This window comes from Lepisosteus platostomus, chromosome 5 (genome assembly GCF_059453375.1).
Source record: "Lepisosteus platostomus isolate fLepPlt1 chromosome 5, fLepPlt1.hap1, whole genome shotgun sequence".
NCBI classification, from domain to species: domain Eukaryota; kingdom Metazoa; phylum Chordata; class Actinopteri; order Semionotiformes; family Lepisosteidae; genus Lepisosteus; species Lepisosteus platostomus.
Window position 1 is genome coordinate 48,942,027 of NC_142615.1, and position 126,832 is coordinate 49,068,858.

The window sequence follows — 126,832 nt, forward strand, 5'->3', positions numbered from 1 at the left end:
GACCCAGGAAGTACTCATCCTTAGGAGAGAGCCGGACCCAGTGGGCTGGAGAGAGAAAGACAGCATTACACCTGCACACAGCACCCCCTGCTGGCAGGAGGAGCCACTCGCTCAAGGAGCTTACAGTTGGTGGTGAGCAGGACAAAGCTGTGCTTGTTTTTCAGGTCCTTGAAGAAGGTCCTTCTCCTGGCCCACGTGGGGACATAGCCAACCTTGTAGGAGTAGTGGAACCTGCAGGACAGAGGAGATGAAGGGCTTCTGGACACTTTCCCAGCAGCAGCAGAGCCCTGCCTACCTGTTGTAGGAGCACTTGATCGGCACAGAGAAGGGAATGAAGTGATGCACAGGCGCACTGGAGGAGGGCGGGGCATAGCGGAGAGTGTTGGAGTACACCAGGCGGCCCTGGACAACCTGCAAGGTCACAGAGGAAGGGGTATTCCCAGGAAAGGCACTAGCCCTACAGTTCACATCAATACATTGCCTGTAGATGAAGACCCGCTTACCGATCGCTCGGTACCGCACTCGTGAAGCCCGTAGATGAAGTAGAAGTAATGGCGTGTGGTTCGGCTGACGCTGCAGTTGCCCAAGGTCACCTCCGATGGCCGACAGCTGAAGCCGAACAGGAGCCGACTGACCCTCACGTACATCCTGCTGGAGTCGCACCACACAGCCACTGCTCGGGTGCCCCCGATGGCCGGGCGAGCCGGCTGCCGCCCTCGCTGGGGAGGAAACAGGACGCTCTTGATGTAGGCGGGTAAGGGGCGGCTGCCGGCTTCATCTTCTCCTTGTTGAAGTAGGGCGAGTACGCGTCTCTGGACACGGGAAGGCGGCGAAAGTCGGGAGCCAAGGACTGCGAGTCGTTCTCGCTTGTAGACAGGTCTTCGGAGGGCGCATCTGCCAGGTTCAAGTCCTCCAACTGGGCTGCATCTTCAGGAGCCGGGAGGTCGGCCTGGAGCGCCAATTCCCGAGAGTCCCAGCCAGCCGGCCCAGCGGAGACCAGTGCGGGGAGCCCGGCCCCTGCGCACAGGCACAGCACAAAGAGAAACGAGCGCATCGCCAAATTAACGTCCCGCTTAATTGCTACAGGAGTAAAATAAGTAAACCACAAAACCGTGTTGAAGCAAGAAAGCATAAAGTGTGAACGCGGTGACTAGGTTTTTATACTGGCAGGGCCTGCTACCGCACACCTGGTCACACTACCGCTCAATCAACACAATCAATTACACACAGAGACCCGGATTGTTCTCAGCGTCTAATTAGAACCTGCTTCCAGTATGAGGCGGGACTCCGTGAAGCCTCCTGAACACTTTCCCGTGTGTATCTGACCTCAGCGGAGGAGTTCCACGCAATTTCGACAGAATTAAATCACCCACACGTGTAAAATTTGCTCAGATTAATTTATTGTTCAATTAGTTTCTAATTTCCGAGGAAAGTGTGTTAAACTCGCTGTCAGACAGAGTACGGAACATGCGACACGTCCGTCCACACTTTCCTTTATCGAGGGGGCTGTTCTATCAACACGTACCGCAATGAAAATAATTTTACTATTTTTCATGTGTAATTGCATGTCATATTAAAATGTGTAATACAAGCATTTCTTTGCTTCCCAGTAAAGAAATACTGATCAGCTTTTGACATGATCTGATAATAATTTGTCTGATTTTCCAGAGATTGCTTTTGCTTCGCAGCACTGAGAACCTATGGAAGCCCGTTTCCGCCAGGGAGTAAAAAAAACGCACTATGGGATCTCAGAATTGTGACTTAGAATCATAGAATTGCGACCTAAAAACTCAGAATTTTGACTTTATCTCTCACATTTGCGACTTCGAAATAGCCCATATTTCATTGTCTGTCCTTTTGTTATTGTAACGGATTCGGGTTCTAGGGTTTGTGCCCTCGCCGCTCCCACCCTACTTCGTGCCTCAAACCCCGTATTGGCTCAAACCCAGGTCTTGCTGGCTAGAACCCGAATCCGTTACAATAACAAAAGGACAGACAATGAAATATGGGCTATTTCGAAGTTGCAAATGTGAGATATAAAGTCAAAATTCTGAGTTTTTAGGTCGCAATTCTATGATTCTAAGTCACAATTCTGAGATCCCATAGTGTTCCCAAGAAAGCTGAATAACGCAAAAGACATATTCCCGATTTTAATTTAGATACACATTTTCTAATGCAGCTTTCATTACAAGACAGTCTATTTCTCGAAAGCGTGTTATGTAAAAAAGAGAAAAATGAAAATATATGCGACCCACTATGCCTTCCTCCAAATCTTTTTCTAGATCTCTTCGTCATACCTTCTCTTCCTCCCTGGGCCACTTGCCCGCTTCTCTCACTAAACCAGCATTCCGTCTCTTTACAGCTATCTGTTCCAAGACCAGGCTTTCTAACCACCTTCTATTCCTTTACAGATGTCGTCGACATAATATCATCCCTAAAGGATTTCGCCTTAAATTTAATACCTTTTCTTTTGACTCTGATACCACCCAGAGTAACACTCAGAGACTTCTAAAACAATTTTCTAGGAAACTAATGCTCTCTACCATTTTCTCCCTCAAAAAACAGATTATCCTTTCCGACAACAACATCAAAGAGGCTAAGGAATTTCTACGGCTGACAGCTCCACATCATCTTCCCTTCATAACTAACCTCATTAGATCTCTCAACTCTAAACTCGACCAGTTTCTCACTACAGAGAAGGCCAAAAAACTCAGTCATCTTCTACAGAAGAAAACCATCAACACCCCGAACACCCTCACCAACCCTAACCTTGTTGTCACCATACCTTCTGACCCTTCCCTTTCACAGGATGAGCGATCCCTCCTCAGCAAAGGGCTCAGTTTTGTACCAGTTCCCAGGAAACTGGACATCACCCAGACCAATGTCGACCTTAACCGCTTTTACCGCAGGATCCGTCTCAGAGCACATTTTGCCGACAATTTCTCTTCACAGGCAGCTGATAACAACCCGGTTATTGATGTCATTAACAACATTAATCCCAAACAGAGCTGTTGGACTCCCTCCTCTGGCCGTTTTCCACCAGTTGATTATTTCATCAACCAATGCACTAATCAAGCTCCCAAGGCACTCCCTATACCCAGTAAACATAGGTCTAACCTCACCCAAGGAGAAAATCAGGCGCTCCAGTCTCTCCGCAACAGGGATGATATTGTCATCAAACCAGCGGACGAAGGAGGTGCTGTTGTGGTGTGGCGTAAGGATCTATATATCTTTGAAGCCTCTAGACAACTAACTGACACTTCTGCCTACCTCCCTCTCCAACAGGACCCTACCACTGACTACCAAAAGGAAGTGGTTTCCACCATTTCCCTTTTTATCAGCAGTAACGAGCTCCCCCAGGAGGCGAACCGGCTCATCATGGAACATCCACAGGTATCTCAATTATACCTCCTCCCCAAAATCCACAAACCGGACACCCCTGGACGCCCCATCGTATCAGCATGTAACTGTCCAACTACTTACATCTCAGCCTTTCTCGACAGCCTCATGAGACCGCTGGTTGAAGATCTTCCCTCATACATCAAAGACACCAACCACGCGCTCCAACTTTTTAATGATTTCCAATTTCAGGGTACCGAATGCTACATTTTTACCATGGACATCACATCTCTGTACACCGTCATTCCCCATAATGACGGCCTTACAGCCCTCAAGCACATGCTGGACAAACGCACAGTGCTTGATCCACCCACCCACACCCTGGTACGCCGTGCAGAATTGGTCCTCACACTGAACGCATTCTCTTTCAATAATCTTTTTTACCAACAGGTCAGTGGAGTTGCCATGGGCACCAGAATGGGACCCAGCTATGCCAACATTTTTGTCAGCTGGGTAGAAGAACGCTTCTTCGCTTCCTACACTGGCTATGTCCCTGACCTCTACAAGCGATATATTGATGACTGCGTCGGTGCCGCCACATGCTCCAACGATCAGCTTGAGTTCTTCCTGCACCATTTCACCAACTTCCACCCGTCCCTCAAATATACGGTTAACATATCTTCCACCACTCTTCCGTTTCTAGACATCCACTTGTCTATCAACTACCCCCGACTGTCCACTTCAGTTTATTACAAACCCACGGATTCACACAGCTACCTCCTGTACAGCTAATTTCACCCCAACTACACTAAAAACTCTCTTCCTTTTTCACAATTCCTTAGGTTACGACGATTATGCAGCGACGACATCGACTTCGAGAACCAAGCCCTCGAAATGTACTCATTTTTCATCAACAGAGGATACCCCAGCAGTGTGATTGACAAGGCCCTTGCCAGAGCCAAAAACACCCCCCGGACCATCAACCCGATCAGGAACTCCCGCCGTAAAAACTGCATTCCTTTGGTGCTTCCTTACCACCCTAACACACTTCCTATCCCCAGGACCATTAACCAGAACTTTTCCATCCTACAGGATGATCCCTCCATTGGGGCCCTCTTTTCTGATCGCCCTATCATCTCATATCGCCGACCACCTAATCTGCGTAACCTCCTTGTTCACAGCTCCCTTGACCGCCCTCAACAACCATGTAACCCTGTCTGTAGATGGCTCTGTACTTGAGCTCCAATCAAAATTGAAAAACCTTGGGGTTATATTAGATTCTGGCTTAACATTCGACCCACATGTACAGCATACTGTCAAAACATCTTTTTTTCACCTTAGAAATATCGCAAGACTACGCCCTATGCTATCATTAACTGTGATCTTAAGCTGATCAACATATTTGTATTCTCTCGAATTGACTACTGCAATGCTCTGCTCCCTGGGGTATCTAAATCTACTCTGAACAAGCTGCAGTATGTCCAAAATTCAGCAGCCAGAATCCTGACCAGGTCTAGTGCAAGTGTTCACATTACTCCTATCCTGGAGTCCTTGCACTGGCTTCCGGTCAAATTCCGCGTAGACTTTAAAATCCTCATGCTCACCTACAAGGCTTTACATGGCTTGGCACCTCAATACCTGTCTGAACTTTTATCGCCCTACTCCCCACCTCGCAACCTCCGCTCTTCAAATTCTGCCCTCCTTACTGTCCCCCAAGCCCGTCTACATTGTATGGGCGACAGGGCCTTCTCCTGCTATGCCCCCAAGCTCTGGAACTCTTTGCCCAAGGATATTAGAGAGTCACCTTCTCTAAACTCCTTCAAATCCAGACTCAAAACCCTCCTTTTCAGAAAAGCCTTTACTTAACTGGTTCCATTCTTCACCCCTCTGCTCTTCTTAATACCATCTTCCACGGTCTCCTCTATTGTTATTGTTGTATTGTTGTAATTATAATTGTGTCCTGTCTTGTGAAATTTTCTTATTTATTGTTGTAGTCTTCTTATTTATTGTTATTGTCATCCTGTAAAGCGCTTTGAGAAGCCACCTTTAAAGGCGCTATATAAAATAAAGTTTATTATTATTATTATTATTATTCCCCTGTTCACACGTGCAGTGCGGCTTGTCCGTCTGTTTATTTGTGAGCTTTGGCGAGACACGGGTGCTTGTGTATTAGCGTGAGCGTTTTTTATTCTGATCATGAACAGTTTTACAAGTCCGCAAAGGATCGAGGAAAGGTTTATCGCCAGCTGAAAAGAGACACAGCGCTTCGGCTGTGGAGACTTGTTCGGCTGGCGTTCGGAGAGTCGCGTTTTTCAGAATTGTATTGAGATCGTTTTCCACAGAGCTCAGATGTCAAAGCACAGCAGCAGCTCTCCACAGCGATCCTCTATAGCGCCCTTTCTCCCGCAGCTCCGTCCTCATTGGAAGGAAGCAAGAGTGAAAGGCTGAAGTGAAATAGAGCGGGGACGAAGGCAGTGAAGAGAGAGAACGTGGGAAGAAGAGAAAAACGCAAGGGAAAAAAAGTAGCGTCGTAAAAGAGGTGACGGAGCTGTCCTCTCAATAAGAAGGGTGCCAGCGAGCTTTGCTCTCGCTTACGGCCACACCCCCTTGAGCATGCCTGATCTCGTCTGATCTCGGAAGCTAAAAAGGGATGGGCCTGGTTAGTACTTAAATGGGAGACCGCCTGGGTATACCAGGTGCTGCAAGCTTTTAAGCGCAGGAGGCGCCCTATCCCCGCTCGCTCGCTCATTCCCCTGTTCACACGTGCAGTGCGGCTTGTCCGTCTGTTTATTTGTCAGCTTTGGCGAGACACGGGTGCTTGTGTATTAGCGGGAGCGTTTTTTATTCTGATCAGGAACAGTTTTACAAGTCAGCAAAGGATCGAGGAAAGGTTTATCGCCAGCTGAAAAGAGACACAGCGCTTCGGCTGTGGAGACTTTATTAATAAGGCCCCTCAGTAGTTGAGATCTCTGTTATACCCATCTAGAAACATGCAATCAGCATGTTATTGCTGAAGCAATAGTCACAACATTATTCCACACCTGGGTGAGAGGCGGGTGATGATGACAGTCGTGCTTTCTACACCTTATACTGAGCTCAGAAATGGACCAAGCGGACATCTCACGAGCAGATCCCTCCGCGTATAAGAAAGGCAACTTGTCTCAGCAAAAATACCACGGATTCACATCCAAAATATGATAAAAAGGCAAAAACCCCACACTTGGAATGCAAACGTACCCTAAAAAGGAAACACGGTTTTAAAACGAACTTGATTTTCCCCTGGAGAAACCTTTTTATGGACACACATCGCATCTATTACACATGTAGAACTAAATATAAAGATAAAACTTAATATAAGAAGTCATGACATATCACACATGACGAAGTCTGGTCCAGAATAAACAGTTTACACTGACCCACCTTTATTTACCCTGGTCACTCACTTCTATTAACTGTTTAACTGGGTAACAAATTAATATTTGTTTCAATTTGGGATCTACACCTGGGAGCCCTGAAATGTTGGCCAGAGGGGAGAAGCTTATATTCAGACGTGAGAATATATTAAAAAAAGGATCTGATGTTGTTTTTCACCTGTCTAATCAAAGCTTGTTCAAAAATTATCTGATTATAGGACACACGAGTTTATAATCATACTCATTCCACTTTTTAACCACGTATGTATGCACAATATGAAACGTATATACACTAAATCTCACGTGTGACTCCCATAATATACATTTCTTTACGAAAATTAGGAACACTTACTACAATTATCAACCCCCCATGACGAGGCAATATTTCATACCTTTGTTTCTTTGTGGGTTCAAAGTTCTGTCCTGTCGTTTCACACGTAACGTTTTGGTAGTTATCTCAATTTTCCTTTGCAATTATCTCCAAGATCATCATCAACTTTTTGTAAAACGCTATGCACAACTGATATTTAAAGAAAGTCCTGTACCAAAACGTCTTCGTAGGAAAAGACAACTTTTTTTTCCTTATGTTAGTCGCTACACGGTTACTCAGAAAATCCATTCACCGCCTTTAAAAAAAAAGTTTCGTTTTTTATTGTGGTTCACTGACATTTCTGTCACAATTCTGAGGGACCCCAAATAAAATTCACTTGCCGGTATAAAGACGCCGGCGAGGATAAGACAGGTATCGAGCCACCTGCGTATCTAGAGGACGTTTAAAATAAAAAAAATGGCGTGTAATGTTGCGAAGGGCTACTGTTTTTTTTTAATAGTTTGTCGATTGTAAGGGACGTGGGCCGCGACAGAAATACTGGACGGGGTGGGAAAAGGTTTATTGATGGTTTATTGTACCGCAACGGTCACAATTGACTCACCAGCAAAGATGGCACCGAGGCCACATCGACTCCCTCCCGCTCTGCCTCGCACCGAAGCTCGAGCTGCGGAGCGCGACGCCAAACCGCCGGTCCGCGGTCGCGGGCGCCGGACATAGACGTCATAAACCCTTCCGAGGCGCAGGAATTATAGATCACTGTAGTTTCTTCTGGACCCGGGTTAGGGACAGTGTGCCCTCCGTGAGAGTCTTCTGAGGAAGCCAGTGTCTCATGGGTGTCCAGGCTTGGTACCATCTGTCCATCACAGGACACACAGACACACACACTCACACACCCTGGACAGGACACCAGTCCTTCACAGGACACACACACACTCACACACCCTGGACAGGACACCAGTCCATCACAGGACATACACACACCCTAGATAGGACACCAGTCCATCACAGGACACACACACACACTCACACACCCTGAACAGGACACCAGTCCTTCACAGGACACACACACACAACCTGGATAGGAAACCAGTCCCTCACAGGACACTCAGACACACACACTCACACACCCTGGACAGGAACCAGTCCATCACATGACAAACACACACTCACTCACACACCCTGGACAGGACAGCACTCCATCACAGGACACACACACCAGGGCCAGTTTTCCCAGAAGCCAATTAGCCCAAAAGCCTGTCTTTGGACCCGGAGAACACAGGGAGAACATGCAGACTCCACACAGACAGTCCCCCCCCCCCTCCGGGTCCAGACCCGAGCCCGGAGCCCCCCCGCGCTGAACCCCTCCGTACAGACGGCCGCACACAGCTCCGTTGTTCCCGATTCCCGAGGTCATCTGTTAAAAGAAGCCGGTGTGTTGCCTCCAGGTGACATTTCCTACTGGAGTCAGGACAGGAGGCTCTTCTGTACACAGAAGGGGGTGGGGGTGAGGAACAAGCCGCCCAGCCCTGTGGTTGAAGCCGATACCCCGGCTTCTCTCCAGACACAGCTGGGTGAGCTCCTCCAGTCATTACAGGGGGCTCTACTGTACTCAGAGGGTGGCGGGGGTGTGGAACAACTCCTTTGTTTGGGGCCTTGGGGCATTCTTGTTGTGAAAGGCGCTATATAAAAAAACTGAATTGAAATTGAATTTTACAGGTTTGGGTTTTTCGGAGAGCTTGTCAGAGATCTTGTCTGACGTGCCATTTCAAAAACGTAACGACACTCCTCACGTCCGAGCGCCGCCGGTCTGTGACGTAACGTATGCTTACACAACCATGACGGTTTCATCATGGACAGCACGAAAGCCCGAAAAGTGGTTGACGTTTTAATTTGGCAACGCCACGATGGATCCCAGTTTTTTTTTTTATTTTGGAGGCCAAAGAGGACAAAAAAGGAAACGTCCGGAGGTGGATCGATGGTCATCTTTGCGGTTGTTCTGATGTTCTGGAAAAAACAAAACAAAAAAAAACGGCTCGCTTGCCCGGTCGTGTAGTGTTTCCACACTCCACGCAAATCAACTTCTCTTCGCCCCCGTGGGCTAGTTGCCCGCCGCACCCCTCTCACGTGAAAGGGGCTTCCCCCGGCTGTGACGTACTTACCCTACCCCCTTCCGCCAACGTCATACCGAAGGTCGCGCTTCGGGCCGCGGCGATGTTGACGGACTGTCTTGTAGCGTGAGAAGGGTTTAAATTTCGACTTAAGGAGTTGGCCATCGTTATATTTCGCGAGGTATCATACGGGGGGAAAAAGAACATTTATATTTATCAACCTACTAGTAATACTGGGTGGATGTCACGTTCCCCAAAGTTCAGTGCCTCTCTCTAATAAAGTAAAAAACCGACATTAAACTCCGTTCGAAACAGCCGTTTGTTATTCTGTTGTGAGGTGTGAGGGCGGAATGCAAATCAAGTTGGTGAATAGAAAATGAAACAGGAGTCACTTCTTGAGCTATGAATTCCAAAAAAGTATGAAAACCTGTGCATTTTAACAGTGCAGAATACTCATAAATTGCACTGACTTGCTTGCTTTCTTCTGTTGCTTTTATATTTCAGTCATTCACTGTCAGCTAGCACTGGAACAATTCAAGAGAGGTAGAAACAGAAGCTGTCAGGAGTGGGATTTGAACCCACGCCTCCATTTGGAGACCAGAACACCCAAGCCCACTGGAAAGACACATGTCCTTGAATCTGGCGCCTTAGACCACTCGGCCACCCTGACAAGCAAGAGCAAGTGCTGTGCTGAATGCACCAGTAGTTGACTAAACTGAGTTTCTTCCCTGAAATTATTTGCTTACGAAGAGCCAAGTTGCCTTGAATGGATCTTGAAAATCAAATATACGGGTGGATTGTTATTCGGTTGTGAGTTTTGAGGGGCGTATTATAAATTGAGTTGGTGAAAAGGCGCTTTTTGTTAGTCTGTCGGGAGGCTGCACAAGGTGTTTAGAGGGAGAACTTCTAAAAAGCAGGCTCTCTATGTTTAACATCAAGGCAGATTTTTTTTTTCTCAATGGAAATGCTCTTTGGCGCTTTCAGCTTTACGTAGGGAACAACGTCTGCCAGATCACTTTTGAGCCAGTGCAAATGGCAATGTGCCACCAAGTACATTTAATATTGGCTGTGGTAGCGAGTTGCTTTTGTTTGCAAAGCTTTTACTTCTTTAAACTGAATCATCGGCAGGAGTAGCTTATTAAATCTTTGCTCATAGCGCTCCATCAGAAATACATTGGAGGCATTGGAGACCCACGTGGTGTTACCACCCCCTGCCAATCCCTGATTGGTTGATCAAGGTGAGATATGAGTCACTTACTCCTGACACTTAGGAATGCAGTCCAGATGTCCATTCGGCACTCCCTAGACAGATAGGCGCCAATGGATGACCATAGATCATGATAGCCAGGCTTAGCTAAGTGGATCTCCGTTTGGGAGCTGTCCCTTATCAGAAGAAAACATCTTAAATCAGCCTGCATGAATACTTTCTCTGTGGCTGCACCACAGAGAGGGAGAGTGAGATGGGGCCTCATTTAGGAAAGCACAGCAACGCTTAATTCTGTCTTATTAATAAGCATTGCCGCTACAGCTGTAAAGTTATTTGGCAAGCATGGACCTCTGAGAAAGAGTCTGAATCCATCAAGAAGACAGGAATTCTAATATCGCACTGCCGTCTTGTGTACAAAATATTTGTTCAGCTCTGACGTCTGTGTGCGTTGACAAGGCATCTCAAAAGGACGTATTAAATAAGAAAATGATCCTTTCTGTTACCATTCCTGCGGTTGGAGCGTTGTTTCACCCTTTTACGTTCTACAATATTTACAGACAAGGTTTTATCACTGGAGTTGTACAGAACAAGTGTGCATCAGTCCATGAAAATCATCAGTACCGCTGTTTTTCTATGCATAGTTTAATCAAGAGCACTTAAAAGATGCAAAAGATGGATTGTGTTCTGTGAGCACCTGCACATCTCTAAGTCACTTCCACAGCCTTCTATGTCGGGGGTATAGCTCAGGGGTAGAGTGCATGCTTTGCATGTATGAGGTCCCGGGTTCAATCTCTGGCATCTCCAAGTGTTTTATGTTACTGTGCTCACATCGCAGTCTTCTGTTGAGTGAGAACTCTTTGCTCGTGTTCATAGAGAGCCAGGTTTACACAATTAAACTCGAAGTGCTACAGTGTTCTCTGCAGTTTTAAATGTACCTCCAAAGCATTTAGTTCTGTTAACTACCAAAGAATGTGAACTAATTTAAAGTCACATTCAGGAAATCCAGAGAACGTCTTCAAACTTGTCGTGGCTGGTGCAGAAAAACCTCACCCGGGATGTTGAATCTCACCCGGGATTTCCTGAGAGATCATTCACCGAGCGAGTCCTCCCTCTGGATTCCGCTGAAAGCTGCGCGAATTCCTCACAGCATATCCTGTACTGTGTAGCACAGTGACAAGAACGCCTTGAGTTCTTTTCCATATGTGAAGGAAAATGCAAAAGAGCATGAAAAGTATTGATGGTATAAAATATCCATGGTACAACTCAAGAAAGAAACTGACGGACAAAACAATGACATTTGATGATTACAAGAGAAACACAACTGTCCGAACATGGGCTTGGATCCTGAACACTTATGTTAAAACACAAAGCAAAGGTTATAACCTGTCAATGTCTCCATGTCTTACAGTTTATGAAATAACACAATTTCTTACTTTCTTATTAATTTCTCACTATAGATAGATGATTGAATTTGAACAAAATCACAATTAAAAACATTTTGGGTTAAACTGTTATTCACATTCTCTAAGAAAGAGGAAATGTTAGTGTTTTCCGGTGTGTGAGCCCATTTGTAAAAAAATAACAAATAAAAGTTATATGAATTGAATTGTTCTACTTTTTAGGCTTGCATAGTCTTATTGATATTTCAGTTAAATATTTTCTTCTGTAGTAATTTCAGTTGATATTATATTAATCCTGATTTACAATTTTTGGACATGGTTCATCTTAAATAATTTGTAATTAGTTTCAGGTTTGGAAAATTGCACCCAGAAGCTACTAAAACTGGTAATGTTTGCATAATGTGTATTGTAATAGTAGCATTTTGGGTGGGAAAACAAAAGGTATTTCTTGGTATGAATCCCAAAACTTCATTGGCAGCGTTCTAGGACTTTTTGCTTCAGATAAAGCTGTCAATACATCATAGATTTCTACTCCATCAATATCAGCAGTGTTATCACTACTGAACACTAAATATAGATCCTGGCAATACTTTGTGAGATCTTCTAAAGAAAATCCAAAATTCTACTGAAGCAATCAAATTTATACGTTTATTTTTGAACGAGAAGAGGATCATTCCTCTCAAAACTCAAAACATGCCTGTCTTTTCTTTTTTTCAAGGACAAATGGATTATTGAGGTGTAAAGATGGGTTAAAAAACCAAAATCATCTGCTATTGCTGCTGTTTCTTTGATAGTTTCTTCAAATCCTTCAAGTGATCATCGATATCAAGGAATAATATCATGCACTTGTCGCCGTGCATCCTCAGCTAAAATGTTTTAAAAAGTGCGACAAAAGTACAAAATAACAACATTTATGGTTACTTCTATATTAAAATGAAGGTAAATATACCAAGATATTAAAATACAATTGTACAGTGCTAACCTAATAATGCCTGTGAAGTTTTCCAACAAATTTGAACTGTAATTCTGAAATATTATATATGAGAATGCAAAGAGAGTACAAAGATCAAATTCAATCAGTGAAAATACAACAGTAGCTCACTAAACTAAGTTTCTTCCCTGAAATGATTTGTTTGTAAAGCACCAAGCACCCTTGAATGGATGGCAAAAATCAAATATACAGATGGATTGAGAGTGTGCTTTCCAACTTTTGTATAACATTTTCTTTTGATAGGACGGAGATGTCTTCACAATCTGGATTTTATTAAAAGGAGTGACATCAGTGTAGAACAGCTTTCCTTCTTGGGGAACAACAGTTGTGTTCCATATTTCTTATTCTTTTAGTTTCAAGATTGCAATTTAGTGTGAAACAGAAAAGCCAGCTGGAAAATCTGTTACACGTCATTTACAATGGCCTTTTAACTAATAGCCCGTGCAGGGATCAAACCCCAGCTGTTGGTACGAGTTTCGTAAGGCTCTGCAACATGCAGATGAGAAACTAACCTCTGCTTCTTCATATATACACAGCGAGCTATATTTGCAAGCTTATTGCCCCCTACAGGCTCTGTATTTGATTGCGGTACGAGACCGCCCGTGGAGAAATGAAGTGAGGAGGTTGTGTTCATTAAAAGGCTCATAGCGTCCCTGGGAGGGCTCAAACCACCACCCTTTTGGTTAACACCCGAGCCACAAAGACTCATGTACAGCTTAACACGTCTCGGTCTCAGTGCAAGTGATACACTCCGTAAAAGTTTTGGAGATTCATTTGTTTTTAAAGGAAAATTACCAACAGCAGCTGAGATTTATTGGAGTTTTTTCATTCTATACTGCGATTTCTGTGTTTTGACGAGAAGGGATGGACATATAAGGTCAGAAGGCTGGGGAATTGGACCTTATGGTGAAGGCTGCAGGTTCAGCAGCAGAACCTGTTCAGTATCAGTTGACTCCCATGTACTTAAAACACTCAACTTCCGGATTTAGAGTCAGACGTGCTACCGTTGCACCATGGGGTACTTAATGAAAAAAAAACAATCAGTGTTCCTGGATCTGTTGTCGAGAACAACACCTGCTCAAGAGCTGTGAGGCAAGAATAAAATGTGGTCTGGGAAGAAGAGACTCTCTTTGGGAGAGCGGCACTCCTCACAGGAGGAAAAAAAAATTCACGACGCTGATGGGGGCTTAAAAGTAGCTGTTTGGCGTGACCTCGTGGCACAACGGAAGCGCTTCTGACTTCACATCAAAAGGCTGCGTGTTCAAATCATGTCGAGGTCAGCTATTAGTTTTTCAAGTTCTGCTTGTGCTGAACATGGAATTCATACCATGTAGTTGAGTTCTATCTGTACACCACATAGATAATCTACACAAAATAGAGTAATAAAGAACACGCATTTAGGAGCTTACGCAGCGAATACCCTTGAATACAAGAGAAAAGGCACGGTTCACATCTGTGAATCATCACCCCCTTCTTTAGAGACAGCTACATCAGAGAATGGAATCCTGGAAGTTTCAGATCTCCTTTATTATAAAGTAAAACAAACCTGAAAGTTGGAGATTTTAAGGACACTGTTTTATTAAACAGTGTCTTAAACCTGAAAATGTAATTTGAAAAAAAAACTGCTATTGGACATTAGCTGGTGCTTTTTGTAACGATTTGCTATTTCATGCTGGAAAACTAAGGAAACAGACCCAACGTTCGCTTTCAGGTGTGGTTCATTACATAATCTATTACTGAAGAGCCTGATTAAAATTTACACGAACCAGCTAGAAGTCGAACCTACAATCTTATGATCCGAAAATCATAAAAAAAATAAAGAAAGGGGCCACAGCCACAGCAAGGTTGTACGAGGTTCTGGGGCCTGTCTGGTGTGTAAAACACTTGGTTTCAGCAGTGCGGGTGCTGTATTTGAAATGCTATTGAGCCATGAAGATGACCCACCTATCCCAGTGTATTACCTGTAGTGTTATCTTCAGAAAATCCTAAAAAATATAAAGAAAGGTTCCACAACCCAAAACAAAGCTGGGAAAAGTCAGAGGACCTGCTTAGTGTCCAAAACACTTGCTGCATTGTGGGTGCTGTGGTTTAAATGCTATTGGTTTGTGAACAGAATACCCCTATCCCAGTGCATTGTGCCATATTAAATAAAAGCATGAGAAAAAGAGATTCAAAATGCAAAGCTGTGTCAGTGTTCTGTGTAAAAAATCGGTTTGAACATCATGGGAGCTGTTTTTAATAAGCTGCTGAGAAAAGAATATTTTAATCTTCCTGCTGTCAGTAGTATTGTGAATATAGTTGACCCTTACCTGAATGAAAACAGGGCGTAAAGGAAGGGTTTCAGAAATCAAACAAAGCTTTATTCCCGTGCTTACAGTCTGGGTAATGGGAGACTGCGCTGTTCTGCTTCCTATGGTCATATACGGGTTTTTGGCATGAAGCCGTATTGAACAGTATTTCTCGCGTTGTGAACGTGTGCACACAGCGGTCCCCCGGGTTCCAGTTCGTGCGTAATTACGCATCGATGAAAAACCGGAGGTTTCAAAAAAGATAATTAGCTCACTGATAGTTTGATGTAAAGGCTGTGGAAATATCCACAAGTCGTGGTCTTTAAAATGCATTTGGTTTGACGGCGTTCTGTGCTTCCATTGCGAAGATATGGACAAAAGAATATTCGTGCATGGTCAAAAAAATGTCATAAAATCGAAAAAGTAAAGGCTGAGAAAGCATCCACAATGTATTTTATACACAAAACAAGCATTCTCGCAACTCTAAGAGGTTTCGTGAAAGCGCTACAGGCGTGCCAAAATCATTTTCGAACTTCGAGCTAACTTTACCCCGGTCCATTTCGGGCAATCACAAAGGGCTTAATTTCGTTAAATGCAGGTGTTAATTTCCTTTCTGGAAAACTTGTTTTTGATTAAATTCACACAGCTTGCGAAAAATGAAATTCAATTCTTGGTTATCAGTGCAGAAGAAATATTACCGGCTGGCAAAATAAACGGTAAGATATTTTTTTTAACCGAAAACTTGTGATTCGAGAGAAGTACCCATCCGCCAGTCTCTGTGGGACAATCGGTTAGCGCGTTTGGCTGTTAACTGAAAGGTTGGTGGTTTGCGTCCACCCGGGGACGCGTTTCTTCTGCGATGTAAACGTTGTCTTCAGTCAATTAGATTTCTCAGCGAAGCCATAACCATTTTAATATTTGCAGGAAATGCGAGTGTTTAACACGTGTCAGGGTCACCGGGAAATGTCCAATAATGCCCAACATTGCAACTCCCCAGAAAACCATATTCACCCAAGAAAAAATATAGTCGAATCTTCATTTATACTCCAGTTGAATCCTCTGCTGAAATATTTTAAAAATACAATGCAGGTTTGTTTGAGAACTTGACAAGCATTGTTACGATAGCACTGTGCAGTTGGATTTTGATATTTTGACATATTTACCTTAATTTTAAACATAAATACTATACAGTATATTGTAATTTTAAAATATGTTAGCTGAGGATGCAAAGGGGTGAAAGGGAAAGGTCAGAGGGTATAGTAAAAACAAGGTTAGGATTGGTGGAGGTCGTAGGTGGTTTTTCTTTGTAGAGGATGATTGAGTTTTTTATCCTTCTCTGAAGTGAGAAATTGGAAGAGTTGGGAGTAAAGGGATCTGATGAGGTTAGTTATAAAAGGAAGTTGATGTGGAGCTGATAGCCGTAAAAATTCCTAACGTTCTTGATGTTGTAATCAAAGATAAACTGCAGCAAGCAAAGATAAAGGAAATTATCTTTGCTTACTGCCCTGTCTTTCTCACACCTGAAGAAGGCTCCACGGCCAACACGTTATGTTTCCTTTCTTCTCTTTTCAGCATGGAATAATCCTTTACTTTTTCCTTTGCAGCCTACGCATGCTGACACAGCTACCCACCTGATATATAACATTCCTATAATCACAACTATGAATGTCCACTGTGGGTATTTTTTCCATTATTATTTATTTTGGCATTGAAGCATATTTTATGTAAAACCGAAGTGTCATAATCACTGAAAAACATATTTTTTCATTTAGAAAGAATTAAAAAAATATAAATCACTATGAATTACATTTAGCCTGTTCTGATCTAGGTTTTCTATATACTTTAACATGCCATGTTCAGAATGTCACAACGCAGAAATGCAACAGTGAAGTTTTGTAATTACAAATGTTCGTGATGAGTGATTTTGTCTCTCTTACCTTAGTGTCAGAATACTAAGATGTTTTGGTAACGAGGAAGGAGGGAAAAAGTAATTCAGCAGAAGGGGTGCTATTTTGTTCACTATACAGATGCAGCCATTCAAAGTGAGCGGTACAGACACGTACCACAGGTAATTGGCTGCGGTGTCGCGTATCATGACGTAAGATGACGCGGGGTACCGCGGTGCGTGATCGGTTGACCGACAGGGGCACTCGTGGTCCGTTGATCTGTCGTAGAAAGACTTACTGTACAGTAAATGTCTTTACTGTGCCCGTTGTAGATATTGAATTTTACCACTGAAGGGAAATCTTAGTAGCTGAGCAGAAAAAGAATAGGAGCATACTGTAACGCGTGTGAAGGCCATAAACTATATTAATTTTGGAACATAAACATACAGTACTGTGTATAGCTGGTCTTGGTACTTTAAAGAAAAAAATACACACCAGTATTCCATTTCTCCCTAAACATTTTAAGCATCGAAGTCTTTAACTAAAGAGATTAATAGGGAATATAATATGGAATCGCATATCTAAAGAATTTAATGACGATATGATTATATTCGTGTACTGCGACAGGGCTGTGTAGGGCTGTTTCGCCTCCCTGCTCATGCGAGTTGTCTTGTAGCCTATTGGTCTATGTGCCTGACTAACAATGCACAGCTTGTGTGTTCAAATCCAGCCAGTGCTGGACTATATTCTTAACAAACATTTCTTCGAAAAAATAGAATAGCGATATTATGGACAATCAATTGACTTTTATATTTCAAAATATCGCAACATGATCGATTCTAAGTCGTTTTTGATAACAATGAATAGTCACCTTCTTCCTTTCTGACAGCGGTTCCTGCTTCTATTGTGTGTGTGTGTGCAACAGAGTAAATTTTTATAGAGAAATGGAGGCTGGACAGTATGCGTTACAATATAAACATTTATATTGATTTAATCGTGTTCTGATTTAAATCGCAAACGCGTGTTTAATTATGTGTTTTTTACGATTTAAATCAAAACACGATTCAAATCAATATAAATGTATATTTTGTAAAGCATAGGTGACTATTCATTGTTATTAAAAAGACTTAAATTCGATCATGTCGTGATATTTAGAAATATAAATTTGTTTGGTGCGAGTGAGGTTTTATTTAATCTCTGACCAAGGGAAACGTTTCATTTTTTCAAAGAAATGTTTGTTAAAAAATAAAGTCATAGTTCCATGGGATTCAATCACAGACCATGTGACATGGAAGTCAGGAAACTAACACACAGCGCCACCGGATTTAATAACACAATAAAAACGCTATAAAATAATGAGACTGGGCACAGAAAAAGTTTACAGCACAGTACAATAATAAATGCTGACCATGACTTTAGAAGCATAAATTACCTTACACTCAATTTAAACACAAGCTGTCTTTCTGTATGAACCTCTAAGCTAGTTCATACAGAAAATATAGAAATGCATTAGCCTGATTATGATTTCCCAGGAGGTCTCCCATCCAGGAACTCACAACTGCTTAGTTTCAGTGGGTTGCCAGTTGTGAGTTGCAGGGTGATATGGCTGCTAGCTAGTCTACTAGTAACTCATACCCATTCACAACAGCTGTTCACAAAGCACTTCAGTGTTCTGCCAGGCTTTTGTGGTGAAATAGAATAGAATGAATATGAGTCATACCCCTGTACTTCCAAAGCAATTAATTTATCCAAAGTTTATGGATACGGTTGAACATTACACATAACAATTCACTCAGCTTGCTGAGTAGGGATTTTGCCTATTAGCAGAATTTCTTGACACTTCAGCAAGAAGATTAGGTCACAAGCAAGGATGTGCCTGTGTCTTTTTTCAGGCCACAACATGTAACATTGAACAAAAGTCTTCAATCTTCAATTTCTCTAGTATATGTCCAGAAGTTAAATTTTGGAGGAACTTTCATTGAAATAAAATAATCTCAATACTTTACATTAGAAAGCTAATTTCTCCAAATGCAGAAGACTGATGTGTCCTTTAATGTGAAAACATTTGTTTTGTACTGTACCCATCTTCAAAATAAAATCTCATACTTCTGACAAAAATGATAAGCAGTTACAGTAGCTTTATACTGTACCTTGTATTGTCTGCAGCAGCAATTTCAGTGAACCATCTGCCGCCATATCATATCTCGTGCTTCATGCATGAAACACACATTTGCATGTTACCTCAAACTCACATGCTCAACCATTTAAATCTCTCATAAATTCATCCAGGCTTTCTCCTGCTCAAAGGAAAAAAAAAGTTGTGACAGATAACTAAAAGCAACAAACCCTTGCAAGGTTATTAAACACTTTATAATTTTAAAGTGCACAATCTCTGAAGTTCCCTTTAACTTCACAATAACCTATAGTCATTACAGAGTGTGGAACGGTCCTGGTACTGCCCTGATATAATACTGAGCATACCTATCAAACAGAATTACCAACTGTCTACCTGGTTTTTGTGCACTTGCTAGTTTCCAATAAATAAATATATAAAACTATTGTTTATAGATTTGAAAGAACAAGTGTAGGTTTTAATGATATACAGTATGTGTATGTGAGATATTTTTATATGCTGTACACAATCCTTTGCCAGTAATTAATAATAAATTATTGTTATAGTTCTGTCACTTGCAAAAGTGAAAGTTGAAAAAGATGTCTGGCACTTGTGTGAAGTACTTACAGTATGAGTGTAGTACAATGTCTGAGGTAGGCATGAATGACTCAGCCATGGTGTTACCAAATTATGGAATTTGTTTTGTTCTTAAAGGGTCGCTTCCATAAAGATATGTTGCAGAGCTCTTCCTTGCTCAGAAAGACAGGAGCGGTAAACTATGAGCTCTACTTGCCACTTACAATACCAACAGTACCAGCTAACTTTAGTAGTGACATTTTCATGGATCTTTTTAACAATAAAATTTACAACATTAGACTTCAGACACAATTAAACAGGCCTCAAAAAAGTCTGGTACAAACATTTTCAGCATGGAATAAACTTTTACTTTAATGGTATAAACCTTAAATGGATTCATATTCTCAATAAGATTTGGTGCTCAGTAACATGACTTAGAAAATGACAGAAGACATACGTATCATGCTTATCCTTCTATTTTTCATAATCGTAAACTCCTTAAGGCGGTTACATTTTCTCTGTTCTGACCTGGAGTTACATAGAAATTTAAATTCTAATAAGAGATTTGTAATGAGGAAAGTCATACCAATCACTCATACCAGGATTTGCAATTACAATACAAATACTTTCTTTCTGTATGTGTTTATTTTGCAGTTTGAGTCTATACTCCAAGGCATGACTTTTTTATGGGAACATGACATTTTTTTAAAGTCTTTTAATGCAAGCTTCATATAAACCCTTAGCAGTGGTTACTGTCTGGAGTAGGTACTTGAATGGCACAGATTCATTGAAATGATTCAATTTCTTGTGAAAATATTTGGGATAATACATATTCCAGAAATCATAGCCGTTGAATTATCCAGAAATTAATTTCTCTCAGGGTGTATTTAACCCCTCATGGATGGCATTGTATGAAATGAGTTTGTAGTTCCCCATTTGCCTCTATTATGAGATGCTGTGGACACTATTTTATACATTTTAGGAGTGCCCATAGGAAGGTATGTTCTAGAAAGAGTGAACTTCTGTTTTGCCATTATTTTTAATAGGGACGTTACATGTTTACACTTGGTGCTCCTACTAGAGGAGAGGATATGATTAATCTAGGCTTATCACAGAAACTGAAACACATCTGGTTGGTGAGTCTACTGTGGGTAAAATGTTACTGGTACCCCATGTTGTAAAGCTCGGTATTTTCTCTCTTGGCCTGACTTTTTTAATGTCTGAGTGTTAGAATCCATGTTGTTGCTGGTAAGGGAACGGTAGGTGCTGTGATTGACACAGTCAAAGCCTTGTACAGAGATACCATTGTAGCTGTTTGACAGTATTTTAGATGTCCTTAGTTAAAAGCATGGGAGGAAGTACTGCCAAGGGGAGGGGGGGAGCAAGGATTTTTTCTTTGAGTTTGTGAGGTTATTTTTTGTTATATTGTGTTTCAGAAAGCAAGAAAATAAAATTTACTGTATGATAAAAAGAGAAAGAGCTGGAGTAGATCCTCAGATCAGTTTGCTACCAGCAATCAAACCAAAAAAATGGAAAGAATTGTCTCCTCCTGATTGGAACCTTTCTTACTGTCTTATAATTTATCAGGCTACCTTTTAATTTCCACTGAGAGAAGGAAGTCACTTGTCACGCTACTATTTTAATCTTCATTGCACAATATGCTCTAAGTTAGCAAATGAAACATGAACACTTATTGAAATAAATCAAGAATACGATTAACATGAATGTATAAACATCCAAACTATACTTTATCACATTTAATTATTGGGTTAGCTTTTTATTGAGCCGAAATGTTATAAATGTGTGAACGTCTGTAAAATGGAAATATTTATATTTTTCTCTTTTCTGTTACCTGCCTGACAGCATTTTGTATGCCATTCTGTATATTACTGGAAAATATTAGACCCAACCTAAAGAATTCATGGGGGTAGTGGGACAGTACTGCAAAGAGTCTCCTAAAGGGACAGAGCTATTAGTACTTATGTGTTTGAGTCTGGAGAATATAGTAAACTCTAAACATTAAGGGAATGCATGGAATAGGAAAATATAAATTGCATAGTACACAAGACTTAACTGGTTTTATTCTAGGAAAGCAGACAAGACTGAGTCATGGGACTCAGAGGATCCAAGGCTAGACTGAGTATAATAGGCTTCGGGCTTCTATTGTGACATCTACTGTAAATTACAGAAATGTTAAAAGTAAACAAAATAAAGTAACTAAAATGTGGTCTGAAATCACCCCTTTAGACACCCCTTTTACTTCACTGGTGTCAGATATGAAAGGCAATAGTCAAAACGCTTTACGGGATAAAAACAACCAGAACAGCAGCAACAACAATATTGTATTTCGTTGCACTTTGAAAACCAAGTAATAACTTAACTATACAATACGTGCAAACATTTCGTATGTTGCTGTCGTGAATGCCTGCGTACCCATAAGTATCTTATTTGCCTTGAGTCTGTCTACAGTATCTCTGTCCCACTACCCCCCTCTCTCCCTCAATTCAATTCAATTCAAGGTGTTTTATTTGCATGACAGATGGGTACAAGCAGTGTTGGGTATGTATATTGTAACGCTTACTGCCGACAGGCACTGTGTAAGACCCAGCGTACCAGAGCAGCGCACCGAGGAAGCGTTTGCATTTATAACTTAGTTTTTAAAATTAATCAAGCAATATGAACTCCCGGAGTGCTGGCTGTGACGAATTAAACCATTCTCACAGGTATTCAAAGTAGGAAGTACAGTGTTAAGTGGTAGCTGGGCTACTCCCTCAATAGAATCGCTTTAACGGAAAGCATTTTCAGAGAGCAATCACGCTGTGTTTATGTAGAAAAAGCGATTAGGTTTATGAGCAATCTAATTACCTATTCGGTTAAAACGCTATATAAAATAAAGTTTATTTAGAGATGAATGATCAGTGTTGCAGTTTAAATAACGGGAGTCAGGAAACTAACACACAGCGCCACCGGATTTAATAACACAATAAAAACGCTATAAAATAATGTGACTAGGCACAGAAAAAGTTTACAGCACAGTACAATAAATGCTGACCATGACTTTAGAAGCATAAATTACCTTACACTCAATTTAAACACAAGCTGTCTTTCTGTATGAACCTCTAAGCTGGTTCATACAGAAAATGTAGAAATGCATTAGCCTGATTATGATTAAAAAACACATAATTAAACACACGTTTGCGATTTAAATCATACACGATTTAAATCAATATAAATGTTTATATTGTAACACATACTGTCCAGCCTCCATTTCTCTATAAAAATGTACTCTGTTGCACACACACACACTAGAAGCAGGAACCACTGTCAGAAGGGAAGATATGTTCAAAATATCGCAAATATCGATCATGTTGCGATATTTTGAAATATAAAAGTCAATTGATTGTTCATAATATCGCTTACCTATTTTTTCGAAGAAATGTTTGTTAAAAGAAAAGTCCAGCACCAGCTGGATTCAAACACACAACCTGCCAGTTGGTAGTCACGCACATAGACCAGTTGGCTACAAGACAGCTTGCACGAACAGGCAGGCGAAACAGCCCTACACAGCCCTGTCGCAGCACACGAATACCGTTATTAAATTCTTTAGATACGCGATTCCATATTATATTAGCAGAAAAGCTTAATACTACCACTTTTTCACACGCTATTTCACATGCTAGTTAAGTACTTGGATGGAATACCGGTGTGTATTTTTCCTTTAAAGTGCCGCATTTGACACCCCTCTGCAGTGGTTCCATAAAATCTGGTATATGGAAAAGAAAGCGTTGATAAATACAAGTGTCTTTTAATACACTATTTGCTGTGCTCTTGAGGATCCTTGTGATATTTTAAGCTCTAGTTGAATGATAGGTGTCTCATTTTAAATCATTTTCGTAGTTAGAAATTATGAAACGCCCTGTTAAAAGCAAGGAAGTTTTTATGCCCGTTGAAGTAAAACAAAATGCCTGACAAAGTATGGCTTGGACAGATTCCAAGTGCTTGTACAAATGTGCTAAAGAAATTATACTTTGAGTATACAGCTTGTCCAAAGTCATTCATTATTAATACTATTAGTAATATCTTCAGTAAAGGCTTTGATGCATAAATATTTCTGATAAAGGTAGGTTGTGTACTTTTGTCCAACTGAGCAATCTTGCTTTCATAAAATATACCAACATTTTAATGACTGATGATTAACATGCTGTAATACACAGTTCAAAATTAAAGGTTCAAATGCTGTACATGAGAGGTTAAGCTCCCCCTGGCGGTTTTACAAGGCGACGCCGGATAGTTAACCACGTGACACACGTTAACTGCGTGATACCGCGTGATACTGCGACACGCCCACCGGGGTATGCTGCGAAATACCTCACCCATTTTGAATGGCTGCATCTGTAGTGTCGGAACATTGAGATGTTTTGGTAATGAGGAAGGAGGGACATGCCATGTTCACAGGGTCATATTTAAAAAAATGGCACAGTAAAATTTCCTAAAGTTCAGGATTTTGATAGTCTGTTCCATTGTCTCTCACACCTCAGTGTCAGAATTTTTAGATGTTTTTATAACCAGGGGGTAGGTTTATAGCAAGAAGCAAAAAGTGCAATCACCCGTTGCTCATCCTCGGTTAACCATATATTCTCATATGTCATGTTCTAAATGTCCCATTTATATTAAAAAGTTCTTGTAATATGCAAGATTTTAAGACTTTTTATGATCAGAAGGCAGGGTCGTGGTAAATATGCAGAAAGAGCCTGTGAACTTATGTTTTGCCTTTGTCTTATTTACTTATTGTGTTTGTGTTATTGTGAGTTTTGAAAATTGGTTTACAATTTTCTGAAATGTGTTTCACACAAAAATGTTATTTGGATAGTCACTACTTACATATTCCCATTTACTGAGGATAAATACAGTAATCCATCCCGATTAGTACTTTTAAAAATTACTGTAGAGAGCCATCTACAGGCGAAAGGCGGCATAACATCACAGCAGCAGCATTTAAGGCAGAAGAAGAAGCTGGCGAATAAGAAGCCAGCTTCAGCCTCGTTAATGCAATACCATTGGGTGAAGTGGAAAAATATTTCTTGCTCTGAATCCTAACATTTTTATAGGAGGTGTTCTAGTACTTCTTGCCTCAGATAAAATTGCCAATACACTTAATTTCTACTCCATCAATATCAGCAGCGTTATCGGTACTGAGTCCTAAATGTACGTCCTGTCATCATATAAAATGTCAAAAGTTTCGACTGCATTCAACTGATCAAATTTATTTTCGATGATAATTTTATCCAAAATACATCCGAAACAAATTTGCACTGTTTTTTTTTTTTCCAGAAGAGCATCATCATGAGACTCAAAACATACCTGTTTTTCTTCTTTCCAAGAGGAAGGATTGTTCAGATGCAAACATTGGTCCAAAATCAATGTACTCTCCTATCGCTGTTGCTTCTTTAAATCCTTCATTTGAACGTCGATATTGAGGGATGATATCGTACAAATTGTGTTTTTCTTTTAAAGCAAATTATATTAAAATATGAGCCTCTGTTATAGTTGTCTTGGAAGTTTCGGAAGGTATAATAGACCCCCTTGTGCCCTCAGCTAAAATATGATAAAATATAACAAAATGTATTTACATAGAACAGCATTTATGGTTACATGTATATTACAATTGAGATAAATATACAAAAGTATTAAAATACAAATGTACAGTCCTAGCATAATCATGCTGTCCAACTGTCTTTTTTGCTTGTCAAGTTCTCCAACAAATCTGTGTCGTAATTTTAAATATTCTAACTAAGGATGCATCGAGAGCATAAATGAATTCTTCTGCTAGCCGTTCGAAGATCAAAGTCCTTGGCTGAATATGATGTCCTTGAATGTTGGTCATTATTGGCCATTCCCAGTGATATTGACTTACATACTTAATTGTTTAACAAAAACATTCACATTTCTTGCAAATATCAAGTGGGTTAAGGTTTTGCTAAGAAATCCGAATAAGTAGAGATGAGGTTTACATTGCAATAATGAGAAGTGCATTTCTGGGTGGGCTCAAACCACTAACCTTTTAATTAACAGAGACTCACGTGTGTCCCTTTTCTCCATTTGCAAACTTAAAAAAAAGAAAATAATGCTTTTTTCTTACCAGCCTGCGATATACAAGGCAAGATTTGTATTTCATCTTTCACAAGCTGTATGAATTTCATGAAAAGCAAGTTGTTCCAGAAAGAAAATGAAAACTTGCGTTAAACAAAATCAAGCTGTACGTAATCATCCATAGTGATACATTTTGTAAGACAAGACAGGAAGAAAAGCACTGCTGGGATTTAAGCATCTCCTGTTTAAGAGGAAACCATGTTAACCAAATCAGCCAAAGTGCCATCAGTGTATCAAGACCATGTCTGAGTCAGTGATTGCAGCTGACTGTCACTGGAGGACAGTTCATCGTGAACAAGTCAGCCTGCATAATGAGGGGGAAGAGACTGACTTCTGTGATGCAGTATCGACAGATACTAACCTTCTGTCCAACTGTTCTCTGCTGCATTCTGGATTAGCAGGTACATATTGGTTTCCATGCGTGTGTAGGGGTTTTGTGTATTTACTGGGACAATTATTAATTGTAGCAGTAAGTCACAAAATGATTCTCTGATGGCTATTAAACCGACCTTGCGGGTTAACTCATTAACGCACACACACAGATACTAATACACTTATTAATACATAAAATGTGCATATAAACATAACAGATCTTAAGAGTGTGGGTTAGCAGAATACAAAAGGTATATATTAAATCATGAAGAGTTCCAAACCAAGAGGGACATACATTCAGTATACCATTCATTACGACTGTTTCGTAAATGAACTGGGATTACAACTTCTACACTAGATACTCAAAAGCAAGTACATCACTCATAGGTATTAGATTGATATCAATTGTGGTTGAGGTAACAATTGAATTCTCGAGCTGTAATGCAGAATGTTGAATACTCATCCGATCTGTGTGGATTCAGATCTCCCGCGGACACAAAGAAGCAGTGGCAGGCTGTTGCTGTGTGCAATCGGCACTCTCTGGCTCGGTGCCAGGCAGTGGCCGGTGCGGCTGGCGAGAAGGAGAGGATGGAGAGATTCCTGCTGTGATGCGCTGCTGATGCTCTTTGAAGACCGGCTAGTTAGTGTTGGCTGAAACTAGCAGAGCTTGTGCACATGGAAAGTGACTGCGGGTCCAAGCCAGTCACACTCTTTAGATGGGAAGAAGACTAGTTCGTTCCCGATGTAGCGCTAGTCCTGAATCCTGAGATTCAGCTGTCGACAGTTCCAACCGTAGTTCACTCGTTGATCAGGCGAGCTTTGAAGGTGGAGTACCGGCGGTTCACGGGGCTTGCTGCTGGGCTAACCTCGGGCGGATCCTTTGGTTATGCATGGGCAACCTCCGTTCTCGACTCTTAAAACAAAGTTAAGTCCTGGCACTCGGACACACTGGCCGTCACGTGATTGTCCGAGCTGAGTCTGGGAACGTCCTGGAGGGGCACCTTCTGGGCATCGTGCTGCCTGTTGTATCTGTAGGAACTACGGTAGTTCAGTGGCTTAAAGTTCCGCGGGCATTCGAGACCCACGTGGGGTTACCCTGCCCTACCAGTTCCTGATTGGCTGATTGAGGTGGAGGATGAGTAACAGTGACCTCTGACCTTAGGGTTGTAAACCTTGGGATGAGCCTCTCCCATGGAATCTCCCAGACAGTAAGGCGCCAGAGATGACCACTTATTAGGGTGGCTGGTGAATCTCAGCCTTGGGAGCTGTTCCTTATCAGGAAACTCTATCAGCTAGAAAAACACCTTAAATGTGAACCAGATGGAATGGCCTCTCTGTATCCAGCTGCACTGAGATGAGGGAGAGAGGGACTGGCAAGGGAGCAGCAAACTTAATTCCTGTATTTTAAATACGCCTTGCCGCTACAGAAGTGTCCTTAGAAGAAAAACATCTTTTATGATAGTGGTACAGTCCATCACACCCCTCCTATAGCCTTTCAAAGAGAAAAAAAAAACTGACGACAAAGTATGTCTATGTGTGGTAATCAACCAGGTCTTACAAACATTCTTAAACCCTTCCTCCTCCTTTCATTGCAAATGATTTGTACATGTTAGAAGGTTAATTTTGGCTTCTGATATTATGGTGGATTAAGAGTCCTGAAATCTTTGTAGAAGTACAAAGATGAAAGAAAGGGCAGTGTAATCATGGCCAAGAGAAGGCAAATGTTGGACTATCTGCTTGGATTGAATGGAGCAAAACGTAGCCAACTCCTTGAGCAGAACCTGCTTCATCCTTCAGACTGGGGTTTCTGAAGATCTGTACATTTGAACTTTCAAAGTGACTAAAGTAAAGGAGTTTTCCCTTTTTACCACATAATTCCCACAGATCAACACTAACAGAGAGCCTAATTCCAGCCAGGATTCAATCACTGTCTCTCAGGCATCCCAGCAGTGGATTTCATGACTTCAGAAAGCCATCTTCACCAGTGGAGAACACAATGCTCTGAGGTTTACTGGCAGAGTCTCACACTGGGTAATGTTAGATGTTGATAAATAATGTCCTATGGAATTCTACTATTGATAAATTCTACTATGGAACTGCGATGTGTCTTGAAAAAAATCTTCTATGATAGTGGTACAGTCCAGCACAGCCTTTAAAAGAGAAAAAAAAAACAAGGTAAGTCTGTGGTGTAATCAACTAGGTCTTGCAAACATACTTAACCTCTTCCAGCTACCAACATTACAAATGCTTTTTACACATTAGATGGCTATTTTTGGCTTCTGATATTATGGTGGATAAAGAGCCCTGGAATCTTTGTAGAAGGACAAAAGACGGAAAGAAAGGGCAGTGTAACCATGGCCAAGAGAAGGGAAATGTTGGGGAGAGCTTTTTTCATACACTTTTTATCATTGTTTTTCCAGCCCAACAAAGATCAACATATATGAGCAGGCGTCCTGTGCCAAATCCAATCTGCCTTCCTTCCAAGCATACAGGAATGTGAGTGAATTAAATATTGACATATGAAAATACACAAAAATATGCAATCACACTGTAGTGTGCTCTCTGAAGGCATCAGTTCTGTAGGGTTTGGGCATTTACTGAGACAATTATTAATTGTAGCAGTAAATCACAAAATTGATTCTTTTGATGGCTTTAGAATCCAACCATGGGATATAACTCAAACAATGCACACACACAGGTACTAATACACGAGGATACATTTATTAATACATAGAATATGCATATAAACCTAACAGATCTTATTGAGAGGGTTATCAGAATACAAAAGGTATATATTCAATCAGTTACAAAGAGTTACATATATCAAGAGGACATACGTTCAGTATATCATTCATTAAGACCGTTTCGTAAATGCACTTGGTTATAACTTTTACATTAGATACTCAAAACAAGTACATAACTCTAAGGAATTAAATTGATATCAACTGGTTGGGATAACAATTGAATTCTCGAGCTGTAATGCATTGAAGTTGAATACTCATCCAGTCTCTGGGGATTCAGATCTCCTGCGGGCACAAAGAAACAGTTGCAGGCTGTTACTGTCCAATCCGCGCTCTCTGGCTCGGTGCCAGGCTGTGCTGTGCGGCTTGCGACGGTGCGCTGCTGATGCTCACTGACCGGCTAGTAAGTGTTGGCTTTAACTAGCAAAGTTTACGCACAGGAGAAAAGATGACTGTGGGTCCCAGCAAGTCAGGAAGAGGACCGGTTCGTTCCTGATGAAGAGCTAGTTCTGAATAGTGATTCAGCTGTCCACAGTTCTGACCTGTTCACGAGGCCTGCAGGTGGTGCTAACCTCGGGTGGATCCTCTGGTTACTCTCTGGCAACCTCCGCTCTAGACTCTTAGAACAAAGGAAAGTTCTGGCACTCAGACACACTGGCCGTTCCGGGGTTGTCCGGGCTGAGTCTCAGGATGGTCAGGAGGCGCGCTGCGAGAATGTCCTGCCCTTGGGAGCCTTCTGCTCCTGGGTCATCCTGCCCTGGAATTCTCCTTTGAATTCCCTTTAGAAAAGTCCACAGAATTCTCCCAAAAAGTCTCTCAGGCTCTCTGTGTTGCCTGTTTTTACCTGGAGGAACTTCAGCTCGTCTATTGGCTGAAAGTTCCATGGGCATCAGAGTCCTACCAGTCCCTGATTGGTTGATCAAGGTGAGATATGAGTCATTTACTCCTGACACTTAGGAATGCAGTCCAGATGTCCATCTGGCACTCCCTAGACAGATAGGCGCCAATGGATGACCATTGATCATGATAGCCAGGCTTAGCTAAGTGCATCCCCCTTTGGGAGCTGTCCCTTATTAAAGGAAACCTTAAATCAGCCTGCATGAATAGTTTCTCTGTGGCTGCACCACAGAGATGAACAGAGCTGGGGCCTCATTTGGGAAGGCTCAGAACACTTAATTCTTTCTTATTAATAAGCCTCGCTGCTACAACACATATGCAGTTTGAGCAAACATAAGACAATAACCAAGTACCACAAACTACCAGACATCTAGTATCATTAGCAGTTCAGGTGGGGAGCTGCATCACCATGTGTAGGCTGCAAAGGAACAAGTAATAGGTCTATTCCATGCTTAAAAGAAAAGAAAGAAAACACAACATTTCAGCCGTGGAGCCCTCACACCTGAAGAAGGCTCCACGGCTGAAACGTTGTGTTTTCTTTCTTCTCTTTTCATCTAGTGTCATTAGCCTTTTAACAGTTCCTGTCAAAATAAAATAGAAATGGATAACATTCTAGAGAGAGTTTGAAATACCAAGGTACAATTTAAAACATATCTCTTCCACTACAACCACAATATTTTGGAGAGATCGTTGAACCTCACTGTTCTGACATGTCCGTTAGCCTCTGTCCTGCTTCAGAAATGAATGTGGCGGGTCACATTCTGAGGGAGATGAGGTCAATCAGGTGGCAGGAAAACCACGCTATGCTTTTTTTTGAGATCCTGAAAAGGACAGAAGGGCCATGTATATGTGTGCAGCTGGATATGTAATTGCAGGTGGCGTAGCAAATTCTGCTGAAGCCCCACTGCCTGGTGTGGACGGTAGCTGTGCATGTTGCAGCAGAATTGTGCATCTGAGATCAGGGGGGCATGTCATGTGTTTCAGCACTTCACTCCCTTCAGTAGCACATGATTCCCTGAGTTCTTTGGATAACCGATCTTTCACGATGAAGAATTCCTTAAGAAGAATAGATCTCGGCCCACCATCCCAATGCCTCCGTCTCAAAACAGCAACCTCCCACTGCCCTTGGTCTGCAAGGCAGTCCTTTCAAGTGCGATGACGACACTGGGACCTTCGTTGCCTATTGTATGAGCTGAACTTTTGTGCTCATCAATTCAACGCTCTTTCCATCAACTCATCTTGTCTTTTGACGCTTCGTGTTTTACACTCCTTTGACTATCAGCATATCGGGTGACTGCAAACACTGAAGTTCTTGCTTACGGAGTGTGGAACATTGTTTTCAAGTGATCGCTGTTCTGTCAAGTTGACGCCGAGTGAATCTTTCTTTGGCAACATGGGCAGGCTGACAGCAGTGCGAACGAAAGTAATGGCAAATTTCTTGACTTATTTCTGAATGTGAATGTTCTTTAGAAAAGGGATGCAGCGTTGCTTCTCGCCCGTGTAAAGGTCACGCATTCCAGACGTGGTTATGAGCGAACAGTTGCCGCAAGTGTTTGAAAAGAGCAAGAGAGGAAGCAGCCCTGCCCCGTGTGAGGATCAAACTCAGGCCCTTCAGATGACGAGACTGACGCACTACCAATTACGCCAACAAGCCCAGCTGCAGTACACACACCGGAAAGTTTGCCTCACATGGATTTCAGTCACCCGTTCCCTAATCTTTAGACGCTCTCTGCTGAATGTTTCATTTGCCTTTTGATCTCACCGATACATTTTTGGTCTGTTTCTGTTGCGAGTCCATCTTTCAGATCTCACCTAGCACAAGTCTCTGTGGCTGAAGTGGCCTCTCTGCTTCAGCATCGTGCCCTCACTCAGCCATTAAAAATGTCACTCGGACTTCTGACATGCTGACATGAAATGTCAAGAGAGAGTGGCGGAGTGACGCTTAAGCCAGAGAGAAGATGAAAAGGGGGCGTGGCTGCGAAACGCTTGACAGCTGCACGATGCTCTCCATGCAAGGCGTGACCACAGGCTGAAGGACACCTTTCGGCACATCAAGCTCTAAGCACACACCTGGAGGATGCGGGAATTGATCCTGCTACCTCCCGCATGCAAAGCAAGCGCTGTACCATACAAGCGGAGCCGATCATTTGCAATTGGGCTGTGCTGACAGACCAAGATGAGCTCTGTTGGCTCAAAAGCAGCGCAACACCTGCAAGAACAACAGAAAGATTAGCATCCAGCGGGGGCCTCTTAGTGAGCCCAAGATCTCATCAAGAATCGACTCCAGCAACAGGGCTGGGCGCATTGTTCCATACTACGACCACTCTCGGTGTAAACAGGTCCCTCCTGGTCTCTGCTTGAAATGCACTTTCCTGTTTGCTTTGGTGTAACTGGCTTCCCCTGCATGGGTGAATGTGAAGAAGATCCTTAGTAAGTCATTGAAGAAAATAGAGAAGAGGTCGGAGTGGCCTCTGTTGTTCATCAACGATCCAGTCAGGCAGTACTCCTCTGTAAAGCGCCGTTTGTTCACATCGATTGGCTTTTTTTTGCCTTCATTCGTGCATGTAGTAAAAGCAGATGCCCCTATTCTGCCGTGACCCGGATTCAAAACGAGGTTGTTGCCACAACGCAAAATACTGACCACTATACGATCACGGCGAGTTACCAAGACACACACGGCTCCACCCTTTTCCACCCCTGAATAGCATTGGCGAGTTGAATAGCATTCAATTCACATCGAATAGCATTGGCCCCTGAATAGCATTCACTTTGTCGTTTTTATAACATTTTTTTTACCATGCTCGAATATTGTTTTGTCCATATCTTCGCAATGGAAGCACAGAACACCGTCAAACCAAATGCATCTTAAAGACCACGACTTATGGATATTTCTACAGCCTTTACATCAAACTATCAGTGAGCTAATTATCTTTTTTTAAACCTCCGTTTTTTCATCGATGTGTAATTACGCACAAACTGGAACCGAGGGGACCGCTGTGTGCACACGTTCACAACGCGAGAAATACTGTTCAATACGGCTTCATGCGAAAAACCCGTATATGACCATAGGAAGCAGAACAGCTCAGTCTCCAATTACCCAGACTGTAAGCACGGGAATAAAGCTTTGTTTGATTTCTGAAACCCTTCCTTTACGCCCTGTTTTAATTCAGGTAAGGGTCAACTATATTCACAATACTACTGACAGCAGGAAGATTAAAATATTCTTTACGCAGCAGCTTATTAAAAACAGCTCCCATGATGTTCAAACCGACTTTTTACACAGAACACTGACACAGCTTTGTGTTCTGAATCACTTTTTCTCGTGCTTTTATTTAATGTGGCACAATGCACTGGGATAGGGGTATTCTGTTCACAAACCAATAGCATTTAAACCACAGCACCCACAATGCTGCAAGTAAGTGTTTTGGACACTAAGCAGGTCCTCTGACTTTTCCCAGCTTTGTTTTGGGCTGTGGAACCTTTCTTTATTTTTTAAATGATTTTCTGAAGATAACACTACAGGAAATACACTGGGATAGGTGGGTCTTCTTCATGGCTCAATAGCATTTCAAGTACAACAGCCACACTGCTGAAACCAAGTGTTTTACACACCAGGCAGGGCCCCTAACCTTAGACAACCTTGCTGTGGCTGTGGCCCCTTTCTTTATTTTTTATGATTTTTTCAAAATGGCACCATTAGACAGGCGATAGGGCGGTGCTATTTACAAGTCAATAGATGTGGAGCACAGCCACAAGAACAACATTGAACTTTTTCTATAAGTGAAGGAAAATTCAAAAGAGCATGAAACTAATGGATCGTATAAAATATCCATGGTAGAACTCGAGAAAAAACTATACAAGGTATAATAGTCGCCGTGCATCCTCAGCTAAAATGTTTTAAAAAGTATGACAAAAGTACAATATGCTTAACAACATTTATGGTTATATCTATATCAAAATGAATGTAAATATACCAAGATATTAAAATACAATTTTAAAGTCCTAACCTAATAATGCTTGTGAAGTTTTCCAATAAATCCTAACTGTAATTTTGAAATATTATTGCTGAGAATGCAGAGTACAAATATCAAATTCAATGAGTGAAAATACAAAAGTAGTTCACTAAATTTCTTCCCTGAAATGATTTGCTTGCGAAACACTAAGCAGCTTTGAATGGATCGCGGGAATCAAATATACAGATGGGTTCAGAGTGTGCTTTCCAACTTTTGAGTAACATTTTTCTTTGATAGGAGGGAGTTGTCTTCACAATCTGGGTTAAATAAAAAGGAGTGATGTCAGTACAAAACAGCTTTCCTTCTTGGGGAACAATGGTTGTGTTCCATATTTCTAACTATTTTGGTTTCAAGATCTCAATTTAGTGAGATCAAAATAAAAAGCCAGCTGGCTAAATGGTCTTTCAACTAATCGCCCGTGCAGGGATCAAACCCCAGTTGCTGGTACGAGTAGCGTAAGGCTCTGCAACATGCAGATGAGGAACTAATCTCTGCTTCTTCATTATATACACAGTGAGCTATATTTGCGAGCCTACTGCCCCCTACGGGCTCTGTATTTCATTGCGGTACAAGACTGGTCGTGGAGACTTCTCGGTCTCTATGAAAGTGATACACTCTGTAAAATTTCTGGACATTCATTTAATCACCAACAGCGGCCGAGATCGAGTTTTTTTTTTCATTCTGTACTGCGATTTCTGAAGGTTACCCTGTGAAAATACGAGTTTTGATGAGAAGGGATGGACATATATGGTCAGCAGGCTTGGGGAATTGGACCTTATGGTGAAGGGTGAGGGCTCAGCAGCAGCAGAACCTGATCAGTATCGGTTGACTCCGATATTTACCTTAGTCTCGGTATATTAAGATGTTTTGGTAACGAGGAAGGAGTGACAAAGCAAATTGGCAGAATCTGTGCTATTTTGTTGACTATAAATCCCCACATGCTGTGTTCAGAGGGTCATTATTAAAAAAAAACGTAACAGTAAAATCTCTTGTACTTCACGATTATGAGTGCCTGTTACATTGTGTCTCACACCTCAGTGTCAGAATTGTGAGACGATTTTGTAATCAGCAGAAATTGCATTCACCTTTTCCCAATGCATTCTCACATGCCATTTTCTCACATGCCATGTTCAGAGGGTCATATTTTTAAAATGGTACAGTAAAATGTCCTGAAGTTCAGGATTGTGACAGTCTGTTATATTGTGTCTCACACCTTGATGTCAGAAATGAGACGATTTTAAAATCAGGAGGGAGGGCCCTAGCAATATAGCAAACATTGCATTTACCATTTGCCAATGTATTCTCTCATGCAATGTTTAGAGGGTCGTATTTAAAAAACGGTACAGTAAAATGTCCTGAAATTCAGGATTTTGATAGTCTTTTCCATTGTCTCTCACACATCTGTGTCAGAATTTTTAGACATTTTTATAACCAGGAGGTAGGTTCACAGCAATAAGCAGAAAGTGCGATCACACCCTGCTCATCCTCAGTTAACCATATATTCTCATATGCCATGTTCTAAATGTCCCATTTAAAACTGCTATATTAAAATTTCTTGCAAAATGCAAGAGTTTGAGACTTTTTATGATCAGAATCCAAGGTCGTGGAAAATATCCAGAAAGTGACAGTGAACTTATGTTTTGCCTTTGTCTTATTTACTAGTTGTATAACATGCCAGATTGTTTTATTGTGAGTTGTGTTTCTGAAATGTGTTTCATACAAAAATGCAATTTGGACAGTCTATACTTACATATTCCCCTTTACTGAGGATATGTTCAGTAATATATCCGGAAAAGTATTTTTAAAAATGACTGTAGAGAGCCATCTACAGGCTAAAGGTGGCATAACATCACAGCAGCAGCACTTAAGATGGAACGAAAAACGCGAAGAAGCTGGCGAATAAGAAGCCAACTTCAGCCTCGTTAATGCAATAACATTAGGTGAGGTAAAAAAATAAAAGCAAATTTTATGCTTCAAATTAAATTAATTTTATTTATTATGAATGTGCCTGAAATTTTTCAGTACTTTAGAGGGTTCTGCTATTTTAGATGTTATGCTGTTCCTGTCTGATTTGTCAAATGTGTCATTTAAATCTCCCGTCATTTCTATATCAGTCTGAAGGCCTTGAAGTAAAGATTGCAATTCATCCAAAAATACAATTCATCCAAAAAAAGGTTCCCACTGGAGATACAAGGAAATGAATGTACATTTGCCCCCCAAATCAACAAATTTAAAATCAAATAAATCCCTCATCTGCAGGTGGAGAGAATAATGTCAGAATAAATACAGGTTTAAAAGTCAGGAGCATTGATAGTGCTATTTTAAAATGACACTAAAATACTCACAATATATTAAAAAGCTCTATTAAATAATGAAAAAATTAAAACAAGGTAAAAAGAAATAATACACAGTTATAAAGCTCAGGAATTATCAATGGGAAGTTACAATGGGTTGATATGATTTAAAAAATAAAATGTTTGAAAAAAATCTGTAAAACTACAATATGCTAAAAATGGCATGAATACTTAAAACAGGTGTGTAAAATTAAAAAAAAATAAAACAAGTTAAAATAAATACTAAATGGGTTTAAAATTCAGGAATGTGACTGGTCAGATGCTTACGATGAGTGTTGCTGGTGTTTCGTGTGATTTACTTAAATGAAAAAAATATTCAATTTAAAAACGGCAAGGGCTCGTATGAAAAAATAGTTCGTAAGTATCTTTGTTGTAACAGCTACGCCAGAACTAGTGTATTCATATACATCAGAAAAGTAGCTGAACGTGACTGGTTTATATTCAGTTATGTGCATTGGGGACGAAAAAGAGACTTACATGGATTTTATTAGGTTTTAGGAATCAGAAAATTTATTTTTACACGTTTATGCCTACGAGCAGAAATAACTTCCTGCTTTCAGCGCTTTTATTGTTTCTGCTTGTAACCTCGAACAGAGAAACCCAGTACTGACTCACAGAAACGCCCCAGAGTTTCTGTGTTTCTAGGATTTAAGAGGGATGTACTGTATGAAGACAGTAAAGGGAGTTTGATGAGTCTGGAGGGAGGAGATACGCATTCAGCACGGGGAGCGCAGAACAACGAGTTTCACCTGCAGCTCGCTGAGTCCTGTCCTATATAACTGCTGAGCCTGGGACACACTGAGTCTCTAACCAGTGTTGGAGATGTAAAGGGTTAAACCCAGAAGTCGGGAGTGGAGTTTTTTTGTATAAGTGTAAGATTAAGGGAATAGGGTTTCGGGGGCTTTGGTGCACAGATGAGGTTTCGGTTTAGGTTTAGTTTGCTTTTGACACATTTGTAATGGCCATGGCGGCCTGTAGAGTCGGCATGCGCTGTTACTTTTGCGCACGTTTGGTGTATAAGAGAGGTGAGGGCTCGGCTCACTCGGGTGATATTTCACGGTTGGACTTTTCAAGGAAGGTGTTACAGAAAGAGTTAAAGGTTAAGGCATTAGATGTTAATTGTTTAATTACTCTGCCAAAGGGAATTGGTTTTGACATTAGTTTCAAATCGGCAAAGTTATTGGAAGAATTTTGGAGAAAAATAGAAGAGAAAAAAGATGTGGGTCTGATTAGAATGTTTGAATGGCAGAAGCTGACGGATCTTTCTAATAGGACTGTGATTGTTCGTATGTTTAATGAGATGGTGATGATGGAAGATATTGTGACATGGTTGTCTAAGTATTGTTTAGTGAAAGGTGAGCCTCAGAAAGTCTTGGATGATGATGGCATCTGGAACTGTGCATGGAGAGTACCTGTTTCATTGCATGAAGACAAAAAATGGTTATGGTGGATTTAAACACATTCCTTCTTTGATTGGATTAGGTGAAAATAGAGGCCTTGTGTTCTACCAAGGGCAGCCAAAACCGTGCAGGAGATGTGGGGAGATGGGTCACTTTGTGGATGCCTGTACAAAGGTGGTGTGTGGTAAGTGCAAGGAAATTGGACATGCATATACTGAATGTACAAGCGTGAGGAAATGTAATCTATGTGAGTGTGAAGGTCATGTGTTTAAAGACTGTCCAAATTCCTTTGCAAATAGAACAAAACTGGGAAGACCAATGCTCTTCCAATAGCCTGCCACCTGTGGAGACTGAAAGTGCTCAAATGAAATTACAGAACAGAGGGTGCAGTCTAAAAGAGACATTGGATTTAGAAAATGATTGAACTCAGAGCAGAAGAGTGAGGGAAGATCATTTTCCGAGTCCTCAGGTAGGTTCTCCCATGGGTTTAGATGTCTCCAATATATGTTATCTTACTGACCAAGCTTTAGAACCAAAGACTCAAGGAGGGCAGGTGGTGAAATATCCTATGGATTGTGGGGGTGGTAGAGGAGGAGACAATTAAAGCAAAAAGGTGGGGGGGGAGGCCTGTATAGTAGGTGTCACCTACTGAATGACTGTAGCCAGAGCTTTTAGTCTCCCCTGGTCCTACTTTAAGTAAGGCTCTTAATATTGTGTCCATAAATGTGAGAAGCATTCGCTCCAAGTTAAGGGCAAGGACTATACTATCATTTGTGAGGAAGGTAAATGCTGATATTGTGTTGTTACAGGAGTGGGGGTTACCCTTTAAAAACTGCTATAAGGATATGGAAGAACTGTGGACATTGGGCCCATCAATCTGGAGTGGGTCCAAAGAAAATAAATCTGATGGTATGGCTGTTCTAATTAAAAATAAGATGGTAGAGGTACGTCAACACCCTGTAATATAACCAGGGAGAGCACTGGTGGTGTATCTGGGTTTCATGAATGTCAAATTTAAACTTTTAAATGTGTATTGTCTGAGTTGCTCACATGACAGATATGTCCTAATTCAGGAACTGAGTAAATTGATTGGGATGGGATTTGAATTCTCTTTTAGAAAGAGAAGGCAGAATGAGGGGCTAGACATGGGTCCAATTTGATAAATCATCAATATTATTGCAAACATTACGTAAAAATTTTAAACTGAAAGATTTTAAACTTCATAGTCAGGGGAGGGCAGGTTTCACATGGCACTAGTCTCATGGGACCCAAGCCTCACACATTTTGTTTTGATACGTGATTTTACTTGCAAGACCACAGGCCTAACTATCTATTCCAACGGCTGTTACTGTGGGGAAGGGTGTGTGGAAGCTCGATATTTTGCTTTTGGAAGGTGAGGAAGTGACGCAGAGGTTCAGGGAAAGATATAAGGAATGGCAGTCTTTGTATGACCTGTTTGGCACAAGAGCACAGTGGCTGACCCTGCGCTCTGACCCCCAGCTTCTATCCCTGTCTGTGTGTCTCATGGAGTTAGAAAGGAGTTACAAGCTGTGCAAACTTCCAAATCTGTAACATCATTTCAAGGGTGTATGATAGATCATTCACAAGATCAAATGGCTGTTTATTATTGTAAGATTGTAGTTCACTACTGTTCTTTTGACTCTTGAGCTTGCATTATACAGCCGTTGAGTGCATTTTGAATCTAAGAGATATCCAACTGATTCAACCTGTCTGATGAATGTTTAATGGGTTGTGACTTTTGGCAAAGTTTTTTGCAATATTATTTGTTTCATGAATACCATTCATCTGTATAACAACTTTCCTGTCCCCTGAACATATGTTTTAAATTGCTTGATCCCATTGGGTGCAACCTTTCCATTGTACTCATAATGTGTTTGCATTAGGAGTGTGTTAAATAAGCAGAAAAGAGCCCTTTTCTTCAACTGCTTCTGATCTTATACAGTGGTCAGAATCTGTCATCCAAAAGCTGATGAGTGGGGGGAAAAAATTAGTACAGATGCACAATCCATAACAAAACATTAAAGAGCATAAGGGTTTTCATCACATGGACTTGTTTGACTGTTGAGGATTAATGTTTTGGTGGCAGATCAATTAAAGGACAATAACCAGAAACACTGGTTCTCACACTGAACGCATTCTCCTTCAATCTTTTTTAACAACAGGTGAGTGGAGTTGCCATGGGCACCAGAATGGGACCCAGCTATGCCAATCTCTTTGTTGGCTGGGTAGAAGAGCGCTTCTTCGCTTCCTACACTGGCTATGTCCCTGACCTCTACAAGCGATATATTGATGACTGCGTCGGTGCTGCCATATGCTCCGACGATCAGCTTAAGTGCTTCCTGCACCATTTCACCAACTTCCACCCGTCCCTCAAATATACGGTTAACATATCTTCCAACACTCTTCCGTTTCTAGACATCAACTACCCCAGACTCTCCACTTCAGTTTATTACAAACCCATGGATTCCACACAGCTATCTCTTGTATAACTCATTTCACCCCAAACATACTAAAAACTCTCTCCCTTTTTCACAGTTCCTTCGGCTACAATGACTATGCAGGGACGACACTGACTTTGAGAACCAAGCCCTCAAAATGTACTCCCTTTTCATCAACAGAGGATACCCCAGCAATGTTATTGACGGGGCCCTTGCCCAAGCCAAAAACACCCCTCAGACCATCAACCCAATCAGGAACTCCTGCAGTAACAACCGCATTCCTTTGGTGCTTCCCTACCACCCTAACACACTTCCTATCCCCAGGACTGTTAACGACAACTTTTCCATCCTACACGATGATCCCTCCATTGGGGCCCTCTTTTCTGACCGCCCCATCATCTCATATCGCCGATCACCTAATCTGCGCAACCTTCTTGTTCACAGCTCCCTTGATCGCCCTCAGCAACCATCCACACCAGCTACTTTCCCTTGCAACAGAGCTCACTGTATCACATGCAAGTACACATCCAACACCACACTCATTCAAGGCCCCTCAGGACAATTCTGGATCACCCAGATGGCATCTTGTACCTCCAGCAACCTTATTTACTGTATCTCTTGTAGTAAATGCCCAGTTTCTCTCTACATTGGAGAAACATGAAGGAGACTTGGAGACCGCTTCAGAGAACATGTCAGGGCTGTGAAGATTAAAGATCTCTCCAAGCCCATCGTTTCTCATTTCACCTCTGACAGCCACGACCACTACAATCTCTCCGTCTGTTTTCTCAAAGATGGTTTTCTGAACTCATATGTTAGAAAGACTACCGAAACCAAAATTATCCTGCAGCTAGGATCACACCTTCCCCCTTCTCTAAACGACAGACTGTTCTACTAAATTTTCTCCATTCATTGGTAGTTTCATTTCACACCTTTCAACACCTATTCTGACTTCACATCTCTTGATCGGCCTCTTCCTGTCCCCTGCTCCTGCCTCTCACCCCTCCTCCCTCCCAGCCTTTCTTCTCCCACTATATTACCTTTGCCTACTGCCTTGTCTCTCTCACACCTGAAGAAGGCTCCACGGCTGAAATGTTGTTTTCTCTCTTCTTTTTTTCAGCATGGAATAAATCTATTACTTGTTCCTTAACAACCGGAAACACTATCTTCGGTCTTTCCAGAGCTGTAAGTAGTCATTCCAAGTTTATTAACTTGTCTCTGTTTTGTATGTACTCTTCAATAGCCACTGATGTTATTTACAACAGCTATTTTTAAAAATAAATTTGCATTTTTTAAAGAATTGGCACATTAGGTGGAGCGGTGGCTCTGTGGCTAAGGATCTGCAACTGTGCCTGGAAGGTTGCTGGTTTACATCCCAAGGTCGGCAGAGGAATCCTACTCCGTTGGGCTCCTGAACAAGGCCCTTAACCCCAACTGCTCCAGGGGTGCCGTATAAATGGCTAACCCTGCCCTGACCCCCAGCTTCTCTCCCTGTCTGTGTGTTAATGGAGAGCAAGCTGGGGTATGCAAAATAGGAATTCCTAATGCAAGAAATTGTATATGGTCAATACAGTGATCATATCTTATTGGCACATGGTAATCTCCAAAGAACACGGAATAGGTTTATTCCATGCTGAAAAGAGAAGAAAGAAAATACAATGTTTTGACCATGGAGCCTTCTTCAGTTATGATTTGATTTTTTACAATCATACCCACACAAACTTTGCAAAATCTTGCACACACAACCCAGATATGTTGAGTTTTTTTAAATTGGGGGGTAAGTTTAAGAAACACATAGTTCTTTTCTCAGGAATCCTCAGTGAAAAGGTATGCAGATCCTGTGCAGATGCAGGAGCAAGTAGTTATTGAGACAGTCGAACAATCCAGAACGTCAGGCGAGGTCCAAGGTCGAGAGGCAAAAGGGAGTTCAGTAACCAGTAAGCGAGATTCAAACAGAAGACTCAATACCGAGTAGCAGGAAGCGGGTTTAAAAAGGGATGGTTAAAAAAGTGCTGCAGAGCGTGTGCTGATGGATTAACACATGTTATTATTAACCTGCTGCTGGTACTGGTTAGTTCTTTTGTGAGTTGATCCCCAGTGGTCGTGACAGTGACAGAATGCTGTTTTGTGATTGATGCTATATCAAAATATAGGGCCCGTAAAATTAAGCACAGAAATAAAAACATTTAATCGCACTATCTCTATCGCACTCCTACACTATTAACATCCATTGGGAGTTGAATTTCAATTGTGTTTCCACTTCATTCAGCTGTGTTTTCTATTTTTCAGATTGTTGGCAATGCCACATGTTAAAGAAGGACAGAGGAGTAGGAGCCCAGAAGTGTGGTCAAGGGTTGGTGGAGTAGGCAATGTGATCAAAAACTTTCTGAAGTTTCTAAGCTAGAAAAATAAATTAGGTGGCATGACAATATGTGGTCAACACTGTCAAACAGAGTCCTTGGAGAGGATTGCTCCAGCAACAGGAAATGTTTATCAGTGATTTGGCATGAAGATAGAAAAAAAGTTAGAACCCAAGTGCTTAGGGCACAGAAGGGGGTGAGTATTGGTAAGGATTCCAAACCAGATGACAGTACACAATCTATAGTCAATATTTCAAGTCAAAGTGAGGGACATAGTTTGGAAGGCAACACAGAGCTCAGAAGTTCATCAGAAGATACAGAAGATGCATGGGCTGCACACGGCAGCACAGACAGTGGTGACATGTTAGAGGGAGAAAAAAACTGTGTAGAATCAGAAAAAAAGCCTGAAGAGCACAGTGAATATTCCCAGGGGGCAAGCTTGCCTGGGACGTCACCTCAGGATAAAAAGGGGATTAAGAAAGATTATGTCTGTGCCTAAAACTTTCCAAGTATGTCTGAAGGCTGAATAATGGAGACAAATAGCAACTCTAAAAAGGTACATCTAAACTAAGATGACCATGGACCCATATCTTATATAGCGAGTTCAGGAAGATTAATCCTTGCTGCCCAATAGCCTTCAAATACCAATACATCAGGAAAGAGAACAGCAGAAAAAAAAAACTTTCTGATGATTAAAGCAGTCTGTATTTTCAGTTCCTACCTTCAGTACCTTCAGTTCCTATAATGTAAATAATGACAACAAGACATAAACCAATGGGCAATGATGACATCACAATTTATGTTGTACAAGTAGGGCAAATACAACACAGTGAAAGGGAAACAAAATTTCGACAGGCACGTCAGCCTTATTGTTGAAAGATTGCCCGTGCCCTCACAAAAGAAATCGGCAATGTGTACTACAGGCAGCAGAGCAGAACTCCGCTTGCTGAAATTGCAGCAGGCAATTTATCTAAGCCACTAACACGGATTATCCTGAAAGTCATCTTATCAGAGTTCAGGAACAGTAAGCGCCTTCACTATGATCCAGTGATTGAATTACATATGACACAAACATTAATGAAAGCATGCGACTTTGACACTGTCCATTTTCCAGGATATGTACAGATTTTGCAGTTAGACACATTTGCTGCCTATCTTTACACAGAACAGAGTATGCAAATTCTTATTGCCCATCTAAAGATGAAGGAGAAAGTCAGCCTTTACCTGGATGCGACAAGAGGGGTAGTCAGAAAAATTCCATCGGAGAACAAAATAATTCTGTACTACAGTTTTACATTACCTGGAGGTGGAAAAAGAAAGCCTCCATTACCAGAGTCTGAAATGTTGACAAATGACCACACCATAGTCAATATAGAACGTTGGCTCTGGAAATTCATGTTTGACATCTCAACATGTACTACCAAGAGAGTGCAGCATGTAGAAACTGACTACAGCTGGGCCCTGATTCACAGTGTTCTTTTTGCCTTCAATGGGGACACCATCCATGCATACTTAAATCATGCAATGAAAGTCTACCAAGGCAAACTTAAGTACACAGAACTTCAGATGTTCACTGTTCTGCACCTTTGCTCTGCCCATGTCATAAAGGCTGTCTCTCAAGCAATTAGTAAAAAAACAACAGACAAAGGACTGCGAGACTTTGCAACATTTTCCTTTGCCATCCTGCAAAACAGCACAACTTTGAGTGTCGCCAGAAATGTTTTCAAACACATGTGTATTGTACTCTCAAGCAGGAGGTTCACAAATGAAGTCCAATCTAGTGTCTGCCTCCTTAACGCTTACATTTCTCAAACAACCACACCAGACCAGATGGAAAAGGAAGCAGAAGTCAAAGACACAGATGAGGTACTATACCCAAAAATGAGAGGCATCTCCTTTCGCTGTGGAGTTCAAAGGTATTTATGAAGACAGCATATCAGTTCAAGGACATGATGACTATGGGACACAACACAATGTGAACCCCTATTTCTGTGAAGACATAATTAGATTTCTGTTACAAAGATACATGGCATTATTTCCACTGTGGAGTGGAATTTTGTTGGGTGACCTGACAAGATATGCTTCAGACAGCAAAAAAGACATATCAATGTCAGAGGTAGCACAAACAAGAGCCACTAACTGTCATGTTGAGACCTGGTTTGGCATTGTCAAGCAATCAATGCTTCAGCACAGGAGGAAACTGAAGCCAGCAGAGTTTATTACGATGATGAGAAAATCCCTCTAGGGTGGTACAGAGAACATATAATCCAAAATGATCTCCCCAAAAAGGTTTTGATGGCACCATTGATCACCACTAAAACACGTCATGAACATGCACAGGAACAATGGGCAAAGAGAGCACCAGGTGTAGGCAAAGAAACAAACTTCTTTTTCAGAGCTTATGAATGTCATCTTCTACTACTGTAGGTGTTCTTTGTCGTTTCTCTCTAACTTGTTATACTTGTTGACAGTGGTGTGTAATCTCAATTTTCGTTATGTTAGCTCCAGTGATCTCTTGTGTATGCTTTTGGCTTGGTAAATCTTTTTTAGGTTAACGCCCTTTGGAACATCAATCTGAGTGAATTAGTGGTTGCAGTTTTGCCATCCATGCACAGTGCAGACACATATATTCTCAGACACTCGGAGTTTGTGTCTCTGAAACCAGATGAGTGGCTCATAGGCGAGGTGAGATGAAAGTGTTTGATTGCAAGGTTTGTTAAGGTTTCTGAGCTTTTGTGTAATCAAATGTGTGTGAGTGCGTGAAATCATATCTTCTTCAATTGTATTTGCTTTTTCCATAAGACCATTGAGTGTTACTTTCAAGTAGTGAAAGAATCCATGGACTTGGGGAAGAAGGTTTTCCTAATGAACCACTACACAACTAGTGTAATCATAAGTGGGAATAGAGAGCACATGGCTAGACAACGTTTGTCCAAGGTAAGGAGATCAAACACAAATGTTGATGGATTACATTAGTGAGAGGCAAACATGGTTTTTCACTAACTGATGATTGTTTTATCAATAGAGAAACAAGGAGAGCTACAAGCAATCAAAACAGGTCACAACTGTGCCCATGGTGCTGCCTAAAGAAACTACCTTTATAGTCAGAAATCAAAATTCAAAGGTAGCACACCATCCATGTGAGGCAGCCTGTCGTGCTAATCTTGTCATTCTTTTCATTACAGGTCAACTTTGAAAACTATGAAGCCATAATTAGTTTTTTTTAACACTGGTGTCCATGGAAGTTGTTGGTAAGTGTGGTGCAGGTAATCCAAAACAGCGTAGGTTTATAATTACACTTGGAACCATAACACAGTTCAAGTGATTATCCCTGTTGCATCTAAAAAAATTACTATGTATTGGTTCCTCTCCTGTTAAAAAAGGCGGACATGGATAGTGAGTATCCAAGGCAATAGTGACAGTGCACTTTTCCTAAAATATTATTGTGAATACTGCTGTGTAATAAACAGAAAACCAAGTGTCATGAATTGCACCCCCGCAGGCAGGCGGTCATGCATTCCCACGAGCTCCTCCCATCCCAAACGTGCACGCACCAATCTTTCCTCTATTTAAACCCTCGCCAGACCCCCTTTCAGTGCTCACGATTGAGATCTTCTCCCTGAGCTTAGTTCCTAGTTTACATTCTGCGATACTACTCTTTGACTCCTGGATCTTGACCCTGCTGTTCTTCTGCTACGTCTTTGCCTCCCGACTTTGTACCTACGCGCCTACTACTCTCTCCTGGATTTTGGACCCTGCTCTTCTTTCCAGACGACGCCCACGCCTACCGATTCTGTACCGACGCTCCTACTACGACTACCCAGATTTTGGACTCAGCTACTTCTCCGACTACGCCTTCGCCTATCGTTACCCTTCCGAAGAGCTCCACATAGAATCCCTATCCTCCGCAGTAACCCCCTCCGTGACACCAAGCAGGTCAAAGTGTCATGTAGGAAAAAAATAAGTACTGTTAGGTCATTTCCTGACTGTCTTTGCTGAGGTTTGCAAAATATTACATGTTAAATAATATATAAATGAAATATTTAAATATTAAAAACGTTTGTTTCCACAACATTAAACTCCTGAAACTGCCTGTGTGTCTGGCCCCACATTAAATGCAACTTCATGTCTGATGACGGGCCATTTGTTTCTTGCAGTATCTGTATGCTCCATCCCAGAAAGTCTTTGTGGTCGACCCTATGGGGAGATGGCAGACTCCACTGCAGTGGTAAAAAGTTTCAGGTAAGAAATCAAGCATTGGTTTCGTGGTGAAACTCTGCACGGGCGCACATTCATTTCTTATTCAAATTCAGCATGACAAATATGTCCTCATTTATCAATAACCTATTATTTTGATTCACAGGGACTTTCAAGATGCGAAGGAACGTCCTAGGAAAAGAAGACTGGTTGAATATCATCTGGCACCCAAGCGTGATTGGTCACACCAAGCAAGCAGATGCCTCAAGCTGTGGGGTCTTTGTGATGCAGGTCAGCATAACCTTTCCATGCAGAAATTTTGGACTGTCTCAAAACTATTGTATGAGAGATTTTAGGGAAATAATAATTGTGACAAACCTTCGTCTGTTAGATGGGCGCAGACATCATGAACAATTTCCCGGATATTCAAACATACATCGAGATGAACAGCAGCGCCAAAGAAATAAGAAAGTTGCGGGAAGACCTGTCAATCAGAATTCTTGAAGCTTCAGGTATTGTACCATTTGATCATCATTGCCTGCGTTTATTGGTGTATGTTGTTTTCCTGAAGCATGCTCTGTCTATGTAACAAGTCTGAATGAAAAAAGATTCTCGATTTATTTATATGCAGAACTCATTTGGGTATTCTTTTTGTACTGTATAACACAGAGATGAAAAGTTAATTAAATCACATTTCGCACAGTTAAAATTCAATTACACTTTGGCCTTCGTCGTGGTTGACACAACCATAGTCTGGGAAAAGTGTGGGTCTTGATTGCCCATAGTGAAACAAACTGGTTGAACATGGCTGTGTTATCATGTGCCCCCTTAAAATCATAGCAACAAAAAAAGGGTAACAGGTGTTGACAGGAGTATTCTGAGACATGACAATGTGCGGTTTAAGAAGCAGTAGAACACCTAATCAGGAAAGTGCATACGAAAAGGTCTCTATCAAATGGTCTTCAATTATGCAACAATGATCTGTAGATAACATTGGAGAAATCAGTCTATTTGGCATGTTTATTATAGCTCCTCTCCAGGACATGTGTCTGATGTGTGGAGAAAACACTGGTGCTGCAGACAAACTGGGAAAGTGAACATCATTTCTATCTGTATGTGTAATTGTTATGTCCCAGTGTGTGGTCTGTGTTTTTTTATGTTCCACACTGCTGACCCTTTGATTGTTCTCCCTCCCTCATTGGCCCACCATTACACCACTGTTCTGTATGACATCATGATCAATCAGCTTCTCAGCCAGCGTGCATCTTATTCACTATATAACATGGAGGTTTTCTGAAGGAAGAGCCTTTCGTTTGACTTTGGTCCTGCTTGGTTTTGCTTTGCTTCATTTAGTTGTGGTTATCGCTTTGTTTTGCTATTGTTTTGGCTTTGTTGGTTTGTTGTTTTCTGTTCATTTCTTTGTACTTTCGTTTGTTTGTGTTTGTCCTTGTTTTGCCATTATCTTGCCCTAACATGTTACATGTTCAACCTTTATGTTCTTTTGTACCCTGTTCCTGTCGATTAGTCTCGTTTTCCATTATCTGTATTCCTAGTTCACTTGTGTTTTTGTGTAAACTTTTGTGTATAAGGTTAGTTCAGGTTGTTGGGTACATTCTACACACTTAAATGATTTTGTATTAGTAACAATAGTTAAGTACGGGTGAATGCCATTTTTCTTGTATGGTTTTGAGTAGTCAGGGGAGGTTAGCTAGGGTGTTGAAGACGCAGAAGACCGTGTGTTTCGGGTTTTCTTTTGCAGTCAGGTTAGCTTTCCCTCACTTTTTTTAGCCAGCTCCATTTTGTTTGGTTATTTTCTTTTCTTTGGCACCACTCTAGTTCCCTTACCCCTGTGTGTTATCGTGTCTTACCAGTCACTTATTTAACTTAAAATCATCACCCACCTTTGTTATTGTGCTTCCTAGTCACTTACCAGAACCCACCTGCTTCCAAAAGAATTATTCTAAATGTTACACCCCTTTACCCCTAGATACTTGGGGTCGTAACATTATTATGTGTAATGTATGCACATGATAACAAAACATGCCAATGAAATGTGATAGCTGAACTAATATAAGGTTTACTCTGTGTAGGTCCAGTGTGACAGTTGTGAAAACTGGTTCCATGAATTGTGCATCTCAAAAGAAGAGTATGAAAGCACAAAGAATGAAGTAACGTGGATATGTACATTTTGCCAACCCCAGTTTGGTGAGTATGCTCTGCATGCAAACTATCACTATGAAAGGGTTTTTTAAGCAGGACATGTAGTTTTAGATTCAACAGAAACATAGGATGACATTTTTCAGTGGATGTTATAATTGTTTGTTATTGTTAGGAAGTTTGAATTTCAGGGTTATGTTCTGGCATTAATGGTTCTATAAATTAGAGATACCTTTTCAAAAAACACTCCAAAGAAGGCATAAAAAGGCATAAAAGATTATTGATAATCTTTGCAATTTATTACATGACACAGGCATCTCGAAGATAGAATTACTGTGTATCAGGTTGATGATTAGATATGGATGCATCAAATCAATTACTAGGTTTCTTTCCAATAATATAGAAACAAAGGCACGAACATGAACACCTTAAAGAGCTTGCCATTTAGCACAGAAACAATATAATGTCTTGCTATAAAAACACAAAGTAAGAAAAAAGGAGTTTGATCAAGAGAGATCTGTCAAATTCTGCAAATACCTAGATCTTGATCTGTGACCCATTAATACTCTTTGGATTCTTTGCAGTTCGTAACCCTTCTTACGGTTTTATATTTCAGGCACTATTGATGAGTGAGCAACCACCCCCTACTCCCAAGCATTACATAAAAGACATGCTGGAAACTCAAGAAGACTGTCAATGTGTTCTCAGCAGAATTCAACTCCAAAAGACATGTAAGTACAAGTTTCAATATTCCCCCAAAAATCTCTTGGGTAAGAGTAAACTTTCAGACACTTTGCGAAAAAATAATGAAAAACACTAGAACACAAAAAAATCACTAGAAACCATTTGTTATCTATTGCCAGAAACCAAACAAAGTATTATGAAAACGGTAAAAAAGTTCATCATAACACAACACAGTCCCTTTTATATATGATTACTACACAGTGTTAACATCAAAGTAGTAGTGCAAAGAATTCTAAATCAACAGTATGTCACCATGACATGATTTATTCCACTCCGATGTAAGAAAGATCAAAGAAAACTGGCTTCTATCCAACAGAGGTGTATCTAACGTGATTCCTTATTAGGTTACCCAAATAGTACCATCTCTACAGTACCTTTTAGACAGGACACAGTACTAAAAGGATTCTAACCGAAAGAATAAAACACAATCACATCATCGAAGTCCGAACCCCACTGACTTTCAATATCATACCGTGTACATCTCCAGGCTTGGAGACTCATCAAAAAAGAACAGCCTATACACCAAAATGATCCTTTTCTTCCAGTAAGATTATGGCATTTGCAGGATGCTGTCTAGATCAATAAACAGATTACATTAATAATAGCGAGCAGGTAGCAGAGCATTTAGGCACACAGCCCCTAAATTGTAGAAATATGTCATACCTTATTAAGGATGCCCCATACCTACAAGCATATTTAACAATGCTGTAGTCTTCTACATCATCTCTGTAGTCTTATTGATCCTGAGTGATCTAATTCTTTAGGAAGTGCAGAAACAGATATCAGGTGGGTAAGTAGACAACCACGTTGCAATTGTTTTTTCTGTGTCTAACCCATTTTTTTTCTCCACACCATGCCTGCCACTGTTCTCTCTTCGGTGCCTGGTTGATATTGAGCTCTGTTCCGCATGACAAGGGATCCTCCTGGATTTCTGAAGCAAGGAACCCAGCCGATATGAGTCCCTACAAAACTCAAGATCCTGTACTGCTCAACCCAGTGGATGGGACATACTCAACATTAATATCTAGCCTGACATAATACAGGCAATAGAATTCACCGTGTCAATCTGCATGGTGGTGCATGTGAACTGTTTCTAGTAACTACTTGTCATACCTGGAGGGGAGGTCAATCATCAGGCCTTGGACCCCCAGAGATTTTTTTGATTTTCTCTCCTTCGTGCCTGATGGTTACACAGTCACATCTGCATACCACACCTTCACTGTGATTTGCTACAGATACAGCTTATTTAAAATGTGAAATTAGGAAAAACTAAAAGAAAGCGTGAAATAAAAAGAATGTCAAATCTAAAATTTTCAGATGTTGTGATGAAGCTTTTGACTCATGAATAGCACCCCCCCATCCCAGTGTAATGCATGTTTAATGGTGCCGTATTGAAAAAATAATTAAAAAAAAGGTTTCACAACCCCAAGCAAGGTTGTATAAGGTGAGGGGGACTGTCTGGTGTGTAAAACACTTGGTTGCAGCATTGTGGGTGCTGTAGTTTAAATGCTATTGGTTTGTGAACAACATACCCCTATCCCAGCGCAGAATGCCACATTAATTAAAAGCATGAGAAAATGAGATTCAGAATGCAAAGCTGTATTAGTCTTCTGTGTAAAAAATCGGTTTGAACATCATTGGAGCTGTTTTAATTAAGCTGCTGAGTAATGAATATATTTAATTTTCCCGCTGTTAGCACTATAGTGTATATATAGTTGACCCTTACCTGAATGAAAACAAGACATTAAGAAAGGGTTTCAGAAATCAAACAAAGCTTTATTCCTGTGCATACAGTCTGGGTAATTGGAGACTGCGCTGTCCTGCTTCCTATGGCGATATACTGTTTTTTTTCACACAAAGCCGTATTGACCAGTATTTCTTGCATTGTGAACGTGTGTACACAGCAGTCCCCCGGGTTCCAGTTAGTGCGTAGTTACACATCAATGAAAAACCAGAGGTTTAAAAAGATAATTAGCTCACTAATAGTTTTGATGGCTTAAAAATGACAGTGAAGGCTGTGAAAACGGTCACAATGTAGTTTGCACACAAAGCAAGTGTTTTCATAACCCTAAGAGGTTTTGTGAAAATGCTACAGGTGTGCCAAAATCATTTTCAAACTTCAAGCTAACTTTAACCTGGTCAATGACAGTACCTACAGGCTATCGATAGGTTTGCTGGCACTGTGGGTTTGTTGTTCCTGACAATGTGCACGCTGAGAAATGCGCACAGACTGGCTTTCTTTCGGAATGAAAATGTTACGGCTTGTACCTCATGTAAACACAGTTTTAACCATTAGCACACTCATATATATCCTGAATCAAGAATGAATATGCCCTGGAATCCGCTGTACCACTTCAAACTGAAAGTCAGATATTTAGAGTCTTGGTAAAGACTTTTTACAGGAAGAGATGTCATGCTTCAGCTGCTCTGGCCTGCAAAGTACAAAGGGGCTTCATTTGAAATACCCGATTGTATTTCAAAATCCAAGGTATTTTTGCTGTGCTAGAATGTATAATTTATTATAAATGTTTTATTCACAGCCTCTTCTTCAGGAAGCCTCGCACACACTAAACAATATTCAAAGACTATAGGAACAGTAAAAAAGAAAGCAGTAAGATGGATGAAAAAAGATTTTGACGTCTCTTCCGCAACTGATGAATACTCCTGTGTGATGTTATTTCTTACATGGATTCCGTTATTTTGCCACAGGCTGTGGGTCTCTGTTTTCAAAAAGAGCAAGTAAAAAGTTTTGTAAAAAGAGCAAGAGCACCTGTTTGGAGTGTTTACGACAGCAGCGGGTCTCCAAACAGAACTTCATCTCCTGAAAAGTGCCCCTCCCTGCCACACAGGTTGCTGTGCCTGGTGCAATGCATATCTCCACACATCCCTCCACCCCCAGCAGAGCACACACCACCTTAGGACACTCCATCATGTCCTCTCTGCTCACCACCACCCAGAAATTGGCTGATGCCATCCCCACTGTTTCTCTCCCCTCAGGAAGCACTATCTACACAGCAGAATTCACAGATGCCAATGCCATGTACAGTTCTCCCAGATGTCCACCTTTTGCCCATCAGCCAAGAGGAGTGGGGGATTGAATGTGCAGTGTGTCGGCACAGAGGGGACAGCCAGAGCCGACCGCTACGCCGCTCTTCTGTTTTGTAATTTTGTGACTGGGAGTGAACCACATCCGTAAATGTTGACTGGTCCAGAGGGAAAAGGGCCTTGCCTTGCATTCTCCGCGAACACATAGGCATGTTGAATTGGAGATTCTCAAAACTTACTTTGTGTGATTGGAAACTGATACATGATAGGATAAACAAAATGCTTCAAAGAAAGAGGTGCTCTTTCTCTCTGGTTTTAGTCTGTGCAGCAATAAAACAATCAGATTAAACAAGAGAGAGTGTGACGTTACTTTTCGTCAATGAAAAAACAGTCTTTTCATGTTTATTTAAGTGTCCTTCTTTCATTTGGATTGTATGAAACAACTCGGGAGTTATTGTTATGATTACTCTATTATCGAATCCTCAACTCATTCACTTGTTATTTTGGGAACATTTTGACATGTTGCTTTTAGCCGTCGATACTGTTGAATTCGCTCAGTTTGTAATGTAGGGTGCTCTGAACAAGTTAAACTTTGATACAGGACAAATGTATACTTTTAAAGCTACTACAGTATAGCTTGTGGGAAATACAACATCACACCGTATGCATAAGGCACGTCTTTGTTCACGATTTAAAACTACAGTCCAGAAAAACATGACATTTGATTGCTGGTTGCCTTATGTTAAAGGGCAACAATGAGACCAGAGCATGAAAATTCCTTCCCCTCCCCCAGCAGAACTGTTTAATCTACATAAACACAGTGGGGTGCAACACCTAGCCTAGACTTTGAGAGAAGTATGGAGCTGCGTTGCATAAAGAGTTTGCAATGGAATATACAGTAGTAGGCAAAAGTTAATTTCAAGCTGAAAAGAAAAGACTCAACATGTCTCCTCTATACATCTTCCATTTAGACCATCCAATGTCATTTATTATTAATATATTCCATATCCCATTAAAATCAGAAAGTTTCTTACAAGTGTAAATCCAACTATTTTCCTTTTTTTGTTAAAGGAAAACTCATGCCAGGAGCTGGGTTCAAAAAAACTATAGCTGAAAAGGGCAGGCAAAATGTTTAAGTAATCATAGGTGAATGAGACAAATTGATGCAGATGTTTAGAAAGAAAGTGGACTACAGTACTATTTTGAGCTTACAGCCTATCCAGTGTTATTCATTATTAATATCTTTCATATCACATTCAAATGAATGTTTTTTTTAATTGTAAGAGGCAATACACAACATGTGTCCTCTATAACACTTCAGTGTACATTTTAATCAGTTTAATGTTTAACAATGTTATACAAAGCTTAAAATTATTAAATTGCATATACCGTTTAGACTGTTAAATTCTGTAATTGACAAACAATTGTCCCTCAGCATTGACAGGGATTCAAAACCAAGTGTTTTCTGGCAACAGACCAAATGCTGCACATGAGAGCTTTCATAGCTCCACCTGGTGGTTTTACAAGATATTTCACCCTACTATGATACATCATGCGGTATCCTACAGTTCTTTGCAGAACGAGCACTGCGATTTACTGCAGCATACCTTGCACATTTTGAATGATTGGATCTGTACTTCTACTCAGTCTGGTGAATTCTTGATAAACCAAACTGGTGCCCTCCCTCTAACTCACCATTCCTCCCTTATGGTAGTGGATGTAGAGAAACCCATGTATATAAACCCATAGGGTCAATTGCAATGGACTTCCCGAGTTACAACACAGCCGCGTACCAATTTAGTATGGTACATTGTGGAGATCATCTCCCACTCTGAGTTCAATTGCAGCAAAAAACATGTGGAACAAAGTTGGAGCTCAGTTCAACTTGTGCTTAATCCGGTTCGGCGTTGTTGTACTAATTAGCCCGAACTGCAGGGGACTGTGCATCAGAACACTTCCGATTAGTAGGATAATACATACGCCATGTTAATATACAATTACTTTTCTGTTTCTTGTTTATATTCAAACTAAATTTCCTGGCAAATCAGTTAGTTTTTAATTTAAGAATTGCATTTAGGCTACAATTCATCTTATGAGGCTACATTGTTATTAATGAGATACCCAATTGTAATTAGTCATGAAACAAATGAGAACTGCAGCTGTGCATTTGAAATTAAACACTACTGTATTATTGCAGCATTAATTTTGTTTAACACTCCAGATGAATAAGCAAACCCATTGTTATAGCTAAGTCGTCACAAAAGACACCGACTAATAACCAGTAAAGTTAAAGTTTTATTTTTAACAGAGCTGGAAATTAGACTTATAAAAATACTTGAGCAATAAAAAAAACCAACAACAAAACAATTGTTCCTCTGACCTTCTAAGCATTTTTTTAAGGCAATACATTTCTTTAGCAGGGTGTGCCTTGTGCTTACTTATCTGAATTTTGATTTTCTCTCTCTCCTGTGTCAGTTCAGATTAAGCTCTTTAATCTGTTCCAACATCTTCCTTTCAAAGTGGGGAAGTGCTTGCTGGCGTGTTGTTTTGCCAAGTCGTGCTTATCCTTTATGACGGTATCTTCTGACACCTGGGCACAATCCAACAACATTACAAGACCAGCACTATAACAGGAGTCATAAAAACACAAGAAGCCACATTGAACGAGCTTTCAGAATTGTAAAAAAACGCTTTGCTTGTCTGTCATTTGGTTTGCATACCAGTCCATCAAGAGCTAGCACAACCCTGGCTGTTTCAACACAGTCATTGGATCACAGCCACAGGACAGAAAAGGGACTGTAAACCATCATAAATCACTTTTAAGATGCTGAGTTTTTTCCTTTAACATGCTTGGGTGCCATCTATTTCCTCCTCATCCTGCTTTCCTCCGATAACCACAATTACGGAGACCCATCACTAAAATATTTAACAAATCTATCCAGTTGACTCCTCGATTTTATAGAACACATTAAAGCCTCACGCTACATTTATATAAATAATAGCTTAAGTTCTGTTCTCTTCACTTCCAATGAATGGAGAAAATTTGAAAAGAACAGTAGTCTGTCGTTAAGTGAAGGGAGAATGTGTGATCCTAGCTGCAGAATAATTTTAGTTTCAGTGGTCTTTCTGATGTATGAGTTTGGAAAACCGTGCTCAGTACCATCGAGGTGTAAGAGGGTCAAGGATGAGCAGGAAACTTTGTTAATAAGGAGATGGACACCGCCCAACATGGGGCTCAAACCCACACCCCTGACCTAAAGAATCACATGCTCTACTGACTGAGCTAGCCGGGCACCAGTGTTCTCAAAGACGGTTTTCCAAACTCATACATCAGAAAGACCACCGAAACTAAAATTATTCTGCAGCTAGGATCATACATTCTCCCTTCCCTTAACGACAGACTACTGTTCTTTTAAATTTTCTCCATTCATTGGAAGCTTCATTTCATACCTCTCTGCACCCATTCTGACTTCACACCTCTTGATTGGCCTCTCTTTATGTCCCCTGCTCCCGCCTCTCACTCTTCCTCCCTCCCAACCTTTGTTCTCCCGCTACTTTACCTTTGCCTACTGCCCTGTCTCTCTCACACCTGAAGAAGGCTCCACGGCCGAAACGTTGTGTTCTCTTTCTTCTTTTTTTCAGCATGGAATAAACCTTTTACTTGTTCCTTTGCAGCCTACGCATGCTGGCGCAGCTACCCACTTGAACTAAGACCATTAAACTGTCTGGTGATATTGCTGCACGGGGCGCAATATCACAATAGAACACGTTACTGTAAAAAATGTTAACATTCGTGAATGAGTATTTTTTTTAATTATACCAAATGTCCTTTAAATAATGAATGATGTTTTTCAGACCATAAACACTATTATATGAAAAAAAAACATTTACTATATATCCATTTAACTTGTTTTTTTTTAAAAAAAACATTACAATACGGTAGATGAAAATTGTTGTTCAGCGCTCTTGTATTAAATATACTCTACCAGCCTTTTAACTCATGTGTCAGAAATAAAGTGTATAAAATTCGCTAAATCAAACAAAACACAAACGCTACGAAAAAGAAAAAAAATGTGTTTATCCTGCAATTTTATCTCGTTGAAACGTTTTTTTTTTTCTCTGTGGCACTAACGGGCTTACGGTTAGGATTCCTGGTTTCCTGATTACATAGAAATGTGTCTCTCTTCCCTTACGATGTCCAAATGATCAGTTCAGTGTAGAAAAGAGCACCGTAAAACCCCGTCAGGCGTGCAAAACGTATAAATGAAAGAGATCGCTTTGTTTCTGCCCGCTTTCTCACTGAAGCCCTTTAGAAGGTTATAACCGCTACACCGCGCGATGTGGGGAGGGGTGACTTACAAGCAGAGTTGACCTTTGAGAAAGGACTCGTCTCGGGAATATATTTCCACATTTTGAAGAGAATTTCTCCATTTATGTAGCCTGATTTCCACTATTGCTAGAGAGCTGTAGAATCTGGAATAACTTATCCAGCTCTGGGAACAGTGTGTAGATGACAGGTTTGTGACTTTCTCATGAGCACGGTATATGAATCCATCAGATTAAAGACACTGTGAGCATTTGAATAAAATTAAGGATAGTCTGTCCCAGCTCACCGCGATGGTATAGTGGACCGTACTTTGTGCTGTGACCGCACTACCCGCGCTTTGAATCCGGGTGACAGCAGCCCAAGACAAGAGAGTTTCCTTCGTCTATGTTATTTCAGTGAAGGGGGGGCATGCGTGTACAGCGAGCGATCATCGAGTTGATGTGTTGCCCCATATAAGCAATGTGAACCAACACTGCTTTACAAAGGAGCACTACCTGAGCTTATTGTTGGTAAACTGGAGACCAGACCGACCTCTTCTCTGACGAGAAGAAAAGGACAGGAGCCGCAGTATTTAATATGAATAAGAGATTTCAATTTTCTGTGGCGCAACTAGTACCAAGCACTTAATCTCGGGGTTGTGAATTCGAGCTCCACGCTGGTAAGAAATCATATAGGTTATGATAAATGTACTTTTTTAAATAAAAAGTAATATTATAAAACTTTCTCGATACGAGTTTGCAGGTGACATGTTCTTTATAAAAATAATCTTTAGTATGGGATCAATAACTCCTATCCTGGAGTCCTTGCACTGGCTTCCGGTCAAATTCCGCGTAGACTTTAAAATCCTCATGCTCACCTACAAGGCTTTACATGGCCTGGCACCTCAATACCTGTCTGAACTTTTATCGCCCTACTCCCCACCTCGCAACCTCCGCTCTTCAAATTCTGCCCTCCTTACTGTCCCCCAAGCCCGTCTACATTGTATGGGCGACAGGGCCTTCTCCTGCTATGCCCCCAAGCTCTGGAACTCTTTGCCCAAGGATATTCGAGAGTCACCTTCTCTAAACTCCTTCAAATCCAGACTCAAAACCCTCCTTTTCAGAAAAGCCTTTACTTAACTGGTTCCATTCTTCACCCCTCTGCTCTTCTTAATACCATCTTCTACGGTCTCCTCTATTGTTACTGTTGTATTGTTGTAATCATAATTGTGTCCTGTCTTGTGAAATTTTCTTATTTATTGTTGTAGTCTTCTTATTTATTGTTATTGTCATCCTGTAAAGCGCTTTGAGAAGCCACCTTTAAAGGCGCTATATAAAATAAAGTTTATTATTATTTATTATTATTAATAACCGCGCCTGAACAAATATCGGAAAGAATCGCCTGTCACTAAGGTATTTAAGTAAAGTAGAGATATAATCAGAAAACCTACATATAGGAAATGTTAGTTACTTTGTATGTGCTTTAGCGTTTTCTTTTATATACCGAAAAAAAGGTTCAAGGCGTTCTAGTCGCTGTACTCCTCGTAGATAATCTCAACGAAATCACAATACAGTACAGGACACGCAGTGAGGAGCTCACGCAACGAATAGTCTTGAACATGCCAAGCGTAAAGGCACACTGCACATCTGCGAAACATCACATCCTAGTTTAGTTACAGTGAGATTATAGACTGGAAGCTAGGAAGTCTCAGATCACTTTTTTATTAAATGTTCAAGCAAACACAAATACCTTTGCAAGAGACATTTCAGAATCCCAGTCAAATCCAGTATGATTGCTGGATCCCTCGAATTCGACAATATCACAGATCTGCAGTCCACGTTGTGCAAGACATACCGCCCAGAGCATTTCTAAGACAGGAAATACATTTTCGTTACGAAAAGAGATATACTGTACGTAGAGTGAAATGGTCTGGTACGAGTCCTAAGTTTGAATAGTTCAAAATAGACGAAAAAGGGTAATTACAGACTCTTTCGAAATGTAAGAACATTAAAGCTGTGCGGACCTTATCTTGATTTACCTAGTTTAATCGTTTTCAGAAAGTGTAATTTTATTATTTTATGTACCCTTGACGATTCTACTGATGTTATAAGTGCTCTTGTTTATATTGAATCTATTTTGTTGTTCAAATAAAAAGTAAAAAAAAAACATTCCGGATGCGTCTGCTGTAGAAATAAAATGACATCAAAGGCGTTGTACGTAGAGTTCTGAAGCCTGCTCCACAGAAGAACTAGCTGAGATGAAACGTTCGATATTCTACTGACAGGGCTATTCCCATCAACTCAGTTTCTTTCTGAAACAACGTTTTCCAAGAAAAACTTACACTTTGCAAAATTTGAAATAAAATACTTGCTTAAAAGTGCAGATTATTTTTTTCCCAAAAACTGTAAAAGGAGAAAACCGACCTGTTGGAGTCTCTGTCGTACCATTGCTCAGTGCGGTCAGGTCGGGACTAAAACGATAGTAAGGTTCTGGTTCAAGCATATCTAGGCATGCCTTTCTCACTGTTCCATCGTGAACATCATCTAGAGAAAAAGTGGCATGTAATGTTTAATACATTATTGGCCTTATTAATAATTTGAGGGAATATAAATGCTTTGCATGTATCGAATTACAGCACGTAACAACTGAGTACCTGAGTCGATATCACCGGGCAATTTCCAATAACGACCAACATCAGACACTTCAAGAAAAATAAGATTCCATATCTTGGAATGTAGGGCGGGAGAATTCATTTATACTCCTGTTGCATCTTGAGCTAAACTTTTTTTTAAAAAAATATGACGCAGATTTGCTCAAGATACTTGTAATCGCCTTAAAGAGAGTTTTCATGAAAACGTACATCGGCTAGCTCTCCACTGTTAATTGACAGAACTTTTGAAGAAACTGTTCTTATATAAGCAACATACAAATTAAACATCTTAATGAACATGAAGGGAAATCTATGGAAGCCCGTTTCCGTCAGGGAGTAAAAAAAACGCGCTATGATATCTCATTGTATGTCTTTTTTTACTTAAAAGGGTCTTCTTTAGCTCAGCTGGCAAGACCTGGGTTCGAGCCAATGCAGTGAGGCACGAACTAGGGTGGGAGCTGCGAGGGCACAAGCCCTACAACCCGAATCCGTTACAATAACAAAAGGACAGACATTGAAATATGGGCTATTTCGAAGTCGCAAATGTCAGATATAAAGTAGGAATTCTGAGTTACTAAGTCGCAATTCTGAGTTGCTAAATCGGAATTCTGAGATACCATAGCGGGTTTTTTTTTTACTCCCTGGCGGAAACGGGCTTCCATAGAAATCCGGGTTGTGAATAACAACTCTCACTACACACGATTGAGTTCTTGAGGCTGGCACCTAAGACAACTCAGCCATCCTGACAAGCAGTGGAGGATGCCCGTTACTTTGTCAAAGGATTATTAACTACTTTTCTTTTCTTATTATTACAGAGACTTCTACATTGCAAGACAATTGACGATTTAGATAAAGGTATATCGTGGCACGCAAACCAGGCACGGACAGGGTTTGAACCCGCGCTCTTCGGTTTACGAAACCGATGCCTTACCACTTAGCCACCGCGCACACAGTCTAGTTTTTTTTTTCCCATCAAGGCTAATACATTTTGAAAAAAAAAATCTGTGCGCAAATTGCAATGGCAGGAGAAGTAAAGAATATAGTTCTTCTGTGGAGCTGGCTTCAAGAATTTTTTCATTTTCTTCCCTTGTAGTTTCCTCGCTCTTTTACTGTCCCTTTCTCCCACGGAGAGACGGAAAACATGCCGAAATCGTTTTCACCCTGTGTTTGTGCAACGTCAGTGTGTGAAGGGAAAGCAATCTACGTGGCTCCAGTGGCGCAATCGGTCAGCGCGCGGTACTTATACAGCAGTGCACAGCGGAGTCATGCCGAGGTTGTGAGTTCGAGCCTCACCTGGAGCAGTGTGGCCTGTCTTTAGCTACCGAAAGCAACCGTCCACTTTAGATACTGTTACTTATAGGTCGTCCTTAACACCTTATCTAACGGGATTGTAGCTTGTTAGGTGTTTGCTGGAGATCCAGTCTAAATTAACATCAAAGGAACAGGTAAAGGTTTATTCCACGTCACACCAGAAGAAGGGTCCACGTTGTGTTTCCTTCTCCTTTCAGCATGGAATAAACCTATACTTTTTCCTTTGCAGCTGACGCAGGTCACTACTTAAATTCCCATCAGCTGTGGACCCCCAGCTGATCTCTACACAGATAGATGAGAGATATCTTCTTAGACGAGAGGTCTGCTGGGACTAAGGGAGCACGATGGGGTACCGAAGACTTGAAAAAGCTCTCGCATTAGATTCTGTTTTTGTTGTTTCCCAGATTTGTTTTTAATGTTCTTTTTGTTTTGAAGTTGTTCCTTTAAGTATTTGTTTATTTTATTTTCTGTAGTCGTTAGACTACTACAGTGATTTACCTAGGTTCCCGGAAGGCTTCTTGCATCGTGGTTGTTGTGTTTTTGGGTTACAAGTATTTTTTTTCTATTGATAGGACCCCACGCATTACTGTGGGACTAGTTAACTTAAGTTCTTACATTGTACCTGAAATTACCACATAAACTACTACTCTGTTTTCTTTTTTTTAAATAAAGGCACAAATGATGTTTTTTTTTTCTTGCAGCTGATTGGCAATGACCCTACAACGGGTCATTGCAACGAACGTGGCTGCTGAAATTTGTCAGCAGCTCCATACTAAACCTGTTCTCAATTGCAACAAACCTAAAATAACATATGCTGCCCATTAGATGTTACCGATGTAGGAGACTAACTTAAACCACCTCTTCACAGGGTTTATGTAGTTCAGTAGAGGAACAGTCGATCGCATTTGAACTGTTCTGAATGTAGTGGAAATAATATAGTCACAAAGTAACGAACATACGCACCACTTGCTTGAAATATTTACTGTAGCTAAAATTGTTTTCTAGACACCACAACTATTCACAATGAATTTGATGAATACATGTCTTTATTAATAAAAGTGTAATTTATTAATAATTAAGATTAATGTATATCTTTATTAGTAGCTGTATTACCGGTAATGCATGTACAGTCCTTAATATGGGATAGTGAACTTTCAGGTATCCTGGGGAGGTAAGAAAACTGAAATGAAGGAAATACAAATTTAAAGGGGGTGTAAGTCTTAAATGTGTTCTGTTACATCTGGGTGTTAACTGAATAGATTGTATTACTTATTGTGATTTGACACATGTCTGTCTCAGGAGACAGCAGAAAAATTGAGGAATTTGCAGGTACAGAAAATAACTTGAACTGAACAGGCAAATGTAAGGTTATGTTAAAGAAAAATAAACTTTGTCACCTTTTTCAACATGATTATTTAAGACAGTTTATCGGAACCGTATCTCTCCTCGATTCTGTGGCTGTGGTCCAACAGTAACAGTGGTGAAACAAGCAGAATGTGCGGAAAGAATTGGAGACGTAACGGGAGACTCATCCAGTCGATAGAAGGGTTGTGTACGCTGAGAAGTGTAGTTTAAAAGCTTAACGAGCCAGGGAGGAGTCAAACCTGCAATCTTCTGAGCCAAAGTCAAACACATTATCCATTGCACCACTGGCTCTGATACCCTAAAGCCACCACTGTGAGCTTTGTGCTGCTATTAGTAATACCGTAGCACTCCGGTGTTCACAACAGCCCCCCACCACCAGGAACTCAAACCCAGGCCTCCTGCATCACTCAACAGGGACCTAGCCTGTTGAGCTAAAGAGCAATCTCCCTTCAGTCCTGCGGCTGTGGCCCTGCTATTACAGGGAAGGGCAGTGACATCACCGCTCTGGTAAGCCGGCTCTTACACACTCAATGGTGGCCGTATGCGTTACACTCTCCCCCGCTTAACTCACCAACCTCAGCAAAGGGCTATCCCATCCCACTGCTGACACCAATGTAACGCTCCAGGGTTCACATGGGCATCCTCGCCACTGCCACATCAGGTCAGTCCCCCACCGTCAGGGACTCAAACCCAGACCTCTGGCATCACTCAACAGGGACCCAGCCTGTTGAACTAAAGGGAGTCCGTCCCTAAGCTCAAGCGGCTGGGTCCCTGTTGAGCTATGGTGGCGGTCGCAGGTTTGAGTCCCCGACGGTGGGGGGCTGACTTAAGTGGCAATGGCAAGGGTGCCCACCTGAACCCCCAACCATTACAATACTATACATCGCTCCAGTCCAAATTTTCTCAATTAGATTCATGTGTTTTCTACTTGTATTTAGCTACTAGGTCTTTCGTTTGGTCTGTTTTAAAAATAGCATCTCAAACGATTTTATGTGTCATGCTGAAATTCACACACGGGGGATGTCACATGAAAGACAATCACAGATAAGATGTTGCATTTAAAAAGAAATCCAGAGTGGCAGTAGAAAACAAAGCCTTATACACGAGATGCAAGTGCTCTACCACTGAACTAAACTGATAGGCACTTTTGCCTGCAGCTCTTTAATTGAGTTAGGGAGAGTGAAGGGTCTACACAGTGTACAATTTAAAGGTCGAAGCAAGACAATCTGATGCGAGGAGAATTCACAAAACGAGCCTCTGCTTTATCGTTTACTGAGCATTCAATGAACATCTAAGTGAAAGACATATTCACTATTTTCACTTTTTGTTTAAAGAACACTTTTATTATGTTCTGCACTCCCGGTGTTTAACGGTGTAAACAAAATTCCGATATATTGAATAGTATTTATGTTTACATTTATATTCACTCGTGCCAAAAGCTTGTGTTCTCTGCATATATCAGGATGTGGAAAGAGGCCCAATCACATCTGGAGTAGATAGTATTTAGGTCAAAGCTAATTCAAAGTGCATCTCTGGGTGTGTTTGAATTACCTACGTGTTTGACTGAAGGACAAGCTCACGGTGCCATAAAAATTGACATTCGTCATCTTTTCTTCTACATTCACAGGTTTTACGCTAAAGACAAAAATGTTTTTTTTGTCGTTTTCATGCCAGCTGGCACTAATTATTCTGCACTGACAGGGAAGATTAGTATTTTATCTATCACAATATGTGTGGAATTTGTTTTTAAAAAAGTTGTTCCAGAAATGAACACTTCCATTAAAGTTAAGGCAGACACCTGTTGCTGTCCACAACGACCAACTCTGCATGGCAAGAGAGGAGAAAAGCACTGTGGTGATTTGAACCCAGAAACTTATTTACTAGACATGCACGTTAACCAGCTAAGCCACAGCACCAACAGAGCACTATCCTTTTACAGCCTCTTAGACACACCGCTCTGAGATACCTGCGTTCTGTGTGCGCTGCGCCTGCTCGCTGAGCAAGTGATGAGAAATGGCTTTTATCTGGTAATTTCAAGTCCAAGGAGCTCAATATGCTTTTTATGTTTGACATCTTCAAGGAAAATGGTGAAATCGCAGGTGGAAGAGGAAAATGATCCTTGAGTAGAGGAAAGACGACCATCTTGAGTACTAACTCATGTCAGGAGGCTAACTTCTGGGATGAGGTGGTGGGGTGGTAAGGCGATGGACTACTAATCCATTGTGCTCTGCACATGTGGGTGTGAATCCCATCCTTGTGAAGTTCAGCAGTTGACAGATGTGCCTTTTTAAACTGGGTGTGCTTTCGTTTCGTCTTTCGCTCCTGTACTACAGCAGTAATATTTCTAGATGTGCATGAACATGGTATAGTAGGCTGACGGCAGGAACACGGGGTCCACAAGCAGTGACAGTATCAGAGGTGTCTGCAGTGTGTTGGTTTGTGAGCACTAATAAAATAACTTGCCGTGGAAGCACGTGTGCCTGCATTAATACAGCTCCATTGAGCAGAAAAAGCAACACAAACACCGACTTGTCAACAGGAAGTTTCCGTAGCTGAAAACACAGCCATTGTGCTCCAGGTGAAGCTTGTGTCGCAGGATGTGGGTCATTGAGGCAGTCACGGTCTGGGATTGATTGGGTTATGTTGATTTGTGTTACAGGGTGTGGGTTATTGAGGCAGAAACAGGCTGTGATTGATTAGGTTATGTTGAATTCCAGGATGGTGTCAATGTTGCCTCTCACTCAAGGGGGTGACTGCAGTTGTCCCAATTAATACAGGAACAGTCAGTAAAAACAGTCAAACCCAAGTCGTTCAGGGAGCAATTAGGTATCGAGACTTGGAGGTGTGAGGAGTCGCTGAGCCAGTTTTAGCCAGACCAAGGGGTGAACTGATAAGGTTCCATGACACCTAGCTCAGCACTCCCACATTCCTCAAACAACACAAGCTTCCTCCTGGAAAAATACTGGGCAGACCTGATTCTGACAGGGACAGTGGAAACCCCCCTGAAAGGGATTGGCTAAGGAGAGGGATAAAAAAGACCTGAGACAGAACAGAGGGGGCTCCCGATTCCCACTGGATCCTGGAGACGACACAGGCAGCACAAGGAAGCTGCAGGGTGCAAGACCCCGCTGCAGAGTGCAAGACCCCGGAGGAACTCTGCAGAGACTTCTAATACCTGGAGGCAAGGATCTACTGGTTCAGTAACTGACGACAACGAGAGACATTGGCATTGGAACAGAGGTACTGTACAGAGACTTTTAACACCTGAAGGTGAGGAACAAGGAAACTGGCACAGTTAGCCGATTCAAACTGAGAGGAATGTAATATAGTCGCAGAGGATTTCTATTGTTACCTGAACAGAGACTGGGGAAATAGGACTGGGCGATACCCCTCTCCTCAAAGTGGGCCATCAGAGACTACAGGTACTAAGTAGAGACGATCGAGTAACCTCTCTCATGTATTTTACAGAAAAGACTGCTGCCCCTCTGTATTCATTTTGACCCTGGGAAGGACCTTTTGCTGCTGTGAATTCTGTTTTCGTTGTGTTTTTGGGTGACAGTGAATGTGAATGTAGTTGGAAAATAAAAAGGGCACTTATACAATACAAATGCTTGTCGCTGGTCTGTGTGTGCATTGGTGATTCTGGGAGACAAACAGAGCCTGTGGTAATGTAGAGGGGCCCTAGCACCCCGTTTGTATTGCTAGGTGGTGTAGATGTACACGAAGCAGGAACATCCCTCGCCCTTGGGTTCACCTTACTGTGACACCTTCTTCATCTATGTTTTTTGAGTGCACTGCAAATGATCTTAGTATCGAAATGCCGTCCCACATAACCGATCCAAACAAGCTGCTTTACAGAGGAGCACTGCCGGAGCTTATCGTTGGCAAACTGAAGACCAGGCCGACCTCTTCTGTGACTCTTGAACACTAAATCTCAAGGTTGTGAATTCAAGCTCCACGCTGGCGGGAAATTCCATAGGTAATGATCACATTTTCTTGCATGCTAATCAAAAGAAATATTAAGAAACTTTTCCCGATACCAGTTTTTTAGAAAAGTAAAGGCACACGGCACATGTGTGCCACATCACGTCCGAGTTTAGTGACAACTACCTCAGAGATTGTAAGATGGGTAGTTTCAGATTAGATCACTTTTTTTTATCAAAGGTTCAAGCAAACCTGAATACTTTTGCAAGTGACATTTCAGAATCCTAGTCAAATCCAGTACGATTGCTGGATCCTTCGAATTCGACTGAACTATAGCACAGATCTGCAGTCCACCATTAGAATACTGTGGGTGTGTTGTATAAGCCATACCGCCCAAAATAGTTCTAAAACGGGAGATGCATCCTCATTTAGGAATGTGGTATAAAGTGAAATGGTCTGGGAAGAGTCCTACGTTTGAACAGTTCAAAATAGACGTAAAGGGGTATATACGGACTCTTTTGAAATGTAAGAACAACCTTATCTTTATTAACGTCGTGTAAACGTTTTTCATAGAGTGTAATTGTATTATAGCATGTGCCCCTGAAGATTTTCTTGATACGTTATATGTGCTCTTGTTTGTATTGTATGTAGTTTTGTTGTTCAAATAAAACGTAAAAGACACAACTTTCCGGATGCGGCTGCTGTAAAAATAAAATGACATCAAGGGTGCTGTACGCAGAGGTCTGAAGCCTGTTTCATTTAAGAACTATATCCAGAGGTGTTAAAGAAGTCTAGATCTCACTACGAGAATGGCAGCATCTCAAAAAAAGCAGGTGCAGTTCGTTACACAGTCGTAATGCCACTAAGTCGGACCAGAAGAGCGAAAGCCACCTGGCTTTCTCTGAGCAAGTAATGTGACAAAGAGACACAGTACAGTGGTAACCGACCCTCTTCCAACTGACTTCAAAGGGGAGGGAGCTGCTTTTTGGCAGTCCCTCGAGAAACTAAGCAAAGTGTTTAAAGATACTTTGTCAGCTTGACATCAAGGCAGAAAACAAAAACTTTCTTGCGTCCACTCAAACCAAATGCGGTTTGCCACCTTTTGCGTTATGCAGGGAATGACGTCTGCCGAGATCACTTTTGAGTCAATGCAAATCGTAGTGTGCCCTCCATTTTAATGTTGGTTGTGCTGGCGTGCTGCTTCTGTCTGTGAAACTTTATGCAATCAAGGCATTTAATGTTTTTTTTAATAATTGGAAAAAAATGTACTATTTTTTTTCTTAAATATTGATGGTTTAAAAACTTATTTAATGTGAAACGGTCATTGTGATTGTAAAACGGTCAAAATGTTAGTGAAGAAATCAGTAATGTGAGGAAAGGTGAATTGTGGGAGCCTCTTGACTCCCCGTGTCATGCTGTGTTTCTCTCTCATTCTACTTGGAGTGGTGCCGTCGCTTCTGGATAAAGTCTGTCTTGGGTCATTCCAGACAAGTCAGGTATGACTGTGCTTCACCACAAGAAGAGACACCTCACTTTTGAGGATCCCAACAGTATATTTCCCCTTTCAGAGCCCATGGGAGTGAATTTCATACACAATTAAAAAAGCCTAATTTTATTTAGAGGCTTCAGACACTTTTTTAATTAAAAAAGTGGCCTGAAACGCCTTAGCTTTCAGGTTTGCTAGAACCTGTAATAATAAAGTGGTCTCAAACTTTCATTGTCTGATGTAGCTGTCTCTAAAGTTGGACATGATGTTTTGGAGATGCTGAGATATTGAGAAGAACTCAACTACATGGTGAGAAGTCTGGGTTCAGCACCAGCAGATGGTGAAAAACTCTTAGCTGACCCCAACCTAATTTGAACGCGCAACTTTCTGAGCTAGAATCAACTGCACTACCACTGTGCCACACCCTATAGTCTTCTTTAGCTCCCCAAAGGAGAAAAATCAGTGTCCCAAAAAAAGTGATTCCCGAAATGTCTTTAACAGAAAGGAAAATTTAGACAGGCTTCCATTTCTGCATTAAGAACTGTTTGTGCTGTCCTGTAATTGAGGAAATATACTTTGTTTAACTTTTTTTTCCATAAAGTCTGATTGTATTATTTATGTGCCCCTCACGAGTCTATTAATACGTTATATGTGCTCTTGTTTATATTGAATCTATTTTGTTGTTCAAATAAAAAGTAAAACAAAAACAAATTCCGGATGGGTGCTGCTATAGAAATAAAACAACATCAAGGGTGCTGTACGCAGAGGTCTGTAGCCTGCTCCACAGAAGAACTTTATCCAGAGGTGTTTAAGAATTCGAGATCTCACCATGAGAGGGGAAGCATCTCAGAAAAAGCAGGTGCAGTCGGTTCCATAGTCATAACGCCACTGTTGGACAAGAGCAAAAGCCACCCGGCTTCCTCCGGGCAAGTAATGAGACAAAGAGACAGGACACAGTGGTTAGTGTGGCTGAGTGGTCTAAGGTGCTGGATTAAGGCTCCAGTCTTGTTGGAGGTGTGTGTTTGAATCCCACTGCTGCTAAGAGTTTTTGTGTTACAACCACCAAGTGGAGCAATGTGTTAAAAGCTACTTTATCAGCTTAACATCAAAGCAGGGAGAAAAAAGTGTTTCTTCTTCTCAACACAAATTCTTTTTTCCACCTTCAGCAGGGAAGTTTGTCTACCAAGATCACTTTTGAGTCAGTGCAAATCACAATGCGCCCTCAATTTTAATGTCGGTTGTGCTCCTTTTATCTGTGAAACGTTAATGTTCTGCATTTTCGAGTCGAGTCATCCTCAGGGGTAGAGCTGATTAAGTCTTTCCGCATAGGGCTCCATCAGAAATAACTTGTCTAAGTTCCAAAGAGATTGTGGGTTTCACTTCAAGCAATCATAAAGCATACCTCACATGTCAGATCTAAATGGGGAATTTGTTGGTTACAAAGCTGAACGTTTTTCCATGTTCTGCTAGAGTATCCACTGGCTTGCCTTTATCAGCTGTCTTGGAAAGATAAGTTGTGCTTCGTCTCAGGAAAAATCATTAGTACTGTCATTTTATTCTGTGCATATGGCCGATATTTAAAGTATATAAAAATCACGAGTTCATAGATTTATCCAAATATCAACGGCACCTTGTAAACCTATGATAAGAATTCCTTCAATCCAATAGTTTCACTCCAGGGAAAAGGCAGGGAAACATAGAGAATTCTTATTTAAAGACAACATCCGTATTGGATTGCATGTCAGCAGGCATCACTCAGAATTCCTAATATGATTTTGAATTCAGTTTTGCAGTTCTTCAGTGTTTTACTACTTTCAGAGAGTCCTTTATTGACCTTGCTGAAGCAGAGAAGCGACATAATCACAGATGTGACCAGTTTTTCTGCTGTTTCTGGTTAATAATGATTATTATTTTGTATTTTGATTAGTATTTTTCGTAGCGTTCTTCCTCAGCTTTTAAGTTATTTGGTGAGCAAGAACCACTGAGAACGAGTCTGAATCAATCAAGAACATATACGGTACTGCTGTCCTGTGTACAACTGCTTCGTCCTAATTGAGCTTTTCAGTGTTGAAGAAGACGTTTCCAATTTCGATTGCTTCTTTCAGAGGATGTGCTACAAGATCACAGATTCATTTGAAAAGATTTGGAGATGTATTGGCTGGGATTCAAAACTGGCTCAATTGCATGAAGGCACCTATACTCAGCAACGAGAGGAAAGGAGAAGGGGCCAGAGGTAGTGTGGCTGAATTGTCTAATATGCTGGATTTTAGGCTCCACTCTCTCAGGGGCGTGGGTTTAAATCCCACTACTGCCCAATGTTTTAAGACCTTACTTCCTGTGATTTGTAATATGGTCAGTAAAAGCACTTTATGTAAGTATTTCTTATGTCAGCGTTACAAGTCACTTACTGCTCCACAGGTCCGGGGTTCAATCCCTGGCATCTTCAGGTGTTTTATATTACTGTACTCACATTGCAATCTTCTGTTGAGTGAGAACTCTTTGCTCGTGTTCATAGAGAGCCAGGTTTACCTTTTGAATCTCACCCGGGATTTCCTGAGAGATCATTCAGTGAGCGAGCCCTCCCTCTGGACTCCGCACTGAGCTGAAAGCTGCACGAATTCCTCACTGCGTGTCCTCTACTGTTACAGGTGGTCCAGCGTAAATGTGCAGCACAGTGATATGAACAACTTGAACTTTTTCTGTATGTGAAGAAAAATGCAAAAGAGCATGTAAAGTATTGATCATATAAAATATCCATGGTACAACTCGAGAAAAAACTGAAGCACAAAACAACGACTTTTGATGATTACAAGAGATTCAAGAAACACAACCGTCCACAGATGGGTTCGGATCCTGAACGCATAAGTCAAAAGAAAAAAAGCGAAGTAAACTCTCTTCATTGTCTTATAGTTTATGTAATAAAACATTTTTTTTCTTTCTTTATAATTTCTTACTGTTGATAGACGATTTATTGAATTTTAACAGAATCACAACTACAAACATTTGGGGTTAAACTGTTATTCACATACTCTAACAAAGAGAAACGTTAGTCTCTTCCAGTGTGTGAGCCAATTTCTAAAAAAATTAAAAATAAGTTATAGAAATTGAATTGTTCTACTTTTTAGGCTTGCATAGTCTTATTCATATTTCAGTTAAGCCTTTTCTTCTGTAGTAATTTCATTTGATATTAAAATTAGTCCTGATTTACAAGAATTTTGTAATAAGTTTCAATTTAGAAAAATCATGCCCAGAAGCTACCAAAACTGGTAATGTTCACATAATGTGTAATGCCAAAGCAGCAGTTGGGGTGGGAAATAAAAGGCATTTCTTGGTATGAATCCTAAAACTTCATAGATGGCGTTCTAGGACTTCTCGCTTCAGATAAAGCTGTTAATACATCATGAATTTCTACTCAATCAATATCTGCAGTGTTATCACTACCAAACGCTAAATATAGATCCTGGCAATAATTCATGAGTTGTTCATTAGAAAATTGTTTATGTTTTTTTTTAAAACAGGACGAAGGAGTAGCAGCAGGAGTAGCAGCTAAATGTATTGGCGCTACATAAACCTACAGTAGTTTCCAGTTTTGCAGAGAAGTGACATAATCACAAATGCGACCAGTTGTGCAGCTGTTTTTGGATAATAATGATGAATGTGAAATAAAAAACAGCTCCTTGCATTAAGAGCAAGAGCAACCAATGCGCTCGCTTGTTGAGTTGGGTATTTTCCGAGCTACTCTTCCTTAGCTGTGTACAGGTTTGATGGGTTTACTGAGACAATTATTCATGTAGCAGTAATCACGAGGTGGTTCGCTGTGGTTTTTAGAAAATCAATCGTCAGAACAACTAACAACGCACACACACATGTTCAATACACGAGATACAGTTATTAATATAAATTGTGCACCAAACATATACCAGTCTGCCTGGATACAAGCGGCAGACCTTACTGTGAGGATTATCAATATACAAGGTATATAATCTCGAAGAGATGCAAACACAAAGAGATACACAACAGAGAATATATGTCAATATATATCGTTCGGTTACAAAATCGCTAATCAGCGTTATTACCCACTGTTACTCTAAACTCGGAAGTAAATGCAATACTCGTGAATTAAATTGATAACAACTTGTGTTGAGGTACAATTGAATTCTCGAGACGCAATGTAGGACATGGGGTTTACTTATCCACTGTGTATGGATTTGGAATTTCCCGGCACGAACACCAAACCAGCTGACAGGCTCTGTTGCAGCCTTGGTTCCAGTGGTTGTCCAATGGGCGTTGTCCCGGCGTCCTCTGGCTACCGGCCAACCAGTAGAGGTGCAGCTCGGAGTTGGACGGGCGGAGGAATCTAACTGCGACGCGCAGGGCAGTCATTGCTCCGAGGGGATCTACCAGCAGTCCAGCTGGCTAGTAGAAAGTATCTATGCACAGAGTGTGACCGCGAGTCCGCACAAGTCACTCTTTTGCCCGGGAAGAAGCTGGTTCGTTCCCGGACCAGCGCTGCTACTGAATAAGCTATTCAGGTTGTCGACGAGGGTCCAACTGTAGGCTGCCGTTGATCAAGCGGAGCATTCACGTTGGTAGAATTCTGAGTACGTATGGGATCCTCGGCCTCGCGCTTAGAACAAAGTCCAAGTCCCAGTGCAGACAACAGCAGTTATCATGTGATTGTCTCTGAGGATGCGCGAAAATGGCCAAGGAGAGCCCCGATCTGAGCTTGCGCTCCCTTTTTAACCAAGACACAGATGTGTGCTGATTGGTTGAGATTTTGGCGGGCATTGGAGACCCACGTGGTGTTACCACGCCCTGCAAATCCCTGATTGGTTGATCAAGGTGAGATACGAGTCACTTACTCCTGACACTTAGGAATGCAGTCCAGATGTCCATTTGGCACTCCCTAGACAGATAGGCGCCAATGGATGACCATTGATCATGATAGCCAGGCTTATCTAAATGCATCCCTGTTTGGGAGCTGTCCCTTATCAAAAGAAAATATCTTAAATCAGCCTGCATGAATACTTTCTCTGTGGCTGCACCACAGAGATGGAGAGTGAGATGGGGCCTCATTTAGGAAAGCACAGCAACGCTTAATTCTGTCTTATTACCAAGTATTGCTGCTACAACTGCTTAAATTCAAACTAAACAGGACTATGGGAATGAGATTTGATTTCGAACTGGGATTTAAATAAATAGGACCACTGCACTACATTGTGCTTTATGTAAGACAAAAGGTGGGCTTCCTGTGTTTTCGATAACTCAGTTGTAAGAGCGGAGGAATATAGTGGAAACAGCTGGGAACTCTTTTCTCTCTGGTTTGAATCTGGCTGGAAGAAAGGTGTTTTTTATGTTCTTTAATCAAGAAGTGAAAATTTATCTTTCACTTAGTTGTCTTATTTTCTAGGCTTGTAGACTCCTCACTCTTCCTAAAAGAAAGTGCTGCAGATAAAGATACAGTAGTTGTCAGAAGTTTAGTTCAGTGGTAGAGCACATACAGGCTGTATGTGGTTGTTTTCAATCGCCGGCGTCTGCACTCTGGATTTCTTCCTAAGCGCGATATCTTTCCTTACTTGTGTGTGAATTTCATGCGCGACACATAAACCCTTTGTCTGTTTTATAAAGATTATATTTTAAATCAGTTAAAACAAAAAAAGTACCAATTATATACATGTAGAAAACACATGTATCTAATTTGAAAATTTGGGCAATGTATTACTAGTAGTGGAGCTGAGCTCACAGAAGAGCAGTTGATATTGTTAAACCACGTATTTTTTTAAATGACGCTACTAAGTACTGGCATCGTGTTTGTGCAGTCCTACCCAAGCTTTCTATCGACTGGATGAGTCTCCTGTTCCATCTCCAATTCTTTCCGCACATTTCACCTGTTTCACCACCGTTATCATTAGACTATAGCCACTAATACGAGAATACTGTTCTGAAAGACTGTCTTAAATAATAATGTTGAAAAGGTTAATGATAAGAGTTTTTTTCAGTAAGGTAACCATACATTTGCCTGTATAGTACAACTTATTATCTGTATCCGCAAATCCCCGATATTAATGCTGTCTCCTGAGAAACAGAAGTGTAGAGTCAAATAATATTACAACAAATCTATTCAATTAACACCCCTATGTGAACGAACACATTTAAGACTTACACCCCTTTTAAATATGTATTTCCTTCATTTCAGTTCTCTCCCCGGGATACCTGAAAATTCATTATAGTATAATAAAGTCTGTGCATGCATTACCTGTAATACAGCTACTAATATAGATAACATTAAACTTCATTATTAAGATATTACACTTTTATTAATAAAATATGTATTGATAAAATTCCTTGTGAATAATTGTAGTGTCTGGAAAGCAATTGTTCATTACTTAATGACGATATTATTTCCACTACATTCAGGACAGTTCCAATGTAATCTATTGTTCCACTTCGTCTGCTTAGTCTCCTACTTTAGTAACATCTAATGGGGAGCAGTTGTTATTTTAGGTTTGTTGCAATTGAAAACAGGTTTGCTACAGAGCTGCTGACAAATTTCAGCAGCCAGTTTGTTGCAACTGACCCGTTGTAGCTACCAATCAGAAGCAAGGAGAAACAAACATTAGGTTTGCCTTTTTTTAAAAAAAAAAGGAAAACAGAGTACAGTAGTAGTTTATGTGGTAATTTCAGGTACAATGTATGAACTAAAGTTAACTAGTCCCACAGTAATGCGTGGGGTCCTATCAATAGAAAAAAAAAATTGTTGTAACCCGAAAACACAACAAACACAAAACGAGAAGTCTTACGGGAACCTAGGTAAATCCCTGTAGTTGTCTAGCAACTATAAAAAAACAACCAAACACAACAACTTCAAAAGAAAAAGAACATTAAAACAAATCTGGGGAACAACATAAACACATAATCTAATGCGAGAGCTTTATCAAGTCTTCAGTGCTCCTCTCGTCTCAGTAGACCCCTCTCATATATTTGTGTACAGGTCAACTGGAGGTATACAGCTGATAGTAATTTAAGTAGGGAGCTGCATCACAGCATGTGTGGGCTGCAAATGGAAAAGTATAGGTTTATTCCATGCTGAAAATAGAGGTAAACACAACGTTTCAGCTGTGGAGCCTTCTTTGATTGTGACTCGAAATAAATCGTTACTTGTTCGTTTGATGTTAATTTATCTCCATCAAATATCTAAGAGTATCTAAACTCGACAGTTGCGCTCAGTAGAGAAAGACACTGCTCCAGGTGAGGCTTGAATTCACAACCTCGGCATGACTCTGCTGTGCACTGCTGTATAAGTACCGCGCGCTGACCGATTGCGCCACTGGAGCTGTGCAACTTCTGTTCTTCATACAGACTGACGGTGCAGAAACACAGGGTGAAAACGGTTTCAGTTGTGGATCCATCTCCACCTGGGGAAAAGGAACAATAAAATAGCAAGGAAAATACAAGAAAAGAAACTGAAAGAATTGTGCTAACAGCAAAGGGGGACGGAGGGAGGTGGTCGGACAAGTAAATCAGCCTGGCAGATTATTTGTATCGACATGTTTTGAGTCAATCAGCAAACAGATTTATCTTCATGTGCCTTAAACCGTGCAGTTTGTATCTTCATTGTAGATAGGTTTCTTCAGAAGTCCAGTAAACTGACAATAATGGAGAACTAGCTGACGCACCCCGTCGTGAAGACCCTCTGTAAAGTGATTACACGTTTCATTTTCAAGTCGCCTTCTTTACACGCAATTGCAGCCCGGACACTGAGAGAAAGCATGAGAAATGGCTTCAATTTCAATGTGAAAGCGCAGTACAGGTTCGATGGCTTCACATCTCCCATCAGTCAAATAAAATTGCAGTAAAGCGATCTAAATATGACTCTGAAGTACTGGGAAAGATGATTATTTTGAGCGTGCCTCCCAGGGTCTGCTACGAGGCTTAAGTTGCCTTCTTATTCGCCAGCTTCTTATGCGTGTTTTTCGTTCCACCTTAAATGGTGCTGCTGTGATGTTATGTCGCCTTTCGCCTGTAGATGGCTCTCTTCGATCAGTACTAATCCGGCTGGAATACTGCAGACATCTTCACTGAAAGGGAATATCCAAATAAATAGCGACTGTCCAAATTATATTTTTGTATGCAATATATTTCAGAAAATCGCAAACCAATTTTAAAAACTCACCACAACACGGATTTACACTGAGAAAAGGTGAATGCACTTTCTGCTTATTGCTACGGCCTTCCCCCCGATTATGAAAATGTCTCACAGTTCTGACACCGACGTGTGAAAGACAATGTAACAGACTATCAAAATCCTGAAGTCCAAGAAATTTTAAGGCACCAGTTTTTTAAATATGATCCTGGCATGTCAGAATACATTTCGAAAAAGTATGGCATGAATTGCACGAATTGCAATGGCACAAATTGTTGAGAATATCACTGACCTTGCCGATATTTGCAGGGGATACGAATGTTTTGCACATGTTGAACTACAACAAGTAAAAATTGAGCTCCTTAATCAATATCACCGGGAATGTCCAATAATGACGAACATCAGTAGCTTCAAGGAAACTTAGACTCGCACATGGAGTTTTATCTTCGAATGGAGGGTGGGAGAATTCATTTATACTCTCGTTGCTCATTAGCTAAACTATTTTAAAAATATGACACGGATTTGTTCGACTGCACCAGCTAGCTCTCCTCTGTCAATTGACAGGACTTTAGAAGAACATGTTCTCATACAACCAACATACAAATTACACATCTTAAGGAACATGAAGAGAAATCGTGTACTAAATAACATAAAACTGTCGCTGCAAATTATCACCAAGCTGTTTTATGTGTCTGACCACCTCTTTCCTACTTTGCAGCGAGCACAAATCTTTCTGTTTCTTCATCGCAATTTTACTGTCTCTTTCCCCCATGTGGAGATGGATCCACAGCCGAAACTTTAGGTCAGTTCCTGTTACTCTGTCCGATTAAAAAAGCTGTATTAAAGGCACTCCCATCTCTGCAGGAACGTTATTGCTGCTCTCAACACAATATACTGCAGCCAAATGTGATAGCGATGCTGTCACTGCCTGTGGGCCACGTGTTCCTGCTGTCAACCTATTATGTCATGTTCATCCACACCCAGAAACATTACTGCTGTAGCACAAGAGTTATATAGGCGCAGTCCATAGAGCAAGAATCTCTTAATCTCAGAACTGTGGGTTCAGCCCCCACATTGGGTCCCTCTGTGTCAATTTGATCCCCCAATCCTCCTAGCATGACCTGATGGCGTAACAGTGATACCCAGTACCCAGCGTAATTCAGCTTTCTTTCCACTTGATTCAGATTTTGATATGAAATCATCGGCCGAACAAGAGTTTGTCTAAATCGAGGGAGATCTGCTCACAAGCAAGTATTAAACACTTCAGCATTTTCTGTTCGAATACCACACTTTGTCAAAACACTGCCGCTTCTTAAGCTAATAAGTAACGGTTTTTGAGCACGCATTGTATTGTTAATGCTTATATTAAAAAAGCATAAATTCACATAATGGAATTTGGACTGAACAAAGTAGTCCAGCCCCTTTACAACATTACATACCCACTGATTAAAACTTAAAACTACAGCAGCAGGAGTAACAATAATGGCAACAACATGTTTGGAGTTGGCATTTCATTTATTCTGCGGAAACATCGTATCGGAATGAACTGCCCGAGATAAAAGAGTAATTGCGACTCCAGATCGTTTTTACAGAGCATTGCATTGTTCTGTTCATGCTGACTACACGCTTTAAATTTGTCATTTACTGCAAGCGTTGCTTTTCCGGGTTTTTCTGAAATTCCTCGCATTTGAGCCAGCACTAAAATATTTAATTCCCGTCGCTGAATACATCGTGGAACCGGTATTTGCAACGGAATGCTGTCACACATGAAACCTTTTTGTTATTCGGTTCTGAAGTTTGAAAATGAAAATAAAACGGGGGTCACTTCATAGGCTTGAAAGAAGTCCAAGCAGCATAAAAACCTGCGAATTCTCACAAAGGCTGCACCTTTCTTCTGCTGCTGTTATAAATCTGCCTTAAACGTTTGAATGCATACCTTACTGCTGCTAACCACATTCACGTGTTTACGAAGCTTTTTTCTGTCCCTGTTTTTGCTAAGCAGTTTCTCCGTTTTCCTCGTACTGTGATTGTCAGTGAGCACAATAAGACTGAAACAGTGTAAAGGCAGGTAAAAAAAGACAGGGTAAAACGCCTGACTGTCGGAAGTGGGATTTGAACCCGTGCCTCTGTTTGGAGAGTGAAACACAAAGCTTAAAAGACACGAAGCTGTGAATTTGCTGTTTTAAACCGCTCGACTATCCTGAAAAAATGTGTGCTGATTGCACCAGTCGCATCCGATTTTCCGTAACTTTAGGACGATTGATACGACTGGACGAACACAATTTGTGGCGTTTAGCATGACATGGAAAACGGTAGCGGAGCATTCGGGTCCGGACTACCAGACTCAGAAACAGTTTTTACCCCCGCACTATCAAACTATTAAACTCCCAGCCTCTCTCACTCTCTCCTCACCTCTCACCTATGATCTGAAACTCACAGTGCCTTCTTTCTTACCAAAAACTCAAACACACATTGAAAATCTACCTCTACCATACATGTCAAAAGCTCACTCCCCATCATTTCTATCCCTTTATTTCATTCTTTTGATGCATGTTTTTGCACATAACCTGTTACCTTTTTGTTGTTTTGCATACTGCCTGTTGTTGTTTTATGCACATCGGCTGTTGTCTTTCTTCTGTTATATAATTGTATTGTTGCTGTGTTTTTTTCTTTGTACTACTTATGTCCGAGAGCTAGCTAAATAGCATTTCGTTATACCATATACCTGTGTATGAGTATAATGACAATAAACTTGGACTTGAACTTGAACTTGACATAGTCTTGCAGGCAGTATATTATTTTATCGTTTACTCGTATAAAAAAGCATGGTCTTCTCGTTCCTAAATCAGATTTTAAGTGCTTACGAACGTAACTTCCAACCTGGACTGACAGCTCACCCGATCTATTTGTGATCAGACCGTGGAGTCGGGGGCTGTACCAAGCGCACGTTCCTTCCCAATGCTGAGGCGATCATTCGGAAGATGGGTGTGAAGAGAGATAAGCTTTGTCGACTAAAAAACAAGGCAGGATATGCAGGAACACTAATCACTGGCGACAGTTATGTTCTCTTACTATTGAGATCCCTACATTGCGAGTTTTTTTAAGACTTTGAAACTGAAGGAAAGCGGTGACAAATGAAACAGGCACGGGTGGGGCTTGAACCCACGCTCTTCGGTTTACAAGACCGACGCCTTACCACTTGGCCACCGCGCCTTCGAGGAAGCATGGGAATAAGGTTGTTCAAATTATTTTTTTCTGAATCTGGTTTACATCGCCAAATGTAAACTGGAGGCAGCAACAACAATAAAAGGGATACTTGTCCTTAAACTCCGACGTGATGTTCTGCAGACTTGTGCACAATGTCCTGTTTTCTTGCAGTGTAGACATTTTGCTGTTCACGCTCCGCATTCATCTGCTTTGTGCGTTGTTAGTCCGCACCTGTAACATGTAATGCCAGCCGTCCCCTGTTCTTCTATTTCTCTAGCATGACTGCGTCCTGCTGCTCGGCTTTTGTTTGTAAATTTTGAGCGAGCGCCCCGTTCAGTGTCACTTTGTCACTGTGGTCAGAAAGCATTCTTGATTCTGCTTGAGCTGCTTCATGAATTCTAGCGACTGTAAGAGCTCTTTCTAAAGTCAGCCCTTCCTCCTGCAGCAATTTATAGTCTCTTAGGTGCACATTTTTCCACAAGTTGATCTCTTAACATGTCAGTTTCCAATACTCCAAAGTCACAAGATTTAGCCAGTTCTCTTAGTGCAGTCACAAAAGCATCAACAGATTCGTCCTGAGACTAAGTTCTCTGCCTAAATTTATGCCGTTCCAAAACCACTTTTCTCCGCGGTGTAAAGTAAGCGTCTAAGGCAGCTACAGTCTGTTAATGTGTACCTTTTTCTCCAGGGAGGTTGGCGAAAATCCGCTGCACGGGAGCCCCGATACTAAAATCTGCAGTGTTCTGCTCGCTTTGAGTCCGTCAAGCACTCATCTCTCGTCGCCATAAATGTTGTGTATCTAAATTTAGAGACGTTTTTATATTATTTTAACTATTTTATTAACTACACAGATCACGCCCTTACACCATATATTCCCGCCTTCTACTCTCTCGTTCTGTTGTCTGGCGATGTCTACTCACTATACTACATTTAGCATGACTTCTTGTTGCAGTTGAGCTCAAAGCTGGAGATGATCTCCATATTCTACCGCACTATCTAGTCCGAAACGTAGTACACAGTACATACTTTTTTAAGTGAACTCAGGTTGTTAAAAAATTAAACCAGCGCCCTGTCACAGAAACGTACCCCAGTCTCCAGCGCAACAAGAGGGGGTACTCAGCACTGTACTAACGAGGAGCGCTTGTCTGCAGCTGAGCGTCAGCTCTGTTTACTGTCAGCAGTCATTGCCTCATTTCCAAAGACTTTTTCACCTGCTCTCAGCTTTTAAAGACAGTCATAAACGCTCAAGAAGTAATTCATGTCAGTTGGAAGTCTGTTTCTGTTGTCTCAGCTCTTGATAAAGAAAAGCCGTGCGTGGGAGACTCCCTCTCTGAAGAAGTTTGCCGTCACCTTGCGAGGGAGAAGAGCCATCAATCACCGAGGCAACCACTGAGACAGTTAACATTAAACACGTGAAATGCGAGATGTTGTGATTTGTTTCCCGCTTAAGGCTTCTATCGTTTCTACTCTAACGAGAAAGACCTCTTTATTAGAAGTGAGATTTTAACAAACGTCTCCAGGGTTAACTGCGACCTGAACGCAATGCCTTAGACCACCAGTCATCTTGCCTGTGGTACTTAGAGCAGCGCTCAATAAAAATGATCAGAAACCGAAAGCGCTTCTTATGCGGATCAGTATATTCCGATTCCACTGGTTCTGCAGAAGAAATAAGAAAAGCCGAACTCAAAGCACTGTGTTGCCATTACGGGTACTCTGCAGCTGCTTTAAGATCTACTCACACCGTGTTGCCATTAAGGCTACCTAGTTAAAAAAAAAAAACTTATCGTCATCTTTTTGAACGTGATTATTAGACACCCGTTAAATCTCCACCGAGGTTTCTTGAGAGATCGTTCAGCGAGCGAGTATTAAAAAACTACGTCGCTTCCAACCTCTGCTGTCACTGTAAACTCGGACGTGATGTTCTGCAGATGTGCAGTGTGCCTTTCCTCTTGTCGTATTCAAGAGTACTCACTGTGTGAGCTCCTCACTGCGTGTTCTGTACTCTACTGTGATTTAATTTAGATGATTACGTGAGTAGAGTGACAAGATCTACTTGAACATTTTCGGTTTGTGAAATGAAACACTAAATACACTACTGTAAATACAAGTAATGGACATTTAAAATAACCACAGTACAGCTAGAAGAGTGAAAGATAAAAGACTATTTAGAATGACATTCACAATAGACTTAAGAACGGCACAACTGTCCAAACAGGGACTTGAACCCTGGGCCCTCAGATTAAAAGTCTGATGTTCTACCGACTGAGCTATCCAGGCTCTGAAAGAAGGTCGACACTGTCGGGATCCTCGCAAGTCACCTGTCTCTTGTTCCGAAGAGCAGTCATACCTGACCCATCTGGAATGACCACTGACAGACTTTATCATGAAGCGACGGCACCACGCCCAGTAGAATGAGTGAGAAATACAGCATGACATGGGGAGGTAAGGGGCTCCTAAAATCCATCTTTCCTCACATTACTGATTTTTTTCAATAGCATTTAACCTTTTTTCACATTCAGATTTTTTTCTCATTTAATAAAATCTTTTAATCAACAACATTAAAAAGAAAACAAATGGAACGTTTTTTGGAACAATAATTAAAAAAATATTTCAATGACTTGGTTGTATACGTGTGCACACCCTTTATAAAGGGAGTTGCAACAGTGCTGAAATTTAAAGAGCATTTCTGTAGAGAAAACAGCCTTGATGTTAAGCTTAGGGAGCCTGTCTTTTCGAAATTCTATTTCTTAACACCTTGCACAGCCCGACAGACTAACAAATATTTGTTGGAGAAATTGGCTCACACACCGGAAGACACTAACGTTTATTTATGTTAGAGTATGTGAATAAAAGTTTAACCGAAAAAGTTTGTAATTGTGATTTTGTTAAAATTCAATAAATCGTCTATCAACAGTTAGAATTTATTAAGAAATTGTTTTATTTCATAAACTATAAGGCAATTCAGAGAGTTTATTGGTCATATCCTTTGCTTATGTTCTTTTAACTCTAGAGTTCAGGATCCAAACCCAGCTGCGGACGATTGTGTTTCTTGAATCTCTTGTAATCATCAAAAGTCGATGTGTAGTCCTTCAGTACTTTCTCGAGTTGTGCCATGGATATTTTATACGATCAATACTTGTCATGCTCTTTTGCATTTTCCTTAACAAATGGAAAAAGTTCAAAGTGTGTTTATGGAGTGTTTCACATCTACACGAAAGCACTTGTAACAGTACAGGACACGCAGTGAGGAATTCGTGAAGCTTTCAGTTTAGTGCGGAGTTCAGAAGGAGGATTCGCTCGCTGAATGATCTCTCAGGAAATCCCGGGTGAGATTCAACAGGTGTTTTCTGCAACAGCCACAAGTGTGAAGCAATCTCTGGATTTCCTGAATTTGAACTAAATTATTAGTTCAAATAATTTAAGATTTAACAGAACTAAATGAGGTACATTTAAAACAGCAGCGCAACTCTGCAGCACGTTGAGTGTGCCTGCATTTAATTGTGTAAACCTGGCTCTCTCTGAACACGAGCAAAGAGTTCTCACTCAACAGAAGATTGCGATGTGAATATAAAGCACCTGGAGATGCCAGGGATTGAACCAGGGACCTCATCCATGCAAAGCATGCACTCTACCGCTGTGCTACATCCCCAATGGAAAAGGTAATGGAACAGACTTGTCCAGATGCTCACTGATCACAATCCACCACTCACGACGAATGCCTGCAGTTTCCCACTTTCGCGTTTCCTCTACTATAGAGTAAATGCATGGGAATGAAGAAATAAGGAAGGAAAAATAATCGCATTGAAGCTTCAAGAGACTGGGCACAAATTAATCTATTATTTTTGTATCCAGTCACACGTGCGACGGTGGTTAATTCCCAGACGGGGAAGTGCTTTTTTTCTACCTCCTTACTCGACTGTCTTTCAATTCTGTTTTATTTGAAACTTTTTGCATCTTTTAAGTGCTCTTGATTCAACTATGCATGTTTGCAGTGCGCCGAGACCTGAGAATGTTGCACTTTTGCGCTCATTCTTAGGAACTTGTGGATTTTTGATGAAATTTATTCCTAATTATGCAGACATATCAGAACCTCTTAGAAAACTAACGAGGAAAAGACAGAAGTGGGAATGGACATCGGAAACTGAGAAAGCCATTGCCGAGTTGAAAAGAGCACTTGTAACTGAACCATGTCTGGCATACTCCAAACTAGATGCACCACCAGTAGTGATCAGTGACGCGAATCCTTTAGGACTTGGAGCAGTATTGCTACAAAGACAAGAAAATAGACAGAACAAACCAGTGGCATATGCAAGTCGCTCACTTACCCCAACAGAAAGGCATTACTCACAAATAGAGCGTGAAGCCTTGGGTTGTGTTTGGGCAGTGGAACATTTTAGGACATATTTATGGGGAGGCAAGTTCACACTTCAAATGGATCATAAACCCCTCATTTATATGTTCAATCCCAAAAAGGCAACATTGTTACCACCCAGGATACAAAGACTTGGATTGAGATTATGGCCTTATGATTACAAAATTGAACACATAGTAGGGAAAACCAATGTCGCAGACTTATTGTCACGTCTTCCTTTACCAGACACAGAAGACACTGGTTATGAAGACACCTATGTTGATAGAGTGCTTTCAATCAGCACTTATGAACTGCATGCACTGACACTTGAGGAACTTAAACAAGCAACAAACGAAGATGACACATTGAAATTGTTGATGTCCATAGTGGAAAAAGGACAATGGCCTAATCCAATTCCAGACGAACTGCAGCCATACCACAGGTGTAGGTTGGAGTTATCTACATATGATGGACTGCTTTTAAGAAGACAGAGGATTGTGTTACCGAAAACAAAAATCAGACAAGCACTGAAAATAGCACATGAGACTCATCACAGTGTAGCTCGTACAAAACAGTACCTGAGAAGCAACTTTTACTGGCCCAACATGAACAGTGATGTTGAAAGACTAATCAGGAATTGTTCCACTTGTGTGTTGAATCAGCCATTGCAGGAGGATCAACCTCTCCAACCACTTGAATTACCACCAAGGCCTTGGACAAAATTGGGCATTGCCCTGGTAGGTCCCATTCAGAATGAATACATATTGACTGTCATAGACTATTATACTTCTAAACCTGAGGCGGTTGTTGTATCAGACATATCTTCAGCCACAGTTATTAGAGAGCTGATGAACATCTTTGCACGATTTGGTTATCCACTAGAGGTAGTAACAGATAATGGCAGGCAATTCATAGGACAGTTGTTTGAATCATTTCTGACTATTGTGGAATTAAACTTGTGGAATTAATCGTGGAATTAAACACATCCGTGCATCACCTTACTATCCGAGATGTAATGGCAAAATTGAAAGATTTCAAAGATACCTGAAAAAAGCTTTAAGAGCAGCTGTGACAGAAGGAAAAAAGAGAGAGAGGAACTCCCTAAGATTCTGCTGACTTAAAGATCAACACCACACAGGGCATCTGGAGAAACCCCAGCTAATCTTATCTTTGGGCGTGATATCCGGACTAAACTACCAAACGTGGAAAAGAAAGAAGAAGAGCCAAGGGACATTCAAAAGACAAAAGATATCCATAGACATCATGAGGAGTATGCACACAAAATGAAATTATATGCAGACCAGACACGGATCATAACTTCAAGGTCGGTGACGTAGTGTTTGTGGCTGGCCTAGACACCGGTAAATTGGATGCCAAGTTCAAAGACACTCGCTATGTGTTATTGAGAAACACCTCTTGTAACTCCTTTGAGTTAGTGAATGTGGAAGATGGCTCAAAAATAATGAGAAATGTAAAACATCTTTGAACACTCCTCCATTGGATCTTGATTTTGAATCTGCAGAAACACAAAATGCTGAGAATACAGGACTTTCTGACGTGCAGGAAGTGCCGAGTCCTCAGACAGTGGAGAGTACATCCGTAGGAAAGCCAGTAACTTTACCCAGTAGTAAAGTAACAACCATTAGTGGCAGGGTTATCAGGAAACTGGCTCATTACAGAGACATTTAAAAATACAGGACTTGCATAGCTCTCCAAATGTTAAATTGCCCTATTTTGTTTGTGTTATCTATGTAGATGTTGCTTAGACTGCTAGAAATGAGGTGATATTTAGAAGTGACTTAAGTAGAAATTGAACTAAAATTTGAGTTGGTACGTATAGAAATTGTTGTAAAAAAGATGAATGTATTGAATAGAAATGAAAGGGTTTATATACATTTTGTTGTAATAGTTAATAACCGTTTACTGTGTGTTGATATAAAATTGTTACAATTGTATGATAAAGTTATAGACTTTAAAAATAACAAAGGAAGGGATGTAGTATAGTGAATAGACATCGCGAGACAACAGAACGAGATAAGCTACTGGACACACCCGCCCCTCCTCACACAGACCGTGGAAAAGCCCCCGAGTGGGAGGGCTCTCTCTTCCTCCCAGGAGCTCTTGGACACGACGCACAGACAAGGCGCGGGGAGCCGCCGCCTGCAAACACGGCTCCAGGCAGGACTCCACTCCGCAGGAGCCGCAGAGCAGAGGAGATGGGAGCAGCTTATCTCCTGTGCAGAGACCTGAGCTGTTGTTGCTGCGGACGCTGTTTTTTTTCTTTTCACGGGGTAGGAGTGAATGTTGAGTTGCCCTTAGAAATGAAGCAGAGCACTTCAACGGCACGGGTGTGTGTGTGCGTGCGCCCTGGTGATTCTGGGAGACAGATCGAACCTGGGCTAAAAGAGAGGGGGCTTAGCCCTCTTGCATTTGCTAGTTCAAAGTTGTACAACCCATTTGTATCTGCTAGGCAGCGCAGTTGTTGTGCACAAAGAACGCTTTGAAAATTGTCAAAAGCAAGTCATTCCGAGTTGGTCGGTTGTGTTTTCCGTTCATACGCGAAATGCTGAAATGATCTCTCGGCTCCTCGGTTGTCATTTCTGCTCCGTAAAGGAATCACAGTACGCGTCGGCTTCCAGCACGGTGGGTCAAGACACGATGCCTGGGGTCAGAGCAAGCGATGTCTTCCTTGTTAGTATAGTGGTGAGTATCCCTGCCTGTCATGTGGGAGACCGGGGTTTGATTCCCCGACGGGGAATCGCTCTTCTTCTACCTCCTTAGAGAAAGGACTGCCTTTCACTTCTCTGTATTTTCTTTCACAGCGCTGTGCAGCTTTTCATTGCTCTTGCTTTCCTGTTCCTGATGGTAGCGGTTTACAGAACAGAAAGTCCTCATGGGACATACCCTCAAACTCATATCTAACATAAACGAGTGAATTGGCCAAATCGATTACAGACTCACCTAATTGCAATGAAAAGCATCTGCTCATCTTAACGCGCTCTACCAGTGTACTTTTGAAACCATCCGCCATTTCAATAATTCTATGAGTGACTGTGTCTTTCAGAGGGGGCAGCAGGTCGAGCTGTTTAGCAGCTTTTTTCACACATAATACGTGTCAGCTCTTTTGTTAACAGTAAATAAGGGTGTTCAAAAAAAGTGTCTGTTTATTAGGTGTAAAAATTCCTTAACATCTTTGATGCTGTCATCAAAGATAAACTGCAATCAGCAAAGATAAAAGGATAATAATCTTTGCATACTGCCCTGTCTTTCTCACACCTGAAGAAGGCTCCACAGCCGAAACGGTGTGTTTCCTTTCTTCTCTTTTCAACATGGAATAATCCTTTACTTGTTCCTTTACAGCCTACGCATGCTGACGCAGCTACCCACCTGATATGTAACATTCCTATAATCACAACTATGAATTTCCACTGTGGGTATTGCATGTCACAACGCAGAAATGCAACAGTGACGTGTCGTAATTACAAATGTACATGATAAGTGATTTTGTCTCTCCTACCTTAGTGTCGGAATATTAAGATGTTCTGGTGACAAGGAAGGAGGGAAAAAGTAAATCAGCAGAAGGGGTGCTATTTTGTTAACTGTTAATCCTTACATGTTCAGAAGGTCATATTTAAAAAATGGTACAGTACATTTTCTTATACTTAATGATTTTCATAATTTGTCACATTACCTCAGTGGCAGAATTGTGAGACTATTTTATAATCAGGAGGGAGGGTCATAGCAATAAGCAGAAAGTGCCATCACCCTTTGCTCATCTTCGGTTAACCATATTCTCACATGCCATGTTCTAAATGTCCCATTGTAGACTGCTATATTAACATTTCTTGCAAAATGCAAGATTTTGGGACTTTTAACAATCAGAAGGCAAGGTCGTGGTAAATATGCAGAAAATGCCAGTGAATGAATGGTTTGCTTTTGTCTTATTTACTTGTCGTCTAACATGCCAGTTTGTGTTATTGTGAGTTTTGAAAATTGGTTTTCGATTTTCTTAAATGTGTTTCATACAAAAATGCAATTTGGATAATCATTATGTACATATTCCCCTTTACTGAGGCTATGTCCAGTCATCCACTCGGATTAGTATTTTTAAAAATAACTATAGAGAGCCATCTACAGGCGAAAGGCGGCATAACATCACAGCACCTAATAAGGTGGAACGAAAAACGCGAATAAGAAGCCAACTTCAGCTTCGTTAATGCAGCAGGATTGGGTGAGGTGAGGTGGAAAAATATTTCTTCCTCTGCATCCTAACATTTTTTTAGTTGTTCCAGGACTTCTCGCCCCAGATAAAGCTGCCAATACATCACTTGTTTCTACTCCATCATGATCAGCAGTGTTATCGGTACTAAGCTCCACAGCCGAAACATTGTGTTTCCTTTCTTCTCTCCGTGAAGGTTGATTCGATTTGTCAGCGAAACCGAAACTTAACCCTTTTTATAATTGCAGGAAATGCGAGTGTTTAACACGTGTCAGAATCACCAGGAATGTCCAATAATGACGAACATTGCAACCCCCCAGAAAACCATATTCACCCATGAAAAATGATTGTCGAATGGCTGGCGGGAGACATCATTTATACTCCCGTTGCATTGTGTGGCGGGGGCTCCGTGTCCCCTGAGCAGAACTGGAGGATCGTTTATTTGCAATTCTTTGGAAAGGAGCTTCTTTCGAAATCAATGCGTGCCTGGATGTTCACGAACGTGCTCCCTTGTGTTGGCTTGTCCCGCACTGGAGGAGCACAAGGCAAGTCTTCACAAGACAAAAACCTCCAGTGCACAGCACTCTGAAAACAATTCTTGGCTGGCGCGTTTTATTTCAAAACAGAAACAGCACCAATTGAACAAATCGGCCAGACGCACATCGCCTCCGGGCGGCGAGGAGGAAGCGCCGGGACGCTATGTTGCAGAGCCCTGAGAGGGAACCAGGAGCGCACATTTAGAGGGGGGCGGGGGGCTGCCTTCGCGCTCTGCCCCCAGTCTCTTGCCCGAGTACTAAATCTCACGGAGCCAGCCAGGCGAGGAGCTAGCCTAGGCTGCGCGATTAGTGCTGAGGGTGTGGGCCGCTTGCAGGGGCTTGTACAACACATACTTACCTGGCAGGGGAGATACCTTGATCAAGAAGGAGGTTCACCCAGAGCGAGTCTCAGCCATTGCACTCCGGCTGTGCTGACCCCTGCGAATTCCCCAAATGTGGGAATCTCGACTGCATAATTTCTGGTAGTGGGGGACTGCGTTAGGGCTCTCCCCTGATGTGCTTGGTCCAATATCAGATACGGAAGAGTTACGACACCACGAGCTGCGATAGGATCCCAGTTCGAAAGGAGTCGATGCCACTGCTGGTTCCCGGTTTCTTTTAGTTAGAGGTCCGGAGAAACATTTCAAGCTGGTTACACTACTCCTGCTGTAGTCTGCATTATTAAGGCCAATTTATTTGGTCATGGGAGCCTCGGTACTGTATACTAATTCTCAAGACAGTTTCACCCGTTTTCTGATTGCTCGGTTCTGTACCAGTGCAGACATGTCAAACAGTGAATGGCTGTACCTCTATTGTATCCGTGCTCAATGAATGAAATCAGTAATAAATGAATATATGTATAGTTATACGAAAAACAAGTGGTTTATCGACTCATCTTTATTTGCAGATTTAGAGGCAGCTTCGATATTCGTTTTACAAACGGGTTTTTTTTTATATGGGTCACACACATGCCATAGCAACAAAACATCTCTAGAGATGAGGCTATAGATCACCTTTCCATCCTCCAGGTTTTCTTCCCAAATCCTACGGCACCAACGGCGACCCCTGCTGGCCGAGAGAGCAAAAGCTTGCAGCACCTGGTATTCCCAGGAAGTCTCCCATCCAAGTACTATTCAGGCCCAACCCTGCTTAGCTTCCAAAACCAGACCAACTCAGGCGCGTTCAGGGTGGTGAGGCCACAAGTGAAAGCAGAGGTGCCTGACTCGCTACTTGAAGCTGTGTGTGGCTGGGGCTCCGTGCCCCCTGAGCGGGACTGAAGGATCGTTCGTGTGCAACTCTTTGGAAAGGAGCTTCTTTCCAAATCGCATTGCGTACCTGGATGTTGGCGAATGTGCTCCCTTGTGTTGGCTTGTCCCGCACTGGAGGAGAACAAACAAACTGCATGGAGGAGCACAAGGCAAGTCTTCACAAGACAAAAACCTCCAGTGCACAGCACTCTGAAAACATTTCTGGGCTGTCGCGTGTTTATTTCAGCACATAAAGCACACCAGTCCAACACGTCGGCCGGGCGCGCGGCGCCTCCGCCCTCTTGTGGCCTTGCGGCGTCAGAGCAAGAGGCTCCTTCTCGCTGCCTTTCCGCTGTGTTGCAGAGCCCCGAGAGGGAACCTGGAGCGCACACTTTGTGGGGGGCGGGGGACCGCGTTCGCGCTCTGCCCCCGGTCTCTTGCGCGAGTACTAAATCTCACGGCGCCAGCCAGCGGCCAGGAGACAAGTACAATATCGCGGGAAAGGGGGGCCTTGTCATTGATTGTTACATATGAGACGGGGATTAGGAGGAGACTCCGACTGATTGGTAAAGGGGAACACTAACACCAGAGTGACACCCCCGGCGTCTCTTTTTGAGAGACGCCCTGGGATTTCTTCATGGCCAAGGAGGGTTGGGACCTCGGTTTTACGCCTTCCCGAAGGACGGCGCCTGTTTGTGCAGCAGAGTGTCGCCATCAGGATGCTGGGGCATAAGAAAGCCACAGTGAGCTCCCTACTGGTCCCAGTCACACCTCTTGGAGAAGCAGCAGCAACCTGAGCTTTTCCGGGGGGAATCTCCCATCCAGGTGCCGGCTAGGCTCACACCTGCTGGGCTGCCATGGGTGAGCCGAGTCAAGAGTCGCAGGGTGAGATCTAGTCACCGGGGAGAAACGATACAAGCGAAGGATTACTCGGCTCCCAGCACTTGAAAAGACCGACAAATGACTCGTTCCCACCGGAGCTGAATGTACCTGCATGTGTCGTGTCCTCTTCTTCCCCCGCCCCGCTGTGTTTGCTGTATTGTCTTTGAAGCCGGCCCCCGAGATGAGACGAGACGAGACGGGAGTTGTGTGCGCTGCAGCGGTGCCGAGAGAGCACAGAAGGCAGCAGGTTCTGGAGAGCGGGTAAGAGACGGAGGCGGCGGCGTGCGGGACAAGGTGCTGGCCTAGGCTGCGCGCTTTGTGCTTTGGGTGCGGGCCGCTTGCAGGGGCTTGTACAACTCATACTTACCTGGCAGGGGAGATACCTTGATCAAGAAGGAGGTTCACCCAGGGTGAGGCTCGGCCATTGCACTCCAGCTGCTTGGTGGAGAAAACACACAAGAGAGTTGGCACTCAGAGTGTCGAAGGGTCGATGTATACTAGGGCTCAGTTGAAATAAAACGTCAGGACTTTTCCGACTAGTGTCACACGAAGAGAGTACATCCTTCCCACCCCTCTGCGTCTGTCTCAGTAACTCGCTGTGATCGTATAGTGGTCAGTATTTTGTGTTGTGGCCGCAACAACCCCGGTTCGATTCCGGGTCCTGGCAGAATAGGAGGAGTACTGCCTGCCTGGATGGTTGATGAACGACAGAGGCCACTCCGACCTCTTCTCGGTTTTCTTCAATGACTTACTAAGGATCTTCTTCAAATTCGCCCATGCAGGGGAAGCCAGTTACACCAAAGCAAACGCAGGAAAGTGCATTTCAAGCAGAGACCAGGAGGGACTTGTTTACACCGAGAGTGGTCGGAGAATGGAACAATGCGCCCAGCCCTGTTGCTGAAACTGATTCTTGATGAGATTTTCGGCTCACTAAGAGGCTTGTCCCCTCCACCCGCCCATCTCTGTGTACAGTAGAGCCTCCTGTCCAGCCAGCACATGTCCACAGACATTCACAACGGCGACTTATCATAAAACGTTTGCACATATAGTTAAATTATTAGTTGTTTTTACAGGAAGTTAAAAAAAACACTTGAATTACTTATCCAGTCTCTTGAAATAAAGTTATTTTTCAAGCAATGCAACAAACCTCAGGCAATGTGTTTTTTTTAATCCAACATTGACAGCCACATCTTAAATCTTGTCAGTCAGCTCTTTTTTCTCTATTTGAATTGTGGCTTACACATCGCACGACTTTAAAAGCTAGAAAAACAGGTTTCAATTCACAATAGCTGGCGAGCCTTGTTAGCTGAAAAAAATTTTGAATCCCCGGCGGAACACATTCCGTAAGAATCAGCGCTTTTATAGTATATTTCACCTTTAAAGGTGGCTTCTCAAAACGCTTTACGGGATAAAAACAACAAGAACAGCAACAACAACAATATTGTATTTCATTGCACTTTGAAAACCAAGTAATAACTTAACTACATGTGAAAACGTTTTATGATATATCGCTGTTGTGAATGTCTGTGGAGTGTATCTTATTTGCCTTACGTCCTGGTGATCTCGCTCGCCCTCCCCCCCCCCTCAATTCAATTCAATTCAATTCAAGGTGTTTTATTAGCATGACAGATGGGTACAATCAGTGTTGGGTATTTACTTTGCTTTGCGATTCCACTTTTAAATTGTCCAATGTGCTGCTGTAATACAGTTTAAAATACAGTAAGTCTAAACTGTATCAGCTTTATTTATGGGTTGCAATTTAGAAAAAGTCAAAAACCGCACTCAAAATGCAATTTAGAGCTTTCTGGCAAGAGGAGACACCCAAATTAATAATGTAACATGCCACTGTTTGTGCATGAACAAAGTTATACTGCTATTTTCATTAGATACGCGATTAAAAAAAATATTTTTTTTGAATCCCCGGCGGAACACATTCCATAAGAATCAGCGCTTTTATATATCGCCTTTAAACAGATATATTTAAACACGCGTTTACGATTTAAATCAAAACACGATTCAAATCAATATAAATGTTTATTTTGTAACGCATAGGTGGCTATTCATTGTTATTAAAAAGACTTAAATTCGATCATGTTGTGATATTTAGAAATATAAATTTGTTTGGTGCGAGTGAGGTTTTATTTAATCTCTGACCAAGGGAAACGTTTCATTTTTTCAAAGAAATCTTTGTTAAAGGAAACAGTCATAGTTCCAATGGGGTTCGATCACAGACCGTGTGACATGGGAGTTAGGAACCTAGCCCCCTGCGCCACCAGCAAGGTCACATGCAGGGTGCTGAAAAAGCACTACAGAAACATTATCAACAAACAATGTACAGCGTGTACTATTCTTGTGTTGCGGTACATGAATATAATTATATCGTTATTAATTTCTTTAGATACGCGATTCCATATTATATTCCCTTTTAATCAAATTCTAAAAGTATGCTTGTTGACTCCGGTATCTCATTAAAGACTTCGATGCTTAAAATGTTTAGGGAGAAATGGAATACTGGTGTGTATTTTTTCTTTAAAGTACCAAGACCATCCATATACTGTATGTTTGTGTTCCAAAATTAATATCGTTTATGCCCTTCACACACGTTACAGTATGCTCCTATTATTTTTATGCTCAGCTACTAAGATTTCCCTTCAGTGGTAAAATTCCATATAAATATTCAATAATTAAACGGGCACATTTAAGACATTAAATATACATATACATACTGTATACAGTACAGTTAGCATACGGTAATATGTTCATGTTCCTAAATCAATCTCTTTTATGAGCATGTGAAAGGCATGGTGAATCGATTTTCAAAAATTACTGTACTTTGGATTGGAAACAAATGCGTGATTGCGAAATGTTACTTTTACAAACACGGTCAATGAAAACAATAATAAGGACCAGGGTAATACTTTGAGTTTACAGCTTGTCCAAGGTCATTCATTATTAATACTATTAGTAATAACTTCGTTAAAGACTTTAATGGCTACAGCTCAAACATGAGAGGTTGAGCTTTATTAGCTCCACCTTGGGGAAATTCCGGATACTATTATTTTGCTTGCGGTATTATAGGGGAATTTACGGTAACTCGCGGTATTTACCGGTAACTCGCGGTAGACTGCGTAAAGGGCACCACAAAATAATGCGGTATCGCCCGTGCATTTTGAATGGCTGCATCTGTAAATGATATCTCCCGCCAGCCCTTCAAAGATACTTTTCCATGGGTGAATATGGTTGTCTGGGGAGTTGCGGTGTTGATCACTATTGGACTTCCCCGGTCTCAAGTGTTGTTGTTGGACACGGGCAAAAGACTCGCATTTTCAGCAAATATAAAGAGGGTTAAGGTTTCGGCTTTAGCGGAGGCAGTGTTTACATTGACAATAATAAGAAGAAGATCGTCCCTGGGTGGGTTTGAACCACCAACCTTTCAGTTAACAGTCGAACGCGCTCGCTGATTGCGCCACAGAGACTGATGCGAAAGGCTTTTCTCCATTCGCACCTTCCCGGTCAAAAAATAAACATTGCTTGCATTTTCTTGCCAGTCGGCAATATTCCTTCTGCTCTGATAGCCAAGAATTACATTTCATTTTTCACAAGCTGTATGAATTTCTTGAAAAACAAGTTGTTGCAGAAAGGAAATGCATTCATGCTTTAAACTAAATCAAGCCCTATGCGGTTGTCCAAGATGGTAGTTTCTGCACAAAAAGACAGGAAGAAAGGCACAGCTCGGATGTGGAGCCAGGATCTCCAGTTAATGAGACAGGTACTTAAACCGACTCAGCTACGGTGCCGGCAGAATTCTCCTCTTTTATAGCCGCTTGGACACACCGCTCTGAGCCATCTGCGTTCTCGAAGCCCTGAGTCTGCCGGCTGAGCAAGCTGCCTCCTTTACACGGAACAGGAGCCCTGACCGTAAGAGAAATGAAGAGAAATGGCTTTTATTGGGCACTTTTCATGTCCAATGCGCTTGACATCTCCCAAGGGCGACAGAGTTCATTTACGACACTTTTCCTTTCTTTCTTTTTTCTGTACTCTTTGATGAAACAAAACGAGAAATCATGTAAGGGAAAATGTCTTTTTTCATGGAGAAAACATGCACCAGGAAATGTTGTGTTTAGAAGAAGTGAGTTAACATGAAAAGTGACCTAATTTACCGGAGCAAATGCTCACCTAGCAAGATCTCCTTTACTACAAGAGAGAAGTAGAGTGAAAGACGTGATCATTTCATGCCGTTGTGGAACAAAACGCTTTTTTCTTGGAATTCTAAATCAATCAAAAAGTGATGATTTTTTAAAACTGATAAAAATGTAGAAAACACATTTCTCACTTAGAAATTTTAGATGGGGGTGGGGTATTACTAGTAGCGGCGCTGAACTCACCATGGTGCAATTCATTTACGTGACGGGTTAGTTGTTTAATGGATAACGCATCTGATTTCGGTTTATAAGATTGTCGATTCGACTTCTATCGGGGTTGTGTGATTTAAATCAGGCTCCTCAGAAATAGATGTCCGTTATGTAAATGAACCGCACCTGAAAGCAAACGTTGGGTCTGGGTTCCTTTCTTTCCTGCATGAAATAGCAAATCGTTACAAAAAAAAAACACCAACTAATGTCCAATAGTCCAATAGTTAGTCATTTAAGTAAACATGAATATACTGTAAGGTCTTGGTACATGGGAGTGGATTTCAACCACAATTAAAAAAGGGCAAATTATAATTACAGGCTTCAGACACTTTGTCATACAAAAGTGACCAAACACTCCCTAACTTTCAGGTTTGCTTGAACCTGTAACAAAGAAGCAGTCTGAAACTTCCATTCTCTGTTGTCACTGTCTCTAAAGCCAGACATGATGTTTCACAGATGTGCAGTGTGCCTTTTCTCTTGTTGTGTTCAAGATGATCTGCTGCATAAGCTCCTATCTGGGTGTTCTATACTGCACTGTTATTTCATTCAGATTAGCTATGTGGTGTAATTTTCAAATTTTCAGATTTTCAGGCACCTGCAAACACACCAGCTGACCTCAATGTGATTTGAACACGCAACCTTCTGATCTGTAGTCAGACGCGCTACCGTTGCACCACGAGGTCACTCATGACAAGTCCTTTTAATTCCCCCAAAGAGAATAACAGTAATGCTAGAATAACTAGTATTAAAACTAATACTACTACTGTTAATTCTCTAACAGTAACACTATAATTATAAATAATATTTACATGAATATGAACATTAAAACTAAAACTATCAGTAGCGCTATCATCATTAATACTCATATGAACACTAGCATTAAAACAACCAGTTGTACTCTCATTAATATTAATATGAATACACTAGTATTAGTATTTGTTGCTACCCATGACGTTACAGCGCTCTTTGTGATGAACACGATACACCTAGACGCACACAGTGACGTGGCGCCTGTCCCCGTGTAACCATACTTATGATTTATAAACACGGGAAAAAATACATGTAAACTGTTACTTACATACATTTATCAACTTGGAATATATTTTTTTAGCTCTAGGATACAGTTACCTAAATAATAATAAGAATAATCATTGTTTAATTTCGGTTTGAACATTTTTTACACTAAACGCACTGTGGTAATTGATCGATACAGTCTTTATTGACTGTTTTCTAGATATTTAAAACAGGATCAAAAACAGAAAAAGAACCAGTACTCACCAATCGGTGAAGTTAATCGTTTATTCTACGGTTTTTCAATTGAATTAATTGGTTTTCGATAGATAAGTGATCAATAACTCTCCTCCGTGCGCGCCCTGCGCCTCCCGCGGTCTTGCTCTCTGATCCAGGTGCTCAGGCTGGTGTCTGTGACATCACAGCGCTCTTTCTAACAGAGCAGAGCGAGTCTATATAACATCCCCCCCAAAAAAGAACACACCAGGCTGTGAAGAGAAGCGAATCATAACAGTTGTAAAAGGAGAGCGACAAACCAAGGAATGAAATTCATTAAACAGGAAAAAAAATAGTTTACTTCGCAGATTAATGTGTTACAAGGCGTACCCGTGTGGAGCAGTAGAGAACGAGCACAAGTCCCTGTAATAAGTGCTTTTAAATGTTTTAAACGAATCATCAGAGTATAGAAGCCAGGAGGATCAGGAACCTGATCCTGGAGGTTAAAATGTGTATCCTGGTTTTATTTCCAGCCTGCTCTTAGTTCCATAGGTAGTCTGATTATTTAAATTAAATGTATAACTGTTACAATAATTCATCTAATTGTAAAATTTATAAGACTGTGAGACACCTGTGAGAGACATATGAGAGCTGGTGATTCCCTGGGCTGGTGTGGAATCACACACAGACAGGTCTTCTTCTGTGTGATCTGAGTCCCACTGCTGAGAGCTACAGACTGGTCAACTGGTCACTACTGTAGACACGGCCATTGGCCCATCGGCTACTAATAATCAATATACAGTGTACTGACCAGAGTGTCACTACTTGTGTTTATTACATTAAAAGATAATTCCACACTCAGGTGTGTTAGAAAACATTTATAAAACATGTTTGGAGATTGACATACAGTAAAGAAAGAAATACTGAAGGGCTTGAGGTCCTGGAAAGAGTTAATAGAAGCTTCTTGCTTCTGACCTGGAACAGAGTCCACAGCTGACAGATCAGTGAGTCTTGAGCCCAGTTCACAGAGAGGAGAACCAGGAGCTCTTCTCTGTCTCTAAGTGGCTGTGAGGAAGGAGAAAATGGGGAGATGTGACCTGAATCCAGGCTGTTCTGTCTGATATTATTCATGTAGCAGCACTGATTGTCTGAATGTCCTCTGGTTCTGGATTGACGGATAAAAAGAAGTATGGAGCTTCTGTCCGATTGTCTCTGAGCTGTGAATCTGACTAAGAAGAGAATAATGATTTTTTATTCTGCCTCTGATAATTTTTCTCTTTGCCAAGTGGTGTTACATCCCCTTCAGAAACTCTGCACAGACTGCCAGAGAGAAGAGGAGAGAGATGGACAGATAAGAGCACACACAGCGAGGGAGACATACTGTACGTCTTGATTTACTTTGAAACAAGTGTTCATTTCCTTTGTGGAACAAGTTGTTTCTGAACTTCAAGAAATTCATACAACTTCTGAAAGATAAAATATAAGTCTTGCTAATCAGGACAGAAGAAATACCGCAAGAAAATGTCAGTGATTTTTCTCCTTTTAACGAAAAGTGGAGAAAAACAACGGCAGTGCATCTCCGTCATCTTAATTTAGCTTAATACAAGTATTCACTTCCTTTTCTGTGGCTTACAGACTGCGAGAGATGAAATAAAGTTATTGGTTATTCATGGTCAGTGCAGAAGAAATACTGCCGGCTGGCAGGAAAATGTCAGTATTTTATAATTCTTTAACTACAAACGTGTGAATGGCAAAAAGCAACGGGAGTGTGTCTCTGTGGAGCTGGTAAATGAAGGGCTGGTGGTTCAAACCCACTAAGGGACGAGCTTCAGACTGTTCCGCTGTAACCATAATCTCTGCTAAAACTTGATGGGATTTCTTCGCAAGCCCTCTTGAAATTTGCAGGAAATATGTATTTTACTCATGTGGAACTACAAGTAAACAATTAAGTACCTGTCAATGTCCAAGAAAACCATTTTCACGTGTGGAATTTTATCTTCAACTGGCTGTCAGGAGAATTCATTTATACACCCGTTGTATCCTTAGCAAAAATATTTTAAAATTAGAACACAGATTTGTTGGAGAACTTGACAATCCTTGACAATCATTATTAAATGAGCATTATACAAATGTGCGTTGATATTTTGTATATGTACCTTAATTGTAATAAAATTAAACATAATTGCTTTGATATGGATGTTCATTTGAAGGATTTGTTAATGTTAATGTTAATGTTTGGGGTCAGAGCGCAGGGTCTGCCATTGTACGGCGCCCCTGGAGCAGTTGGGGTTAAGGGAACTATCAAGGATCTCTGAACAACCAAAGATACATTTGGGCATCTGCTATTGGTAAAGATTAAAGAGTACTGTAAGTGTGAAGCTTGCACACACACGAGAGAAAAATCAGTTTTAATGTACTTCATTAAACTGATGGTGTGCTTATCAATCGTGCATAAAATGTACATAGCTAAGGATGGTTTCAATCAGTCGATCTCTGTGTTACAGGCCCAGCACGGTTCCGCTGCGCCACTCTGCTAACAGATGTCTTTGTGTGATTCAACACAACTACTCTATCTTTGCTTTCTAAAAGTGTGCCCGAGATGGAAAAGTCTAAACGGTAAACGCAGACGTCACTTTGAGCTCTTGGTCTTTTATAGTACAAATCATCACACGCTGCTCTACATGGGCGTGTCTTCAAGATCGTTGTGAACCAAACCTTCTGCCAAACTGAATCTTTTGTCGTTAATTCCCAAATCTTCAATGAGAATCAGTGAAACGAAAACCAAGCCCATGTACACACTCGCGTCCTAGTGTGAAAGAAAAATGATGTAAGCATTTGAGAAATAACGAGAGTAGTCTGAACATCTCCAGCCTGTCAACTGCTATACACAGAGATCGCTCCCTCTACACCCAGTTTATAACGCTGAAAATGATTCAGGAAGCACAGCAAAGTTCTAAAACCAGTGAATGCATCTGCATACATAAAATGTCAATTTTTCAAAAGTAAAATCTTCAGCTTTGAAAGATTGTCATCTATATATTTTCGTTTTTCTCTTTTTTACATAACACGCTTTCGAGAAACAAACTGTCTTGTAATGAAGGCTGCATTAGAAAATGTGTATCTAGCTTTGTTCAATTAAAATCGGCACATCCCAGTGGACAAAAGATGTAGAATATACGACTATTAAACGCATACTTTAGACGTATAAATGTGCTCCGTAACTGGTCTAGAATGAAATTCTAATATACGTATATTGTTATACGTCAATTTGACATCTATGATTATATGTTTATTATACATAAATGGTTGGAGTTCTATTATACGGATACATTTAGAGGACTAATATACATATATAGTTAAAGGTCTATTATACATCAAATACATATTTTATAGGTGTATAAACTAGTAAATAAAGCCAATGATTTGTTTTAGAAAAATATGTAGTTCAAATTATACATTATATACAATATTGTAATCAACAAATGGCTAATCATCATAAAAACACAACTAGTAAACTTCAGTTACAAATTCTAGTAACATGGCAATATATATAGTAATGACAAACAAACTAATTACATGATCCCGCTAATATTTAACTCAAAACCACATTTCGATTCAAATATAAATTTTAACTTTTACAACTTCTATATTTCCACCAAAATATAATTAATGTAGCACAAACGCTACTTTCTAAAAAAGACAGAATGAAACTGTTTGTTTTGTGTTTCATGGTGATCCTCCTCTTGATACTAATGAAATGTTTAATATGATCCCTCGAGAAACAAAAAGGAGTCAATTTCTGCCTGGAATGATTGATGCCCCATCAAACATTTTGTAATATCCCCGGAAGTTTATACAGTAGAATCCTGGTTCGTGGCTTAAATTCAAGGTAAACAAGACTAAAGAAACGAGTTGGAAACTTGATGTCGAACTGGGATTTAAATCACCCGGAACATTTCACTACATTGGGCAGTATGTGCTAGGGAGCATTGCTTGACATCCCTTCGATAGCTCAGTTGGTAGAGCGGAGGACTGTAGTGGAGTCAGTAGGGAATCCTTAGGTTGCTGGTTCGATTCCGGCTCGAAGGAAGGTGCTTTTTGTGTACTTTAATCAAAGAGTTAAAATAGCGAATCTTTTTCACTCAGACATTGATCAAAAGCTCAATAAACGACGAAGCAGAGGCTCCTGTTCCAAAGTCTGCCCACGTCTGATTGTCTTGTTTTGGCCAATATCTGATCTTTGAATTAAGGGAATACTCTGTTTGCTTTGTAATTAAAAAAAAACATACAGTACAAATGTCAATTTCATTTTGGTTTCAAGATCGCAATTTAGTGTGAAACATAAAAGCCAGCTGGATAAGCTTTATTAATTTCCATCACGGGATCAATGAAGTATCTATCTATAAATCTCTTATACGTTATTTACAGTGGCCTTTCAATTAATAGCACGTGCAGGGATCAAACCCTAGCTGTTGGTACACTACGAGTTGCGTAAGGCTCTGTAACGCGCAGATGAGAAACTAACCTCTGCTTCTTCATTATATAAGCAGTGAGCCATATATGCGAGCTTACTGCCTCCTACGGGCTCTGTATTTGTTAGCGATACAAGACCGGCTGTGGAGAAATGAAGTGAGGAGGGTGTGTACATTAAAAGGCTCATAGCGTCCCTGGAAGGGCTCAAACCACCACCCTTTTGGTTAACAACCGAACCACAAAGACGCATGTACAGCTTAACACTTCTCGGTCTCAGTGAAAGTGATACACTCCGTAAAATTTCCAGAGATTCATTTATTTTAAAAGGAAAATCACCAACAGCGGCCGAGATCTACTGGAGTTTTTTCATTCTATACTGCGATTTCTGAAGGGTACCCTGTGAAAATACAAGTTTTGACGAGACGGGATGGACATATAAGGTCAAAAGGCTTGGGGAATTGAACTTTAAGGTGAAGACTGCGGGTTCAGTAGCAGCAAAACCTGATCAGTATCAGTTGACTCCGATATACTTTGAAAATAAACTTCGGGATTTAGAGTCAGACGTGCTACCGTTGCACCATGGGGTACTCAATTTAAAAAAAAAATAGAAAAAACAATCAGTGTTCCTGGATCTGTAATTGAGAACAACACCTGCACAAGAGCTGCGCAGGAAGAATAAAATGTGGTCTGGTAAGAAGAGACTCTCTTCGGAAGAGCTGCGCTCTTCACAGGAGATTTTTTTTTTTGTGAAGCTGATTTGTCTCCTTTGGGGAATTCAAAGGCACGGCCAGCCGAGACTTCGTGGCGCAACGGTAGCGCGTCTGATTCCAGATCAAAAGGCTGCGTGTTCAAATCACGTCGAGGTCAGCTGTTACTTTTTCAGGTTCTGCTGGTCCTGAACACGGAATTCACACCATGCAGTTGAGTTCTATCTGTACACCACATAGATAATCTGAACAAAATCGAGCAGTACAGGACACGCAGTGTGAAGCTCACACAGGCTTACAGTCTCCAGTATTGTAGTGAAGAGGAAAAAAATAACTTAGTTTTTTTTAAGAGAAAAGGCACAGTTCACATCTGCTTAACATCACGTCCAACTTTAGAGACAGCTACATCAGATAATGGAATCACGGAAGTTTCAGATAACTTTTTTTTAATACAGGTTCAAGCAAACCTGAAAGTTAATGAGTTTCCGGACACTTTTGTTTTATTAAAAAGTGTCTGAAGCCTGAAAATGTAATTTGAAAAAAAAACCGCTATTGGACATTAGCAGGTGCTTTTTGTAACGATTTGCTATTTCATGCTGGAAAACAAAGGAAACAGACCCAACGTTTGCTTTCAGGTGCAGTTCATTACATAATATACATCTATTACTGAGGAGCTTGAATAAAATTTACACGAGCCAGGTAGAAGTCGAAGCTACAATCTTATGATCCGAAATCAGACGCGTTGTTTATTAAACAGCTGGCATTTCACATAACCTGAATTCCCCCATAGTGTGCTCAGCGCCGTTACTAATAATGCACAGCTCCGTCTAAAATTTCAAAGTGAGAAACATGTGTTTTCTGATTTTTTATGAGTTTTAAAATATAATCTCTTTAAATCATACAAGGGGTGTTTCGCACTGAAATTCCGATTGACTGAGAATTCAAAGAAAGACTGTTTTCTTCCACAACACCGTATAATTATCACATCCACCAGACTCTCCAACCTCTCCAGACCTTGCTGGTTGAGCAATTGCTTCGATAAATTAGGTCACGTATCATGTTAAATCATTTCTTCTCAACACAACATTTCCTGGTGCACGTTTTCTCTATGAAAAAAAAGAAATTTTTCCCTTGCACGATTTCTCGTTTTTTTATCAAAGCGTACAGAAATAAAAAAGAAGAAATAGTGTCGCAAAATAACTCTGTCGCCCTTGGGTGTGTCCAAGTGGCTGTAAACGGTGATGGCTGTCCTGTCACCGTAGCCTAGTTGGTTAAAGCGCTTTTCTATCAAACAAAAGAACCGAGATTCAAATCCCAGCCGTGTCTTTCTTCCTATCCTGTAGTACAGAACGTATCATTTCGGGCAATCACAAAGGGCTTGATTTCGTTAAATGCATGTGTTCATTTCCTTTCTGGAAAACTTGTTTTTGATTAAATTCACACAGCTTCCGAAAAATGAAATTCAATTCTTGGTTATCAGTGCAGAAGAAATATTACCGTCTGGCAAAATAAACATTAAGAGATTTTTTTAAAACCTCAAACTTGTGATTCGAGAGAAGACCCAACTAGTCAGTCTCTGTGGCGCAATCGGTTAGCGCGTTCGGCTGTTAATTGAAAGGTTGGTGGTTCGAGTCCACCCAGGGACGGGGTTCTTTTGCGATGTAAACGTTGTCGTCAGTCGATTGGATTTCTCAGCGAAACCATAACCATTTTAATATTTGCAGGAAATGCGAGTGTTTAACACGTGTCAGGGTCACCGGGAAATGTCCAATAATGCCCAACATTGCAATTCCCCAGAAAACCACATTCACCCCAAAAATATTATCGTTGAATCTTCATTTATACTCCAGTTGAAACTCTGCTGAAATATTTTAAAAATACAATGCAGGTTTGTTTGAGAACTTGACAAGCATTGTAAAGATGGCACTGTGCAGTTGGATTTTGATATTTTTACATATTTACCTTAATTTTAAACATAAATACTATACAGTCTATTGTAATTTTAAAATATGTTAGCTGAGGATGCAAAGGGGTGAAAGGGAAAGGTCAGAGGGTATAGTAAAAACGAGGTTAGGATTAGTGGAGGTGGTAGGGGTGTTGATGGTTTTTCTCTGTAGAGGATGATTGAGGTTTTTATCCTTCTCTGAAGTGAGAAATTGGAAGAGTTGGGAGTTGAGGGATCTGATGAGGTTAGTTATAAAAGGAAGTTGATGTGGAGCTGTTAGCCGTAAAACGTCCTAACGTCTTTGATGTTGTCATCAAAGATAAACTGCAGTAAGCAAATATAAAGAAAATTATCTTTGCTTACTGCCCTGTCTTTCTCACACCTGAAGAAGGCTCTACGGCCAACACGTTATGTTTCCTTTCTTCTCTTTTCAGCATGGAATAATCCTTTACTTGTTCCTTTGCAGCCTACGCATGCTGACACAGCTACTCACCTGATATATAACATTCCTATAATCGCAACTATGAATGTCCACTGTGGGTATTTTTTCCATTATTATTTATTTTGGCATTGAAGCATATTTTATGTAATACCGAAGTGTCATAATAACTGAAAAACATATTTTTTCATTTAGAAAGAATTAAAAAAATATAAATCACTATGAATTACATTTAACCTGTTCTGATCTAGGTTTTCTATATACTTTAACATGCCATGTTCAGAATGTCACAACACAGAAATGCAACAGTGAAGTTTTGTAATTACAAATGTTCGTGATGAGTGATTTTGTCTCTCTTACCTTAGTGTCGGAATACTAAGATGTTCTGGTAACAAGGAAGGAGGGAATAAGTAATTCAGCAGAAGGGGTGCTATTTTGTTGACTATAAATCCTCACATGCCATGTTCAGAGGGTCATATTAAAAAAATGGTACAGTAAATTTTCTTATACTTCATGATTTTCATAATTTGTTACATTGTGTCTCACACCTTTGTGTCAGAATTCTGAGATGTTTTTTTTCTAAACGGGGGCCATAGCAATACAACAGAAAGAGCAATTAGCTTTTCCCTATGAATTCTCTCATGCCATATTCAGAGGGTCATATTTTAAAAATAGTACGGCAACATTTCCTGAAGTTCAGGATTTTGAGAGTCTGTTACACTGTGTCTAAGACCTCATTGGCAGAATTGTGAGACGATTTTATAATCAGGAGGGAGGGTCATAGCAATAAGCAGAAAGTGTCATCACCCTTTGCTCATCCTCCGTTAACCATATATTCTCATATGCCATGTTCTAAATGTCCCATTGTAAACTGCTATAATAATATTTCTTGCAAAATGCAAGATTTTGAGACTTTGAGAATTCACGTTTTGCCTTTGTCTTATTTACTTGTTGTCTAACATGCCAGTTTGTGTTATTGTGAGTTTTGAAAATTGGTTTTCGATTTTCTGAAATATGTTTCATACAAAAATGCAATTTGGATAATCATTACTTACATATTCCCCTTTACTGAGGATATGTGCAGTAATCCACTCGGATTAGTATTTTTAAAAATGACTAAAGAGAGGCATCTACAGGCGAAAGGCAGCATAACATCACAGCAGCAGCACTTAAGGTGGAACAAAAAACGCGAAGAAGAAGCTGGCGAACAAGTAGCCAACTTCAGCCTCGTTAATGCAATAGGATTGGGTGAGGTAGAAAAATATTTCTTCCTCTGAATCCTAACATTTTTGTAGGTGTTCTAGGACTTCTCGCCTCAGATAAAGCTGCCAATACATCACTTATTTCTACTCCATCAATATCAGCAGTGTTATCGGTACTGAGCCCTAAGTGTAGGTCCTGTCATAATATAAAAACTTGTATGTATCGACTGCATTCACCTGAAAAAATCTGATAAAATTGAAAAATACATCGGAAACAAATTTGCGTGTTTTTTTCAGATCCAGAAGAGCATCATCATGAGACTCAAAACAGACCTGTTTTTAATTCTTTCCAGGAGAAAAGATTATTCAGATGCAAACATGGGTCCAAAATCAATGTACTCACCTATCGGTGTTGCTTCTTCAAATCCTTCAACTGAACGTCAATATTGAGGGATGATATCATACAAATTTTGGTTTTCTTTTAAAGCAAATTTTATTAAAATATGAGCCTCTATTATAGTTGTCTTGGATGTTTCGCAAGGTATAATAGACCCCCTTGTGCCCTCCGCTAAAATATTATAAAATACAACAATCTTTATATATATATAGAACAGCATTTATGGTTACATGTATATTAAAATTAAGATAAATATACAAAAGTATTAAAATACAAATGTACAGTCCTAACATAATCATGCTGTCCAACTGTCTTTTTTGCTTTTCAAGTTCTCGAACAAATCTGTGTTGTAATTTTAAATATTTTAACTAAGGGTGCAACGAGAGTATAAATGAATTCTCCCGCCAGCCATTTGAAGGACAAAATCCATGGCTGAATACGATTCCCCTGAATGTTGTCCATGACTGGTCATTCCCAGTGATAATGACTAATGTACTCAATTGTTTACTTGTTGTAGTTCGACACACAAAACAACTGCAAGTAGAATAATGAGAAATGGGCTCGAACCACTAACCTTTCAATTAACAGCTCCCAGAGACTCACGTGCATCCCTTTTCTCCATTTGCAAGCTTTTGGCAAAAAAAAAGACTTTATTCTTGCCAGCCTGTGATATTTGTTTTGCACTGATAAGCAAGATCTGTGTTTCATCTTTCGCAAGCTGTATGAATTTCATGAAAAGCAAGTTGTTCTACAAAGAAAATGAAAACTTGCATTTAACAAAATCAAGCCACACGTGATCATCCATAGTGATACATTCTATAAGACAAGACAGGAAGAAAGGCACGACTGGGATTTGAACTCAAGATCTCCTGTTTCATAGGAAAACACATTAACCAAATCAGCCAAAGTGCTGTCAGAGTATTAACATCATGTCTGATGTCAGTTTTTGCAGCTGACTATCGCTGGAGGGCAATTCACTGTGAACAAGTCAGCCTGCATAATGAGGGGAAGAGACTGGCCTCTGTGATGCACTATAGAGTTACACTAACCTTCTGCCCTACTGTTCTCTGCTGCATTCTACCCTAGCAGATAAATATTGGTTTCCATGCGTGTAAGGTTTCTTTTTTTTGTCAAATATTTTCAAGCATATTTTTGCTGTTGAAAATAAGTGGTTTGTGGTTGTGTTGTGTTGAGTGTTGTGTTCCTCTTCCCTTGGTGTCACCCAAAGTGATACATTGTGCTTTGGCAATTCTTCAGGCCATAGTGTTTAGAGGAGCTCAGTTGAATTAGTTTACGTAGATAAAGTATTTATTTTCCTTTTAATCCTTTAAAGCATATTACATTGTCAATACATTGTATTTTTCTTCCTACTAATTGTCATCATTTTTCTTCTCTTGATCTCATAATCAGATATTTCAGAATCTTCCTTAAAAACTAGTAAAAGAAGTGGGACAGATTCATGCACACTAAAAAATATCTCGTAGATTATGAATGTGCCTAAAATATTTCAGCACTTTAGAGGGTTCTGCCATTTTAGATGTTGTACTGTGCCTGTCTGATTTATCAAATGTGTCATTTAAATCTCCCGTCATTTCTATATCAGTCTTGCAGTAAAGATTGCAATTCATCCCAAAATGCCAAGTTTCCCACTGATGATACGTACAAAGAAATTAATGTACATTTTCCCCTAAAATCAACCAATTTAAAATCAAATGCATCCCTCCTCATCTGCAGTTGGAGAGAAAAATGTCAGAATAAATACAGGTTTTAGAAGTCAGGAGCATTGATAGTCCTATTTTAAAATTATGCTAAAATGCTCAATATATTAAAAATAATTAAAACATATTAAAACAAGGTAAAAAGAAATGATACACAGTTATAAAGATCAGGAATTATCAATTTGAAGTTACAATCCACTTACAATATGCCAAAAATGGCAAGAATATGTAAAACAGGTGTATACAATTTTTTAAAAATAAAACAAGTTAAAAATAAATACTAAATACTTTTAAAATTCAGGAATGTGATTGGTCAGATGCTCACGATGAGTGTTGTTGGTGTTTCTTGTGACTTAGCGAATTGAAAAAATATTTAATTTAAAAACGGCGAGAGCTCGTATGAAAAAAAAAATAGTTCGTAAGTATCTTTGTTGTAACAGCTGCGCCAGAACTAGTGTATTCATATACATCAGAAAAGTACCTGAACTTGACTGGTTTATGTTCATTAATGTGCATTGGGAACGAAAGGGAGACTTACATGGATTTTATTAGGTTTTAGGAATCAGAAAATGTATTTTTATACGTTATTGCCTACGAGCAGAAATAACTTCCTGCTTTCAACGCTTTTATTGTTTCTGCTTGTAACCTCGAACAGAAAAACCCGGTACTGACTCACAGAAACGCCTCGGAGTTTCAGTGTTTCTGTGATTTAAGAGGGGTGTATAAAGACAGTAGAGGGGAGTTTTTTTTCCCCGCTATAGAGTATGAAGGCGGTGTGACGAGTCAGGAGGGAGGAGACGCGCATTCCGCACGGGGAGCGCAGAGCAATGAGTTTCACCTGCAGCTCGCCGAGTCCTGTCCTATATAACCGCTGAGCCCGGATACACAGAGTCTCCAGCCAGTGTTGGAAAATTATAGGGTTAAAGCCCAGAAGTTGAGAGTACAGTTTGTGTACGAGTATAAGATTAAGGGAATGGGGTTTGGTGTATAGAAGAGGTTTAGGTTTGGTTTTTGTTTGCTTCTGATACATTTGTAACGGCTATGGCGGCCTGTAGGGTCGGCATGCGCTGTTACTTTTGCACGCGTTTGGTGTATAAGAGTGGTGAGGGCTCGGCTCACTCGGGTGATATCTCACGGTTGGACTTTTCAAGGAAGGTGTTAAAGAAAGAGTTAAAGGTTAAGGCATTAGATGTCAATTGCTTAATTACTTTGCCGAAGGGAATTGGTTTTGACTTTAGTTTCAAATCGGCAAAGTTATTGGAAGAATTTTGGAGAAAAATAAAAGAGAAAAAGATGTGGGTCTGATTAGAATGTTTGATTGTTCGTATGTTAAATGAGATGGTGATGATGGAAGATATTGTGACATGGTTGTCTAAGTATTGTTTAGTGAAAGGTGAGCCTCAGAAAGTCTTGGATGATGATGGGGTCTGGAACTGTGCATGGAGAGTACCTATTTTGTTGCATGAAGACAAAAAATGGTTATGGTGGATTTAAACACATTCCTTCTTTGATTGGATTAGGTGAAAATAGAGTCCTTGTGTTCTACCAAGGGCAGCCAAAACTGTGCAGGAGGTGTGGGGAGCTGGGTCACTTTGTGGATGCCTGTACAAAGGTGGTGTGTGGTAAGTGCAAGGAAATTGGACATGCATATACTGAATGTACAAGCGTGAGGAAATGCAATCTCTGTGAGTGTGAAGGTCATGTGTTTAAAGACTGTCCAAATTCCTTTGCAAATAGAACAAAACTGGGAAGACCGATGCAAAAACAGGAAGAGTTTGAAGAGGTATTTAGGGCTGGAGCAGTGGTTCTGGATCAGGAACTGGATGTGGTTGATGTTGAAGAAAGTAGTGGAAAAGAGAGTGAGGATTCAGAATGGAGTGAAGGAGATAAGGCTGAAGTAGAAGAGAATGATAATAATGTGGAAAGTGAGGTGGACTCTGAATTGATTGGTAGCATCTCTCCTGATCGTCTGCCACCCGTGGAGACTAAAAAGCGCTCAAATGGAATGTACAGAACAGAGGGTGCAGTCTAAAAGGTCTGCTGAGATATCTGATTTAGGAAGTGATCTAACTCTGAGCGGGAAAACTGAGGGAAGATCATTTTCAGAGTCCTCAGATGGCAGGTTCTCCCATGGGATTAGTTCTCTCCAATCCTACTGATCCAGCTTTAGAACTAGAGACTCAAGGAGGGCAGGTGGAGAACCATCCTATTGATGGTGGAGGAGGAGGCAAGGAGAGCAAATGGAAAAAGAAAAAGGCCTGTATAGTAGGTGTCACAGACTGAATGATTCTAGCCAGAGCTTTTAGTCTTCCCTGTTCTAACTTTAAGTATGGCTCTGAACATTGTGTCCATAAATGTGAGAAGCATTCGGTCCAAGTTAAGGGCAAGGATTATACTATCATTTGTGAGTAAGGTAAATGCTGATATTATGTTGTTACAGGAGTGTGGATTACCTTTTAAAAACAGATATAAGGATATGGAAGAACTGTGGACATTGGGCCCATCAATTTGGAGTGGGTCCAATGAGAATAAATCTGATGGTATAGCTGTTTTAATTAAAAATAAGATGGTAGAGGTACGTCGGTGCCTTATAGTGAAACCAGGGAGAGCACTGGTGGTGTATCTGCGTTTCATGAATGTCAAATTTAGAATTTTAAATGTGTATTGTCCGAGTTGCCCACGTGACAGATATGTCCTAATTCAGGAATTGAGAGTATTTATTGGGATGGGAACCACTGGTTTTAGCTGGGGATTTTAATTGCCTTTTAGAAAGAGAAGGCAGAATGAGGGGTGAGAGACAGGTCCAATTTGATAAATCATCAATATTATTACAAATGGTATGTAAAGATTTTAAACTGAAAGATGCCCTCAAACTTCATAGTCAGGGGAGGGCAGGTTTCACATGGCACAAGTCTAATGGGACCCAAGCCTCACGTATAGATTTTGTTTTGATACGTGATTGTACTTGCACAACTGCAGGCTTAACCCCTGTTTTTTCTCTGACCATTGTTTACTGTCATGCACACTTGCTATTCCAACAGTTGTTACTGTGGGGAAGGGTGTGTGGAAGCTGAATATTTCACTTCTGGAGGATGAGGAAGTGAGTAGCAGGTTCAGGGAAAGATATAAGGAATGGCAGTCTGTGTATGACCTGTTTGGTACAAGAGCACAGTGGTGGGAGGAGGTGAAGGAGCATACAAAAGCATTCTTCATAGAGATGGGGAGGAGAAAACAGGCTAGGATACGAAGGGTTGAAAATGGATTACAAAAGAGATTGCAGAGGTATGTTAAGTTATTAGAAGAGGGGTGGGACTTCAGTGAGGAAATCAAAGAATTAAAGAATGAGCTTTAAAATCTCTCTAGAGAAAAGATAAAAAAAATCATGTTTCAAAGTGAAAGAGCTTGAAGAAGGTGAAAAATGTACAAGATTTCTTTTCAAGAAAAGGGTTGCAGGGAGGGGACTAATGTCAGCATTGAAGGGAAGAGAGGGGGTTTTGTAAACTTGTATGGAAGACATGTTGACTGTAGCTGAGGATTTCTATGGGGAGTTGTTTGGAAAGAAACAAGTGTCTAAGGATTTGTTAGAAAAATTTGTGCAAGTCATTCCAAAGAGTGTAAAAGATGATACCGTTTTATCAAAAGGCCTTTCTGTAGAAGAGTTAATGGAAAGTTTGAAGACCTTCAAAATGGGTAAAACTCCAGGGTTGGATGGTCTACCCATTGAGTTTTACAGGGCCTTTTGGGATATTTTAGCATTGGATCTCTTAACCATTTTTAAAGAATTTTAGTTTTGGTGCTGCTGGAAACTGCTGGACAGCTTTAAGACAGAAGTTCTGATCTTACTATTCAAAAAGAATGATCGCACAGACCTGGCAAATTGGCGACCGATAACTTTATTGAATTGTGATCTTAAACTGCTTTCCAAGTGTTTAACGCTTCGATTAAACTCTGTCCTGAGTGAAGTCATTCATCCAGATCAAGCTTGTGGTGTGGCAGGGAAGAGGATCACGGACAGCCTGATACTGATTAGCATACCATAGGTTATGCGAGAGAGAGGAATATTGGATTAGCGGTCTTAAACTTGGATTTTGAGAAAGCTTACGATCGTGTCTCTCATGAGTATATGTTTAGAGTACTACAAAAGATGGGGCTTTCAACCAGGTTCCTCACTTGGGTAAGGTTATTATATAAGGGTATAGGAAGTAGAATAATGATTAATGGAAGCATGTCAAATGTGGTTAATGTGAATTGCGGTGTTCGCCAAGGCTGTCCGTTATCCCCACTCCTTTTTGTTTGCTGCATAGAACCACTGGCACAAGCCTTAAGAATGGAGAATGGGATTGAAGGCATTAAAATCCCTGGGAGTGGGGCCCAAGAGGTGAGAACTGTACTATACATGGACGATGTAAATGTTTTTTGTACAGATTATAAGGGAGTCAGAAATAGCTTGGAGGTGACAACCCAGTTTTGCGGAGCATCAGTGGCCAAGCTGAATAAAAACAAATGTGTGCTGATGCAATATGGAAACTGGAGTGAAGAGGAAAATGTGGGAATCACAATTCGTGGAGATGAAATAAAGATCTTGGGAATAAACTTTGACAGAAATGGGATGGGGAGTAGGAATTGGGAGAGGGTGGTAGGGAAAGTCAAAAGCAAGATCGGTCTGTGGAGTTTATGGGGAATTAACAATGGAAGGCAAGGTTTTAGTTGTCAAGACTGTAATTTTACCATTACTGTTGTTTGTCAGTGCTGTTTTTATGCCATCAAGGTCTGTTTTATTGGTTTTGAAGAGGGCTATTTTTTATTTTTTCTGGAGGTCAAAATGGGAGAGAGTAAAGAGGGTGGTTGTAGAAAAAAAAGGTGGAAATGGGTGGGAAAAGGCATGCCTGAACTGTTCACTTTCCTAATGTACAAATATGTATCATTACATTTGTCTTTAGCGGTAGGGAACAGGGGGAAAGTATCCTTTGTCTCGGTTTTTGTGTGGTTTTTATTTAAGGACACTGAAAGTTTTAGAGATCCCTTTAACAGCACCTGTTGCTATTAACCTCCCATATTCATATTTTATCATAAAGAAATTTAAGGGAATGGAATTTGGAAAATGAGGCACTGGATGTGTTGACAAGTGCAAGAAGGTTGGAACTTGTTGTTCAGGGTAGAGGTGCAGTATGTCAAATTCGTGGCCTCGTGGCTGGGGATCCCAGCCATGTTTGGAAAAGGGTTGGCCACATGGTTTTGTTGAACAGACACAGAGACATGTGCTGGTTGATTGCACATGAAGTTTTACCAACAGCTGGATAAGGTGCTTTCTGGCTTGCGGTATAAGTGACCCCCAGGTAGTGCTCTATGGATATGGACTTGAGAAGCTATCGAAATCAGAAGAAAGCAAAGCCTGGCAGGTCATCTGTTGCCTAAGGGAAGCTTTATGGAAGACTAGATCTACATTGGTATATAGAATGGAAAAAAATCGGCCTCTGTCAGTGATACAGAAGACTGTGTCTTATTTGAGAGACTACATTTTGATCCACCGGAGAAGATTTGGGGAGAAAGAGACTGAGAGGGTCTGGAAGTTGACATTATGGCCCAAGCATGTTGCAATCAAATGGTGATGGATCACAAGTCATGTTTCAGCAGGTCATGTTGGAAACTTTTTTTTGTGATGCTTCTTACCTTGCACAAAAACTGTCTAGTGTTTTTATTCTTTGCTTTTGTATCTTATTTAATTTTATGTAGAACTTAATAGTGTAAATTGGTATTGCTTGTGTATGAATAAAAACCTTAAAATTTAATTTCCTTTTGAGCAGAAGCTGGGGTTTCTTCCTCTAGTTAAAGTTATTGGAGTTGTGGTTACTGTGCTAGACCGTCGGGAATAGCGCTATTATTTTATTTTTTTTGTCAAGCAGTCTGCTGTATACTGTATGTGAAATAAAGATAAGAGTGCTTTCTTGATACTTCAGAAGAGTATATATAATTCATGAGCTGTTTTTAAAAAAAATGAACTGGAAGAAAAGCAATAGGGCTGGAGTTTATAGACTGTGATGCAAATATGAGAGGAGGGGACTAGTTCAGGAGCACAACCTCCCCTGCCCAGGGGCAAATACAGGAGATATCCACTAGACTAGAGGGAGAGTTTTTATTCCCCAAAGGATGACTTGTTTTACAACATAAAGAAACAAAAACCTCTGTTCTTCTGCTCCAGGCTTGTTCTATTGGGAGCTAATGAACAGTAATTGGGGGTTGTTTCCACAAGGGGGGCTGGAGTAAATTGATGTAAATTGTCCAGTGTTGTTGAGGGCAATAAAACTCATTAGATCTGATTGACCTGTTAAAGTGAATTGTTCTGCTTTCTGCACAGAAGCCAGTGTTCTCTTCTCAATGTGTGGGTGAGTCTGTCAGTGATATAACAACTAGGCAAGACTGCTACTCTTCTGTGATCTATTTCATCTCCTGTGCCCCCATCTTCCAAAGACAACAGTCCAGTCTAGCATGGAGTGTCCCAGACTGCTCTGTCAGTGACAGTGGGAGGTTTATCTTGTCTCTTTTTCAGCCAGAATGTGACAAATAGTGACCCCTTAATGGAGGAAACTTTAGCTTTATACCACTTGACAATGTTATAGGTGTTGCGGGGGGGATCCCCAGTGATCCCACAGTCTCACATAGATAATGGCCAGTCTACACAAACCTCCAGTCAACACAGCCCTGACCCCTGTTATGTCACCCAGGTCTTCACTGTGGGACAATGATAATTTAGGAAAATTGTAAGGAATGTATTCCAAAGCAGTCAATGGAAGTATGGAATTAAAATAGTCACGTCTTGATAAATAGAGTATATTATCTATTTATTACACCTTTACATTGTGACAAAAATGAATTTCAAGTCCATTATGAGCACACGCAGCATATTAAAGATGGGTCTCTGCACTGTAAAGGGATCTCAGTTCACTTATAAAAACTTTAGCTAATAAACCTGAAATGTCATTTTTTTTTTACTGCTTGTTCTTTAAGGTACTAACTCATTGACATTATGTAGATTAAAATAAGACTATTCACAAAGAAAAAGCATTTATCACAATTGTATCATGCCAAATAAACTCTAGTATTCAAGAGCATTTAAGAAAAGGAAACAAAACCATCTTTTGAGGATGCCAGATAGAAATGTAAACACACACTCACACGTGGGGCCAATTTTACCAGAAATCAATTAACCCACCAATGATCTTGGACTGATGTCTGAAAACCAGAGCAAACAGTACAATATTAAGGTACTACAGCTATTAGTAGAACAGATCTAGCTTCTCAACATAATACTTATGTCTGAACTTCATTGAATGGTGACACTTCAATCTTTTATAGTCAATGTTTTTCACAAAATCAACAGCTGAGAACAGACCGTCAGATACCTTTATCCAGTGGTTTTCAGAGCAGAGACATCCGTGTGGGCAAGAGTTCTTTCCCTGTGGTCCGCCACACTTCAGCTACCTGCATTCTAAATGTGTGGTGTGTACTCCTGGGAGCGTGGCCTGTATTGAATATTGGGCACGTTGTACAAATAAATAATGTGAGCATATTAATATGATTTGTAGTTCAGGTGGGTAGCTGCGTCAGCATGCGTAGGCTGCAAAGGAACATGTAATAGGTTTATTCCATGCTGAAAAAAAAGAAGAAAGAGAACACAACGTTTTGGCCATGGAGCCTTCTTCAGGTTTGGGCACACCTGAAGAAGGCTCCACGGCAGAAACGTTGTGTTCTCTTCTTTTTTTCAGCATGGAATAAACCTATTACTTGTTCCTTAATATGATTTGTGTTGAAGCCAAACATAGAGAACCACTGTTAAAACTTGAATTCAACCTCCATTGTCCACTCTGCTGACCACCCATCTTCTTCTTCTAACCCATGCACGTTAATGGATATTTCTTGTCATCTTTTTTTTCCCCCATATGCTCTTCTCTGCATCATTAAGTACTTCTGGGTCATCTCATGTACCTCGTGGCATCCTGGCTGGTGGTGAATGGCAGGCGGCTGCTATAAAAATAACATGCCTACCAATATGATTATGTTGAAGACAAAACCAGAGCAAAACAAATTTTGTACTTTACAATTTATCAGAAGCTTGTCATATTTACAGTCATCAACTGATTTAGGCTGCTGTTCCTGTGAAAAATGTCCTTTGTTTAAGAAAGATTCAATTTAAAATCTTTAGGTTTTAAATATAAACCACTGGCAATATGGTAATCACTTTTGCAACTTTTAAGAAGTTGCAAGATAGCTCTACAACTATGTTGTCCTTAACCTATTCAGAAACTACCACTAATATTGTAAGAAATTGTTCTCTAGACTCTAGATCTTGTGGGCTCTGTTCTCGATGAATTGGAAAAGTGTCGTTCATGAAGTCCAGTACTCTGTCGATCTCTCTCTTACCAAGAGACTACCCATCTAACGCTACGGGAAACTCCAGTGCCTGGTCTGGGAATGCTGTGCTATTCAGATTCTGTCAATGAATTTCAAGAATGGTTCACCTTTTTGTTTACACTGTGGCATTTCTTTGCGGTAACAATTGAGTGGGATAGTTATCTGCCTTCTATACTCTTCTGAAAATCATGTATCTTTTGGGCAGTCCCATATCCCTTCTTTATATCCTTGCTGATGAGAATGAGAAATGCTATTTTCAAGACATTAACATGAATATCATTTCTACATTAATTCCAAGGTACAAGAAAATGAATATCTTCAAAATATGCACTTTAATATACTTACTAAGTTTCTTTTTTGGAAATGGTCAGTGAACCAACCACTCCAGAGCTTGTCCTTTTCCTTGAAATTATTTCCTGGAAAAGCTTTAATCAAAGAGGAGCTCTTCTCCCTCAACAATGTCCCTTTTAGTCAGAGACAGAATTATGACAGGCTGTTCATTGATTATGAATGACTCTCTTACAGCCCTTGTCTTTTCTCTTTCTCCATCTTCAGATTGCCTCCTTATCAGGGAGGCAGGCACAGTGTTCTTCATGAGCATCAATTCACGGTTTTTGTGCGCGTTCATCTGAAAATAAGACATCTCATCTCTCCTTCTGTCATCTTTGCCATTAGGGCTTCAGCAGTTGTCTTTGTGACCTCGTCATGCTAATCACACACCACCTCTCCCTTCTGGAAACGCCTGGAAGTCACAACCTTCTTCCCCTATACAGGATTGTCAGTGATGCTCAGGCCTCTCTTGGTTTGATGCTTTACTATCTTTGTAATTTGCTTGTCATTTGGTGGCAGTCCTGTGTTGGGCTTCCACTTCTCAAGCACTTCAGACACTGTTGATGCATTGGCTGACCAGCCTATCTTTTGAACATAGCGGGTTACCTGGCCTTCTTTGGTAACCTGATAATATGATGGTCTGGAAGGAAAACCACAATATAAATCCTCAGAATATATTCCAAACTTAGTGTTTGTTGTTGAAAATAATTGATTTGTAAATTGACCATTAATGGTCTGCAGTCTCACGTCCTCTGTTCTGATCTCGACCTGTCATAACAGTGTTGCCTGTGACTTCCAGTCAGTCTTAGATGTTCCTTCTTTTTGGGAAGCTGCCTGTCTAATGATGCTGGAAATGCCTGTATCAGCTGCTGGAAGCCTATAGCATCATCTGTCTTCGGACGTGTGAATCATGCAGCTGCTGTAGTGGACCTTGGCCTTGATCCAATGTTATAAAAATTTTAAATAAAATATCACAGGTCTCTGTAAGACAATGTCAAAAAATAACTGAAGAGGTGTACTGTATTCAAACTTACTCCACAGCAGGTGTGCATTCTTGTCCAGAGTCTGGTGATTGATTGCTTGACCTGACATTAAAAAAAAAAAAGAATAATCGTTGTTTTGTGAGATACTTATTTTAAGATTGCGATGATGCTTACCAAAATCCTTCTCCTGCAAAGCCTTCAATTAATTTGATTGCTGAACAGATGTTGGCATTAGTCAGTATTCTATAATGTTTCTCTGCAGGCACATTGGAATGGGCTAAGTAATCCGCCCCAAATGCTCTTCTGTGCATCGGTTACATTTTTTGCTGCCATCTCAATTGCCCTCCTGGCTGGTAATGAATGGCAGGTGGCATCTACAAAACAAACAAGCAAGCATGTGTGAATGTTTCCAGCCCACAGAAATTAAAGTAATATTATTATGCTTACTTTTCATGTAGTCTTCTCAAATCGTTGGAAGGACTGTGAATTGTCTCTCCCGCAGATTAACTGAAAAACTTCTGTCTCCTTTCACAGCTGCTGACTTGGGCATTACAGCGTAGTTTAGTGAAGTAAAGGTGAAACATCTGATAAAACACAAATAAAATGCAATTAAGGTGCATTCCAGATTTTCTTAAATACTGTACATGATGGGGAACTATGCAGATGGAGGTCTTTGTTCTGTATTAACATGGATTTTAATTGGCTTTTATGGACATTGGCCGTGGTGTGAGGTTGCAAGTTCTGTGATGGACTGGTGTCACATTATGGGCGATACTGTGCTTTGTGCCCACTGCTTTCCAGGATGGTTCCAGTTCCACTACAACCCTGAATCAGGTGGAGGGGTATATTAATGTTCCTCTTCACTCAATGCAAAGGAAGTCAGCTGCTGTGATGAGGTATTGTGCTGGTTAACAGCAGTTATTACCATTTTTTTGCCCACTTGTTGAAACAACACTTTCTTTGCATCCATTCCTCAACCTGTAATAGCAAGAAAATAAAAATCTGGTTCTGGACTCTGCATCTGCCTATATCTGTGGGAGAAAGTAATGCTATCAACCTCTTTTTTTTGTATTCAAATTAAAAGAAGTATAGTTGAATAATTTTAAAAATGAAAAGTACCTCTTTCTGGTAATCTCTTGGCGACATTCTTACTGTTTTTCTTCTGGATATCCTTTAGGATACTTTTGAAGTTGATGATGAAGTTAGCCAATCTGGGATCATCTACTTTTACATTGATTGCATCCAGGATGTAGCACGGAAAACAGTTTATGTTCTTGATATAATTAGCAATGGTTTGGTGAGACAGTCCAGTGGTCTTCATTTGGTTACAATAATTGTGTTTTGGTTATGCCCTTTACAAAGTTTAAGGAATATTCAGATCGATCCATAAAGAAATGGGGATCTGGAAACATTTTCTACCTGAAAAATTTAAAGTCATAATGTTTATGGCTGACATTTCACATGGGTGAATTTTAAGCTAAGGGGTAAAAACATGTGCTATGGAAATACCACTGATCAATTTGTAAATGCCTTTAAAAAACAAATACCTCCTGAGAGCAATCTGCCACTCGCAGATCCTTAGTAAGGTCCTATTTAAACGCAGCCAGGAGAGGAGCATCCAGGAAGTGCTATCTATCCAGTCCAGCCTGGGCCACTGTCTTCCTGAGAGCCTGCTGATGACTTAACTACTGGGGGTCAGTAGGAATATAAGATACAAATTTAAACATTATATACCTGTAAGACAAACTAGAATAGAAGCATTCTGGACAGCAGCCTCTTACTCAGGGCATCTGGAACACGGGTTTATTATTTTAACATACCTTTACATAATGGTAAATTTAAAAAAGAAACAGAAGAACCCTTATAAATTATAAATATCTCACCTTGATGATTTGTCTTCAGGATTCCACATAAAACAGCCCGTAAAACAGCCCTGACTCTGCCAGTCTCACATCCTCACCAGACATGAGCTCTATGCTCTTGCAATCCCCGTCCTTCGGATGAGACGTAAAACCGAGGTCCTGGCTCTCTGTGGTCATTAACAATCCCAGGGTGTTTCTCGAAAAGAGTATTGGTGTAATCCCGGTGTCCTGGCCAAATTTCCCATTGGCCCTTACCAATCATGGTCTCCTAATAATCCCCATCTATGAATTGGCTCTGCTCTCCTCCCCACTGATAGCTGATGTGTGGTGAGCGTTCTGGCGCACTATGGCTGTCGTCGCATCATCCAGGTGGATGCTGCACATTGGTGGTGGAGGGGAGTCCCCATTACCTGTAAAGTGCTTTGAGTGGAGTGTCCAGAAAAGTGCTATATAAGTGTAAGCAATTATTATTAATTAATCCCCAACTTGCCCATTCCTCAGGTGATTCAATAAGTCCTTCCTGGCATGGAGTGAGACCTCACTGATCTCCTCTGCTGAGGCTCATTTCATACACACCATTTAGGAGAAGAGGAAACTGGTCAAATGTCTTCAGGCAGGTCTTGCACACCAGAGGAATCCTCATGGGTCTCCTTTGAAAATAAATAACTTTTGTGTGAAGAAACAAATTAAGACTGTTTCAGTTTCTTCACTGAGGCTTAATTTTCTCTTCAATAGCTTCACCATATTGTTTATTGTATTTTTTATCAGAATTATACCTTGCTCTAAAATAATGACTTTATAAAACAACTAAACTCTAAACTTAGTCTTGGTTGCAGTCTTTTCAGTAGAAGCCATTGTAGACTTTAAGAACTGCTGTGATAATTTGATCTGCCCCAGTGTCCTTCCCTAACCCAGTATTGATAGCTTGTGTATGGTCCAACGTGTCCTTATGTAATTTCCTCCCATAATGTTTCTTTGATCAGTTGGAAGCAAGCGTGAAAGCTTCCTCCCTGTGGGGAAGCTCAAGATCCTCTATTTGTAATGACAGATTTTCCTCGTAGTGCTCTTCGAGGATCTGCAGTGTGGTATGAAGCCAATTTTTGGCATTGCTTACCAGCTTCAAATATGTGAGTTTGGCTGGCTTGGCAGGTTCTATGAGGTGCTTAAGTTCCTCGGTCTTCTGTCATAGGCTGGTGGGTGTTCTGTTCTCCCGTCCAAAAAAACTGCTGTTTTGTAAATGGTGAACTGTTTGGATCATTTTGTAGATGATCCTGGTTCCTTGTTGGAAGGTATCCTGTCTGTTTGACATGTTTGGTGTGTGGCCGACAGTATGGAGGGTGACCATACAGTAGCGTGGGTTGTCAACTCTAGCACGGAAGATCAAAAGCTGGGAGAGAGGAGGAGGCAGGAGCAGTAGAGAGACAGAGAGGCCAGTTGGAGTCCAAGAGCTCTGTTTAGGATTGATATTGTTAATGGCATCAGTGACTGGGTTATTGTCCTCTACTGGAGAGGAGGAGCCATCAGCAAAATGAACTTTGAGCTGAATCCCGTGGTAAAAACAGTTGAGGTCGACTTGGGTTTGCAGGGTGTCCAGCTTCTTGGGGACTAGAACAAAACTGAGGCCTTTGCTAAGAAGAGATCGCTCATCCTGTGGAAGGAAAAGGTCGGAAGGTATAGTAATGACAAGGTTGGGATTGGTTGAGCTGGTAGGGATGTTATTGGGCTTTTTCTGTAGAAGATGATTGAGTTTTTTTTTTCCTTCTCTGAAGTAAGGAACTAGTCAAGTTTACAATCTATGTGTTGAGGTTATTGTCTATGTGTACACCTAAGTACTTATATAAATCAACTTGAGTGATAAATTTGTTGTAGATTACTACCTGTGAGTGATCACCAACTGCTCTGGAAATAAAAAAACAATTTCTTGTGGTGTTTTTGTTGCATTTAGAATGAGAATGTCTGTATCGTGGTATTTTTTTAGGAATCTGTACAATGAGTCTCATTTACACAACGAGTATTTAAAATGGCTTATATCGATCTATAAAGTAAAACTTCATATCCAAAATCCCGAGACTTTTTAAACAAGTTGACAATTTTTTTTCCATTCATCATTGGTTACCATCCCAGATTGGTCAGTGACAAGTCTTTTTTTTTTCAGCACTTTCCTGTTGTGCTGCTCTACTTGTATTGTGAGTCCCGCATCAATAACCTGGAAACAAAAATATCTGAACAAGCTCTGACCAAATGGAATCGACCTCCCTTTCCAGTTCAGATCCGGGTGCAAGATGCTGTGTGTCCATATTGGAGATCTTGTGCTTGCAAACTTGGGGAAAGCAGTACATGACCTGTGATTTCTGACTAAATCACGGAAACAATTGACCAAGTTTTGAAATGATCTTCACTGTTTAACTCTAGTGTTGTATACGATTTGTAATTTTAGAAAAGATCTGCGACTCCATCCATTCTGTAAGTCAACAGTTATCAAAAGGACAGTTCCCTCCATGTTGGGCATATTGAAACCAGTAGTTAGCTGTGTTTCAGAGTTTTGCAGTGCAGGGTGGCTGTTCACTTATTAGTGGTTCCTAATATGCAAAAACATAAGAGGTTCCAAAAAAAGTAAATGGGCAAAAGGCCTCCTATGTCATTTGGTAGTTGATTTACTAATCCAACGATCTCATCCTGCTGTTTCTTGAAAGAAACCAGGGTATCGGCTTCAACAACATGGCTGGTTAGCTTGTTCCATATCCCCACAGCTCTTTGGCTAAAGAGCTGCTCCTTGGTCTGTTTTGAACCTGGTTCAGTCAGTAGTTGAAACCAACTTTACAATATTGTGAAGAGGAATGCAGGAAAATCCTGTATTCATTTTTTTGAGGTGGTTAGGTTTTGAAAAACATTTTAAATGAAGCACATTCCTATGCAAATCCTCCCGCTGAGAGGCCTACATAAAGGACCCGAATAGTTTAACTGTTTAATGTTCAACTGAAAACCATCTGTAGAATTTTTCAAATCTCACATAAAAATGGTATTGGAATTAGGTTTTTAAACCCATATCTGTAACATGCAATACTCTGGTGCTCCCTCTCGGTGCTTTTTGGAGTACGCAGCTATTTGTTTTGAAAATCCAGACATTTCTGGTTGTGAAATCACTCTTTAATATCATCCCTAACATCTTATCCTACATTTGTTTCAGTAGTATAGGACATAAAATATATGTAACTGATGCATCATATTCTAGCTTAACGATGGTTGTGCAAGCATGTAATAAGGAATAAAAACTGATTATCAATAACTTTTAAGGGTTTCATTTTTAATTTTTTAAGTAGTAGAATATACTAAGAACAAAACAGAGCCTGAAGATGAACTTCCAAACGCATTATATTGAAACACTTCCATATAAATATAAGTTTTTGTATTTTTCAAATCTAAAGTAGCACTACATTTCCTGCTCACAAAACATACCATGGTGATAGTATACATGCCTAAACTACTCGGCACTACAGGCATTGTGAAATGTACATAACCAGGTGTCTTCATTCTTGGCCTTTCACATTCTTCAGTTGAGAGGCACAATTCTTGCAACCAGTTTTCACACGTGTCACACTGAAACTAGACAAAGCAAAATAAGTAATGATATTTCAATGAGTTGTGTTCTAGGAAAATTCAAGTACTTGTAGCGTATGTTTCTTTAACGGGAGAGTCGATTATTTCTAATAAGCAGAACAAAAACTGTGTGAAGTCGTACACATAGAATGATGGGATACACTTCTATATTTGTCCAGTCCACTGACGTACCACTCCATACATTAAGCACATCTGTAGAGTAACTTGAATAAACATGACAACGATTTAATGTCATCAATGTTCCTGTAGCGTGTGAAGATTTTCTGGCTTTAAAAGTGGACAGAGCCCGTTACATATGTGAATATTAGATTTGGCACTGTAGTGCTTTTTGGACCACATGCTCTCATGTGAGAACATAACCTATTCATTTCTTTATTTTAACTTATTAAAACTTTTTGAGGGTAATCATCACTGACATTTTCCCCTGCCTTTGTTTCAATATTAAGGAACAGTAAACTGAAATTGAACGGATCTTAACAATGGTTGTGCAAGTAAATAAAAAAAATAAACTGCATATCAAACGTTTAGGGGTTTCCTTTTCATTTTTTGCAACTAAAAGTCTAGCCCTCTTCATTTTTCTTCTGATGAGATGTACAAATCATTTAAGAACGGTCAGGCTGCATGTAGAAAATAAGAAGTAAAGCTATTTCATTTCAATGAGATGTTTTGTAGGAAGATTCAAGTACTTATAGCATGTTTCTTTAACTGGAGAGTAAAATACTTCTAAAAAAACAAAAACAATATGTGAAGTCCTACCATAGAGAGATGGGATACACTTCTACAGCTTGTCTGATAACTTGACATTTATCCACACATCAAGCACATCTGAAGCAGAAATTAAATCATTTTGTCTTTTTTATTAAATGTCATTTGCATTTTTGTCGCATAAGTGAAGACATTCTGACTTTGAACATCACATTAAGTATGTGAATACTGGATTTGGCACTTCAGTGCTTTTGGGCCCACACATTATCATATGAGACCATAACTTATCCATTACTTTAACCCTTTTATGACTTTTCATGCTCTATCATAACTTTATTAAAATGCATACAGTACAGCAATGCAAAACCAACATGTTTTCCAATGGGCAGTGAGTTTCTCATTGAAGGGTGGGTCTTGGTTAACTCAACCCCATTGGAAGAAAGTGTGTACTCTAACCCTAGTGAACTGGGATGTAGTACTTGAATACATCACTTTATTAAATGATACAAGCCAAATGAGTTATGTGCAAAACAGAACTGTTCCTTTACATTCCAACTTTTAATACAATATATACAGTAAATACTACTGGACTACAACAATACAAAACACATTTTAAATGAACAAGTAATAGGTTTATTCCACGCTGAAAAGAGAAGAAAGAAAATGCTATGTGTTGGCTGTGGAGCCTTCTTCAGGTGTGAGAAAGATAGGGCAGTAAGCAAAGGTAATGTAGCAGGAGAACAAAGGCTGGGAGGGAGGAGGAGTGAGAGACGGGAGCAGGGGACAGAAAGAGAGGCCAATCAAGACGTGTGAAGTCAGAATAGGTGTAAAGAAGTGTGAAATGAAACTTCCAATGAATGGAGAAAATTTAGAAGAAGAGCAGCCTGTCGTTAAGAGAAGGGGGAAGGTGTGATCCTAGCTGCAGGATAATTTTGGTTTCGGTAGTCTTTCTGATGGACAAGTTTGGAAAGCCGTCTTTGAGAACACAGATGGAGAGATTAGAGTGGTCGTGGCCGTCATAGGTGAAATGAGAAACAATGAGCTTGGAGAGATCTTTAATCTTCACAGCCCTGACACGTTCTCTGAAGCGGTCTCCGAGTCTCCTTCCTGTTTCTCCAATGTAGATGGCTGGGAATTTACTGAAAGAGATACAGTAAATAAGGTTGCTGGATGTACAGGATGCCATCTGGGTGATCTGGAATTGTCCTGAGGGGCCTTGAATGAGTGTGGTTTTAGATATGTACTTGCAGGTAATACAGCGAGCTCTGTTGCAAGGGAAAGTGCCTGGTGTGGATGGTTTCTGAGGACGGTCAAGGGAGCTGTGAACAAGAAGGTTACGCAGATTAGGTGGTCGGCGATATGAGATGATGGGGCGGTCAGAAAAGAGGGCCCCAATGGAGGGATTAAGATCTCTTGAAGGGACTCGCTCATGTTTTTTAACAGAGATTGGCACGTATAGGTTTCAACAGTCATGCAACTCTGACAAAGTTATGTCCAATTAAACAAAACAAATAATCTTAAATCTGTGGTAGTAGTTCAGGTGGGTAGCTGCGTCAGCATGCGTAGGCTGCAAAGGAACAAGTAATAGGTTTATTCCATGCTGAAAAAAAGAAGAAAGAGAACACAACGTTTCGGCCGTGGAGCCTTCTTCAGGTGTGAGCTTAAATCTGTTATTTCTAGATGGCTCACCAGTAACCTTTCCCTTTAAGACCATTTGTGGGAGCATTGTGGGATACATCAAGCGGAAAAAGTGACTGGTGGTCATCTTGACGAGCATGAAACAACACTCCACTGAGGAAACACTGCAGTGATTTTAGGGAAATAAAAAAGGTTAGTATCATTCATACTTCATTCGTATCGCATACACACTCAAACATACCAGAAGGTTAGAGGCAAATATTGGAGTATTTCATATTCATCAAAAGAAAAAAAGAGCCACTCTGTCACACTCTGCATTACCCAATGACCCTCTTTACAACTTTGTACACTTCTTAGGAAACCTTTCTGCACTGTGAGAGCCAAAAAATTAAATTGCTTTCCTGGTATTCATGGTAGAGGTTCGTTCTATGCTGAAAAGAAATACCACAATTCGGTTGTGGAGTCTTCAGGTGTGAGGGAGAGAGGGGAAGGCATTGGAGAACAAAAGGCAGAGCAGGTAAGAACAGACAGGAAGTAGGGAGCAAATGGGCATAGAGCAGGTGTGAATGAATAATCAAGTTCTGGAGCACATTCGGCAAGAGGATTAGAAAGAGAGAAAGGAGGTGGTGTGATCCAAGTTTAAGGATAAGTATGGTTTTGGATGTCTTTCTGCAATAGCAGATGGGGAGATGAGGAAGATCGCAGCCTTTAGAGGTGAATAAGGGAACTATCAGTGTGGAGAAATTGCAGCTCTGACGTGTTCCCTGAAATGGTCTGTGAGTCGTCGTTTTCACCAATGTCAATAGCTTGGCATTTTCTGCAAGAGATCCAGTAACTAAGATCACCGGAAATGCATGATGTCATCTGGGTGACAGAATTGTCCAGAGGGGACCTTTGAATGAGCGTGGTATTGGATATGTATTCACAGGTGATGCTGTGAAGTCCGTTGCAGGGGAAAGTGCGTGGTGTGGATGATTGCTGAGTGAGGTCAAGGGAGCTGTGAACGAGGTTGCGCGGATTAGTTGGTCGGCAATAGGAGATGAAGGAACGGTCAGGAAAGAGGATAGCTGTGTCAGGGTCATCCGTTAAGATGGGGGGGAAGTTGTCATTAATGATCCTGGAGCTACATTATTGTCCACTGCTGTGGAACTTTCTTTGGCTTCTGCCACAGAAGTACAAAACACACAAGCAAAACGGAGCAGATCTGTTCCTTTACAAATCTCTAAACAGCTTCCCACAATCTTGTTCTGACAAAGAAACACAGGGTTTAGTACAGAGCTTGAACAGCATCATCATCTCCAACATTTAATCTAGAATCTACAGCCGGTGTCTCAAACTCAAATGAATTGGGGGGCCGCATTCATACACATACAAAATACATCAAATATTTAAAAAAAATAATTGAAATTTTTATTTCATACGTTGGTTAACTTTACCTCAATGTACTTGGCGTGTGAGGTTATTTCTGAAGTTTGTCCTTCTGGCTCCTTTGTTGCTTCTGCATTTTGCAGAGACCAGAACGTCAACATGAGGCCTGATATCACAATTTTGCTCATTCACGTTCATCAGTGAGTCTTCAGCATAAACTGATTTTGTTGATCTTCATTGATGAGAGAAACTGTTCACTGACGTACATCCTGCCAAACATTATGATTTTACCAGATGTGGAGACTAACCTGGCAAATCTTTCTGTCTACGTTCTTTATTAACAGCACTCCATCAGGCAGCAATTGGGGAAGAGAGACTTAACACACTCATAGGGGATGTGAATAGGACACATACGTGGGTTTAGGGTGGTAACAAGACAAGGGACAAAACAGGAGTAAACAATTAATTTAACAATACTGTTTACCTTAGGTTTTATAGTCACTATTTACATATGCAGTGTGACCTAGTGGTCAATCTACGGACCCTCAGACCATCTCCAGGCTATAGTTCTTAGCCTGCACTGTGGCACATACATTAGCTCGGTGCACCTCTGCTTCGCTACAATATCTCCATGGCGATTATTTAACAGAAAATGAATCTCTAGAACAATGCATCAAATTACTGAATTTCACGGGTAACTTTTTGTTAGTCCAAGTGAGTCGTTGCAGGCCACAGATAATTGCTTCGTGCTGCTTGTTTGAGACCCTCCTACTCTAGAGGCACTGGCTAAGAGGACTGGACATTACAGTACATTAACACAGCACTGAGAGAGAGAAAGGGGTTAATACAAACACGCTGACTACATAATCAACTTTATTAATTCAGTTCAATTTATTTTTATAGAGCGCCTTTCACAACAAGGTTGCTCCAAGGTGCTTAACAAAGAAAGATAGATACTTTATTGATTCCATGAGGGAAATTGCAGTGCAACAGCAGCTTAACACAGACAACACAGCCACAGTGTAACGAATGATACAATAATAATAATACAATACATACAATACAATCAGTACAGTGAGAAGTGCACTAAGAAGAGTTACTCACAGTCAGGAACACACGGAGAACAAACCAGAAAAGAACAGTACACAAAAAAGTCCTATTGCACAATTTGAATATAAATATAAATATACTGCACAGGTCCCTGGCATATATTGCACAAAAACGGTTGTAAACG

The 126,832-nt window shown here is 40.7% G+C and overlaps 1 protein-coding gene, 10 non-coding genes and 2 pseudogenes across 11 annotated transcripts; 6 read left to right on the top strand and 7 right to left on the bottom strand.

The window, feature by feature from the left end:
• Positions 1–507: 507 nt before the first annotated feature.
• On the bottom strand, positions 508–61,329 carry LOC148668277 (uncharacterized). Its single transcript, XM_088632940.1, has 3 exons — positions 61,304–61,329; positions 7,685–7,812; positions 508–1,017 (listed from the first exon to the last, which is right to left on the bottom strand). The coding sequence occupies exons 1-3, from the start codon at positions 61,327–61,329 to the stop codon at positions 638–640; spliced, it is 534 nt and encodes a 177-aa protein (XP_088489066.1). The 3' UTR covers positions 508–637.
• On the top strand, positions 5,929–6,047 carry LOC148668278 (5S ribosomal RNA; annotated as a pseudogene).
• On the bottom strand, positions 9,749–9,861 carry trnal-caa (transfer RNA leucine (anticodon CAA)). The gene is made up of 2 exons: positions 9,824–9,861; positions 9,749–9,794 (listed from the first exon to the last, which is right to left on the bottom strand). It is a non-coding gene; the product is annotated as a tRNA-Leu (tRNA).
• On the bottom strand, positions 60,371–60,442 carry trnat-cgu (transfer RNA threonine (anticodon CGU)). The gene has a single exon. It is a non-coding gene; the product is annotated as a tRNA-Thr (tRNA).
• On the top strand, positions 60,702–60,795 carry trnai-uau (transfer RNA isoleucine (anticodon UAU)). Its single transcript has 2 exons — positions 60,702–60,739; positions 60,760–60,795. It is a non-coding gene; the product is annotated as a tRNA-Ile (tRNA).
• Positions 61,330–74,820: 13,491 nt separating the features above from the next.
• Positions 74,821–74,914, bottom strand: trnai-uau (transfer RNA isoleucine (anticodon UAU)). Its single transcript has 2 exons — positions 74,877–74,914; positions 74,821–74,856 (listed from the first exon to the last, which is right to left on the bottom strand). It is a non-coding gene; the product is annotated as a tRNA-Ile (tRNA).
• A 3,950-nt stretch (positions 74,915–78,864) lies between these two features.
• Positions 78,865–78,936, bottom strand: trnat-ugu (transfer RNA threonine (anticodon UGU)). Its single transcript has one exon. It is a non-coding gene; the product is annotated as a tRNA-Thr (tRNA).
• A 9,450-nt stretch (positions 78,937–88,386) lies between these two features.
• On the top strand, positions 88,387–88,550 carry LOC148668284 (U1 spliceosomal RNA). Its single transcript, XR_015938645.1, has one exon. It is a non-coding gene; the product is annotated as a U1 spliceosomal RNA (small nuclear RNA).
• Positions 88,551–89,121: 571 nt separating this feature from the next.
• LOC148668285 (5S ribosomal RNA) lies at positions 89,122–89,240 on the bottom strand (annotated as a pseudogene).
• Positions 89,241–95,188: 5,948 nt separating this feature from the next.
• Positions 95,189–95,260, bottom strand: trnac-aca (transfer RNA cysteine (anticodon ACA)). Its single transcript has one exon. It is a non-coding gene; the product is annotated as a tRNA-Cys (tRNA).
• Positions 95,261–99,805: 4,545 nt separating this feature from the next.
• trnay-gua (transfer RNA tyrosine (anticodon GUA)) lies at positions 99,806–99,893 on the top strand. The gene is given in 2 exon segments: positions 99,806–99,842; positions 99,858–99,893. It is a non-coding gene; the product is annotated as a tRNA-Tyr (tRNA).
• A 1,179-nt stretch (positions 99,894–101,072) lies between these two features.
• Positions 101,073–101,144, top strand: trnaw-cca (transfer RNA tryptophan (anticodon CCA)). Its single transcript has one exon. It is a non-coding gene; the product is annotated as a tRNA-Trp (tRNA).
• A 1,412-nt stretch (positions 101,145–102,556) lies between these two features.
• Positions 102,557–102,630, top strand: trnan-guu (transfer RNA asparagine (anticodon GUU)). Its single transcript has one exon. It is a non-coding gene; the product is annotated as a tRNA-Asn (tRNA).
• The last annotated feature ends 24,202 nt before the right edge of the window (positions 102,631–126,832 follow it).

Excerpts from the sequence above, each read along its gene's own strand:
- LOC148668277 (XM_088632940.1), bottom strand. The coding sequence starts at position 61,329 with ATGCAAGAAGCCTTCCGGGAACCTAG. Across the intron at positions 7,813-61,303 it reads GAAGCCTTCCGGGAACCTAG|GGTTTATGACGTCTATGTCC; the intron begins GTAAATCACTGT and ends GCGCCTCGGAAG. Across the intron at positions 1,018-7,684 it reads CCTCGGTGCCATCTTTGCTG|GGGCCGGGCTCCCCGCACTG; the intron begins GTGAGTCAATTG and ends GCCTGTGCGCAG.